This window comes from Cervus elaphus, chromosome 32, assembly GCF_910594005.1.
Source record: "Cervus elaphus chromosome 32, mCerEla1.1, whole genome shotgun sequence".
Taxonomy (NCBI): domain Eukaryota; kingdom Metazoa; phylum Chordata; class Mammalia; order Artiodactyla; family Cervidae; genus Cervus; species Cervus elaphus.
Window position 1 is genome coordinate 14,959,165 of NC_057846.1, and position 136,450 is coordinate 15,095,614.

Sequence of the window (136,450 nt, forward strand, 5' to 3'; positions counted from 1 at the left end):
CCATTCCCTTCTCTAAGGGATCTTCCCGACACAGGCAGATTCTTTTCCATCTGAACCACCAGGGAAGCTTGTAAGATGTATGGCAATTATTAATTGCTTGACAATTTTGTAATTACTAAGATACCACACTGAAATGTGTCAGATGCTTAAAATTAGCCAGGTTGGTGAGTCAAGTACAAATCTGACTGATCCTTACATCACATGTACTGGTGACTTCTTTCATCTGTAACATTTCCATGTAATTTTTTTTTTCGCTTTACTGTCTGAGCCACCAGGGAAGCCATTTTTCATTTAGAGTGGTACAATTCTCCTTTATATCTAGATTCAGTTCAGTTCAGTTCAATTGCTCAGCTTCCCTGTCCATCACCAACACCCAGGGCATACTCAAACTCATGTCCATTGAGTCGGTGATGCCATCCAACCATCTCATCCTCTGTCATCCCCTTCTCCTTCTGCCTTCTTTCCCAGCATCAGAGTCTTTTCAAATGAGTCACTTTTTCACATCAGGTGGCCAAAGTATTGGGAGTTTCAGCTTCAGCATCAGTTCTTCCAATGAATATTCAGGACTGATTTCCTTTCAGATTGACTGGTTGGATCTCCTTGCAGTCCAAGGGACTCTCAAGAGTCTTCTCCAACACCACAGTTCAAAAACATCAATTCTTCAGCAGTCTGCTTTCTTTATGGTCCAACTGTCAAATCCATACACAACTACTGGAAAAACTATAGCTTTGACTAGATGGACCTTTGATTTCAAAGTAATATCCAAGTTACATAAATTTTATTGTTTCCTTCATAATGTTATATGGTTTATACTTACCTTCACTGAATAAGTCCATATCAGTAAAATGATCTGAATAAATTGACCATTAAAACTAAGAAATGTTGTATAACCTTTGCCCATGAAGCATAGGTGCAAAGTGACTGCCAGATGTATAGCAAACTCACATTTGAGAAAACGGAGAAATGTCTATCCTGGGATTTAATGTGTACAATTGCAAATGTATACAGTAAAAATAAACTGTAATCCTAATAAGATTTGTTCTTCAAGTGTTAGCTTGAGGAAGAGGTTTTCTTGGCACATATTCCAGATACCACCTTGTAGTAACTTACATATCTTTGCTTGTAAGCAGGAATTTGAAGGAGGGACAGTCTCTATTATTAGAGTTACACCTACTTTTAAATGAAAGATTGGCTGACTGTGAATATTACTTTACCATTTAGTATAACTGTCTTTATTTTATTTTTTTTTTTCCTTTAGCCATGGACTTTATTGTTTGAATATTAACAACTATTATTCTATACTCGCATTTTAATTTCTTACAAAACTCTACATTCCACATTGCTAGGTCTCTTCATTCTCCATTTTATGCCACATTTTCATGAAAAGGTATTTCCCTGAATCATAATCTGCCTGATTGTGTGTTTGTTGTTATGGTTGTTGTGGTGTAGTCACTAAGTTGTGACCCCATGGATTATAGACCCCCAGGCCCTTTTGTCCATGGGGTTCTCTAGGCAAGAATACTGGAGTGGGTTGCCATTTCCTTCTCCATATAACTGTCTTTATAAACACAGTAACTGAACCTAACACCTTAACATAGATAAAATCTTCACTGACTGAATCTAAAACTTTTTATTCAGATGTTTTGGTGTGCCATTTTGCAATCACTTATCTGTGTCAGTTTAGAGTAGTTACAACATCACATTATCCCCAAGATTTCAGTGATGCTTTTTCAAATTGGTGGATAGTTAAGTAAATCCATTACTTCTACTAACTGGGGAGACATTCTGAGACTATTTATACCTGAGGTCAGAGACTCAGTCATGTCTGACTCTACAACCCCATGGACTGAAGCACGCCAGGCTTCCCTGTCCATCACCAACTCCCGAAGCTTACTCAAACTCAGGTCCATCGAGTCAGTGATGCCATCCAACCATCTCATCCTTTGTCGTCCCCTTCTCCTTCTGCCTTCAATCTTTCCAGGACTGGGGTATTTTTCAGAGTCAGTTCTTCCCATCAGGTGGCCAACATATTGGAGCTTCAGTTTCAGCATCAGTCCTTCCCAATGAATATTCAGGACTGATTTCCTTTAGGATAAACCGGTTGGATCTCCTTGCAGTCCAGGGGACTCTCAAGGGTCTTCTCCAACACCACAGTCAAAAGCATCAGTTCTTCTGCACTCAGCTTTCTTTATGGTCCAACTCTCACATCCGTACATGACCAATGGAAAAACCACAGCTTTGCCTAGACAGACCTTTGTAGGCGAAGTAGTGTCTCTGCTTTTTAATATGCTGTCTAGGTTGATCATAGCTTTTCTTCCAAGGAGCAAGCATTTTTTAATTTCATGGCTGCAGTCACCATCTGCAGTGATTTTGGACCCCAAGAAAATGAAGTCTGTCACTGTTTCCACAATTTGCCATGAAGTGATGGGTCTGGATGCCATGATCTTAGTTTTCTGAATATTGAGTTTCAAGCCAACTTTTTTCACTCCCCTGTTTCACTTTTATCATGAGGTTCTTCAGTTCCTCTTTGCTTTCTGCCATAAGGATGGTGTCATCTGCATATCTGAGGTTATTGATATTTTTCCCAGCACTCTTGATTCCAGCTTGTGCTTCATCTAGCCTGGCATTTTGCATGATGTACTCTGCATATAGGTTAAATAAACAGGTTGACAATATACAGCCTTGATGTGCTCCTTTCCCAATTTGGAACCAGTCTGTTGTTCCATGTCCAGTTCTAGCTATTGCTTCTTGACCTGAATACAGATTTCTCAGGAAGCAGGTAAGGTCATATGGTATTCTCATTTCTTGGAGAATTTTCCAGTTTGTTGTGATCCACGCACTCAAAAGCTTTGGCATAGTCAATAAAGCAGAAGTAGATGTTTTTCTGGAACTCTCTTGCTTTTTCTGTGATCGAACAGATGTTGGCAATTTGATCTCTGGTTCCTCTGGCCTTTTCTAAATCGAGCTTGAACATCTGGAAGTTCTCGGTTCACGTATTATTGAAGCCTAGCTTGGATAATTTTGAGCATTACTTTGCTAGCGTGTGAGATGAGTGCAATTGTGCAGTAGTTTGAACATTCTTTGGCATTGCCTTTCTTTGGGATTGGGATGAAAACAGAGAGATTCTTGGTTATTATCCTGAGCAGGAGGTAAAAAAGCCTGTTTTTCAAAAAGTCACCCCAAATAGAAAGCTCAATAACTTCTACTGTGTTGAAGAAACTCTGATTTGTGGGGCAAACTCTCAATAAATGTTTATTGGTGGTGGGGAGACAGCTCAGTTATTCACCCACATTGATGATTCATGATTTTATCTGTGACTATGTAAGAAAGACATGTTCTGCAACTTTATTTTTATAAATCTTTATATCTGAAAAAAGAATGCTAGTAAGAGATTATTTACTAAGAGTCTTGTCTCCTTATAGTTTCAGAATAAATTCTGGTTTACATTCTTGGGTTTATTGATGCTTTGTTAGTTCAACCAAAAAAGGGAAACTATAAATCTCAAAAATTAGTTACCTGGCAATATGCATGGGTGCATGCTAAGTCGCTTTAGTTGTGTCTGACTGTGTGACCCTGTGGACTGTGACCCACCAGGCTCCTCTGTCTATTCTCCAGGCAAGAATACTGGAGTAGGTTGCCATGCCCTCCTCTCGGGGCTCTTCCCAACCCAGGGATGGAGCCAGTGTCTCTTTTGTCTCCTCCATTGGCAGGACACAAAAGTCGCTTAACTGATAACTTCTGACAGAAAAAAATCACTCTGGCTTAATGAAGATGTAACACAGTATTTCAAACTTTGTAAGTGCCTTTAAAAAGTGGATGATTGTAACTCTGATCATAGTTATTTAAAGATTACAGAGGTTTTTAAAATCTACATAAAAGAATATAGAGATTACAAAAGCGAAGATTCTCCATCTTTCATAAGAAAATCTCCTGGTCTTTCCAAACTGACCCCACGTTGGTCCTGAAGGCTGAGGAAATGTCTGTCCCCACAGACTGGCAGCATAGACTCCTTCCCAGGTCGGTGAAGGTGGAGTGTAACGGCAACCTCAAAGGGCTTCCCTTGCAGCGCTGTGTGCGCCTGTGTGTGTGTGTGTGTGTGTGTGTGTGTGCGTGCGTGCGTGCACATGCGTGCTCATGTGCTCAGTTACTCAGGTGTGTCTGACTCTGCACATTGACTGACTGTAACCGGCCAGGCTCCTCTGTCCATGGTAACCCCCAGGCAGGGATACTGCAGTGGGTTGTCATTTCCTCCCCCAGGGGATCTTTCCCACCCAGGGATTGAAACTGGGGCTCCTGCATTGGCAGGTGGCTTCTTTACCGTCTAAGGCACCCAGGGAAGCCCCAGACTACACTGTATACTGTGTCTATGTGTATGTCCATAAGCGGTTCTGCCTTACGCTAGCACTAGCAACTTTCTTGTTTGAAGTTTTTTGGTATGCTGTTCTAATTTGTCATGTGACTAGGGTAAACTTGATATTGTGAAATGAAATAAAGTGTATTTTAAAGGATCAAGGCAACAATTTATTCTTCCTTCATGTGTGCTAATGTCTTCATCCTTTTTTTTCTTTTTGCCTCTGTATTCCTTCCCTATCTGTTTCTAGAAGTTATAATAAGTAAAGGACTTCAGGTCAGAAATAAATCCATACAGGGCATCCTCCCCCGGTCCTTTTCTCGGGGAGCTGCAGGCCCGGGGTTGTCTGACACACTCACTCCTGTGCCCACGCTGGTGTCTGCTGGTTCCTGGTATTGAGTGTGTTGCTTTGCTTCCTGATAACATTTTATTTCTAACTGCTGGCCCGGCTCTAACGTGCATGTGTGTCTGCGATTGGCTTCTGGTGGACAGACTGGTCTGCAGGATGACAGAGGTCGGTTGGGGCTTGTGCGTCCTGAGATTCCATCCCAGTTCCTGGCATACTAGGCACCCAGCACGTTTATTTACCTTACTCGATAGATACAGTGAAACTGAAAGGACCTCAGTTGAGTCCTACTCTTTGCGACTCCATGGAATTCTCTGTCCATGGAATACTGGAGTGGGTAGCTATTCCCTTCTCCAGGGGATCTTCCCAACCCCAGGGACTGAACCCAGGTCTTCCACATTGCAGGTGGATTCTTTACCGTCTGAGCCAGCAGGGAAGCACAAGAAAGCGAGAGTGGAGTTTCCCAAGGAAAACGGTTCCTTCTCAGGGGAACTTCCTGACCCAGGGATCGAACCAGTGTCTCCTGCGTTGCAGGTAGATTATACCAGCTGAGCTACCTGAGAAGCTGATTTAATTCAGGTGACCATTATAGCTACTACTGTGGGCAAGAATCCCTTAGAAGAAATGGAGTAGTCTTCATAGTCCACAAGAGAGTCTGAAATGCAGTACTTGGGTGCAGTCTCCAAAATGACAGAATGATCTCTGTTCGTTTCCAAAGCAAAGCTTTTAATATCACAGTAATCCAGGTCTATGCCCCAACCACTAATTCTGAAGAAGCTGAAGTTCAATGGTTCTAAGAAGACCTACAAGACCTTCTAGAACTAACACTAAAAAACGATGTCCTAAAACAAACAAACAAACAAAAAAAAAAACAATGTCCTTTTCATCACTGGGGACTGGAATGCAAAAGTAAGAAGTCAAGAGATAGCTGGGGTAACAACAGGCAAGTTTGGCCTTGGAATACAAAATGAAGCAGGGCAAAGGCTAACAGTTTTGTCAAGAGAACGCACTGGTCATAGCAAACACCCTCTTCCAACAGCAAGAGATGACTCTGCACTTGGAAATCACCAGATGGTCAATATCAAAATCACATTAATTATATTCTTTGCAGTCAAAGATGGAGAAGCTCTCTAAAGTCAGCAAAAACAAGACCAGGAGCTGACTGTGGCTCAGATCATGAACTCCTTATTGCCAAATTCAGAATTAAATTGAAAAAAAAAAAAATAGGGAAAACCACTGGACCATTCAGGTGTGACCTAAATGAAATCCCTTATGATTATACAGTGGAAGTGACAAATAGATTCAAGGGATCAGACCTGATAGAGTGCCTAAAGAACTAAGGATGGAGGTTCATGACAATGTACAGGAGGCAGTGATTAAGACCATCACCAAGAAAAAGAAATGCAAAAAGGCGAAATGGTGGTCTGAGGAGGACTTACAAATAGCTGAGAAAATAAGAGAAGCAAAAAGGAAAGGAGAAAAGGAAGGATATTCCCATTTGAATGCATAGTTCCAAAGAATAGCAAGGAGAGATAAGAAAGCCTTCCTCAGCGATCATTGCAAAGAAAGAGAGGAAAACAATAGAACGGGAAAGACTAGAGATCTCTTCAAGAAAATCAGAGATACCAAGGGAACATTTCATGCAAAGATGGGCACAATAAAGGACAGAAATGGTATGGACCTAACAGAAGCAGAAGATATTAAGAAGAGATGGCAAGTATACACAGAAGAACTATACAATAAAGATCTTAATGACCCAGATAACCATGATGGTGTAATCACTCACCAGGAGTCAGACCCTGGAGTGCAAAGTCAGGTGGCATTTAGGAAGCATCGCTACAAACAAAGCTAGTGGAGGTGATGGAATTCCAGCTCAGCTATTTCAAATCCTAAAAGATGATGCTGTGGAGGTGCTGCACTCAATATGCCAGCAAATTTGGAAAACTCGGCAGTGGCCACAGGACTGGAAAAGGTCAGTTTTCATTCCAATCCCAAAGAAAGGCAATGCCGAAGAATGCTCAAACTACCACACAGTTGCACTCATCTCACATGCTAGCAAAGTAGCGCTCAAAATTCTCCAAGCAAGGCTTCAATAGTACATGAACCGAGAACTTCCAGATGTTCAAGCTGGATTTAGAAAAGGCCAGAGGAAACAGATATCAAATTGGAACCATCTGCTGGATCATCGAAAAAGCAAGAGTGTTCCAAAGAAACATCTGCTTTATTGACTACACCAAAGCCTTTGATTGCATGGATCACAACAAACTGGAAAATTCTTAAAGAGATGGGAATACCAGACCACCTTACCAGCCTCCTGAGAAATCTGTATGCAGATCAAGAAGCAACAGTTAGAAACAGACATGGAACAACAGACTGGTTCCAAATTGGGAAAGGAGTACATCAAAGCTGTATATTGCCACACTATTTATTTAACTTCCATGCAGAGTACATCATGCAAAATGCCAGGCTGGATGAAGCACAAGCTGGAATCAAGATTGCTGGGAGAAATATCAATAACCTCAGATATGCAGATGACACCATCCTTATGGCAGAACACAAAGAGGAACTGAAAAACCTCTTGATGAAAGAGGAGAGTGACAAAAGCTGGCCTGAAACTCAACATTGAAAAAACTAAGATCATGGCATTCAGTCCCATGACTTCATGGCAAATAGATGGGGAAACAATGGAAACAGTGACAGACTTTATTTTCTTGGGCTCCAAAATCACTGCAGATGGTGACTGCAGCCATGAAATTAAAAAATGCTTGCTCCTTGGAAGAAAAGCTATGACCAACCTAGACAGCATATTAAAAAGTAGAGATACTACTTTGCCTACAAAGGTCCGTCTAGGCAAAGCTGTGGTTTTTCCAATGGTCATGTATGGATGTGAGAGTTGGATCATAAAGAAAGCTGAGTGCTGAAGAATTGATGCTTTTGACTGTGGTGTTAGAGAAGACCCTTGAGAGTCCCTTGGACTGCAAGGAGATGTAACCAGTCCATCCTAAAGGAAATCAGTCTTGAGTGTTCATTGGAAGGACTGATGTTGAAACTGAAACTCCAACACTTTGGCCACCTGATGTGAAGAACGGACTCATTGGACAAGCCCCATGCTGGGAAAGATTGAAGGCAGGAGAAGGGGAGGACATAGGATGAGATGGTTGGATGGCATCACCGACTCAATGGACATGAGTTTGAGCAAGCTGCGGGAGGTGGTGATGGACAGGGAAGCCTGGTGTGCTGTAGTCCATGGGATCACAAAGAGTCAGACATACTGAGGGACTGAACTGAACTGAACCACAGATACACACCCGAGGCTTGACGTTTCACAGGTAACCACTGGGCTAACAGATCAATATCAGTTGAAGTCTTTCTAAAGCATCTGTGTCTCACTGTTACAGTCTGAAGTCAAAAAATTATTTCTAAAAGTCAATGGCATAACCAATATTTAGCAAATGATATGGAAGTTATGGTTTGGGAAGGTCATCCAGGAATTGATGGTGGTGAAGACAGAAAAGCACAACCAAGGAAGACAATGTGAGGCAGATATGATGCTATTGAAATGTTTTCTTTCTGGATTGGGCTTTGAGTGGTTGTCATATCTTGTCATTTTCTTTGCGGAGGAAGGGGGGTAGGGTTGGGGGGTGGGATTTTTTGTGTATCTTCAAATTTTTCCAAATTAAAAAATGCTAAATTTACTAGGCACATAGGTTATTTTGTTTAGCACTATTATCAGAACATAATTCCATATGGTATCATGATGACTAGTAATTCAGTAAAGTCTTAAAGTCTGCAGTATTTGAAAAATCCTCTTTCTGGTTATCTCTAAATGAATTCAATTAGTTAATGTTATGTGGTACAGTGACTGCAAATAATTATTGGAAAATATCTGTGCTGTTGCATCTGCTTCTAATGAAAGTGAAACTCTTGTTACTTCTGTCTGTTCCTTTCATTCTTTCCAAAGGGAATTACTTGGGATGAATTGTGTTGAAAGGCAGTATGTTTATAGCAGCCTCAGAAGACACATTAAAAATGCTGATAGCAAAAGAATGAGACTTTTTAACAAGGCTGCAGTTGATTTTGAGAAGTGCATAGGAAACAAGATAATTCCCCTAAGTTGTTAGAAGAACAATCTTTCGAATAATGTTGCCTGTGTGCGCGCTGAGTCACTCAGTCGTGTCCAGCTCTTTGTGACCCCATGGACCGCAGCACGCCAGGCTTCCCTGTCTTTCACTGTCTCCCGGAGTTTGCTGAAACTCACATCCATTGAGTCAGTGATGCTATCCAACCATCTCATCCTCTGTCATCCCCTTCTCCTTCCGCCTTCAATCTTTCCCAGCATCAGGGTCTTTTCCAATGAGTCAGTTCTTCCTGATCAGGTGGCCAAAGTATTGGAGCTTCAGCTTCAGCATCAGTCCTTCCAATGAATATTCAGGGTTCATTTCCTTTAGGAAGGACTGGTTGGATCTCCTTGCTGTCCAAGGAACTCTCAAGGAGAAATTGATAGGGGTCCCCAAATGTCCTGTTGACAACAGTGAACATTTACTACCTTTTTTTTTTTTTTTTAAATCTCATCCAAAAACAGAACTGGGCCCTAAGAAATGTGTGACATTTGCTTTTATGTCCATAGACGACAAAACAGGTCTGCAGAGACAAGACCAGTTGGAAAAACACGTCCCCTGTCTCCGGGAGCCCAGGGGTTTACAGAGTAAAAACCACTGGTCATTTCTTTTGAAACTGTAAACATGTACGAGCAGAAGGGCACTAGTTCACTGCTAATATTGCATAATACTTAGATTTTCACATTAAAAGTTACTTTGAGGCCGACGTCCAGATACCCCGTGAGGAGCAGTGGATTCCTCCCTGATCATGGACTTTGGGGTGCAAGGCAGGAGTTGGGTGTAGACAGAAGGAGCCGGAGCCCCCACCCAGGTGAGGAGAACTCAAGGAGAAGTTCGGGTCTGGGGGCTGGAGAAGCATGTTTGATGGAAACACGAGGCAGTTGGGGGCGGGGAGACGCGGAGAGGAACCAGCAGTTCTCACTGGGGACGTGGCGCCGGGCTGGGGACCTGAGATGCCTCACCCCGCCCATGCCGTACAAGATTCCGAGGACAGGCAAGTCCATCCTGTGTCATGGCTGAGGCCCATGATGCCCACCGAGACTAAATAACTTAGGCAGAGTTCCTGAATGAGCCAGGGGCTGAGCCAGGTCCAAATCCGTGTGTGTGAGCCCAGCACCAGGGACCCCTCACCCCACCACCTGCATCCCAGCGCCTCCGAGGAGCCCTCTAGACCGCCCCGCCGGCTGGGATGAGGGGCAGCCCTGGGCCCGGCCTCTGCCAGCGTGGCGGGGCCCCCTGGCTCCGTGGGGAAGTCAGCAGCCCTCGGTCACCTGTAGGGTTCTCTCATCTAGAAGGTCATCGCCATACAGATGGCTAACAAACACATGAAAAGATGCTCAACATCACTCATTATCAGAGAAATGCAAATCAAAACCTCAATGAGGTACCATTACACGCCAGTCAGAATGGCTGCTTTCCAAAAGTCTACAAGGAATAAATGCTGGAGAGGGTGTGGAGAAAAGGGAACCCTCTTACACTGTTGGTGGGAATGCAAACTAGTACAGCCATTATGGAGAACAGTGTGGAGATTCCTTAAAAAAGGGGAAATAGAAGTGCCATGTGACCCAGCAATCCCACTCCTGGGCATACACACCGAGGAAACCAGATCAGAAGGAGACACATGCACCCCAGTGTTCATTGCAGCACTGTTTATAATAGCCAGGACATGGAAGCAACCTAGATGCCCATCAGCAGACGAATGGATAAGGAAGCTGTGGTACATATACACCATGGAATATTACTCAGCCGTTAAAAAGAATTCATTTGAATCAGTTCTAATGAGATGGATGAAACTGGAGCCCATTATACAGAGTGAAGTAAGCCAAAAAGATAAAGACCAATACAGTATACTAACGCATGTATATGGAATTTAAAAAGGTGGTAATGATAACCTTATATGCAAAACAGAAAAGAGACACAGATGTACAGAACAGACTTTCAGACTCTGTGGGAGAAGGCGAGGGTGGGATGTTCTGAGAGAACAGCACTGAAGCAAGTATACTATCAAGGGTGAAACAGATCACCAGCCCAGGTTGGATGCATGAGACAGGTGCTCAGGGCTGGTGCGCTGGGAAGACCCAGAGGGATGGGGTGGGGAGGGAGGCGGGAGGGGGGATCGGGATGGGGAATACATGTAAATCCATGACTGATTCATGTCAATGTATGGCAAAAACCACTACAATAAAAAATTTAAAAAAATAAAATAAAATAAAATCTGGAACTAACATTAAAAAAAAAAAAAAAAGAAAAGAAAGGTCATCGCGACCAGCGCCTACTTGGGAAGCTCTCTGGCTGCACACCGCCTGCCCAGCAGGCCCGGGAGAGCTGGCAGGCACATCCCCGTGTGGTCGCGGAGAAACACAGGGTTTCCTCCCCACCCACCCCTTTCTCCAGGACAGAACTGCCCGGCAGGACTGAAGTTGGCCTCGACGTGGGTCTGATTCTCCCTGGGGTCAGACCTCCTGACTTCTGTCTGTGAATGCCGTGGGTGACTCCGGGCCATGGAGTGGATTTGGGGTTGGGGCACACTGCAGTTGGGTGTCTGTCTGCGGGGTGCCCCCTCTCCATGTGGACTGTCAAGGAGAAGCCTGGGGGGACACAGCTGATGGACACTGGGCAGGTGTTGCCCCAGGAAAGAGTGTCTGCCCTCTCGTGCCCCCAGCCCTGTCCGAATTCCCAGCCTGGCCCAGCCCAATCCCCAAATCCTCCTGCTCTCAAGATGCTGCTCATATCTAATCTGGGCAAGTCCACTGTTGACCTGCCAGCCCTCTTTCCCAGGGCGCAGCGGTGTCCAGTGGAAGCAAACTGACTGATTGGGTTTGTGAATGAATACGTGTCAACCTGCCTCCTCCTCCAGGTGTGAAAGCGGTCCGGGCTTGATTCTGGAATCACAGGGATTGTTACGGGCTGAATTGGAACTCCCGCCCCTGATTGGTGTCTTCAAGTCTAACCCCCAGGACTTCAAAATGTGACTGGCGTTAGAGATAAGGTCTTAAAAGTGTGATTAAGGTAAAGTGTGGTCATTGGGTCGGGGCCCTGATCCCAGAGGACAGGTGCTCTTTACTGCTGCTGTTCTTTCATTGCTAAGTAGTATTTGACTCTTTGCGACCCCATGGACTGTGGCCCACCAGGCTCCTCTGTCCATGGGATTCTGCAGGCAAGAATACTGGAGTGGGTTGCCATGCCCGCCTCCAGGGGATCTTCTTGACCCAGGGATGGAACCCGGATCTCCTGCATTGCAGACAGATTCTTTACCACTGAGACTCCTGGGAAGCCCGTCTCAGAGAAAGAGACGCCAAGGATGTGTGTGCAAAGGAAAGTCCAGAAGACGGAGTGAGGGCGGTCCTGGAGCAATCTAGGAGGTTATGTGGTTAAAAAATAGGGCCTTATTATTTCAGCTCATTTTACTTCAGAGGCAGAAGCAAACAAAAGTCCTATTTGAGGAGGCCAGAAAAAGCCGCCATCCCTGTGTCATAGAAGACCCTTCTCAAAGGTGCTGGATGTGAAGTCCAGCGGAGCCCAGAGCGTGGTTTGCTCCTCCGTCTCCACAGGACTTCCTGTTCGTCCTGAGACCGCAGCATCGGAGGGGCCGACGGCGGAGGTCGTTGGGGTCACAGCCCCCCTAACCCAGCACCTCTACAGCCCGGAGGCTCCCTACGTCCCCAGTCAAGGTCACAGCTGCAGGCCTGGGAAGACAAGTGTCCTCGGGACAAGCCACGAAGGAGGCAGCTTTCTGCTGGAGGGACCAGCCTGCCCGAGGTACTGAGGGACTCACAGCCTTGTGAACACAGCCAGGCCCAGCCCAGCCAGTCCTGTGGACCTCGAGGTGCAAACAGCTCAGGTTTCCCCGCAAAGGATGGGCCAGGCTGATGGGAAAACGAAACCCACAGCCGGCTTTCCCCCCCCGCATCCCGGGGGAGACCCTGACTGCGGGTGGAGACCGGGAGTCAGGGGGGCCCGTGGGCGCCCCCGTGGCCCAAGCGAGGTTTCCTAAGCGGCGGGGGCGCCCGTTCGTATAAGACGGTCACCTCCGAGGACCTGAGATGAGGACTCCTAGGTAGCGCATCTCAGCTTCCGTGATCCGGGAAATATTTTGGCTCCAGGCTTTTTTCTCCCAGACGGGCTTCCAGCTTTAGTACATTTGTGTTTGGCTCTTTTTCTTGCTGTTGTTGTTCCTTTTGAATTCCCCGCCGAGATTAGACTTCTCTGCGCGATTCTGTCTGCAAACCCGCCGCCCAGGGAGAGCGGGCGCTGGCCCAGGGCTCTCAGACGCGGGTCGCAGAAAGGGGTGGCGCGCCATCTCGTGGCCAGCGGAGGGACGACAGTTTGGCCACTGGCCTCAGTCCATGTCCTTCTAGGATGAGTTTGAGAACCAAGACGCAGAGAGCAAGACAGCGGCTTCAAGGCCGAGTCACCCTGTTAACACGCAGGGGACACGACGCAGCTGCCCCGCGGCCAGGCCAGGCCTCGGTTCTTTCCCGGGCCCTCGCTTGCTCCCAGGTGATTTGCTCCAGGCACCCTGAATCCCTCCTGCGTCCTGAGTGCTGGGAGAATGTGCCCAGGGGCTCTGCCTTCCGTGGGGAGGACGCCCCGCCTGCCCAGGCGCCCACAGCCCTCGTCAGTCACCCCTGCCTCGCCGTCTGGGGACAGAAAGGGTGCTGGGTCCCTGGAGGGCTGCTTCTTAAATCTCCCAGCCCACCCTCCTGGAAACAGGTCCGCAGGTCCGAGCGGAGCCCCGAAATCCACTTCGGGAACCACCTGTAGGGGCGATGCTGATGCAGGGGGTGTGTGGACAGAGGATGAGGCCCCTGGAGGCGGGGAAATGGCCCCACCTGGTAAACGCCCGGGACAGACGGTCCCTCCTGTCCTGCCGTCCTCATGCGTCCAGCTGGACGCTCCGCCTTTCACACCAGTCTCACATAGGAGGAACGTGGGGTCAGCTCTCAGGTTAGGACCCAGCACTGCCTTTGGGGACTTTCTTCTCCCAGGGGGGAGACCCGCTGTTGCTGGCGTCACTGGTGGAGACCCGGCTGCCACGTGCTGGAGAGACTGGTTTTCCCTCCTTGCAGAACACCTAGAGACAGAGAGGTCAGCTTTCTCTTTGGACACCAGGAAAGAGCTCTGCTGCAGACCTGGAAGCAAGGGGACAGTTTCCAAGAGCTGCAGGGTGGGCTTCACAGAGAGCCTGGCCTCAGAGGCGCGGGGTGCTCTCTGGGATGTCTGAAGTCAGGAGATACGAAGGAAACAGCCCTCTGTTTCCCTTTCCGTCACTGCTGTTCAGTCGCTAAGTCGTGTCTGACTCTTTGTGACCCCCTGGACTGAAGCATGCCAGGCTTCTCTGTCCTTCACCATCTCCCGGAGTTTGCTCAAACTCATGTGCATCGAGTGGGTGATGCCATCCAACCATCTCATCCTCTGCCACCCCCTTCTCCTCCTGCCCTCAGTCTTTCCCAGCATCAGGGCCTTGACTAGTGGAAAACTGTGCCCCTAAATGCACGTGGAGAGGTCTGAAGAAGGTTGGGAAAACATGCCTTGTGGTCTGTTATTAAATGGTGAGGGGCAACAGATCATAGTTTTTCTCACTATTGAAATGTGTTCACTTCCAGACTGAACACAGCTGGCACAGACAGGGGGGCTTGAAGTGTGGGTTTCTGCTCCAGTGTCCACTGGCCATGTCAGCCTGGAACTCCTGCCCCTACTGAGTGTCTCTGAGGATGTCTCCTGGAGGCCTGGTTTCCTCATTTGCAATCTGGGAACAGGTAAGAGTTCCTTCCGTCTTGGGTTGCTGGTAGGACCAGGTGAATAGGTGCATCAGGGCTGATGTATAGGTGTTTGATAAATGTTTGCTATCATAGTCTGAATTCCTATTAACCCATTCAAAGAAATCCAAGAAAATAAACATTAATTTTAAGCTGGTATGTTTTTCTGTGACTAGAAAAATTGGCTAAAAAATTGTTGTTTAGTCACTAACTGTGTCTGACTCTTTTGCGATCCCATAGACTGCAGCCTGCCAGGCTCCTCTGGCCATGGGATTTTCCAGGCAAGAATACTGGAGTGGGTTGCCATTTTTCACTCTAGGGGATCTTCCTAACCCATGGATCAAACCCATGTCGCCTGCATTAGCAGGAAGATTCTTACCACTGAGACACCAGGGAAGCTCCTGGCTAAAAAATAGGACCATGTTATTTTTCTTTTTTCAGTTTGGTTTTTCATGAAAAAAAAAAAAAAACTCTGCAAACTTAAATGAGCAAATGAACTAAAGGAAATTTACCCCTATGGGGAGTCATTAAATTTCAAGGCCTCCCTGGGGGCCTCAGAGAACCCATCACTCCATGACTCCATCCCATGGAATCATTTGAGAATGCCCTTCCCGGGACTGGATAAAATGATGCAGGCTGATTTTCCATCTGCAGGGCTGTGAGGATGATTCCCACTGGCCCCTGACCCATCTGAGGCCTGTGACTAGGTGACTGCTTTCTTTCCACATGGAAAAACTGCCTTTAATGGGAGAGATCATGATCATGGAACCCTTTGCATCTCATTGATGGGCAGAGCATTTCCTAGTTCATTTCATTTCCCTTGCCCACCAGAAGGTGCTGACTCTGTTGAAAACATGAGAGTCCATCTGCTTTAACTAGCCCATCCCCAAACCACAGCCATTAGCCTCGAGTTGGAAAGCATCATTCCTCCTGGGGTTGCTGCCTAGGTTTGAAAAGGAATGGACTTCACACAGGCAGCTCATTGAAAGAGGACTGGATCTAGACAACCTGGTCTTACATCCTAACATTACTTACTGTGTGATCTTGAGGAATCCTTCTTTCTCAGTTCCTGTGTATTCATCAGTAAGGAAGGATGGATGCTGAAGCTGAAGCTCTAATACATTGGCCACCTGATGTGAAGAGCCGACTCACTGGCAATGGACCTGATGCTGGGAAAGATTGAGGGCAGGAGAAGAAGAAGGTGGCAGAGGATGAGGTGGTTAGATGGCATCGCCGACTCAGTGGACATGAATTTGAGTGAACTTTAGGAGATAGTGAAGGACAGGGGAGTATAATGCAGTCCATGGGGTCACAAAAAGTCAGACTCAACTTAGTGACTCAGTTCAGTTCAGTCACTCAGTTGTGTCCAACTCTTTGCAACCCCATGGACTGCAGCACGCCAGGCCTCCCTGTCCATCACCAACTCCTGGAATTTACTCGAACTCATGTCCATTGAGTCGGTGATGCCATCCAACCATCTCATCCTGTCGTCCCCTTCTCCTCCTGCCTTCAATCTTTCCCAGTATCAGGGTCTTTTCAAATGAGTCAGTTCTTCACATCAAGTGTGAAGTATTGGAGTTTTAGCTTCAGCATCAGTCCTTCCAATGAATATTCAGGACTGATTTCCTTTAGGACGGACTGGTTGGATCTCCTTGCTATCCAAGGGACTCTCAAGAGTATTCTCCAACACCACAGTTCAAAAGCATCAATTCTTTGGTGCTCAGCTTTCTTTATACTCCACCTCTCACATCCATACATGACTACTGGAAAAATCATAGCTTTGACTAGATGGACCTTTGTTGGCAAAGTAATGTCTCTGCTTTTTAATATGCTGTCTAGGTTGGTTATAACTTTTCTTCCAAGGAGCAAGCATCTTTTAATTTCATGGTTGCAGTCACCCATCTGCAGTGGTTTTGTAGCCCCCAAAAATAAAGTCAGCCACTGTTTCCACTGTTTCCCCATCTATTTGCCATGAAGTGATGGGACCAGATGCCATGATCTTAGTTTTCTGAATGTTGAGTTTTAAGCCAAATTTTTCACTCTCCTCTTTCACTTTCATTAAGAGGCTCTTTAGTTCTTCTTCACTTTTTGCCGTAAGGGTGGTATCATCTGCATATCTGAGGTTATTGATATTTCTCCCGGCAGTCTTGATTCCAGCTTGTGCTTCATCCAGCCCAGCGTTTCTCATGATGTACTCTGCGTATAAGTTAAATAAGCAGGGTGACAATATACAGCCTTGACATACTCCTTTTCCTATTTGGAACCAGTCTGTTGTTCCCTGTCTGGTTCTAACTGTTGCTTCCTGACCTGCATACAGGTTTCTCAAGAGGCAGGTCAGGTGGTCTGGTATGACCATCTCTTTCAGGATTTTCCAGTTTATTGTGATCCACATAGTCAAAGGCTTTGGCATAGTCAATAAAGCAGAAATAGATGTTTTTCTGGAGCTCTCTTGCTTTTTCGATGATCCAGTGGATGTTGACAATTTGATCTCTGGTTCCTCTGCCTTTGCTAAATCCAGCTTGAACTTCTGGAAGTTCACAGTTCACATATTGCTGAAGCCTAACTTGGAGAATTTTGAGCATTACTTTACTAGCGTGTGAAATAAGTGCAATTGTGTGGTAGTTTGAGCACTCTTTGGCATTGCTTTCTTTGGGACTGGAATGAAAACGGATCTTTTCCAGTCCTGTGGCCACTGCTGAGTTTTCCACATTTGCTTAGTGACCGAATAACAACAAAGAAAAGAAAACGGAGGAGTGTGGCCTTTTGTTATATGATGATCAGATGAGGCACAGATAGTGGCTGAGTGTGAGGACATGGGTGGGAGAGGCTGGCGGGTTGGTGAGGATCAAGTACCAGAGGGACTGTGGGAAGCCTAAGAGTGAGCTTGAGGAACATTGGTAACCATATGTCAAAGGCAGGTAGTTATTTATTCTCTAGGACAGGGTCAGCACCAGGTAACATGGTCAGTGTGGGTTCAGCAGGAAAAAGTCTGTTTCCTGGAGACTTCCAGAAAAGTCTCTTAAACAGTAGGTACATGTTATATATTAAAAATATGTAAGTCCTAGTTGTGTTTCATGTACATAGTGATAAACACACACGCAGTGGAAGGGCGATGTGAACACAGGAGACACAGACCTCCACGTAAAGCCAGTGGATTGGAGACAGGCCCCCACAAGCCAAGGAACAGCAGCAAACCACCAGGAGCCGCAGACGTGAGCAGATCCCCGAGGGGCTCGAGGGGGTGGGGCCCTGCTGACACCCAGAGTTTGGACATCCGGCCCCCAGAGCCAAGATAATGCATTTCTGTTCTCTCCCAGCAAGGGCATCAAAGCCCACAACTTTGTTTTGAGGCAGCTCAGGAGGAGACACAACTGTTATAGAAAGATGATAGGAGAGACAGCGCCCTCCTGGAGGGGGCGGAAATGCAGCTCTGGGCAGGAAACTTTCCCAGAGAGAGGCTGATGGAAATGAGACAAGGCTGAGGTGAGCCAGCCTGGACACAGGCCTCCTGGCGTCTTGAGTGCCGTGGGACGCCGCCATGTCGCTTCCGGGAGCATTTTCACGTACCTTTTTGAAGCTGCTGTTTTGACCAAAGGATATAATATTTTGAGTGATTAAAAGCCAGTGTGCAAAGGATCGACTAGACTTCACACAACAGCGGCAATGGCTAAATGACTTATTTCTCTCCACAAGGGATATCAACTATCTCCACAAGGGATATCAACTATCTCATGTGGTTATCTTATTTGTTGTTACCCTTTCCTCCATTGTTTTTATTTTATGACTTAATTTTTAAACTTTATTGACCTGTCATTGACATGTCAAATTTGTGTGTATTTAAGGTGTACAACTGGATGCTTTGGTAAATGTAGGCATTATGAAAACATCACCACAGTCAAGCTAAATAACTTACCCATCACCTCTGCACAGTTACCCTGTGTGAGTGTGTGTGTGTGTGGGCGGGGGATGATCACTATTATGTACACACCCTTTTTATATATAAAACACAAAAGCAGTAACATGGGGAAAATTTCTCCAGCCTAGTAGTTTTCCACACTGGCTCTGAGGTGAGGTGTAAATGGTACAAGCTACTGGAGGACTTGGCTGACGTTCCCCTAGTTTTGTTTCAGGAAGTGACCACCCCGAGCTCGGTGGGGGGCAGGTGGGGCAGAGAGGGCTGTGGGGTCTCTTCCTCTGAGCCCTCTGTCCCCTGGAGACCACTGGGCCTCCAAGAGCCGTGCGGCCAGGTCTAGGTTCTGCCGGGGGCTGGAGGCCTTCTGGAGAGTCGGCTGCAGTCTCTGTCCACTCTGGAGGGCGCCATCAGGGGCTCACTGTATCTGTGTGTGTGTGCTAAGCCCGACTCTTTGTGACCCCATAGACTGTAGCCCACCAGGCTCCTCTGTCCATGGGATTCTCCAGGCAAGAATACTGGAGTGGGGTGCCATTTCCTCCTCCAGGGGATCTTCCTGACCCAGGGACTGAACTGACATTTCTTATGTCTCCTGCATTGGCAGGCAGGTTCTTTACCACTAGTGGCACCTGGGAAGTCCCATCATATGTATTTATATCTACAAAGAGACAGATAGATGGATAATTTTCTTTATCCACTCATCCCCTGGTGGATTCTTAGGTTGATTCTGTGTCTTGGCTGTTGTAATAACGCTGCCATGAACATGGGGGTGCAGATACATTTTCACCTTAGTGTTTTGCTTTCCTTCAGATAAATAACCAGAATTGAAATCGCTGGATCGTACGGTGTTGTATTTAGTCTTTCAAGGAGACTTTGTATTGTTTTCCACAGTAGCTGCACCAATTTACATTCCCACCAACAGTGTACAAGGCTGCCTTTTCTCCATATCCACCCCAACACTTGCTATTTGTGGTCTTTTCGTTGACAGCTGTGACAGGTCTGACAGGTGTGAGGTGCTCTCTTTGTGGATTTGATTTGCATTTCCCTGATGACTAGTGACGTTGAACCTCTTCTCATGTACCTGTTGGACATCTGTATGTCTTCACTGGAAGAATGTCCACTCAGGTCCTCGGCCCATTTTAAAATGAGGTTTTTTTCTTTTTGGCTATTGAGTTATGTGAAAGTGAAAGTCAAAGTGAAAGTCACTCAGTCGTGTCTGACTCTTTGTGACCCCATGGACTATACAGTCCATGGAATTCTTCAGGCCAGAATACTGGAGTGGGTAGCCTTTCCCTTCTTCCGGGGATCTTCCCAACCCAGGGTTCAAACCCAGGTCTCCAGCATTGCAGGCAGGTTCTTTACCAGCTTAACCACCAAGGAAGCCCATTGAGTGATGTGAGTCCCCTTTTAACCATTTTCAGGGTACAGTTCAGTCGCATTAAATGCATTCACCCTGTTTGATTTCAGTTGTCACTTCCCACTTCCAGGGCTTCCCAGGTAGCAATAGTGGTAGAGAACCTGCCTGTCAACTCAGGAGACACAAGAGATGTGGTTTGATCCCTGGCTCAGGAAGATTTCCTGGAGGAGGGCATGGCAACCCACTCCAGTATCCTTGCCTGGAGAATCCCATGGACAGAGGAACCTGGTGGGCTACAGTCCATGGGTTGGCAAACAGTCGGACAGACTGAAGTGACTTAGTATGTACCCCTAGCTTTTACCTCTTTCAAACAGACTTTATATTTTAAAGCCGCTTTAGGTTCAGAGTGAAATTGAGGGGAAGGCACAGAGATTCCCCACACACCCCAGGCCTGGGCTCCGTGAGCTCTGCGGGGCGGCTGGCTCCCTCACTGCCCACAGTCAGGGGTGACCGCGGGTGGCCCCTCCAGCTGACGCCCTTCCTCCTGGAAGCTTCCATGGTCCCAGTGCCGAGGGCAGTGCTCTGGCAGACACGAAGACCCCACCAGCCAGGATCAGGGTTAGGAGAGGAATTCAAAGGCCTCTGCAGGTTTATCTGGCCAAGATCCCAGGCCTCATGGAGGCCTTTTTAACTGGGGTCCTGGTGAAAAATGAAGCCCCGAAGGCAGTTACCTCCCTGCAGAGGTGAGGCTAACTGATTAGACAATCCGACACACAAATACATTTATGCCTGGCTTTTTTTGTTCGTTTTTTTTATTTTTAATTTCTAGTTGGGAGAAATAACGTTAAGTTTGTATGCAGATAGGAATAACCCAGTGGAGACTTTAACAATTAGCATATCACCTAATGTATTGACCATATATATTTGCCCTCCATCTAACAATCTGAATTTACAAATGCATTTCCCCTAGAAACTGGTTGTGTATTTCTGACTCTAATCTCTCAGTGTCAATACTGCCACCAGGAACTTATCATCTTAGCAATTTGATTGATGATTAAACTTTTCCCTGGTATTTTCTAGAACCTATAGTAATCATGCTTTTTCAATAGAAATTTGACTTCCTTTAGAAATAGACATTAAGCAGAAATTAACTACCATTATGTTTTAGCAGTAAGAAAAATGACTGCTGATATCAAAATCAAAAGGAAACTCATGTCCAGGATAGACTGAGTCCTCTCCCGATACATCAGCTGCTACTGATTCGAATCTGGTTGAACTCTGTAATTATTTGAAGTTCCAGTGATTGAGGTCTGCTCTTGATGCTGACCAGGTGGGACATCACTGTAGAAGCTGTGTTTTGTAGTAGGCATCTGGCTGCGGGAAAGACAAGCTAAAACCCACCCAGAGGGGGCATATTTTCCTGCCATGTAGGAGGGGGTGATGGGAACTGGTGGTGGCTCAAATGTGAGTGCCTGCTAAATCCATCTGCCAACACAGGAGACGTGGGTTTGATCCATGCGTGGGGAACATCCCCTGGAGGAGGAAATGGCAACCCACTCCACTATCCTTGCCTGGAGAATCCCATGGACAGAGGAGCCTGGTGGGCTACAGTCCATGTGGTCACAAAGAGTTGGACACGGCTCAGCACACCCCACGATGAGGGCAGGGGGCCATGAAACAATGCTGAGGGCTGATGGTCTACAGACGGGAAAGAAACTACGGTGTGGAGCTTTACTGCAACAGGATTTCAACTGGATTCCTCTCTTTCTTCCCTTTTTTGGTAGCTAATATTTATCTTGAGTCTCACATGCCAAACACCATGGTAGGCAGGATCCTTGTGTGACCTCAAGAGCCCTGATGAGCTCCATGCAAGACAGGCGCTAGCATCCGGCCCACTTCCCGGATGAGGAGACTGAGGCGTCAGGCAGGACCCCTGCCAAGGTCACAGCAGGCCCGCTTGATGCAAAGCCAAGCCCTGCCCTTTGCCTTTGGCTGCTCCTCATGGAGATCCAGGCCCTGCTGCTCAACGATGCATTTATTTTTCACCCCAAGTTTATAGACGTTGTGTATATTTTCAGATAAAAATAGACTCTTTCTGGGAGGCAGCCAAAGCGTGATGAGAAAGTATCTTGAAAATTGCCAAGTGTTACAAAGAAGGTTTTTTAAACAACCTCATTATACATTATTGGACAAAGTGTAATTGTTTCTATTATTAGTGGACATGTCCTAGAATTGCTTTTTTGTTTTTCTGCAGAAGGACTGACTTGGGGGTATGTTGGAAGGGAAAGGAAAAAAAAAAAGATTTCTCTGACCAGCACTCCAGACAGAGGATATCTGAGTCTTATGCATCAGGTACCTGTACTGCAGATGACCACCACCCGCCCCCCACACCCCTCCATGGCAAAAAGTGAAGAGGAACTGAAGAGCCTCTTGATGAAAGTGAAAGAGAGTGAAAAAGCTGGCTTAAAACTCACCATTCAGAAAACTAAGATCACGGCATCCGGTCCCATCACTTCACAGCAAATAGATGGGGAAACAATGGAAACAGTGACAGACTTTATTTTTGGGGGCTCCAAAATCACTGCAGATGCTGACTGCAGCCATGAAATTAAAAGAACGCTTACTCCTTGGAAGCAAAGCTATGACCAACCTAGACAGCATATTAAAAAGCAGAGATATTACTTTGCCAACAAAGGTCCGTCTAGTCAAGGCTATGGTTTTTCCAGTGGTCATGTATGGATGTGAGAGTTGGACTATAAAGAAAGCTGAGCACATAAGAATTGATGCTTTTGAACTGTGGTGTTGGAGAAGACTCTTGAGAGTCCCTTGGACTGCAAGAAGATCCAACCAGTCCATCTTAAAGGAGATCAGTCCTGGGTGTCCATTGGAAGGACTGATGCTGAAGCTGAAACTCCAATACTTTGGCCACCTGATGCAAAGAGCTGACTCATTTGAAAAGACCCTGATGCTGGCAAAGATTGAATGCGGGAGGAGAAGGGGATACGGTTAGGATTAGCCTCCAAGAGAGCCTGGAGGATGGAGGTGATGTCAGTTGACGGAGCTGGAGTTGGCAACGTGGCAGGGAAGGGAGAGAGGATGGTCTGAGGAGGCAGCGGGACTGGGGAATGTTTCGAAGCAACATTTGTTTGTGTGGACGTGCAGGTGGGTGTGGAATCTTAGCAGAAGCACCTGGAGAGAGAGGTGGTGGGGGTAACTCACATAGGACGGTCAGGAGGAAACAGGAAGGGATGGAGGGGCCAGGGTGGGAGACGGGATTTTGCAAGGACGAGGACCGGAGATAGAAGAGAGGGTGAGCAAAGATCCCAACTACTTTCAGCAAGAGAACGTGGGAAGCCAAGGGGCTTCCCTTCCGATGGGGTGTATCTTCCCAGCTAAAGCATAGAGGAGACCCTCGGGATCAAAGCTGTGGGTGCCATCGCAGGGAGGAAGGGGAGGTGGGGAAAGCGATTCTAGATGCACAAAGAGGCCAGATCAGAGCAAAGAGGGTGCATCCATGGGGAGGCTGTTCTGCTTTGTGGGTTTTCTCCCAGAGCCTGGATAACGGCTATCCCTGTTGAGTGTGAGCTGAAGTTGCCATCAAACCTCTTGAACTTCTGAGTCATGGGCTGGCCTGCGGGGGCCCGGGGGAGGTGGGGGGCAGCTGGGGGGACTGGGGTCCCTCAGGGGCTGCACACACCCCCTCTGGGGGTGGGTGGGGGGCACGTCCAGGCCCCCTCTCCTCAGGCTCTGTAGATGCTCCTCACTGGGGGCTCACGGTGACCAAGGGGCCAGCTGGAGCCCCCTTGCTGTGCCATTGCAGAAATAAGACACTGAAAATTCTTTATTCCATAAACGTGTCTTGAGTACTGAGAGTGTTAGAACCAGGCAGGGTGCTAGGTGCTAGGTTCCGGGGTGCAGTGGGAGCCAGGCGGCTGAGGCCCTGGCCGCCGCGGGGGGCTCATGTTCGCTGGGAGACCCCAAATGCCAGGTCATCCCCTGTGCGGAGAAGCAGCACCCGGGATGGAGAACCTTCCACCGATCTTAGCCCCACGGCGCCGAGAGCCCGGTGCTGCTCAGATCAGACTCCGGAGGCCCGCGGACTCCACTCACGCCCATGGGGCCTGGGCCTGGGCCAAGCCGCTCGGGTCGGGTGGAGCCGCTCTCCGTCGGGCGGGCCCTGGCATCCGGGTGCCGCAGCTCAGCCTCCGGGGTGAGGGGTGCAGGCGGGTGAGCGGGCGGGCTTCCTCTGTTGGCACCCATGGCGCCCAGGCTGAGACAGCACCTGCCCGTGGAGTTGGATGCCTGACCCGACACCCCAGGCGATGCTCTGCGGCAACCTGGAGTGATGCTGGGAGGGGAAGATGGGGGGCTTGCAGGAGGGAGGGGACATGTGTGTGCCTGTGGCCAGCTCGCACTGACGTCTGGCAGGGGCCATCACAATTTTGTAATTATCCTCCCATTAAATAAACATATATTAAAGGGAAAAAAAAAAAAAAGAAACAACCTTCCCTTGAAGAAAGGGGATCACTGCCTGGTCCAGCGCCTTTCTGAATGCTGGGGAAGGCTCCGGAGGTGCAAAGCCAGGAAGGCACCGGAGCACCCATCACCTTAACCCTGAACAGGATGGCTGGTGAAAAGCCGGTTGTGGGGGAGAAGCGATAGCTTCCCAGCCCGGATGGTAACCAGCCTTGGGGACAGGCTGCAGCGAGGGCAAACCGGGGGGAGCCGGGTTGAAATCCAGGCTGTGTTGCCCTGACGCCCCTGTCTGGGCAGGAGCAGCAAGGTCTGGGATGCGGGGTGCAGGGCGGGGGAGAGGCTGGAATTCAGCCCAGGCCCTGGGACTTAGCGTGTCTTCCTCTGACCCCGCTGTGGCCCGCACCCCCGGACGCCTATAATCTGCAGGCTGTGTTCTCTGGGATGGCCCCTGGGGGACTGAGCTTTCTCCCAGGGCTGGAGGACCTTCCTCTGCGTGTGCTCTGGGAACATCCCAGCTGAGGGTGTGGGGGGGTCTCCCAGGGCCCTCCTGTCCTTCCCCGCAGGCCCGGGGAGGTGCGGTCCCTGCAAACCTGCGGCTGGGGCCTCAAGGAAGCAGAGAGGAGAGGCCGTCTTGGCGCTCGCTGGCAGAGGACAGAGTGTTTCCTGTGCACTTCGCTGGGCATGTTCTGCGAGCCTGGTTTGCATTCAGTGGATATTTTTCTTGGCTCCTCACCAAAGCACAGCTTGCCTGGAGGTGGAAGAAACCAATTTGTTAACAATCGTCAGAAAAAGAAGAGGCCGGGAGGGTAGCAGGCAAATAGAATCCAGAGGCAAAAGCCCAGCCAGCCCAGAAAGAGGCCTGGGTCCAGGCCCTGATCTTGCCTCCTCCTCCAGCCCCGAACCCTCATCCCTGCAAGTCCTCCTGCTCCAGGAAGCCTTCCAGCCCTTCTCCTCCTCGTGATCAGCTCTCTTTGCTTCTTTGCAGGAGGTGTCCTCCATAGCCACGAGCTGGATGCATCACTTTGATTTGCTTTTGTGCTTGTTAAGATGGTGCAACCCTGCTTGAAGCTGTCTGTGCTCAGGCCACTGGGGTCCATGTTTCCTAAGCCCAGGACACCTGTGACTCTGTTTTGTTTCTCTTAATAGTCTTCTTCTTCTTCTTTTTAAGCAGTTTAGGTTCACAGCAAAGTTGAATGGAAGGTACAGAGATTCCCCATGACCCCTTTGTACCATGGCCTCTCCCATGAACCACATCCTGAACCAGATGCTACATTTGTTTCAGTGAACCTCCACTGACAAATCCTAGGGCTCACTCTTGGTGCTGTGTATCCTATGGGTTTGGACAAGTGTATAAGGATGTGTATCCACCACTATAGCATCATTCAGAGTATTCTCATTGCCCTAAAAGCCCTCTATGTTTCACCTCTTCATCCCACCATCCCTCAATCTCTGAAAACCACCGATCTTTACAGTCTCTATAATTTTGCTTTTTCCAGAATGTCACAGAGTTGGAGTTACACAGCATAGAGACTTTTCAGATTGGCTTCTTTCACTTTGTCCTATGCGTTTAAGGTTTCCCCATGCCTTTCCATGGCTTGATTTTATCATTGAATAATATCCCATTGTCTGGAGGGACCACAGTTTATTTAGCCATTCACATTCTGACAGACACCTTGATTGCTTCCAAGTTTTGGCAAGTATGAACAGAGTTGATAAAAACATCTGTGTGCAGATTTTTGTGTGGACCTAAGTTTTCAACTCCTTTGGGGAAATGCCAAGGAGTATGATTGCTGGACCGTGTGGTAAGAGTATGTTTAATTTCTAAGAAAGTGCCAGAGTGGCTGTACCATTTTGCATTCCCACCAACAATGACTGAGACCTTCCTGCTGTTGTACATCCTCACCAGCCTTTGGGGAAGTCAGTGTCCGGATCCGGTCATTTTCCTAGGGATGTGGGGCATCTCCCTACTGTTTAAATGTGCATTCCCCTGATGACATCTGATGCGAGGAGCATCATCATGAAATGTGCCTGTTTGCCATCAGAGCACCTTTTCTCCCACACAGTGACGATGTCATGCTGGCCAGTCATTGGGTTCTGAGCTTTGGACTTGCTCTCTTATTCCTCATTCTTGAAATTAGGAAGAGAGCTTGCTGCGGGCAGGGTGTGTCTCCCAGGTAGAGCTTGACCCTGGAGAGTCTGGGCACCGCGGGGTAAGAGCACATCTCCTTGTGTGATCAGAGAGAGGCTACATCACCCACCTGAGCCTCAAGCTCATCACCTGTGAAGTGGGGAGACGCCCAGGACCTTCTTCAGAGAGTTCTTTGCAGTAGTAAACCTGTATATAGAATAGCTCTGAGCCTGGCACACGGGCAACCCCAGGAAAGATTAGAGAATGGTGACCGAGACTGCCTTGGTGAAGCCACCAAGATGGTGACTGCATCTTGGAGGAAGGACCAGCTTCCATTAGCCCAGATAACAGCTGAGCTGGGACGGGGGAGCTGAAATCAGTCTCAGCGCCAGGAAATCTGAAGCCAGCTGCCAGGCTGCCTTCTTGTGTCATCTCATTACGAAGATTTCTTTCTTTTTTTTCTAATATAGGTGCCTAGGAGTTTGGGGTGATGAGTAGGCAGAAAAGGTTAAGACAAAGCCACCATGTCATGGTTGCAGCTCGATAAACTTCAACTCCCAGAGCAAGTATTTGGCTGGAAACACACAGTTACGACTTGAGAATTAAATGTAGAGATTAAAAGACATTACCTAATAAGGGGATTCACCAGGAGTCAGGCTCGGTTATCAGCAAAGGGGTGAGCTGGTTAACAGAAGACTGGTTCCTGGGGTTCCTCGTTCACTTTCTTGGCTCCAGCCAAGGCCAGTCCTGGCCTGCCCTCTTTCCTCACACCATCAGCACACAATTAATGAAATGTTGGAACGGGCCCAGACAAAAAACTTGTTTAGAACACTTCCTCCCCACTTCACCAGCACACAAACATCTATTCTGGGTTTGGGCTATTTTCCAAGTTGTGTTACATGATAATAAACAAGCTTGTTTTTTTTTTTTTTTTTTAATGAGTGAAACTTTAACTGGGTACTTTGCAAAACACAATTAAAAACATTATTTGGAGAAACTATTAAGTGGAAAAGTTCAAGACATAAAGAATTGCATGTGGGTTATAAAAATGTTTTTCTCTAAGCTCTGTTTATTCCTTGGCATTTGGAAAGACCTGCTTGGACACATTTCTGCCCAGGAATATGTGCTTCCCAGAGATGTTGGGACTTTCTTATATAGGCTATCAATAATTAGCTATCTTATTTTAAGGATAAAAAATGGGAAAAGTTCAAGAAATTGATGAGCAGGCTTAAATTTACTGAGAAGCTTAGAATTCATGACTGAAATTTGCAAAGTAAATCAACACACTACGAAGAAGTAAATTAACCCAGAATGACAAAATGAAGGGATGGTTCCCATGTAACCTCATAAATTTCCTGCTTGATGCATTTCAAGTCTCTGATTTCTAATAAAATTCTCATGAGAACATACTATTGCTCCATAAAAACTCCTGAACTCTCCCCATGAGAACCGACTGGTTTATAAGGGCACCAGGGTTCAAGGCTGTGGTTTATTTATTAAAAAATTCTCAGTAAATATATCATGGTCCACTGGAGAAGGCCCCACAATTATGGGGCGGCCGTGTGTCATTCCTGCTGTCCCCAAGCATGAAGAAAAATAAGAAGAAACATATCAAAAACTCTGAACCAGGAAAAAAATAGTAACCTTTTTTTTCCCCCTAAAGAAAGTTCTCTGTGAGTTGCTCCAGGCCTTTTTCCTTGGTGCAAAGGAGAGGGGACCTCTCACTGGGGGCTCACCTTTGCCTTAAGGAGTCTGGAGGGTTGACAGCAAGCCCGCTAGGCACAGTGTGGAGTCTTGGGGTCCTTGCCCTTTGTGGGGCACCCCCGGAGCACCCCTCCAGGGACCACACGGCCGACAAAGGCTGCCAAGTGGGTACCACACCATCTGAGAGATTTCAAATGTCTCAGAGAAGAGAGGTTTTAATATATGTAAATGTAGTCATGAAGATAAGGAGTTCATGGCATACTCACCTCTTCCCACATGCCTACCATCTGGGAAAGTAATCTCTACTAACCTTGTGTTTCCATCTGTGCCAAATACTTGGCAAAAACCTGTATGGGAGGCTTCCCTGATGGTTCCGTGGTTAAGACTCCATGCTTCCAATGCAGGGGGCGTGGGTTTGATCCCCGGTCGGGGAACTAGGATCCCATGCACTGCGTGGTGCAGTCAAAAAAAAAAGAAAGTTTTATGGGTCTTAGACCTCACTTGATTTCACACACGATCCTGTAACACAGGCTGTTTCTGTCACCCTCATTTCAGAGCCCTGAAGGAAACTCCACGCAGAAAAAAGCTTAACTCAGCTCACGAGGGATGGAGTGATTGAGTGAGTGAGTGAGTGAGTGAGTGAGTGAGTGAGTGATAGTCGTGTCCGACTCTTTGCGACCCCATGGACTGGAGCCCTCCAGGCCTCTCTGTCTATGGGATTCTCCAGGCAAGAATACTGGAGTGGGTTGCCATTGCCTTCTCCAATGAGGGATGGAGCAGGGACCCAAGCCCAGCCAGGCAGACTGAAGTGCTGACCGCTAACCACCCGATTGGACTTGGAGGAAATGCCCACCAAGGAGGTGTCAGGACCCCTGGGGCCTTTCCAGGTCTTAACCTGCTCGCCCAAGATCCTCTTTAAACAGACTCACAGGTTCAGGTCTAACAGCTGCAAACACCTGTATCAGGTTGGAAACTGTGCTGAGCTCCCCGCAGGTAGGCTGTGTCTGACCCCCGCAGCCCATGAGGGAGACCAGCCCTCTGCCTTCTGCACTGCTGTCTTCACCGGACTCCACACTCCAGAGCTGGACCTTGTGTTTCCAGCGCTTGGCGAGGGGCCTAACACATATAGGTGCTTGATGAATTGTTCTGAGAGATAAAAGTAGGTTTTGGCTCACAGCTGAGAAGAGAGGATAATGAAGATTTAAAACAACGGACTGCTTTTAAAGAGCAACCTTAGATTCACAGTAAAATTGAGAGGAAGGTACAGAGATTCCCAGATATCCCCTGCCCGACCCATGCGTCACCTCCCCCAAGGTCAGCATCCCCACCAGATGGCACATTTGTTGCAACTGATGAACCGACACGGATGCACCATCACTACCCAGGGTCCACAGCTTCCATCAGGGCTCACTCCTGATGCTGGGCCTTCCTTCCATGGGTTGGGACAAGCGTGTAACTGTGTGTATCCATCATTATAGCATCACATAGAGTAATTTCACTGCCCGAAACACCCTCTGTGCTCCGCCTGTTCATCCCCCCGCCTTCTGCCCCCAAGCCTTGGCAGCCACTGACCTTTTTACTGTCTCCATATTTGCCTTTTTGAGAACGTCACAGAGTTGGGATCACACAGAACATAATCTTTTCAGATTGGCTTCTTTCTCTTGTGTGTGCTGTTACTTCAGTTGTATCCGACTCTGAGCGACCCCATGGACTGTAGCCCGCCAGGCTCCTCTGTCCATGGGATTCTCCAGGCAAGATCACTGGAGTGGGTTGCCATGCTCTCCTCCAGAGGATCTTCCCGACCCAGGGATCAAACCTGAGTTTCATGTCTCTTGCATTGGCAGGCAGGTTCTTTACCATTATCGCCACCTGGGAAGCCCGGCTCTGCTCTTAACAATTATCTCAATAAACCCTTAAGCCTACAACTGTTAAGGGCAGGGCCTCAGCTGGCTGGGAGATGCAAAGGCCAGTGTAGCTTTTCAGAGCTTGTGCTGCTGCCCCTGCGGGGCATTTGTGTGTATGACTGAAAGCCACAGATTACAAATCAACCAAATAAACTTGTACATAAGTGGATGAAGGATGGAGCGGGCCGATGGAGGGGCAAGAGCGCCACCTACTGAGCCCACGCCACCCTGCAGGTGAAGTCCTCTGCTGCCCCTGCTACCCAGGGTTGGAGATTATGTGATACTAGCGCTTGCTCTTAAAACAAAACACGGTTGTATAGTATGCTTAACTCCATAACACACATCTAGTAACAGCCCCACACAGCACGTCTTCATTACAAAAGTCAGCAAGATGTATGGCCGTTTAATGCATTAACATGTCAGGGAATGCTCATCTGCACAGAACGGGCTTTTTGCAACTTAGAATTATGGCTAAACCTTGTCATGAATTAAGTGAGAGGAGAAAGCAGTTGGCCATTTATTTCAAACCAAAGTCAAAACGAAGCCAGATTAAGCTTTTTAGCTGATAGTTATTTAAAATAAATGACTCGAAATCCTAAAAGTTTGTATAACCTTACGAAATGCAACTTGGACCTTTGTCCACCTAACTCCATTACTCAGATTAATCACATTGCCTCCTGACTGCTGAGAAAAAAAATCTTGACCTCCAAATTCTTCAGATGTTTGAGAAAGGAAAGTGGGGTCTGAGTATCTAAGGAAATATTTATCCCTCGATTTGCAATGGCTGTGATTTAAAGCAAAGACAGGACCGGCCCACCAGAACCAATCTCTTTTCCTCTGCTGTTCCTAGAAGTCCAGGGGCTTTTAGAGGGGGAGGCTGGGACCGAACATTCTGGGAATTCCTGTTTTGTTTGTCAGTCGTTTCTAAGGGTCATTTGATCATTTCTAATGATCACCCTATGAGCCTACAAGGCCTGAGGAGGGTCTCTGCCCTCACCCCACAGGACTCTTGCAGGAGGCTGACCTTATGACCCCACGAGGTCATAAGACTGTGGTGAGATGCCCTGAAGTGAGTTTATGGCTTTGGAGCAATTACTGTAAAACTTTTTAAGTCAAAACAAGCTTAAGTCTCCATGAGGACCCAGGATGCACTGGCTCTGGGGTACGTCAGCATCCTGGAGGTGGTGGTGTCCCCTTTCCTCCATGGTCTGAGGAACATAGCACCCCCAACCGCATGCGGTGACTTGGGCTCCACCCTCTCTGGAGGGCAGCTGGGACACTGGGCTTGGGAGGGGGGATGAGTGAACGGAAGGACCCTGTCCCGGGGGTGCGACAGGTCATCTCCGCTGGCCGTGAGGCCACGCACAGGGACTCTGTGGGGCAGCCAAGCTGGCTCAGTGTCTGATTCACAGATGAGGAACCAGGCTCAGAACTCTGAACTGACTTCTGTCCAGCCAGATGTTAGCTGGAGAAAGAGCAGAAGAGAGCACCGGTCTCATCTGCAGGCATCCCCCACCTCAGAGCTTCTCTCAGAGGTGCAGTGCGCCAAAGCTCATCTCTTCCAGGCATTAAAAAAAAAAAAGTGAATCTTCATTCTCTTACCACATATTCCATCTTTTAAAGTAAATTAAAGGCCCATATAGGCAAAGCTGTGATGTTTCCAATAGTCATGTCCAGATATGAGAGTTGGACCATAAAGAAGGCTGAGCATCAAAGAATTGGTGCTTTCAAATTGCAGTGCTGGAGAAGACTCTTGAGAGTCCCTTGGACAACAAGGAAATCCAACCAGTCAGTCCTAAAGGAAGTCAATCCTCAATACTCATTGGAAGGACTGATGCTGAAGCTGAAACTCCAATACTTTGGCCACCTGATGCGAAGAGCTGACTCATTGGAAAAGACCCTGATGCTGGGAAAGATTGAGGGTAGGAGGAAAAGGGGGTGACAGAAGATAAGATGATCGGATGGTATCACTGACTCAATGGACACGAATTTGAGAAAATTCCAGGAGATGGTGAAGGACAGGGATGCCCGGCATGCTGCAGTCCATGGGATCACAAGGAGTCAGACATGAATCAGCAACTGAACAACAACGAAAAGACAAAATGTCGCCTTGAATTCCAAAATTCTCAGGTCTGGATGTCATTCTCAATAACACTGGTTATTTTTTGGTTGGTCTGTGTTCACTTAGTTTCGGCTTGAAGGACACACTAACAACAAAAATCCATAATGTTTATGCTGTTTCTCTCTTCCCATCCCCCCACCCCAGCCTTGCCAATTTGTAAACAAATCAGAAAAAAAAAAAAAAAAATCCCCAGTGGGCTGGAAACCTGTCCATGGTTTGCTCCAGCTGGAAAGAATTGCGTTCCACCAAGATTTAGACCCCATTTATAATGGAAACCCTGACGGGCAGTGTTGTAATTATAGTCTTGCCGTAATGAATGTATCTCTGTGGTCAGTCGTGGATTTTTCCATGGTATTTTTCCATGGGAGATTTCCTCCCTGGGAGATGTTAACTTAAAATCTGGACTATAGCTTTGACTTCAGAGCAGACTTCTCCGGGCATTGGCGGAGCTTAAAGTCGACCATCATATTGGCTTTGGGAGATAGCGTTAGCAAGGGGGACATTAGTCAAGTTGAGTTTTGCAAGATTGATGGGGCTGGGGGATATGGGTTTGATGCTGGAGGGCTGTATTTTGGGAACCTTGCATTGTTGCCCAGATTTTTAAACCAGAGACTGTTTTCTCTGCTGAGTGGCTACATGAAGTAGAAAAAGTATCTAGAGTGGACAGGTTATCAGGGTGACCAGCTGTCCCGATCAGCCAGGAGACTGTCTGGTTTAACCCTAAAATCTCACATCCCGGGAAACCCCCAGTCTTAGAGAAACCAGGATGGTCAGTCATCTTAAAAAGTCGGGGAAATTGAATCAAATTCTACAACTGAACTGAGTTTTAAAGTAAAATCCATTCTATGTGTCTAAAAAAACTTAAGTGTCATCAGCCCTTAGCTTGAGAACTGAACTGGGGAGATGGGGAGGGGGGTCTCAGAAGGAACGAGGTCTGAATCTCACACTTGGCTCAGCACTATAAAACCCAAGATGCCACCACTCTGCTTAATGACTTCTTACGCTGACCGATCCTCGTGTCTCTGGAAGCGTGAGCAGGACAAGGCAGCTCGAGGTGTGCTGGGCATCCCAGGACACGCTGCTGGGGCCCGCAGAGGGAAAGGATGGAGAGAAGGCGTCAGGGCTGGCGTGGGAGCCGGGGCTCCCCCTCTGGGCCCCGACTCAGCGCCCTGGCCCAGGAGGTGGCCTTCTGGGTTGCTCTCATGGCCTTTTCCAAGAACTGCGGAAGCCTCCGCCTTTTAGGGACTGGGAGGCTGACTGGGGTAGGAAGAAACGGAAGAGTAAGGAATCAAAGCCTAGGCAAAAATGGTCAACCCCAGGGATTTCCCTGGCAGTCCAGTGGTTAAGACTTTGCCTTCCAACGTGGGGGGAAGCAGGTTTGATCCCTGGTCAGGGAACTAAGACCCCACATGCCTTGGGGCCGAAACACCAAAACATAAGACAGAAGCAATATTGTAACAAATTCAATAAAGACTTTAAAAATCATCCACATCCCGCCCCCCCCCCCCCCACCCCCGAAAAGAAAATCTTAAAGAAAATGGCCAACATAAGATTCCAAAACATGAGGGACCTCTGAACAGGGGCGAGAAGAAACACTTGTCAAACCTCCTTTTGACTTCTAAAACCAGACAGCTTGGGACACAAGTATTAAACCCATCTTTGGGGTTATAAATGCTGAGGTTTTGGGGTAGGAGTAGAAGCTGTTTCTGTAAGCTCAGAGCCTTTGGTGGATGTGCGTTGTTTCTGCTGTTGTAGATTCTATAGCTCTGAGGTCCAGCTTCGAGACAGAGAAACAGGACACATTTAAAACGGCCACGTCCCTGCTTAGGAGCGACTGGTTTAGAGGCAAGCGTGCTACAGTTTGTGAAAGAAGCTGAGAGCACTGCTGGGGGGAACCGGGCAGTTACTTTCAGCACCTCCCGCCCCAGGCTGGCCTCCCAAGCCACTGGGCTGGGGCGCCCACTTTTGGAGAGTTCGCGTCCTCTGCCTTCCCTTTCTGGCAGTGGTGGTGGAGAGCGGGCCCGGGGCATTCATCTCTGTGGCCTGCTCCAGCCTGCTCGCTGTGGGTTGGCATTGGTCCTTACCAACACCAATGGCATAGCATACCCAGGGCTCCACTGCAGCAAGAGGACCCTCCTGGGGCTGGTGCAACCCCCTCCTCCTGCAAGCTAGGGTGCTCTTGTTCCCGGGACTCCAACTAGAACGCTGCACACCACCCCCTTATCAGACGGTTGATCCCCCTGTGAACGTGACAGAGACCACCTGTGCTCCAGAAGAGCGGGGGCCTCAGCGATAAAGGCAGGCACGTGCAACTGCTTTCACCAAAACCCACTCCCCAAACGGTTATTCAGAGGCTTTGCTTATGACAGGCACAATCTCTAGTCCTTCAGAAAAATCTAGAATTTAATTCCACTAAGGGGTGTTCACTGCTTGCTATAAGCTGTCCGCCAGCCAGGCCTCACCAGGCAAACAGCTGAAGAAAACAGCCTGTTGCAAGGAGCGGACGGCCATCAGAGAAACATTCGTGGAGACCAAGCCTGAGTTCCTCAGCCTCTGCCGAGCCCGCTTTCCCTCCTTTGGTGGGACGTGCGGGCAATCGGTAGCAGGCGATACTGTAAGTCCTTGCGTTGCTTCCTACACAGCTTCAAGGGAGAAGGGAGTGAGGTAGGATTAAAAGAAACAAGAAAAGCAGGTGGGACAGCAGATCCGAGATAAACGCCCTCAAGCAAATATCCGGGGGCAGCCTGTACTTTCAAGGTTCTGGGTGATGGCCACTCACTGAAGCAGGAACATCAACAGAATATATCCAATACGTGAGACTTAGCCTAACAAACAGTGCAGCGACCACTGATATTCCCAGGGAGCAGACAGCAGCGTCCTGAATTTGGGAGCTCATCAGATGCTCCCAGCTGGGCCATGAGTTCTGTCATTCACAGGGTCTCACAAGTTATCAGCTTCAGAGAGGCCACCTGGAGATGGCGATAGAGAAAAAGCAACGTCACTGCGCGTCTCGCAGGATCCACCCCTTCTACCCAAAGGGGCAAAGGCTGGCCCAGTTTTCAAGTGTGGCATCCTTCCCAGTCGGGTCTAGCCTCTGCAGGTGAGCGTGACGGAGGGGCCGGGTCACAGAACTGCACCCAAACCGGAGCAGCACCAGCTCCCCGAGGTCCTTCCAAATCCCCGCATCACGGCCCCAGCCTCGGTGCCTCCTCAGACTCGTCCTCATTCCCTGTCACCGTGAGGAGTCTGGAACCTGCTGGCTCAAGCTCAGCTGGCTCCCGGAGGTCCTCCCCTGAGGACACATGCAGTGCCATCTCCAAAAGTCACACTCGGGCTCTGCGCGTCCCGCCCACGGAGATCCAGACAAGGAGGATCTCCCTCCAGTGACCGCTTTCTCAAGATCACACAGAGCATCCAGTTCTTGCTGAGCCTTCAATGTGGAGGGGAAAGGCCAGAGGTCCCGGTGGAGCCACTGATGCTGTTCTCCGCATCCTCCCGACAGATTCTCTTTGACCAAACTGCTCAGGCTCCCCCGAACTTTCCAGCCACATCCTCTGCTGTGTTCCTCTCTGCATTGTCCCGTTTTAGCACGAATCCTGCTAAGTCAACCTAACCAGAAGCCCACACCCTCAATATCCAATCACCTTCCATACCCAATCGGGCTCCTCATTCACCAGATCCTCTGGCCCAGGGAGGATATCTGACCTCCCTGGCCTGCCTTCAGCACACATCCTGTTACACTGGTTTAGCCAGAAGCCCTCTAAGCCCGATGTTTCCTCTTCACAATTTTCCACCCACTAAGCCCCACCTGCTCCTCAGCTGTAAACCCCACTTGTCCACACTGAGTTCAGAGTTGAGCCAGTTTTACACGGAGGCCTCTTCCCCTATGGCAACAGCTCCTGAATAAAATCTGTTTTCGCCATTTCAACTCTGTCCAGCTCTGGTTTTTCTCTGACTCTCCGTCTACGGGACAGAGGCCTGAGGTGTCCTGAGGCTTCCAAGGGATTTCATAAAATAATGCAGCTAAAATACATTTAAAAGAAGAGTGATTAATAACCACTTAAGTGTTATTAACAGAAGAATAAAATAGGACTCTGGGTTTTACCCTTGAGTTTACTGGGGAAGCCACAGGAAGGATCATAGAGTTTGTCAGGGGCTTCCCTGATGGCTCAGGGTAAGGAATCTGCCTGCAATGCAGGAGAGTCAGGTTGGATCTCTGGGTCAGGGAAGATCCCCTGGAGGAGGGAATGGCTATCCAGAAGCAGGCGATTGTGAAGGAGGCTTTATCTAGCCTCCCTCTCAGTGTTAGAGGACTCCTATGCGAATGTGTGGCCTGTGGTGCTTGCAGGGGACCTTAGAAACAATGTAATCCGGTTCCCTCGTTTTCCGGCTGAGCGGATAGAGGTCCAGAGCGGCTATGACACAGTCAGGGGTGGCGGTGTCGGAAGTCCCCCCCAAGTGACCAGCGTGGGTCACCCACTGGCGTGCTCAGCGGAGGAAACCCACCTCGGCCGTCAGCCTCGCCCTGCGGCCGCAGTCCCCGGGGGCGTGCACTTGGGGGTGGACGTGAGGCAGGGCGCGTCCGCGGGCCTGGGGCCCACCTCGGGCAGCAGCCTCTGGGTACCAGCCGCGACGGGGCGACGCGGGGACTCCCGCTGCCCCCGCAGCCCCGAGCCGTTCCGGGCCTGGCCGCCGGGCTGCCAGCGTCCTCCGGGGCCCAAGATGGGACTGATGTCGGCCACGCTGAGGGGAAAGCGCTCGGGGGCTGGCTGGGCTGGGCTGCCCGACCCCAGCCCCGTCCCGGAGAGGGGCGTCGGCTCCCCGGGGGAGGGGAGCGCCCCTTCGGCGGTGGCGCTGAAGTACAGCGTGGAGCCGGCCTGCCCGCCCCCGCCCCCCGGGGGCCCCCCTGCACCCCTCGCCCCCAGGGCAGCCCCAGCTCCCTCCTCTGAGCCGCCCTCCTGGCCTGCAGCTGACAGCTGCTGGGCTGGAGCTGGGTCAGGACTCGCGCTGGCAAAAGACAGGTAACTTGAGGTCTCATCAACCTCTGCCTTGGGGACCGCTGGAAACTCAGAGCCTTCCTCTGAGGTTAGAGGGTCCTCGGGTGATGAAGGGGGCTCCTGCAGCGGGGGTGGGGGCGTCCTCTGCCTGCTGTGGTGTTGGCTCAACCCCCACTCAGGGGAGGAAAAGCAGGCCAGGCCGTCTTCTCCAAAGACTGCGTTGATCTTTGACACGTTCCCTGTCTTCAGAGCCAGCTTCACCAGCAGCCAGTGGTGGTGGCTGAAGAAAGAGGCCTCCCCTGCTGTCTGGCTTTCCAGCCCAGCCTCTGGGGGCGCCCACTGTGGGCTGGGGGGCTTCCCCAGGCTTGAGAGCTCATCGCTTTCCTCTGGGCAGGTCCCCAGGCTGTCCGGTCCCTCCCTGGCTGGGCCTGGGGCTTGTGGAGAAGAGTCTTCTTCTGCTTTATCACCCTCTGTAGGGTCACAGGACGTGTGTACACAGCCCTGCCAGATGTCTGTGGATTTCGGATGCAGCAAGCTGTAGTAAATGACCAGCGAGACAGTGCCTGCAAAACAAGAGGGAAAAAAAAACACAAGGTGACGTTCTTTGAAGTCCTGCATCCTCCCTGTGGTTTGCAGAATTCCGGCTTCTCCAGTTTTGAGTAGAGTGGGATCCAAAACAGGACTCTTGTTGGAGCATCAGAAGTGGATGTTTGGGGGAATTTATGTATGTTCCAGCTCTGATAGGGCTTCCCAGGTGGTGCTAGCAGAAAAGGATCCGCCTGCCAATGCAGGAAATGCAAGAGACGCAGGTTTGATCTTTGGGTTGGGAAGATCCCCTGGAGAAGGAAATGGCAACCCGCTATAGTATTCTTGCCTGGAGAATCCCAGGGACAGAGGAGCCTGGTGGGCTATAGTCCACGGGGTCGCAAAAGAGTCAGACACAACTGAGCGACTGAACGCGCATCCATACACGTACACAGTTCCAATAAGCTGCAAATGTTCCTACACTTAAAAAATGTAAGAACAAAGTTCAAGTCCTAGAGATTTTATGACTTCTTCCTTGAAGGAGGCTCCAACTGAGTCCTCTAGGTGTACATGTGCATGTGTGTGAGACAGAGAGAGAGGTTTGGTAGAAAAGATAATTTCACTTTCAGAAAACCAGGTCAAATACTCAGAACACAACCATCCACATACTGATTGATGGATTCCGAAGTGAAGGGAGAGAGAGATAAGGAATCATTTCAAAAACAAGACCCAAGCAGAGGTTAAACATACCCATCAAAACCCCCATATCAAGGAATTTCCACGAGCAGCAACAAAACTTCCTTTGTGCACAAACATCTGAACCACATTGTTGTCAGCTTCATTTATTTTGATCAGAAGTGTTGACTGCGGCAATAATTTATTTAGCAGAGCATTCCAGTAATCCTCCCACGTTATTTCCAGTTTCCTGTTGTACTGGACCAAGTGCCGGGTTTCAGGGAGCTCGTAATAAACAGCATGAAGCCTGACATGGGGGTGGGGGGGCATGGGGTGAGCTTCGGCAGGGCCAGGAAACGCAGCAAGGGCGCAGTTAGAAGGAGCCCAGCAGACGTCCCCTTGCCTGCTCTCAGCATCCCTGGGGGAATGGAGTCAGAACTCCTAATGGAGGGTGACCCAGTGTTGTTTCTGCAGGGGGCATGTGCTCAGGCCATTTCCACCCAGTGTCCTGAGTTCTCCGGTCAGTGGCCAGGAGGTATTGTCCCCCTTCTCCTATGAGGAGCCCCCCGAGACCAAGAAAGGGGAGCTGACCCCGTCCACAACCCATCCTGCCAGTCTCAGGGCTGTGTGTGTTCAGTGAAGACAGACTTCCCTCGAAAGTCTGCTGTTTAACAGGTTTCTTGGTGGCAGCCCCAGACTGGCATGCAGTAGGCACTCAATAAATGTTTATCCAGGCAGCTCAAGATGGAAGCCGGAGCTGCTGCGTTCCAGCCTGGGCTCCACCTCCCCACTGAAGACTCTAGTCCAGGGCGCTGGACAGTCAGGGGTTCTGCTGCCCCCGGAAGCTGGGGGGAAGGGCCAGCCGGCCTGGCTCTGCCTGAGCCCCTCCAGCCTCACCAGCAGGCCACCCCTGGGGTGGCCCCTGCTCTGCTTGCGGCTCTGGGTACGGCCGAGCGAAGGAGACAAAGGCTGATCCAGGCCTTCACGCCCGGGGCGGGGGGGTGGCGGCCTGGCCACCCTCAGCACAGGGCCCGGCCCTGGTCTCCACCCAGCCGCTTCTGAGCCCCGATTCCTACCCCTGGGGTGAGCTGGCCGCAAAGAAGCAAGTTGCGGGAGGTGGGGTGGGGGACAGAGGGGCAGGGAAGGCGACCTTGGGGCTCACCGATCAGAAATCCAGACAAGACGCCTGCGACAGCCCCCAGGCTGGTCCACGAGGCCCCCTGGAGAAAGTCCGTCGCCAGCAGCACGAGGATGATATTTTCGAGCAGCATCACCTGTGAGAAGAGGAGCGTCAGCACGCCCAGGCTGGGCATGCAGCCTGGGCACGCTCCCACCCGCGATCTCCTGCAGCCCCCTTCAGGGCTGGGGGCTCCCACTGCTGACCGGGCCCCCCTAGCAGCAGGGCAGGGCCGAGCGAGCCTCTCCCGCTAAGGGCCCTCCTGTTCTCACTGCAGCTGGCTAAGTGTCTGCAGAGGCAGAAACGCACAGAAAACGGAAGGGCACTGCTCACAGGCTGCAGGGGTCCCTTTGGTGAGTTGGGTGGGGCTGAGAGGGACTTCTATTTGCTACTTCATCTGTTGCACAGTCTCATGTTAACTGTATACACATGTTAGTTTTACCATGCGATAATTAAAAGTGTCTGCAGAGCTCACAGTGACACTGGATTCCAGCAAGACTCACAAACTTTCATAACAATTTTAGAATTCTTTTTCCCCCAAATATTTGCCCAAGACACCCATCTCCTCCCGTCCCTGGACACTGGAGCTCATGGTCTTTTGGGCCTAAACTGAATGATCGCCAGCTTCCTGGTTCTCCAGCTTGTGGAGGGCAGACTGTGGGACTTGGTGGCACTGTAATTGCATGAGAGAATCCCTGTAACAAATCTTTTACGTATCTAGACACATCTTACTGGTTCTGTTTCTAGTGGATGCATTTGTCAGGGCCCTCCAGAGAAAGAGAACCAACAGGATGTGAATGCAACCACTTTCCACTGACAAAGATGCTCTTCTTGATCAAACCTGACTCAGACGGGCTCCTCTGAATGCTCTTCTTGGCCTATAAAAACTGCAGACCGGAAGCAGAAATGACTGTTTGAAGCCAACACTAATAATATTTCCTAATAGCTCAAGCCTGCATCCCTAGCGTGGTGACCCAGCCCCAAAGAAGTTCCTGCCTGAGAAAGCTTGGTGCTGCCTGGAGAACTTACTGTTTGTTCCAGAATAAACCTGGTCATAAGGCAGAGAGACCCCTCCATGTAGGAGAGCTACTTTAGAAAGGCTGCAATTATACATAGTTTCTTTGCTTGACATTTTCTGAAATGTCAGTCTTTTACCACCCAGAGCTGCCTTCTCCAGGACCTGAGAACCGGCCCTCTGAAATGCAAACATCCCAGGAGACAACTTTCCCAGCTCTGCGTGTGTGTGAGTTCCTCAGTCATGTCCAACTCTTTGCAACCCCATGGACTATAGCCTGCCAGGCTCCTCTGTCCATGGGATTTTCCAGGGAAGAATACTGGAGCGGGGTGCCAGTTCCTTCTCCAGGGGAGCTTCCCGACCCAAGGATTGAACCCGGCTGTCCCACGCTGCAGGCAAATTCTTTACCATCTGAGTCACCAGGGAAACCCAGCTCTAAAGTGTGTTAACACTGCCCCCCGTCATGAATACGTGGGAAGTGTGTGAACGACCCAGATGGTGTGCGGTCACTCCCCGACCTTGCTGGAGACCACAGTGTTCCCTGTCACCCGCTGTCCCTTTAAAATGTGCAGTCGCCTCCGCATGAATGGAGGTGAGGGGTCAGTCCATGCGGGACCCCGCTCCTTGTTGCAGCTGACTTACCGGGATCTGTGTGCCTCGCCTTTCCTCCATCTCAGCACCGACCACAGCACTCTCCCCTGGGCGCCCCCCGGCTTCCACAGACTTCACTGTGCTTCTGCCCATTCGAAACTTCCGCAGTGTCTAACCTCTGCCTCTCCGGCTTGACCGCTCTGAGCTCAGTGGTCCAGTGACCAAGATGGCTGGAAAGAAGGAGCATTTTCCCCCTTCCTCGTATGTGTGCGTGTGTGCTCACTCACTTCAGCCATGGCCGGCTCTGGGCGACCCCGTGGACTGGAGCCCGCCAGGCCCTCTGTCCATGGGATTCTCCTGACAGCAACACTGGAGTGGGGTGCCATGCCCACCTCCAGGGGATCTTTGGGACCCAGGGGTTGAGTCCGAGTCTCTTGCTTCTCCTGCATGGCAGGCGGATTCTTTACCCACCGAGCCACCTGGGAAGTCCCCCTTCCTTGTACAATGGCCCCTGAAACTCCTGGGACGTGATCTGCTGACAAGGGTGTGAACGTGACAAAAGCAGACAAAAGCAGCAAATGTGAAACGCCTCCTCATTTAGTTCTGCTTCTCAGGGCGCCTCTGGACACCAGCACGTGAGTGTGATGCTCCCACAAACAGACGATGAAATTCACCCTCTTTTATTTACAGTGTGTGTGGGCTCGACTACACACCCAGCCCTCAGCCCACGTGGTGTGAGGGGCCTGGTTACTCCCAATTTCCAGATGTGGAGACTGAGGCTTGGCGTGACTCACCCGGTATCATGGGTCCTCTGTGGGCCTGTGGCCTCGGGGGTCAGTGAGGTTTACAGGGCTCCCCTAAACCCGGAGGTGACCATGCCGTCACCTGCCCTGGACCGGAGCGGCCTCCCCGGCTCTTCCCTTCACTCCGGTCTCTGTCCTGGAGCACCGGCGCCTCTGAAAGTCTCAACTTCTATTTTTGGTAAAGGCCACTCTTGGTTGCTTATTTCAGCCCGAGTTTATTATTTTATTTACTCTTCACAGGGACCCTGAAAAGTAGGTCGGTCTTAGTCATTGTCTCAGTGACACCAAGAGATGAGTTCCTGATGTGCTGATGAAAAAATAGGTCCAGAGAGTCTAAGTTCTCAGTCACAGTTGGTAACAGTTAATGACAGAGCCAGGGTCCCATGGAAGCCGCCTGGTTCCTAAGCCTCAACTCTGAAGCACGTGGCTGATCCAGGCTCTTCTTTGCCTTCTGCAATACAGCTCAACCTCCTGCCTCTCATCAAAAGTGTCCCTGGTCGTCCGAGCAGGAAGTGGTAATTCTATGAGATTCAGACACTGCTTTCTCTGCTGGCATTGGTCCACATTCTGCCTCTTTATTATTATTTGGGTACAAGCTTATTTCCTCTAATGCACTAGAAGCTGCCTACAGATAAGCATTATGTCACCTTTGTGTTTTTCACACTACCTATGACCACAGCTATAACTCAGCAATTGAGTTGATTGATAAGGATGTTACGTATATGACAAAGAATACAACCGTGATTATATTTATCAGATGGGTCGCTGAAAAGCATCACCAAATACACCACAATCCTCGCTATGGTAACTACGTGGAAACAGACATCAGGTTGCTACTTTCAGAGACCACCATCTCTGCTTAAGACTAATTCTTTTTAGAGTTTTTCCTAAAATCAAGCTATTTCTTCTTAATAGATATGCATGCACAAGTGCACACACGCACACACACACACATGCACGTCCACGTTCCATGTACACAGTAAAGTTAGGATCACTTGCCGTGTAGAACGCTGCCATCCTGTTTCTGGAGGGGCTGTCCCAGAGGTTGAGGTAGCAGAGGATGAACACGGCCCCCACGAGCAGGTTGAAGAGCCTCCAGCGGCAGGTGCTGTCCACGATGTCACTCTGCTGAGCCACGAGCCAGAAGGTCATCACCAGCCAGTGGGCACCTGCAGAGAGCAGCCCCAGGAGTCAGGGCCCAGAGAGGGGCAGGGCTGGGGGAAGCAGGAGGGGTGGGGCAGGGACTCAGAATCCGGGGCCCATAACCCTCCTTCCTGCTCTGACTGCGTGTGACTTGGCATCCAAGGAGACGGACGAAAACCCAGGAGAGAGCCAAGGGACATAAAACATTCGCAGGTTTTATGTCATGTAAGCCTTTGTGCGTTCCTCTCTCCTGGGACACTCAGGGCATCCCTCCACATTCTTGAACCTGGGCTGGCCGACAACGCTTTGCCGGGCAAAATTCAGCAGAAGCCATGTTGATCCAGGTCTGGGCCAGATTTAAGAGGACTGGCCGCTCCCACCCCCTTGCTCTTGGAATTCTCAGCTGCCGCGTCTGAAGCCAGCTGCCTCGCCTGCATGGAGAGGATGGAGGGGTCCCAGGTGCAGGATGTCTGAAGAGCCAGCCCAGGGGAGCCCCGCTGTGTGTCCAGGTACTCGCGAGCCTACAGGGATAGTGCCAGGACCCTCCAGGCAAGAACCCCCAGAGAACCCCGGTTGGCCCTCAGAGGCCGGGTCATTGCTCACAAATGGTTCTTTCCGGCCATTAAGTTCCGGGGTTGCTTGTCGTGCAGCCGTAGATGGTCGGGACAGAAGCCCAGCTTACCTGCGACAACCAGCACCCAGACGCGGTAAGCCCAGAAGAAGAGAACCAGGCTGAGGACGCGAGCCCCAATCATGCCCATCCTCCAGAGCTGCTGGCAGCCGAGGGCCATCCAGGGCGTGGAGGTGTGGTCCGGCTTCACGGAGCGCAGGGAACGGGCGTAGCACACCAGGGCCCAGGAGAGCGTGGTCCAGGAGCACAGGGCACTCACCCCTGGAAGGCAAGCGGGCGCCACCAGGACCCTAGGACTGCTAACCGACAGAACCTGCCTTCACAGAGGGCATCGCCACCTCCATGCAAACACGCAGGCCTGTCTCCGTGCAGAAGAAACGAGGACCTGGGTACTCCTCCCCCCAGGCGGGCTGGGCTCTCCATGGGTTCACGCTTAAGGAAATAAAGCCCCAGGGGCTTCCCCAGTGGCTCTGCGGTAAAGAAGCCATCTGCCAATGCAGGAGACATGGGTTTGATCCCTGGTCTGGGAAGACGATCCCACATGCTAGGGAGCAACTCAGCCCGAGCACCACGACTACTGAGTCTGTGCTCGAGAGGCCGGGAGCCGCACCTACCGAGTCCACCTGCCTCCAACTCTGCAACCCCTGGTGAACCATAGCTCAAAAGGCTCCTCTGTCCATGGGATTCTCCAGGCACGGATACTGGAGCGGGTGGCCATGCCCTCCTCCAGGGGAGTCTTCCTGACTCAGGGATCAATTCACGTCTCTTCTATCTCCTGCACCGGCAGGTGGATTCTTTATCACTCGTGCCACTTGGGAAGCCCTCAGTCCATACAGAGGAGGTGTAACCAGATAAACATGGACTAGAACATGAGGGGGTGCCAGGCCCGGAAGAGACACCCCGAGGCCTGGCCTGAGTGCCAGCGCCTCTGCTGGCACCTGACTTGTTGATCCCACTGCTCTCAAGGGGTGAGGCTCAGGCTGCACAGAGTTAGTCCTGGGAGAAACGGACACACTGATCTCCCAAGGGGCGCACAGGCCTCCCCAAGGTGCTTTCAGGGTCCTCTCACCACCTGCAACTTCCCTCTCACGGACCAACCCCCACGAAGGAGGTCCAACCCCTGGGAACTCATCGCCCCAAACAAAAGCCAGTTTTAACCGTCACCTTGGGCATCATAGGTAACACCCCTGGTGGTTCAGATGGTAAAAGAATCTGCCAGCAATATAGGAGACCTGGATTCAATCCCTGGGTTGGGAAGCTCCCCTGGAGAAGGAAATGGCAACCCACTCCAGTATTCTGGCCTGGAGAATCCCATGGACAGAGGGGCCTGGAGGGCTATAGTTCATGGGGTCGCAAAGAGTTGGACATGACTGAGCGACTCACACTTTCACTTTTGTGCACCGTAGTGAGCTTGGGCTGCCCTAGCTCTCCCTAACAGGGGACATCTTAGGTTGCCAGGGTTTGCTAAATAGGGTGTTCGCTTCTGTCCCCGATGAGAAGTCAGGCAGTCTGCGGTCGGGGGTGGAAGTTACTCACCTGGCAGAGGAGCAGTGAAGTCAGAGGCGAGGAAAACGTATGTTTGGACCAGCAGGTGGGGCCCGACCTGAAGCAGGGCTTCGAGGAGGCGCAGGGCCGCCAGGTCCGCCTCCTGCAGCAGCAGCTGGGCCTGGGGGGCGGCCTGCCCTTCCTTCCGGAGGCCGGCGGACATGGCATCCCAGTGCCTAGGGCGGAGGGCCAGGACTCAGAACCACACTGCGAGGACTCAGCTGGACCCCTCTCCTGTCGTATCACCTTGAGACCGAGAGCCTTCTAGGGCCTAGCCCGCCACATCCACATCCCAGGCCCCTGAGCCCTGACTCCAGGCTGAGGGTGGCGCTTCTGGTCCCAGTGTAGGAATCCTGCCCAGCGGACCTCACTCTACCCACACATGGAAGGGCCGCTGGGTTGGGAGCTGGGAGCAGACAGGTGTGCTGGGGGCTGTCTCTGAGCCCTGGGAAATCCCGAGCTAAGCCTGAGCTGCCTCCCCGACCCCGGGGCCTCCGGCGTCAGTCGCTCAGCCGTGTCCGACTCTGTGTGACCCCCTGGACTATGGCCCGCCAGGCTCCTCTGTCCGTGTGATTCCCCAGGCAAGAATACTGGAGAGGCCCTTCTGCAGAGCCCCTTGCAATGGGAATTAATTCAGTCCCGTTGGATGGCAGGGAGGGCAGGGGGCTACTGGGGGGTCTGCAAGACCAGGCTGGCCCGGGCACAGGGGCATTACTGGCTCCTCCAGGTGCAGCCACCTTCCTCACATCCAGGAAAAGGAGTCAACACAACAGAAAAAAAAAATCAGTAAATGTTCCTGTTTCATGCAAGCCGACCAGAGGTGCCATGGACCACCGTCCTGTGCCACCTGGACAGTCATGCATGCATGAAAATGTCACTGCAGGCTCTGAGGACTTCAGGTTTTCACAGAAATTTCCCCCTCACCTTCCCAGGAGCAGGAACAAGGTGATCTCTACACCTGCCTGCAGCAGGGGCAGGCGTGCCTGCCAAGTCCACCAGCAATCGCAAGCTTCAATCCTATCCACGTTAAGAAAAACTGGAAATCATTTTAATTTACCCATTCCTGAACCAGAGCTGGGTGTGCCTTTCAAGTCACCCCAAACGCCCTCTCCCTCTGATCTCTGGCCAGTGTTTCTTTGGCCAGAACAGGAGGGGGTCCTCTTTGAAATGTTCTTAATCAGGGTACCGAGAGCCCAGGAAAGAGGCTCAAGAGAAAACAGCTTTTCTTTTTCATGATTTGGATCCCGGAGTGAAGTGATTTCTCACTGAGTCTTTGAAGCTGTGATCTCTGACCCAAAAAGAATGTTAAGAGAAAGCAGATGAAGCCAAACCTGTAGCTCCCCTTTGGGTCCTGAATCCTCAGTCCTGGGGACACCCCAGCCCCGCTTCCTAGCCTCCCAGCTGCCCCCATTCATTCGGCAGGCATCATTATGGGCTGGCCCCACCTGCTGGAGATTGTAGCGGCTGCAAACGAAACTGAAGACCTCTCAAAGCCCAAGATTCAGTTATGGAAAGAAGGCCACACACACGTGCGAAGTTTTAAGCAGGAAGAGAGACGTGCTAAAATGAGAGATGAGGGGGTCCTGGGGAGAGAGTCCAGTGTGGGCATTAAATACCCAGAACACCCAGTGACACAGTCTTGGTCCCTTCTCCCCCAGGCCCTGGCAACCACCATTCTAACTTCTCTCTCTATGGTTTCGGCTACTCTAAGCCCCACATGAGTCTTACTGTATCAGGTCCTCAAGACTCATCCATGTTGTAGCATATTACAGAACGTGCTTCTGTTTTCCATTGCATGTACAGACCACACTTTACTTATCCGTTCATCCGTTAATAGACACTTGGGTTGCCTCATGTTTTGACTATTGTGAATGATGTTGCTACGAACACAGGTGTACAAAGATCTCTTCAGGACACTGCTTTCAACTTGTTTGGATATTTACCCATTAGTGGAATTGCTGGATTATACAGTAATTCTGTGTTTAAGTAATTGAGGAATTACTATACTGTTTTCCACAGTGCCTACACCATTTTACATGTCCACCAACAGTACACAAGTGTTCTAATTTCTCCACATCCTTTCCTTGCTAACATTATTTTCTGTTTTTTTTTTTTTTTGCGGTGAGGGGGATAGGATACCCATATCCTAATGGGTATGAGGTGGTAACTCATTGTGATTTTGATTTGCATTTCCCTAATGGTTAGTAAAGTTGAGCATCTTTTCATGAGCTTATTGATAGGAATGTATATTACAAACTTTTAAATGTTAAATTTATACCCATCGATACTAAGCTTGCCTTACATATCCTTAAAGCTCATATCAACTTTCTTTGCAATAATTTGTCCCTTCTACTACAGAAACATTTTTAACCCCAAACACAGGCTAAGGATGAGATGGATTAGGTATTCTTCTATCATCTCACGCTGAGTTTACAAACGCATTTACAGGCTTAAAATCATTTTTTACTCATTGGTAACATATAGAATTAGAGTAGAAATATAAAAACAAAACAGAAAAATGTAACTGACTTTGTTTAAACAAGTAGTTACTAATGTCAACTTCTTTTGAAAAGTCAGACTTAACATTATCAGTGTTATTTGAAATTTTAAACAAACGCATGGAACTTCCCCGGCAGTCCAGTGGTTAAGACTCCGCACCTCCAATGCAGGGGGCACAGATTCAATCCTTGTACCTGCTGGGGGAACTGAGACCCCACTTGTGGCCGGAAAAAAGAAAAAAAAGGAAAACATTTATGTTTTAGTCCTTGCACTTTTTATAAGCTACTTTATGTCAGGAGGTTTTTGTTTAATTGGTTTCTCTGTAGTTAGTCCAGTCTTCTGCATTATATAGAGCTGCCTGCGTGCTAGGTCATTCAGTCATGTCTGACTCTTTGCGACCCCATAGACTGTAGCCCATCCGGCTCCTCTGTCCATGGGATTCTCCAGGCACAAAATGGAGTGGGTTGCCATTTCCTCCAGCAGATCTTCCAAACCCAGTGATCGAACTGGGTCTCTTGCATTGCAAGCGGATTCTTTACCATCCGAGACAGGATCCCTTTTAAAAAAGGTCCGTCTAATCAAAGCTATGGTTTTTCCAGTAGTCATATATGGATGTGAGAGTTGGTCTATAAACAAAGCTGAGTGCCAAAGAATTGATGCTTTTGAATTGTGGCATTGGAGAAGACTCTTGAGAGTCCCTTGGACTGCAAGGAGATCCAACCAGTCCATCCTAAAGGAAATCAGTCCTAAAGATTAATTGGAAGGACTGATGCTGAAGCTGAAACTCCAATACTTTGGCCACCTGATGTGAATGAAGAACTGACTCATTTGAGAAGACCCTGATGCTGGGAAAGATTGAAGGCAGGAGGAGAAGGGGACGACAGAGGATGAGATGGCTGGATGGCATCACCGACTCAATGGACATGAATTTGAGTAAACTTCGTGAGTTGGTGATGGACAGGGAGGCCTGGCTTGCTGCGGTCCATGGGGTGGCAGAGTCAGACACGACTGAGCGACTGAACTGAACTAACCCTATATAGGATTGCGCAAACAGAGTTGCTTTGGCTCCATCTACAGGCGCTTTTACTGAACTGCAGTTTGCTGAGAGGCTTCTTTACGGACCCTGATTGGGAGTCCATTGCAAAATTCCGCGTGGATTTGCTTAAAGACAATTCAGTATCCAGTGTCTTCTTTGTGAAAGCCAGATATGCTGGCTGCAGGATGAGAAATAGATTTGTTTTCTACTTTAACTTTCAAAGCTTTCTTCGAAGGAAGTAGATTTCCATTTTTTTTTTTTTTTTTTAAACACAGAACTGCATACCATGGAGCTTCTTATGTTAACAAAACTCAGACCCAAATTTGTGGTTCACCTCGAGTAACTGCATTTTGCCATTACCTTCTTTTCCAACACTCCCTTCCACTTCCTGAATGTTCTCACTTCTTTTCTTTCTTCTTGCCTTTTTTTTGGTTCTTTTAAATTGTATATATATATAGATATATATTTTTAAGTCACCTTAACTGACTTTTTAAAATAAGAAGAGATATAGATGACTAGCTGTTTTTCCTAATTTCTAATCTTCATGTCTCTCTTCACTTATTTCCATTTTTTAAAATGTATTTAGTATTCATGACATCATTGGAGAGACTTGGGGAAGATGAGTAGGGGGTCAGCGTTGGACAGCAGCATGAAAGTGGACACGTGAGCCTGACCCTGTCCCACTTCTGAGAAAGGTACTGGATCAGGTGGGCCAGAGGGTCCCCACAGGACTCCAGAAGGCAGACTTACCTGACAATTACTCAGGAAGCTTCTCTCAAGTGACTGGCACTGACTTCAATCTTCTTCTGAGCTATGACATGTTTGCTTAGGGGAAAGCTGATTCATTTTTTCAAGAGGTGGTCTGTCTTTGAAGTCACATGCTTTTTGGCTATAATGTTACCAGGTGGTCCCCAGAAGGACTCGAGCCCTTAATAGTTTTCAGACCAAGCTGGGCTGACAGAAGCATGTGTGCACGTGAGTAGTGCCCACGACAGGCTCCAATCCCCCCTGAGCCAGAAGGAAAAGCCACCTCTGCTCTCTCCCCACTGGTCAGAATCTCATCTTTTCAGAGAAACCACACAGCTTGAACACAACGACCCACCATTAGGCTAAATTGGTGTGGCTGAAAATGCTTCTGGTGCCTTTAGAGATGGAAGGCTCCAGCTCAGAGAACCCCAGCGAAATTTGGCTAGCTGCATGATATCTTTATAAGAAGCACCCTCTGGGGTATTCCCTGGCAGTCCAACGGTTAGGACTCCAGGCTTTCACTGCAGAGGGCCCAGGGTTCAATCCTTGGTCAGGGAACTAAGATCCCACCTGCCTGGCGGCAAGGCCAAAAAAAAAAGATGCACCCTCTGCCTCCAACTTGAGATTCATTCCCTCCTCAGAGTCTGCTGGGATACCATAAAACTCACTTCAGTTTCTCTAAAGAAAGCCTTGGGCTACAGCTTGAGGGCCTAAAACACCCAGCAGCACAGCCTGAGATCCGAGACTAGATACCACTCCTGGGACAGCCTTCCACCCTCGGGCCTTCCTGTTCCCCTGAGCGAAGGGGCGGCACTGGTCTGATCTCCCACAGGCCAGCCCGCTGAGCACTCTCCAGGCTGCCTTTTATGGAAAACTTTGGCCCTGGCACGCAAATGGTTTCTTCTCGCAATAAAAACTTAATGCAAATGTCACCATGCAGCCTACCGCACTGCTTCAATCTGTGCCACCCCTCCTGGGGTGAAGGGGTGGGGTTCACATGGACTGCCCCGAACCCACTCACTTTCTATGGCTCTGACGGTGAGACCGACTGAATTGAAACAAGAGCACATGGCATTCGGCCCAAGTCATGAAAAAGCTTTTGAAGGGTCAGAGATCCTTCTGGAAGGAGCCCCCTGAGGATGTTCAAGGCAGTTTAGACTGGGTGAGGGGAGTGGCATCAGAGCAAATGTTCAAAGAGATGGATGCGAAGCCTCTCCCAAGCCAGCATGTTTGTGACCCGAAAGATGGAACACCTATGTGTGGAAAGACTCTCCTATCTCAGGTGTGAAGTCACCCATCGGGGTGAGAGGGGCTGTTTGTTCTTACCGCTTCCACACGCCGAGCTGGAGGAGGTGCAGGACCAGCAGCAAGCAGCCACCTTGACGTCCATCTTCTCGGAACCAGAGATAGCTCAGGCCCTGGACCAAGAAGCCGAGCAGTAGCACTGACAGGACCAGCCAGGCGCAGAGGAGCCGGCCTGTGGTGAAGTAGTAAACCACAGCGCAGAGGCCTGGGGGCCAAAGGGGAAGGACCAGAGGGTTAGCGGGAGGCTGGGGGCAGGGGGCGGGGGGCGCCTGGGCAACGCTGCATCCCCAGAGTTGGCCGAGCTGCTTGCTAGACCCAGCCCGGGAGCCGGCAGAGCCCACAAGCAGCCTAGATGGCAATGAGGTTGAATGGAAGGGCCAGAGCTACCCAAAGGGTCAGACACCATGGTCCGAGAAGGAGACTGCCGGATCGCATAGGGCAGCGTGCACAAAGCCCTGGGTACTTAGCACGTGCTCGAAAATGTAAACCCTTCCCTCTGGGGACAGAAGATCCTAGAAGGGTCAGGTTTCCCAGGTGGCTCAGTGGTAAAGAATCTGCCTACAATGCAACAGACATGGGTTCAATCCCTGGGTTGGGAAGATCCCCTGGAGGAGGACATGGCAGCCCACTCCAGTATTCTCGCCTGGGAAATCCCATGGACAGAGGGGCCTGGTGGGCTCCAGTCCCTCGGGTGGAAGAAGGGTTGGACATGACTTAGCGACTAAACAGCAACATCAAGAAGACAGGGTCGGGTGGAGAGGGAGGTGGGTGGGGGGATCAGGATGGGGAATACATGTAACTCAATGGCTGATTCATGTCAATGTATGACAAAACCCACTGCAATGTTGTGAAGTAATTAGCCTCCAACTAATAAAAATAAATGAAAAAAAAAAAAGAAGACAGGGTCAGGTAGTGGAAGGAGCTTGACCAATCTACTTCGGATCTGCCCTCCCTGATGAATGACAGCAGAGATGGGTACCCGGGACTAGTAGGTGCTCAGGACTCACAGGAATTGTTTGATACGACGGTTGCTTGGGTTTCCCAATGTTAGAGTTTAACACAGATTTATGGGCACACAAGGCTGTGAATTGCAGCAGCAAGTGGGTACCAGCCCCGGGAACAGACGGGAGCCCTGCAGGTCTGGACTGAGAAGCCCAGGCTTGGGCAGCCCCTTCTTGGTCCACAGGCTCTGTGCTGTTGTTGAGTTGCTAAGTCCCGTCTGACTCTTTGAGGTCCCATGGACTGCAGCACACCAGGCTTCTCTGTCCTTCACTATCTCCCAGGGGTCTGCTCAAACTCATGTCCATTGAGTCAGGGATGCCATCCAACCATCTCATCCTCTGTCGCCCTCCTCTCCTCTCGCCTTCAATCTTTCCCAGCATCAGGGTCTATTGCAATGAATGAGCTGTTCACATCACATGGCTGAAGTATTGGAGCTTCCGCATCAGTCCTTCCAGTGAATACTCAGGGCTGATTTCCTTTAGGAAGTACAGGTTTGATCTTGGTTCTGTCCCCTGCTCTAATCACCTGGCACACACAGCAAACCAGGGTCCCCCAGGCAAAAAGCCTCAGGAGGAGTCACAGCTTCCCCAATCTGAGGAAAGCCCAAGCCCTGGCTGGGAGGGAAGGAGGAGCCTAGTCCGCGGGACCCCTTGCAGTGGGTGCTGGGACTGGGGTCCTGTCTCACCGTAAGCCCCGCTCAGCGGGGGTGCTGGCCCCGGGCGGAAGTTTAGGGGCGGATCTCAGCCTGGCGCCTCCTCTGTGCACCTTAGAAACCTCAGGGGAACTGCACGGACCCCAGTTCATAAGGGCCCCGCTAAAAAAAGGGGCGGGGGGGGGCGCGGACAACTGGATCCCAGGGGTCAAGTTCTTGGCCCGGCACTCAAAAATGGAGCGAGCTGGGGAGGGGCGAGGAACCCTGGGTGTCTCGAAGCTGGAGCCCCATCAAATCCACTCCGCATCCGCCATCCGGGGGGACCCCGCGGAGGAAGAAGCGGCTGCAGGGAGCGGCGGAGGTCTCGGCGCCGGCACCGAAGGAGTTACGCGTTCAAACTGGAAAGGCGCGAAAGCGCTCCCCGCGCTCGCTCCGCCGCGGCTGGGGGACCGCGCTCAGCAGTCGGCCTGGGGGTCCCCAACCGGCCGCCTCCGGCCAGGAGGTGAACTGTCCTCCAGAGCTCCGCGGATGTCGAGCTCGGTCCCACCCCAATCCGGCCCCAAGCCGCTCCCCACGCCGCCCGGACCCCAAGCGGGAGAGGGAGCGGGCAGGGGCGAGCAGAGCGCGCCATGCCCGCGTGCAGCGGCCCTGCCCCGCAGCACCGAGAGGCCTTCTGGAGGGAAGCGGGGGTCAAACGTTCCCAGACTCCCAGCGAGGATCGCCCGTCCGCTGGGGACGAGGGGTGGAGGGTCGGGGGGAGGATTGTGCATCCTCAGGGGAGGGGTCTCAGGCACCGGGAGGACCATGCATGCAGCGGGGTGGGGGTCCATGCATCCTCCGGGGGATTTACGCCTCCCCGGGAGGGTCACGCGTTCTCAGGGATCCCCGAGGGGCTGGGCTGGGGTGCGGGGTGCCCCGGGCTAGCACTGGCGCGCAGTGCTGGGGTGCAGGCCGCCGCCGTGGCGGGGCGCGGCTGAGGGTCCCCGGGCGTCAGGGTGGGTCGGAGGGGCGAGCATGGCCTGCCCCGCACTCACGCGCGCTCTGCTCGGCAGCCAGCAGCAGGGCGGACAGGCCCAGGACCCCCGCGTGCATCCTCCGCGCCGCCCGCCCGCCTCTTGCGCCCCCGCCCCTTCCCCTCTGGCCGCCCCGGGACGGGGAGGTTTCCGGCCGGAGACCCCACTGCAGGATGCATTTGGATTGGGCTCTTCGGCTCAACCTTTTTTCCCGGGTTTCCCTCTGGTTTTTCCCGGGTAACTAGACGGGACGGAGGGAGGGAAGAGAGGCAGCTTGAGTGGTCTGGTTGCTAAGTCAGGTAAAGCACCGATTACGCCCGGCCTCTGGATGTGCGCAGCGGCGGTCCCCCAGCCCTGTGACCGGCCCTGGGACAGGACTCGGCGAGTGTTAGGGCCGCGGAAACCGGCCCCGGGCCTCGGGCCGCTGAGCGGCAGGCTGGTGAGCCACTAGTCTGAGAGCACACGGGCGTCTGTGGGAGGAGCTGACTTGGAACCGTTAAGGAGTCTTTTGGAAATGCTGGAGGGCTTGAAAGCTGGCATCTTCCTCGTTTCTCACTCTTAAATCCATCACGATCTCTGTCCGCACAAGTACCCCCCCCCCCGCCCCCACATGGACTTCACGGTTAATCAAGATTCCCACGTGCAAGAAGTAAAACTGCTCTTTGGAAACACCTTCCCCCACGTGGTGCGACCAGTCTTGGCCTTCCGCAATCTGCAGAAATTGAGTGGAGGGCAGAGGAGAGATTCAGGCAAGGCTTTACTGGGGCTCCTGCTCTGGCTGGAAGAGTGTGTGTGTGTGAAGCAATAGTTCCCTTGCTAGCTCCTAGAAGGGTTAGGGTTGGAGCAGGGAGCTTCTTCCTTATTTGGGGTGAGGGTCGGGGTGGGGTCAAGCTGGAGGGGTGGCTTAGGCGGTTTGCCCCCCTTTCTGTGGTGCTGAGTGCAGAGGGCGCTCAGTACCCTACTTGTGTTTGTGTGTGTGTGTGTGTGTGTGTGTGTGTGTGTGTGTGGTGGGGTCAAGCTGGAGGGGTGGTATAGGCGGTTTGCCCCCCTTTCTGTGGTGCTGAGTGCAGAGGGCACTCAGTACCCTACTTGTGTTTGTGTGTGTGTGTGTGTGTGTGTGTGTGTGTGATGGGGTCAAGCTGGAGGGGTGGCATAGGCCGTTTGCCCCCCTTTCTGTGGTGCTGAGTGCAGAGGGCGCTCAGTACCGTACTTTTGCTTCTGCACTCAGTTTTTGCTCCTGGCTCTTCAGAAATGACAGCTGAGTTTGTTTTTGTCTTTGTGTGTCTTTGGGAGTGAAGAATTCACCCCAACTGCACATGCACACAGTTATTTTTAGTCTCCTATTGTTTCTTTGTATTTTGTAGGGTGCAAGCATTCCAGCATTGCAGCAAAGTGTCCCAGTCCCAGGCCTGTCCCACCAAGACATCTATCTATCTGTGTGCCTGTCTTATCTATCTATCTAACTAGGGTGTAGTTTAAAGAAGTGATATTTAGGCACAGGGATGCTGATGATGCAGGTGGGCTGTTTAACTTTCAAAGTAGGCAGTTAGCCAAACTATTCCTCCTTTTTGGGCTTCCCTAGAGAATCTTCCTGCAGTGTGGGAGACCCAGGTTTGATCCCTGGGTCGGGAAGATCCCCTGTAGAAGGAAATGGCAACTCACTCCAGTATTCTTGCCTGGAGAATCCCATGGAAAGAGGAGTCTGCATGCTACAATCCATGGGGTCGCAGAGTCAGACATGACTGAGTGAGTAACAGACGCACACACACATGCACACACACACACACATTCCTCCTTTTTATTTGGGAGAGTTTTCCACGTGCATCCTTAAGTTCAAGGATTTGCCACTTCCTTGCTGTGCTGACCCACTGGTTTAATGAGATAGAGTACCCGCTCCTTCTCTACAAAAGCCCTGCAGTAGAAAATGCCCAGCTGAAGAACTTATATTTTGAAGGGAAAAAATAGAGGGGGGTGACCCAGGTGACCCTCTAAATCAAGTGAAGCTACAAAACATTATTATTTTTTCATTTGACAAAATAAAACTGCAGAGTCAGACATCTTTGATTCTTCCCTACAGTTTGGATGCAGCTCTTTAAAAAAATGTTTATTTCATTGAAGGTCATGTATTTGGCTTCCCTGATGGCTCAGTGGAAAAGAATGTGCTTGCAGTGCAGGAGACACAGGAGACTCTGATTCAGACCCGGATGTAGAAGATCCCCTGGAGAAGGAAATGGCAACCCACTCCAGTATTCTTGCCTGAAAATCCCCAAGGACAGAGGAGCCTGGTGGGGTACAATCCAGGAGTGTGCAAACAGTTGGACATGACTTAGCAACTGAACAGCAACATTTATTTATCCCAAGAGGCTTCCCTCCTAGTTTTCCACTCACTTTTCAACGCATTTCTGGATTTCTTATCAGAATTTTGAATTCTAATCTTCTAGGTCTGTCCCCATTTCAGAGTCTCAGTTCTGTGATACAGATGTTCAAACCCCCTGTAAACCTTTGGTGACGCTTCCCTCAGGGCGTCCCTTGTGGCTCAGCTGGTAAAGAATCCACGTGCAATGTGGGAGACCTGGGTTCAATCCCTGGGTTGGGAAGATCCCCTGGAGAAGGGAAACGCTACCCAGTCCAGTATTCTGGTCTGGAGAACTCCATGGACTGTTTGGTCCATGGGGTCACAAGAGTCGGACACGACTGAGTGACCTTCACTTTCACTTTCCCTCTATATCAATAAAAGGGAGCAGGTTTAACATCTGGGTTGCCAAATGTTCGGCTTCATTTTCACCAAAACTGCCTTGTTAAAAGGCCCACTCCCTTTGGCTGACTACTGCCTCCCCTTTTATTGGCTTTCAGTCCCCAAAACCTCTTTTTCCTGGTTGTCCTGCAAAAGGTGTATGTCATAATGTGTCCACTTTGGGAGCAGGACTCTCCTCCTCTAGAAAAGGGATAGAAAATTGAAGTCACTTACAGAATTTGGAATTGGGAGGAAAGGAATCATTGTGGTGTTCCATGCTTTCCTCAATGTTTCAAGTTTTGGAAAAAAAGAATGTTTCCCCGAATTTCTAAGTTTTATTGGAGGCATAAATATGTATCCCATTTTCTTATGTTAAAAAAGAATCCAGTGATTTAAAGTTTTGGAAGAGGGTCTTACTCCTGGGGCAGTAGCAGTTTGAACAGGAGCTACAGTGAATGTCTTCAGTCCTGAAGCTATGGGAGGGATTTTGAGAGGAAAAGTATATGGATGTGTGTCGAAAGATAACTTTCAAGTCCTACAGACAAAGTGGGGAGATCTGCTTTGTGACAACATTTTTTGGGGAGGAAAAGTACATTGTGCTAATTATTTTAAAAACCTGCTTGTGTGATGGCTGGTAGTTTTACACATTTTATATTCCTGCAGATTTATTCCATGAGCTTATGTGGTGGTAACAAGGCTGGGTTCCTGTTTAGTGAGACAGCTGAGTGCATAATTCAGGAATCAGCTGAGTAAGTTAGACAGTATGATCATGGAAGGAACCCTCCATCCACTTGGCTCAGTTCTAAGGCTTTGGGACAGAATAACAGAGATTACTGAGGTCTAGGAGGGCAGAGATGTCTGTCTCTTGAGCCCCAGGTGGTTTCCATCTGCAGACATAGGTTGAAGGGCCTCAAATAATGTAGGACAAGATGTCTCTGAGGACCTTGCCTGAGCAGGGTTATGGCATTCTGGGAAACCTGGCCAGTGGAGCTGAAGATCAGAGCTGTGTCACCCCCAGGGCCTGAGGGGGTAGATGGGGTGGGGGCACGTTGAAATGAGTGGAGCTGAGTTGTGAGGAAAGATCTGTGGAGACAGGGGGACTCAGAGAGTGGGGCTGAGTCTCTGCCCACTTTCTCAGAGTGCAGACCTGCACCCCTGTGTTTGTGTGCATGCTAAGTCTCTTGAGTCATGTCCGAATCTTTGCAACCCTGTGGACTACAGCCCACCAGGTTCCTCTGTTCATGGGGATTCTCCAAGCAAGAATACTGGAGTGGGTTTTCATGCCCTCCTCCAGGGGATGTTCCCAACCCAGGTATCGAAGTAATGTCTCTTACATCTACCTGTATTGGCAGCTGGGTTCTTTACCACTAGTGCCACCTGGGAAGCCCATCCTTGGGTTTACAAGGGCCCAAAGAAAGCAGACAGCAACGCTAAGCTCCTTTAGCCACAGACTTTATTGTTTGAATATTTTCAACTATGACTTATTTTTGGACAGACTTTAATTTTACAAAACCCTACATTGCATGTTGCTGGGTCACTTAACTCTCCCTTTGATACCACGTTTCCATGAAGACGTATTTCTCCCAATCACAAACTGCCTGACTGTGTGTTACAGGGTTCTTTTAGGGGTTACCCCTCCCACACAGTGTCATTTATTTTTTCTGATATGAAATCTAGCTGTAGCTTCACTGTGATTTTAAGATTGCTGCATCCTCAGTGTGAGAATTTAATGTTGACTGAGAAATGAAAAGTGATCCCTGAAGTCTTCCCTTCTGTCATGACACTGAGTGTGTTCTATAGACTGAGCATGTGTGGACCGGAGGGGTTGCTCTATGGAGAAAGAATTTCTCATACCTTTCCATGAAATAACTTCTTTAGGATGACTTATTTAAAAGTATGCTTTGGTGTTCCTCAGCATACTTTGGTATCTTTCAAGAGTCTTCATCTTTGTTCTTGTATTTATTTTTTTCTCAAGGTTTCTTGTGCACATCAAGCCTGGTGATCAACTCAACGGTTGTCAACGGTTATCACAGTGGTAGTGGTTCTCTTCATGGAGTTGGTTCACATTGATCAATAATTATCAAAGAAGTAGTAGGGGTTGCTTATCCTCTGCTCATGTCCTCTAAGAGCTTTAGAGTTGGGGGCTGTTGCTGGAAACACCCATATTGTGTTTGTAGAGTGAGTTCTGTTAAGTTACACTAGGTCAGGCTAATGACTAAAGTCACAGAGATAGCACACATGTGGATCCACATCCACAGGTAGTGCCTGTCTGGACTGCACAGCGCAATGCCTGAAGGAACCTCCATATTGATTATGTCACCTCAGGTCAGAATGTCTACTGAGGGTCCTACTGGTTTTCTTTCTTGTGCTGGGTTCCCTCGTGTCGTCTAAGGGAAGAGGCACAAGTGAAGTGTTCTCCACAGAGCTGACATTCATAGGGCTTCTCTCCACTGTGGGTTCTCTCATGTTCCCTCAGCTTAGCGTATTTACTGAAGGCCTTCCTACACGCAGAGCATACATGTGGTTTCTCTCTAATGTGGATCCTTTTGTGCACATGAAGCCCTGAACTACGAGTAAAGGCCTTCCCACACTCAAGACATACATGTGGCTTCTCTCCAGTGTGGACTTTCTTATGCGAACTAAGGCCAGAGCTTTGAAGAAAGGCTTTGCCACACTGATGACATTCATATCTCTTCTCTCCTGTGTGAGTTCTCTCATGTTGTTTCAAGGAGGAATTTTGATTGAAGACTTTCCCACACAGATGACATTTGAATGGTTTTTCTCCAGTGTGAATCATGCTGTGTCTCCTGAGGTTAGCACATCTACTAAAGGCTTTTCCACACTGATGACATTCATAGGGCTTCTCTCCTATGTGAGTTTTCTCATGTACTTTCAGGGAGAATCTTTGATTGAAGACTTTCCCACACAGTTGACATTTGAATGGTTTCTCTCCAGTGTGAATCATCTTATGTCTGCTAAGGCTAGAGCATCTATTAAAAACTTTCCCACACAGAGCACATTCACATGACTTACGTCTAGTGTGAATGTGACCCTGTCCATCGAGGAATGACCCTTGACTAAGTGATTTTCCATGCTGTTTGCTGACATTATGTTTCCTTCTGAAGGGAACCATTGTATATTGAAGTGAAGGTGTAGGAGTAACTTCCTCTCTCAAATCAGCACATCCAGCAGGATCCCCTTGTGGGTGAGAAACCTGCTTTGGCGGGGAGGAGATATGAGGCTGTTACTGGTTTGCCCATGCCCAGGTAGACACTCATTGTCTACATATTCACCCTAGAGCATCAGCCGATAATAGTTTCCTGTTAAAGTGTCTCCAGTGTTGGTTGCAAACACATGTTGTGTTACTCCCCTGCAGGCACAAACATTCTCTTTATAGTTTCCTGACCCCAGATATCAGATTAATTTTGAAGATTTCATTGTGTTTTACATACAGGAAATTGTGCTCAGTTACCAACTTATCTCATCACTAGGTCATTCAGTTGATGCCTGGGCTTCTCACCCATGAAACTTACCATCGTCCTGGTTGGGGATGTGTGCTTCCAGTAGACACTTTGCATTAATATCATTTCTTGTTGTCTAAAGAGACTTTCACTGCCTACAGAAATGGAAAATATATATAGATTTTATAATGGCATTAGAGAAATAAAAACATAGATAAATACCAAGGTCCATGTGCCTGTGTTTCAAAAATTGGTACTTAGATGGAGAAACTGTGTATAACAAAAAATACTGAGGTAGTAGAAATACTTTAAAGGTAATTGTCTAGGAGCTTTCATGGTGGTGTAGTGGTTAAGATTTCACTTTCCAGTTCAGGGAGTGTGGGCTTGATCCCTGATAGGGGAGCTGACATCCCACATGTCTTGTTACCGAAAAACCAAATCATAAAACTGGAGAAATATTCTAACAAATTCAATAAAGACTTTAAAGTGGTCCACATTAAAAAAAAAATCTTTTTTTTTTTTTTTTTTTTAGAGTCATTGTCTATTAGAAGAAAACCAGGATTAAATATAGAAATGAAATGTGGTGAAGAGACACTGGGTCAACAAATGATGGAAAAAACATTAAATGAGAGGATCAGGACAAGAATTACTATGTAGAAGTTTTAAGTTCAGAAAGTCCACAGCACTTTTTCCCTGGAAGAAGAAGTGACTGGAAGGAAGTAATATGAGTTGTGGTGGTAGATGTATAGAATGTAACAATGTGAGGAATATGCCCCAATGTCCTCACTTCCATTTTAGGGTATATCCCTCACTTCAGACTTTCATTGGTATCTCCAAGGATGCTCACCTGGACTCTGACCTTGGAGGTCTGCTGCTTCACTCCACAACTCTTTCCCTTGTTCCAGCTGGAAAATCACATCTGATTTGCTGATCGGATAGCCTGTTTGATTAAAAAAAAAAAAGCTGTGGATTTTGAGTCTCGGCTAATTACTCTTTGCTATGCTCAAAACATAGGTAAGGTAGTGAGGAAAATAAAGAGATAATTGAAGGTCAGTGCATGCAGCAACATCTTCAACAGACAGGACAGTAGCAACATCTTCAACAGACAGGACAGTGAAGGTCCTTCAGCAGACCAGGAGGAAACCCAGAGCAGCAGCAAGAACGGTGAGGCTATCTAAGGGCTGATGCCCGTGCACCAGTTCAGAGAGAGGTCACAGATCCTCAGGCTTTTCCAAATGGGAAAGATCAAAAGACTCTATAGTGAGCTGAATATTTCTGTCAAACAGGATCCAGTAAGGATTCACCTTACAGGAAGAATCAAAATACATATATATATGTATATGACATATACATGTACTCTGGTCTCAAGTCTTCGTGTAGCGACAGGAACAGAAGAATTATTTTTAAAAATATTTCATCCTTTATCCTATTATTTATGTATTACAATATCCATTGAATCCTCAGCTCTGTTCTGAATGTTGAGACTGAGTAGCAACAAAGATATGAAACCTGGCCAAGATAACCCTTCCGTGTGGTAATAAAAAGTACCATGGAAAGGAACAGCTTCCTTTTTTGTAGTTAGGAGGACAAGCAGAGAATCAGGAAGCAGCTGGAGTGGGACTCAGGGAAGCTTGTTCAGTGAGTGAGTTGGACACAGGTGCAGGTATGTCCCTGTTGACAGACTCACCTACAGAGACCAGGTGGGTGACAGTTTCCATCATCACATTTCGGAATAGGTTTTTCTGGGACTTGTCCAGCAGGCTCCACTCTTCCTGGGTGAAGTCGACGGCTACATCTTCAAACGTCACCGATTCCTAAAGCATCAGAAATGTTCTGGTTTAGACAGAGCAGCCCTACCACTGTCCAGAGTGGGCGGCTGAGCTGAGGAAGGATGGGGACTGGGAGCAGCTTCAGGAGAAGGAAGCATCACTACTCACCAGGGGCTCCATGCTCAACAGCTCAGTCACCGGGAGCCTTTCTCAGGATCTCACTCACAGCTGATCCAAGCACTAGGCAGGCCAATCTGAGGATGGAGAAGCCACAAGACCCTACTCCTGTGCTTCCAGACCCACCTGAATTCAAGCCCCCAACCTTCAGCTGGGTGTAGCCCCAGCCCAGCACTCAGAAACCAGTGGTGCGTCCAGGGAATACCATGCAGCTTCTTCTCTCCCAGATCCCATGTGAAGAGCTAGAGCTGCGGTTGCTAACACAGAAAGTCAGAGTTCAGAGAGTCCGCAAATAAGAACGTGCTCGGCGCTGACTGTGTTCATCAGCCCGCGGCACCCGGAGTCACTCAGTGTGCTCCTTAACCCCAGCCCTCGGGGACCCCGACTCTCGCAGAGTAGGTGGTGGCTCACTGCTGTAGGTAAGCACTCCGGAAGCCCCCAGTCATCTCTTGCCTTATGCGCCCACAGTGCTTCTCCAACAGCCCTGGCAGTCCTCCGGAAACACACTGCCTTCCAGCTCTCCCTCAACCCTGAGGCTAGTTCTGTCCCCCATGGATGTGGATATCAATTACCCTAGGACCTCTTTTAGGATGGAGTTAAATTGAGGACTTATTCCATTTGGAGGAACCACAGCACCCACCCTGCCAGCCTCGTCCTTAACATCCCCCACACCAGAAAGTAGCAGGAGTCCAGGAGTTACAGGGTTACTGTCATAGACTATCTCAATCCTCCTGGTCAAGGATGGTCAGAAATAGGGAGATTTAGAAGGAAATTGCTTTATTTACCAATATACAATGGACACCCAGAGGTTCCAAAATCTTTAATATATGACAGGGTTACACTAGAGGAAGGAGCAGCTGTCATTTAATTTTGCTCAGTCTCTGTCCTGTGATCAAATACCTTTAACCTAACAAAGATCAATAGATTTTACCTGTAATATGACTTCTAACAACAATAATCAGAAGAAACTCCTGTTATTTCTTTCTTTGTATTTATCGCTTAGTTTAAGGGGAACCTCTCCTTCCATATATCCAAAGTGAAGCCCCTCAGCACATCCCCTCTATCTTGAAACAGAAATCTCCTTGGAGATATTCGCTCTCAATCTTCTGCTCTCAGGTCCTCCCTCCAAAACCAAAGTGAAAGCCTAGGTGTCATTTCCTGTCAGAAATGAATTCCTGGATCCATGCCTCTGCTCACTGTGGAGAGGAATCTAGTGTCCAGGACAAAGCACAAATCTCAAAATCCACTTAAGAATAAGTGATTGGATTAGTGATTAGATTATGCAGAGCACCTGGGGAAACCCAAGCTGGGAGGGACTGTCCAGGAAAACCAATCAAGACTTGACCGTGGATTGCCTTTGGTTTCAGACAATTCCCAAAGTGAAGTGTTCTTTTTCACCCTTAGACTATTTCTTCTACTGATAATAGGAATAGGTAAATTACTATGATATCCAGGGAAACCCCAGGCATATGTAACAGGCTGCCTACAATAGAAAGAAGATGGAACCTAGGCAACTCTGGCTATGTCCAGTTTAGACGTCGTAATCAAAAGAGGTTAATAATATATATAATAAAATAAGCATTTCAAGTGATTTATTCCATCTTGAGATAATTATTTCAACATAAAAATAGATCTGAAGACACATAAGAAATAAAGTGAGGAAAATCACCTGATGAAATCCATTCAAGGAAATTAATTCAGAGAAGCAGAAAATGAAATACTTAGAAGATAATTACCTAAATATTTAGAAACAAATATGTAAAAACATCAGATGTAGATCAATGACCAATAAAGCTTTTCAAGACAAAGGACATACTCTGTATCTGCATCGTGTGATACAGAAAGTGTCACACACGTGGGGTGACAGAATATTTGAAGTCTGGCTGGCAGTACCAATGACTGAAAGTTAGCTATTTAATTGGATTAATTTAAATGTTCAAACCACATGGTACTGTATTGGAAAGCCAAGATTAGGATCTTAGGTCAGGCAGATAAATAGATTTAAGACAGAAATGTTGGAGCTGAAAAAAGGGATGTGAACAGTCAAAGGTTGGAATGAGAGTGGCAGAGAAAATGTTTGACACAGTATGATTCAGAGACCATGACATGTGTCTAGAGACAGATAAGACATAACATTTTAGGGAAGGAAGCACCCTCCTATCTCGCAGTTTGGAGCACTCACCAAAATCCTAAATTGGAGGAGTGGGTGAAGCCAAATGGATTCTGAGGATTCCATAGCAAGCAGCTGGTTCCTCTTCCTCCAACCTCCTAAACGGTCCAGCTTCTTCTCTGAGCAAATACCTCCCTCTGTCTATTTGACTTCCTTTTAAACCTGAATAGCAGTTTATAACCCCACCTGATCCACCCTATCAAGATCCTGGGCTTAATAGTCTTTCAGTCTGTGAGCCACGCCCCATCCGGTTTGAAAGTTTGGATTTTCCAGATTAATTGAAGTTATAACCTGCTCCCAGTGTTGGAGAGCAAAGATGTAATGACATTATTCAGGGACAGTGAGAAGACCCATCATTCTCTTCTTCATTCATAAATCCTTTTGAGTGCATTCTCTGTACTATCTTCAAATAATAGGGCATCAGATACACTGGGATTCTGTGGAAATGAAGCTGGGGTTCCCTGGGAGAAATTTGGAATTAAAAATAAAATGCAAGATGAAGAACTATGAACATTTGAAATATAAATAATGAGGTGACAACATAAAATCTATTGCTGGGCTGCAAAGCATGACTTTTAAAGTACTGACAGCATAGTACCTTCAAGAACATGTTTAGAATCTATTAACTGTGTAAAGAAAATGGGAAGACAACTTTATACTTTGCTTCTTGGTTAGTAGGAAAATCCGTACAAGTGTTCCTACACAGTAAACTATTTTAAGTAATTTTACTTCCATATTATGCACAGCTGATTTAAACATTTGAGTGAAAATCTTATGGATGTGGAGATGGCTCTTTAAGCTTAAAATTCCTGGTTTCCAAGTGGAAAAAATTTAATCAAGGGACACAGTGTTTCACTATATCCGAGGACATTTTGCTTATACCTCATACAATGCCTGGTGATCCTATTATCTTGTGCATTTCAATTACATCTCCCATATTCATTAAAGAATATTTCACCTGAAACTAGTATATTAAGGTAAATCCACTATACTTCAATTTTTTAAAAAGAATATTTTAAACTTATGCCGTTACCATTCAGTCTCAATGGACTCATCCTTTTGCTTTACATTCATCAGATTATGTACAGACTGTTTCCAAAATGAAATAGATAAGTTTGAGTGTGGACCCTTTCTACCACAAGATTTAGGGAACTCTTATAGGGTCATGTATTAATTATGCCATCTCCCCAATGTAATGAAAGGAATTGCCTTTCATCTAAACTTGGGAATTTATTTCTACACTTGTATTCTTTCCTATTTTCTCCTGGCACATCAGAATGTATGTTATGACTCAAAAACATATACACTTTATTTTATTTTCATTTAATTTTTAAGGTATAGTTGATGAACAATATTATATTTGTTTCAGATATACAACTTAGTGATACAGTATTTTTTATAGATCATACTCCTGTTGAGATTATAAAATGTATGTATTTCCTGTGTTGTGCCATATATCCTTGTAGTGTATTTATTTTACTTATGGCAGTTTGTATCTCTTAATCCTTAACCCCTAACTTGCCCCTCCTACCTCCCCGTCCCAATGGTAACCACTAGTTTGTATTGTATACCTGTGAATCTGTTTCTGTTCTTTTATTTCATTTTTTATAAGATTATACATATATGTGGTAACATACAGTGTTTGTCTTTCTCTGACATATTTCACCAAGCACTGTATGCCTAGGCTCATCCCTGTTGTTTCTAATGGCAAATTTCATTCTTTTCTTTTTTGCTAAGTAGCATTCCATTCTAATATATACCACATCTCCTTTATCCATTCATCTGTGGATGGACACTAAGGTTGTGTCCATGTCTTGGCTCTTATAAGTAATAATTTTGCGAATATGGGAAGTGCATTATATCTTTTGGTTTCAGTTCTTTTGTTTTCTTCAGATATGTACCCTGGAGTGGAATTACCTTTCTTCCTTGAGAGTTTTGACAGATGATTTTTCTTCTGAAAATATTATGTAGTTTAATATTTTCTGTCAAGTATGTATAATGATCTTTGTGTTGCCCCCCAAGTTCATATGTTGAAGCTGGAACACTCAGTGCATCAGAAGGTGACTTTACCTGATGAGCATGCAGTGAGATCCAGGATAAGATTAAAGTGATGGCCTTCTGGTGGGGCCCCAATCCAATCTCATCTGTGCCCTTAGAAGAAGGAGAAGACACCAGGAGTCTGAGCAAGAGGAAAGGCCGTGTGAGGACGCGGTGAGTTGATTCCTGTCAGCTGTATATGGACAGTCCTTGGGGACAAACAAATCCATCTAGGCCTTGATCTGGAAAGTTCTGGCTCCAGGAAGCCTTGATGGTAACTAATGGGAAACTCCAGACTAGAGTAAGAGGGAATGTGCTATTTCACATTGAAGACTTCAGAACACATTTTCCATGTCTTTTGTCCATTCCCTCAGGAGGCAGAGACTCAACATAGAGCTCAGCTCAGGGATTTCATGAGACCAGAATATGTCCTTCACATTCGTTAAGTCCTTCATCAGTGAGGATGAAGGACTTACGAATTCCTTGAAAAGAACTTCAGGATGCTATATGCATCTAATGTCTATATAATATCAACCTATGTACATTCTTTCTCAGTCTTCATTTGTCATGAGTTCTATTTCACACATCTTTGAAATGATGTATAAATTCAAATATGTTTTTAAAAAACATGGATGTTATCTCACACTTTTTCAATTTTTCGAAATATATTGTCATTACACATTTTTTGTTATCTTTCTTCCCTGGGCTATTTAAATGATTATTTTTGTTTTGAAAGTAGGAGATTGTTGAACCCCTCTTTGCTTACTCTGTCTGAATATTTTGGGCCAAGTGTGGCTAATGAGCTGTGTGCCATCACCTGGGTGGATGGAGGACCACCACACAGCTGACAGCATGTGTTCTGATGGAGCCCAGATCTGTGCCGTCTCACTAAAATCGTCCCGTGTCCTGAAGCCCTGCCCCCTGGACGTGCAAGTCCAAGAATATCAGCCCATCCCTGATAATTCCAATCCCACCTGGCTTCTCTGACAGACGCCTCCTTTCTATTCCTGTGATGCTCAGAGGATCCCATAAAATAGAGCATTTCTCAGGCCCATTCAGAGCCTTTGAAATGACAAAGTTGAAGATCAGACGATATTTTGTTTTGTGAGAATCTAAGAATGTACTGAGGAGGATTTAGATCCTGAGACAAGAGAGTAAAAGAAATAGGCTGTGACCCAGGTCACAGAGAAAGACCGTCTCAGAAGTTTTGGGAGGTCTGGGCACGGCCCCAATGTGCCGGCTGTCTGATAGTTTCATCCCCTCGTGCCTTCAGCCAGCAGCTCCCTGCCCTTGAGGTGCAGGGCTCTGCAGAATGAAGACATTCCCCCAACCGTCGCTCTGTAGGAAGGAAGGAGCACAGTTTGCTCTTCCTAGGAAGTCCTCTCCACACGGCTCAGTGGCTGTTCTTGGACCTACTCAGGTCTTTTCCTGCTGGAGAAGAGAGGCAGCCAGTGAGGTGGGTGATCTCTGCCCACCACCTCCAGTGCTTCTCAAACTCTGCCGCTCGTTTGATGACCTCAGAGCAGCGGCAAGCCCAGTGCCCAGGTCTCAGAACAGACAACCAGCTCTACTTGTAAGGATGATCCGGGCGTATGTACACATTGCAACTCACCAACTGAGTCCAGTGTGGCCAGAGTGAGAATAAGCCAGTACAACTGCTTATCATATTCTCTATGCAGGGGACTCACACGGTGCATTGTTAATTTGCATATGTGGGGGTCTGGGAGGGCCTGATTGTGTGTTTTTAATAACGTCCTCTGAAGCTCCTCTTTCCCTCAATTACAAAATCTATCTTGAGTAAAAATAACATTCAGATGATCTTCAAGGCTTAGAGATAAAAATCACATACAACGTGTCATTATATGGTAGAACTTTATTAAAATTGAAAGAATTTTTGTTATTGGTAAATTTTATAAAATTTGTGGGAGACATTATATCAATCCTATCAAAATTATCATTAAAAAGGAAGTGGGAACTTATTCCAAATATTTTATCATACCAACTAATTTTTCATACCAGTATTACATAACAAAAGCAAGTAATACATTATAAGAAAATCATAGATGAATTTCCTCATCAGCATAGATAAGAAAAATTCTTAATAAATTACTAGCATATTAAATCCAACAGTATATAATATTATACATACATATACATATACATGTAATGGATCTTGACCTAAGGATGATTATGCAAATTTGATTTAGGGCAGAGGCAGGTGCTGCTGGGGCTGGGTTCAGAGCCTGCCTGCCACAAAATGCTCTTTCTACATCTCTTGATATGATTGTATAGTTTTTCTTGTTTATTCTATAAATATAGAAAGAAAAATTTTATATAAAGCTTTATAATAACACCCCGGCGGCTCAGAGGGTAACGAATCTTCCTGCTACAGGAGATTCAGGTTTGATACCTCGGTCAGGAAGATCCCCTGGAGGAGGGCATGGCAACCCACTCCAGTATTCTTCCCTGGAGAATCCCATGGACAGTGGAGCCTGGTGGGCTACAGTCCATGAGGTTGCAGAGTCACACATGACTGAGCAACTAACACTAACTAATAAAACATAATAAGCACAGCCATGGGAAAGCCCCCCACCATGATTTACAGTGAAAGACTCCACAGAGTCCGTGAGTCTCATCTCAGGACAGGGCACTGCTGACCTTCTTCAGAGCAGAGTCAGGCCCTTTAGGCAGGTTCCAAACGTTCAGATTCAGATACTACCATCAGGTACAGATACTACCATCAACTACAGGTACTGCCATCAACTACAGGTACTACCATCAACTACAGGTGCTGCCATCAACTACAGGTACTACCATCAACTACAGGTACTGCCATCACTTGCTATCTACACAATGGTTAAAAGTTACTCCTAGAATGTGCCTCAATTGCTTATAATAGACTTAGGCTGACAGCTTGACACTCAGTGTGATAAGTGCCCTGTGACAGACTCGGATTCCATGAGGAGACAGTGCAGAGTGGGCAGCTGTGTCCCCAGGGTGCTCCGGTCCCCCTGCTGTTTCGCCCACCAGGGCGGGGAGTCCTGCTTCACCGGGAACGCTGCTCCCTGTAACACCCACCCCACCCGCCAGAGTCACAGTCACGTCAGGGCATCTGGGGCTGGAGGACGAGTCTCAGTTGCCACTGGTGTCTTCGTCCCAGTCGCTCTCTTCAGAGGAAGAAGACACCTGGAGGTCGTCGTAGAGGACGCTCCGGGGCCCGGGGACAGTGTGTCCCTCGGGATCCTGGTCGACGGACGGGCTCTGAGCAGGAGGGGCTGGCTGCTCCGCAGCCCGTGGAGAGGGGGGCGCTGTGTACCGGCAGCTCCACCGGCCTTCACCCTCTCTCAGGAAGAGCATCCTGAGAGGCTGGCCCGGGACGCGGATGATGGGCGCGGGGTGGGCTGCAGAGACGGCGCAGACGCTCCTGGAGGGAGATCTGTCCGGTGGAGGCTGGAGGTCAAAGCCTTGCCCCTGGGCATGTGTCTTCCTGGATACACGGGCTGCCATTCTCGGTCCATGTCCAGCTGTGCTGGGTGGAGAAGGGAGATTCAGGAGGGTCCCCAGATCTGCTGTCGGAGTGCTCTCTGGGGTGGTCTGGACGGGGCTGAGTCTAGGTTTCTTTGGGGGGTTCACACATGTCGGGGTGGGGGTCTGGGCATATCTCTTGCCTGGAGTCTCGATGCTGACCTTGGAGGCCTGGGCCAAATTCCTGCTGACGAGAGGCACTGCGGGGAGGGTGGATTTCACATCATCTTTCCTGGTCAATGACCCTCTTGGGTGACCTGGATTCTGAAGGGATTTCCTCTTGGATGTGTGGATAAGCACGGGCATGTTTGGGTGCTGTAGGAGAAGATCACAGAGAGAGGCCAGGTGTGAGAATCTCCTCTCCATCCAGTAAAACACCTCATAGGAATTAATTTTATATGATAAGATACTCAACATCAGGTTTGCTCATAAAAAAATTTACAGTATGACCTTGATACATTTATGGATCAAATAGGTAAATGGAAATGTTATAATAATGGATCTTATTAAGTAAGGGGAAACAAGCTTTTGGTACACCCTCTTCTTAGGACTGTACGCAGCTTGGTGTCTTGCAGGCACTATGATGGCAAAATGAGTTTTCATGGTCATGGAGGATGAATCACAACTCACAGATTCCTGTTCTGACTTCTACTATGGAAGCTACTGATAAAATCACTTCCAAGTCCCTGCCAGCTTCTTCCCAGACATGGGAAGAATGCAAAATCAAAGGCACCACGAAAAATGGCATCTGAAGAATAAATGATCACATTTGTCAGGAAAGAATGTGAATGGTTTCCTCCCACAGAAAGGACTGAAGCCAGTCGATTAAAGAGGGGGCCCAGCAGAGACTGACCCTCAGGCAGTGGCCGGGCTCCGGCTTCTCCTTCCAGCTCTGCGGCTGCCGACCACGGGGCCTCCTGGGAAATCGCTGCAGGAGCTTCCTCTGCTGCTCCTCTTTCCTGAAACACAAACACGTCAAGTGTCAGAAACCCAGTGTCCTTGGCACAGTTGGGACAACGGTGCTGTGGCCCAGCCCCTTTCCTAGTTTGGGGGTGACACCAGACCTGAACCCCTCTGCCTTTGTGCAGACCCCCACGTCCTTCCCCAACTCCAGAGACCCCTCCAGGGTCTCCCAGGAAGTCCCGTCTCTTCATCTCTATGGCTTTGGGGCCGGTCAGGTGCAAAGTTGTGTGTGTTCCCCACACTCCTTAGTGACTTCGGGCATAGTGTGAGGCCGAGTGTGGCCCCTGAGGACGAGGCTCCTGTCTCTGTCTCCCCAGCTTCCCTGTCCTTTCTAGAGATGGCCCAGCACAGTGTCGACAAGGAGAGGAACCGCCTCCAGATTTCAGCCCAGACCTTGGGTCTCACCTCCCCATCACTCACCTCTGCCTTTCCTCCTCCTCTCTCTCAGCCATGTTAGGGGTCCCTGGGGTCGGTGGGTCCTGCAGCTTCCGTGCTTCCAGGTTCTCCTTACCGAGTCTGGACCCCAAAGGCAGGGGGGCCAGCGCCCCTTGCCAGTGCTTCATGGGGCACCTGAGGCTCCTTGCTGTGTGTCCAAAGGCTCCACAGTCCTTACACTTCACCTGTGGGTGGAGGAGAACCAGGTCAGCTAGTCAGCAGAAACCACAGGCACGAGTCCAAAGTTAGTCCCAGGACAGATAGAGAGGGCTGAATGCTGGTTCTGGCGAAAGGACACAGTCCCTCAGGGGCCAGAATATTTACAATACTGTGGTCCCCAAAGCCTTCGTCAGGAGCATCAGAGGAGGAGGGGCTGGCGGTCTAAGGTGAACAGTAAGAGCCCCATTGAAAGATCTGGATGAAGCCAGGCCAGACATTAACCCCAAAGAGCCCAGGTGGTTCCTCCCAGCCTCTGAATGGCCTGATCTGCTGGGGAATGAGGTCCCACAGCAGTTATCTTTGGATGGGAATGCACCAGTGAGTTATGGACCCAGAATATTCCAGGTCTAAACCCTGTCTCCGCAGTCCATGCCACCCACAGATTCCCTGAGGTCCAAGCCCCCACTCACCGTGGAGTCTTTCTCCTGCAGTGGGGGAGCCATCTGCCTCCCAGGTCCTGGGTTTTGCTTCCTCACTTTCTGGTCTTGAAAGAGTCGGCAGGCTCTCAGCCATCCATAATGACCAGCCATCTTCCACACCTACTGGAGATTCTCCTCAATCTTAATTTTTGGATTGCCTGTGTGAAAAGAAAAAAAAAAACTGTCATATTGATGCAGAGACACAGAGACATCCCTGCCCTATCGATCCCCTAAATGGGGATCATGACATCATGATCAGGTTTCTGACAATTTGACTTCTTCTGCCCAGATATTTCTCTTCACAGAAAGTGAAGAAGAACTAAAGAGCCTCTTGATAAAAGTGAAAGAGGAGAGTGAAAAAGTTGGCTTAAAACTCAACATTCAGAAAACTAAGATCATGGCAAATAGATGGGGAAACAGTGACAGACTTTATTTTTTGGGGCTCCAAAATCACTGCAGATGGTGACTGCAGCCGTGAAATTAAAAGACGCTTGTTCCTTAGAAGAAAAGCTATGATGAATCTAGACAGCATATTAAAAAGCAGAGACATTACTTTGCTGATAAAGGTCCATCTAGTCAAAGCTATGGTTTTTCCAGTGGTCATGTATGGATGTGAGAGTTGGACTATAAAGAAAGCTGAGCACTGAAGAATTGATGCTTTTGAACTATGGTGTTGGAGAAGACTCTTTTTTTTTTTTTTATTAGTTGGAGAAGACTCTTAAGAGTCCCTTGGACAGCAAGGAGATCCAACCAGTCCATCCTAAAGGAAATCAGTCCTGAATATTCACTGTAAGGACTGATGCTGAAGCTGAAACTCCAGTACTTTGGCCACCTGATGTTAAGAACTAACTCATAGGAAAAGACTTGATGCTGGGAAAGATTGATGTCAGGAGAAGAAGGGGACAACAGAGGATGAGATGGTTCGATGGCATCGCCGACCCGATGGACATGAGTTTGAGTAAACTCCGGGAGTTGGTGATGGACGGGGAAGCCTGGTGTACTGCAGTCCATGGGGTCCCAAAGAGTCGGACACGACTGAGCGCAACTGAACTGAACTAAACTGAGGGAGGAAGCTTCAGGGGAGAAGGCAGGATAGTAACGGTGGTCAAATGTGTAGTGACAGTGAGAGAGGAAAATCTGGGTGGTGAGCATGAAAAAGTTTCAAAACGCTGAAATGTAATAATGTGCAAAAGGGCAGAGTCGCTGCAGTCACCATGACGCGAGGTAAGCAGCAGGAGCTTGCCTGCCAGAAGAACATGATGAAGCAGAGCAACTCGGTTAAGGGAAAGCACTGAGCTGATGGGGCGATTGTCCCCCAAACAGAGGACACGCGGATCATGCAGCAGAAGCTGAAAAAGGCAAAAGGGAAGCAGGAACCCAGGTAGCTTTGTGGCTTCGTGTGCAAGCCTCTTGCCCTTCGCCTGTGTGCCTGAAGCCAGCGCCCCCACGCTGGCGTTTCCTGCTGCAGTGCTCCCAGGACTGCAGAGGTGCTCACAGGCCCCGGGACCGACGGCGCTCCCCTTGCCCTGCGTCTGCAGCGGGTCCCTTTTGTGCTTCCTTCCCCTCAGGTAACCCCTCTCCCTTTGGGCCACTCCCAGAGGGTGAGGGGGTTATCCTTTCCCAGTCTTTTTTATTCCTGTGGGATTCACCCCAAAGTTTTAAAATTAGCTTTGTAATTGCAAAAAAAAAAAAAGTACAGATAAGACATCTAATATTAACATCAACGTTAACTCAATTTAAAAAATAAAATTATAAAGTTAAAGACACCTTACCCTATTGCCAGGCCAAACCTAAGTTTACTATGGACTTTTTTTCTAAGCGACATGCTGAACACCAGATTTAAAAAGCAAACCATCCTAAAATCCAGCCGTGCTCCTCCTCTCTGTAGGGGATGATCAGAGAGGTGGGGGAGTAATGCCCTCACTGAGGGAGATGCAGCTTTGAAGGTGGCTGAGGACCAGTCAAGGAGGAATTTCCCTTTCCCAGCTGACCTGAGGCTGCTCCAAGGTCGCATGACCTTGTTGAGAGTTTCTTAGCCAAGTGACATCATCTATTACCTTTGGTCTAACCACGTCTGAAGACATATTAAGAGAAAGAAATAATTCACAATTTCACTCATGTGTGGAACACAAAAGACAAACAAAAAGGAAACAGGTAAAAAGAACTTTAAAGAAGACAAAGTTGACATGATAGCAAATACAAAGATACACAGACCTGAGTAAAGGAAACCAGAAGAGAAGCCTCAAACAAAACGGGGCAGCAAATAGTAACAGAGGAAAACTGCGTTCTTTGGTGTGAGGAGGTGTGTGGTTCACAGAAGCTGAAATGTATGGCTATGCACCTAAAACTTCACTAAAATTGTAATGGGATAATAACAAAATTAGAAAAAATTCAAACTAAATTCAAAAGAAATTAGAGAATTGATCCCCAGCTGCCTAAAGCCACATCACTACCTGATTTTACTCTTGTCCCATTTCCCTAAGGGACTAGCCGAAAACCAAATTTAAACCACACAACCTGAAATTCAGCTGTGAGCCTCTAGTCTCTCAGAAGATGCTCAATCATGAGTGCTGGACGCTCCAGCTGAGGAGATGCAGCTTCCAGGGTGGCTGAGGAGGGTCAGTGGGGAAATTTCCCTTTCCCGCTAATTTCATACTACCCTAAGGTCACATGACCTTGATGAGGTTTTCTTAACCAATCAACGTTATGTAGGCTACAGTCCAGAGGGTCACAAAGAGTCAGACACAATTTAGCAACTAAACAACAAAAATCACCCTGTATCTATCAGTGTCTTGAAGACCCATTTAGAAAAAAGAAATACCTTGTGAATTCGCTTTGCTGTGGAACACTAAACACAAATTTCAAAAGTAAATAAGTAAAAACAAAAAGAGGAAAGCAAACGACACAAAAGCAAACATTCTCACAGAACAGAGCAGGGCATGTCAGAGGACAGTGGCAAGCGGATGGCTGATGAGTAAAACGGATCCACAGGATGGTAACAAAAACCCTAAGTTGCTGGTGCTAACCAATTTTAAGGTATACTGGAATTGAAATATATTTTTGTACACATAAAACTTATCTAACATCTTGACTGAATGATACCCTACGAAAATCATTAAATTAAAAAAATATTCATGCCCATGGCCTAGACTACATTGGTACCTATTTTGTCTACTGTCCCATTTCTCTGATGGACAAACTGAACATCAAATTTAAATCAACCTGAACCTCAGTCACATGCCTCTTACCTGTTGGTAGATGCCCAGAATGCTGGATGCTGAGAACTCTGCACCTTTGAAGGTAACTGAGGAGGGCCAGTCAGGTAACTTCCCTTTCCTGATGCCTTTGATTCGTCCCCAAGGTTACCTGACCTTGATGAGGTTTTTTATACTCCAATCAAGGCTATGAATCACCTTTGATCTAATAATATCTTGTAGACACCTTTAGAACACAGAAATACCTGATGAATTCACTCACATATGGAACACTAAATACAAGTAAAGAGAGCAAATAAGTAAAAAAAAAAAAAATTAAGACAGCAAATGACATGCAAATAAACACATATTCACTGAACAGAGCCGTAGATGTCAGAGGGTACCAACAGGGGGATGGCTGATGAGTGAAAAAGGTCCACAGGATGGTAAAAGAAAAAAACATCGAAGTTTTTGGTGCAGGTCAATTTTATGGCATACTGAAATTGAAATATATTTTTATATAAATAAAACATATAATATTGTAACCAAATGAATGATACTCTAGAAAAATAATTAAGGGATTCCGTGGTAGCTCAGACAGTAAAGCGTCTGTCTGCAATGCGGGAGACCCGGGTTCAATCCCTGGATTAGGAAGATCCCCTGGAAAAGGAAATGACAACCCACTCCAGAACTCTTGTCTGGAAAATTCCATGGGCGGGAAAATAATTATATGAAAAATTATCCGTGCCTCAGTGCATAAAGCCACATTTGTACATATTTTGTGTCTGTCTTGTTTCTCTGGGGGATACACTGAACACCAAATAAAACCAGACAACCTGAAATCCAGCTGGGTACCTCCCATCTGTCAGTAGATACTCAGAATGGTGGGTGCTGGGCACCGTCCACTGGAGGAGATACAGCCTCGGAGGTGGCTGAGGGTCTGTGGTGGAATTTCCCTTTCTTAGCTGACTTGTTACTGCTCCAAGGTCATGTGACCTTGTTAAGATTTTCCTGACCAATCCAAGTCATATATCAATTTTGTTCCCTCCATGTCTGAAGACAGATGAAGAGAAGAGAAACACCTATTGACTCTACTCATTTGTGAAGTAGGAAGAAACCAAGAAACAAAAAGAAAACAAGTAAAAAAAAATTAAGGAACTAAATAAATGACACAAGAATACACACACAGACACACAGAACTGAGTGGCGGATACAGGGGGGAATTGGCAGGCGGGAGGGCCCAAGGGTAAACAGTCACGGGAGACTAAAGGAGGGAAAATAACATGTTGGTGCTGAGCAGGAGTACGGTATGCAGGAGCTGAAATCCACTTGTAAATGTAAAACTCATCTAATATTATAACTGAATGATAGCTCGGTATAACATAGAGATGAAATTAAAAAAAATTAAAGAACATTTACTCCCCTGTCTAAAGCCACAACACTGCATATTTTGACTGCTGTCCTATTTCTCTGGGGGTTTAGCTAACACCACATTTATTTCAAACCAACCTGAAATCCAGCTGCACTCTTCCTATCTGTAACTAGAATCACAGAAAAGTGGGTGCTGGACAAACTCCACTGGATGAGATGAAGCTTTCAAGGAGGCTGAGGGTGTCCACGTGGCAAGTTGTCTTTGCAAACTGACTTTCATGCTGCTCCAAGGTCACATGACCTTGTTAGCCATTTGTACCCAAGAACGATACGTGTCACAATAGACAGACAATAGAATTGGTTGCTCATCACCTTCACCCAGGACTTGTTTTCCCATCTTGACTGCCCCCAGAATTCCTTGTGGAAATTTTGAAAACCTGTGATGGAGTTTCTCTGGTAGGTCAATGGAGAAGAATCCCCCTGCCAGGGTGGGAGACACAGGTTTGATCTCTGCTCTGGGAAGATCTCACGAGCAACTAAGCCCCTGTACCCACCATTGAGCCCCAGGAGCCCCAACTACTGAGTCCAGGAGCCCTAGAGCCCGAACTCTGCAGCAAGAGAAGCTGCTGCAATGAGAAGCCCACACACTGCAATTTAGAGACAAGTTCCTGTTTGCCACAAGTGGAGAAAAAGCCTTCCCACCGGTGAAGACCCAGCAGAGCCAAAGTTAAATAAATTTTTTTTTAATTAAAAAAAAAGTCATTATGGATCAGTACCATCCCGTGTGTGTTTCTGTGAGTAGACTCAGGCCTTGGTTGGGGAATTGTACTGCTTTGGCAGGAACACACCTCATCTGAGTGGATATCCAGGAAGACTCCCTGGAGATATGGATTCAATATGGATGTGTGTCAAAGGATAACTTCCCAAGTCCTGCAGACAAGAGGGGAGATTTGCTCTGTGACGACATTTTATTTGGAAAAAGACATTGTGCTAATTATTTAAAAAACCTGCTTGTGTGATGACTGATAGTTTTAGGCATTTTATATTCTTGCAGATTTATTTCATGAGCTTACGTGGTGGTAACAAGGCTGGGTTCCTGTTTAGTGAGACTGCTGGGTCCAAAATTCAGGAATCAACTGAGTAAGATAGAGAGTATGCTCATGGAAGGAACTCTTCATCCACTTGGCTCAGTTCAGAGGTTTTGGTACAAAATTAAAAAGAGATTTCTGAGGTCTGGGAGGGCAGAGATGTCTGTCTATTGAGCCCCAGCTGGTTTCTATCTGCAGACATAGGTTGTGCATACCAGTGTGCTAAGTCGCTTCAGTTCTCTTCAACTCTTTATGACCCCATGGATGGTAGCCCACTAGATTCCTCTATCTGTGGGATTTTCCGAACAAGAATACTGAAATGGGCTGCCATGCCCTCCTCCAAGGGATCTTCCTGACCCAGGGATGGAACCTGAGTCTCTTATGTCTCCTGCATTGGCAGTCAGGTTCTTTACCACTATCACCACATGGGAAGCCTGCAGACATAGGTTGAGCGGCTCAAATAATGTAGGACCAGAAGTCTCTGAGACTCCCCCAGGACCTTGCCTGAGCAGGATCATGACATTTTGGAAACCTGGCCAGTGGAGCTGAAGATCAGAGCTGTGTCACCACCAGGGCCTGAAGGGGTAGATGGGGTGGGGGGACGTTGGAATGAGTGGAGCTGAGTTGTGTGGAAAGAGCAGTGGAGAAAGGGGGACTCAGAGAGTGGGGCTGAGTCTCTGCCCACTTTCCCAGAGTGCAGACCTGCGTCCCTGCGTTTACAGGGGCCCAGAGAAACCAGACAGCAACATTGAGCCCCTTTAGCCATGGACTTTATTGTTTGAATATTAACAACTATTATTCTATACTCACATTTTAATTTCTTACAAAACTCTACATTCCACATTGCTAGGTCTCTTCATTCTCCATTTTATGCCACATTTTCATGAAAAGGTATTTCCCTGAATCATAATCTGCCTGATTGTGTGTTTGTTGTTATGGTTGTTGTGGTGTAGTCACTAAGTTGTGACCCCATGGATCATAGACCCCCAGGCCCTTTCATCCATGGGGTTCTCTAGGCAAGAATACTGGAGTGGGTTGCCATTTCCTTCTGCAGGGGAACTTTCCAGATCAGGGATTGAATCCATCTCTTGCATTGCAGGCGGATTCTTCACCACTCAGCCACCTGGGAAGCCTGGTTGTGTGTTACAGATTTCTTTTGCCGGCTCCCCCTTCTACACAGGGTCATTTTTTCTGATATGAAATCTGTAGCTCCACTGTGACTTTAGGATTGCTGCATCCTTAGTGTGATAATTTCCTGTTGACTGAGAAGTAAGTCTACAAAGACTTCCCTTCCTTCACAACACCGAGGGTGTGTCATACAGACTGAGCACGTGTGGAACAGAGTGGTTGATCTACAGAAAAAGAATTTCTCAGAACCTTCTGTGAAATCACTTCACTAGGATAAATTATTTAGAAGTGTGCCCTGGTATTGCTCAATATACTTTAGTATTTCTCGAGAGTCTTCATCTTTGTTCTTGTTTTAGTGTTTATTTTTTTCCTTGAGTTTCTTGAGCACACCAAGCCTGGGGCTCCACTGAACATTAACAGTGATTACAATCTTACTGGTTCTCTTCATGGAGTTGGCTCATGTTGAACAATTAATTATGAAAGAAGAACTAGGTGTTGCTTATCCTCTGCTCATGACCTCTAGGTACTCAGGGGCTTTAGAGTTGGGAGCTATTGCTGCAAACGCCCATATTGTATTTACGGAGGGAGTTCTGCTAAGTTACCTAAGGTCAGGCCAATGACTAAAGGTTTTGCCACAGAGTTAGCGCACATGTGGATCTACGTCCACAGGTGATGCCTGTCTGGACCGGGGAGTGCGATGCCTGAAGGAGCCTCCATATTGATTACAGACAGTTACTTTAGTGAGTGTGAACTCGGTGAATTTAAATACTAACGCTATGGCTGCTGTTCCTCCCACATTCCTCATGTGTGGAATGTGGAAGGAACAGCGTGTCATGTCAGGTGAGAAAGTCTACTGAGGGCCTTCCTGATTTTCTCTTTGGTGCTGGGTTCCCTCGTGTCGCCTAAGGGAAGAGCCATGACTAAAGCACTTCCCACAGAGCTGACACTCATAGGGCTGCTCTCTGGTGTGTGTTCTCTCATGCCTTCTCAGGTTTGCATGTTGACTGAAGGCATTCCCACACTGCTGACATTTATAGGGTTTCTCTCCTGTGTGGGTCCTTTTGTGCCGAGTCAATTCAGAACTCTGACTGAAGGCCTTCCCACACACAAGACACACGTGAGGTTTCTCTCCAGTGTGGATTCTCTTGTGCTGACTAAGGCCAGAGTTTTGGCTAAATGTTTTCCCACACTGATGACATTCATAGTGCTTTTCTTTGGGGTGGATTTTCTCATGTTTTCTAAGGTAAGAGATTTGATTAAAATTTTTCTCACACAGACGACATTTGTAGGGCTTCTCTCCTGTGTGAGTTTTCTCATGTTGTTTCAGGTAGGAACTTTGACTAAAGAGTTTCTCACACACATGACATTTAAATGGTTTCTCTCCAGTGTGGACCCGATTGTGGTTTCTAAGGTCAGAACTTTGAAAAAAGCCACTTCCACAGAGACCACATTTGTATGGTTTCTCTCCAGTGTGAATCATCTTGTGTCGTCTGAGGCTAAAGCAATTACTAAATACTTTCCTACACAGAGGACATTCACACAATTTGCCTCTACTGTGAATATGACCCTGTGCATTAAGGAATGATCCTTGACTAAGGGACTTTCCACACCGTTTGCTGATATTACGTTTCCTTCTTAAGTGAACTGATGAACGTTGAGGGGAATATCTAGAAGGAACTTCATCTCTCAAATCCGTGCATCCAGCAGGATCCCCTTGCGGGTGAGAAACCTTTTTGAGGAAAGGAGATATGAGGCTGTTACTGGTTTGCGCATGTTCAGGTAGACACTCATTCATCTACATGTTCACCCTCGAACATCAGCTCATAATAGTCTCCGGTTAAAATGTCTCCAGTGTTAGTTGCAAACACATGTTGTGTTACTCCCCTGCAAGCACGAACATTCTCTTTTATAGTTTCCCAATCCCAGATATCAGATTAATTTTGAAGATTTCAGTGTGTTCTAGAGACTAGGAGATGAAAAATGTTTGTGCAACTTATCTTTTTCCCCCTTATATTATGATTTTGAGCTCATATTAACTTCTTAACCAATTTCAGAGTGTCTAAAACTTTGCTCAGGAAGAGCTCAGTCTCAATTTACAGGCAATTGTGCTCAATTACCAACTTATCTCACTGTAGGTCTTTCATTTGAATGACTGGGGTTCCCACCCATGAAACTTACCATTGCCATGGTAGGGGATATGTGTTTCCTGTAGACACTTTGCATGACTATCATTTCTTGTCGTCTAAGGGGTCTTTCACTGCCTAAAGAAATGTGAAAAGTATAGATTTTAGAGTGGCAATAGGGAAATAAAATGTAGACAAACACCAACGTCCATGTGAGTATATTTCAAAAATTGGTACTCGGAGAAACTGTATATAACAAAGAAATACTCTATGTAGTAGAAATGCTTTAAAAATATTGTCTGCTAGAAAAAAGCCCAGGCTTAAAATAGAAAAACATAATGTGGTGACGAGATATTGGGTCAGAAAATTAAAAAAAAATTTAAGTGGCAGGATCAGGACAGGAATCACTATGTGAAAGTTGAAGTGTGGTATAGTCCACAAGCACCTTTTTTCCATAGGAGAGAAAATATCAGGAATATGAATTGTGGTGATAGGGGCCCAGAATTATAACAATGCGAGGAATATGCCCCAGTGTCCTCACTTCCACTTTGGAATATATCCCTGCCCTCATCAGACTTTCATTTGGTGTCTCCGTGGACTTAATACACCGGCTGAAACTGTTTTGCCCTGAAGCTCAGGCCCCTGACACTCACCTGCTGCTTCAGTCCACAGCTCTTTTCCTTGTTCCAGCTGGGAAATCACATCTGATTTGCTGATCTGATAGCCTGTTTGATTTAAAAAAAGAAAGGTGTGGATTTTGAGTCTAGGCTAATTACTCTTTGCTGTGCTCAAAACATGGGTAAGGTACTGGGGAAAATAGAGAGACAACTGAGGTCAGTGCAGGTGACAACATCCTGAACAGACAGGACAGTGAAGGTCCTTCCTCAGACCAGGAGGAAACCCAGAGCAGCAGCAAGAACAGTGAGGCTGTTCTTCACTGGTCTTCACTAGGGGCTGATGCCCATGCACCAGTTCAGAGAGCAGTCACAGAATCCTCAGTCTTCAAATGGGAAAGATCAAAAGACTCTACAGTGGGCTGAATATTTCTACCAAACAGGATCCAGTAGTGATTCACCTTACAGGAAGAATCAAAATTATGTCATATATAGGACTCTGCTCTCAAGCCTTTATGGAGTGATTGGAATAGAAGAATTAGTTTAAAATATTTGATCCTTTTATTTATGGATTAAAATGTCCATTGAATCCCCCGTCCAGTTCTGAATGTTGAGACTAAGTATCAACAAAGATATGAAACCTGCTCAAGGTGACCTTTCAGTGTGGTAACAAAAAGTACCATGGAAAGGAACAGCTTCCTTTTATGTAGTTAGGAGGACAAGCAGAGAATCAGGAAGCAGCTGGAGTGGGACTCAGGATAGCTTGTTCAGTGAGTTAACAGAACGGACACAGGTGCAGGTACGTCCCTGTTGACAGACTCACCTACAGAGACCAGGTGGGTGATAGTTTCCATCATCACATTTCGGAACAGGTTTTTCTGAGACATGTCCAGCAGGCTCCACTCTTCCTGGGTGAAGTCGATGGCTACATCTTCAAACGTCACCGATTCCTAAAGCATCAGAGATGTTCTGGTTTAGACAGAGCAGCCCTACCACTGTCCAGAGTGGGCGGCTGAGCTGAGGAAGGATGGGGACTAGGGTGCAGTTTCAGGAGAAGGAAGCATCACTACTCACCAGGGGCTCCATGCTCAACAGCTCAGTCACCGGGAGCCTTTCTCGGGATCTCACTCACAGCCGATCCAAGCCCTAGGCAGGCCAATCTGAGGATGGAGAAGCCACAAGACCCTACTCCTGTGCTTCCAGACCCACCTGAATTCAAGCCCCCAACCTTCACCTGGGTGTAGCCCCAGCCCAGCACTCAGAAACCAGTGGTGCGTCCAGGGAATACCATGCAGCTTCTTCTCTCCCAGATCCCATGTGAAGAGCTAGAGCTGCAGTTGCTAACACAGAAAGTCAGAGTTCAGAGAGTCCGCAATAAGAACGTGCTTGGCGCTGACTGTGTTCATCAGCCTTCGGCATGCGGAATCACTCGTGTCCCCCCTGATCCCAGCCCTCGGGGACCCCGACTCTCGCAGAGTAGGTGGTGGCTCACTGCCGTAGGTAAGCACTCCGGAAGCCCCCAGTCATCTCTTGCCTTATGCGCCCACAGTGCTTCTCCAACAGCCCTGGCAGTCCTCCGGAAACACACTGCCTTCCAGCTCTCCCTCAACCCTGAGGCTAGTTCTGTCCCCCATGGATGTGGATATCAATTACCCTAGGACCTCTTTTAGGATGGAGTTAAATTGAGGACTTATTCCATTTGGAGGAACCATAGCACCCACCCTGCCAGCCTCGTCCTTAACATCCCCCACACCAGAAAGTAGCAGGAGTCCAGGAGTTACAGGGTTACTGTCATAAACTATCTCAATCCTCCTGGTCAAGGATGGTCAGAAATATGGAGATTTAGAAGGAAATTGCTTTATTTACCAATATACAATGGACACCCAGAGGTTCCAAAATTTTTAGTATATGACACGGTTTCACTAGATGGAAGAACAGCTGCCATTTAATTTTGCTCAGTCTGTGTCTTGTGTTACCCTAAACACCTTTAGGGTAACAAAGATCACCCAGAAGCAGCTCCTTGTTATGTGTCTTTTCATGATTTATTGCCCAGTTTGAGGGGAACCTCTTTATATATCCAGTCGATCCCCTCATCACATCTTGCCTATCTTGAAACAGAAACCTTCCTGAAGATATTTGCTCTTGGGTTTCTGCTCTCCAGTTCTCCTTTCACCATCAAAGTGAAAGCCTAGGGATCATTCCCTATCAGAAATGAATTCCTCTGCTCACTGTGGAGAGGAATCTAGTGTCCAGGACAATGAACAAACCCCAAGATCCACTCAAGAAAGTCATTGGATTAGTGATTAGATTAACCAGAACTGTTGAAACTCAAGTTGGGAGGGACTGTCCAGGAAAACCAATCAAGGCTGGGCATAGATTGCCTTTGGTTTAGACTTCAATTTCTGCGTGTAGTGAAATGTTCTTTTTCACTCTTAAATTTCTTCTTCTATTGATAATAGGAATATGTAAATTCCTATGATATCCAGGGAAACCCCAGGCATATGCGAAAGGGCATTCCTACTATAGAAAGAAGATAGAACCTCAGCAACCCTGGCGATGTCCAGCTTAGAGGTCATAGGAATCAAAGGAGGTTAATAAATATTAAATTTTTGGAAGAATTAAAATAAATATTTGAAAACATTTATTTTATCTTGAGATAATTATTTTGACACAAAAATCCATCTCAAGACACATAAGAAATAAAATGAAGAAAATCACTTGATGAAATCCATAAAAGAAAATTTAGCAAAGCAGAAAATGAAGTATTTAAAAACAAACTAGTAAAAGCATAGTTGTAGATCAATGGTCAGCAGAACTTTTCAAGATGAAGGACATGTTCTTTATCTGTATTGTGTGAACAGAAACTGCCCCACACAGAATACCTGAAATTTGGCTGGCACTACTAAGGATGTGAAGTTTATCTGTTTAACTGCATTAATTTAACTGTGTGTATTGGAGATCACAAGATCTAGGTATATAAAATAGATTCAAGACAAGAATGTTGGAGCTGAAAAAAATCACGAACAGTCCGAGTAGCAAAGAAAATGTTGACATGGTATGATTCAGAGACCATAAAAGGATGCTTTGACTCCAGTGTCTAGAGACAGATAAGACTTATAACATTTAAGGGAATGAAACACTCCTATCTCAGTTTGGAGGACTCACCAATACCCCAAATTGGAGGAGCCGGTGAAGCCAAGTGGATTCTGAGGACTCCACAGTAAGCAGCTGATTTCTTTCTTCAAGGTCCCCAAAAGTCCAGCTTCTTCTCTGAACAAATGCATCCCTCTGTCTGTTTGACTTCTTTTTATACCTGAATAACAGTTTATAACACAATCTGGGCTATGATCCACCCTATCGGATCTTGAGCTTAATAGGGTTGCAGTCTGTGAGCCACACCCTGTTCAATTTGATTGGATTTTCTAAACTAATTTGAAGTTATAACCCACACCCAGTGTTGAAGAGCAAAGATGTAATGACAATGAGAAGATCCATCATTTCCTTCTTCATCCATAAATACTTCTGATGGATGTATTACTGTATTGAAGAATACAATATAGTACTGTACTGAGAACCATTCAATGTCTTCAAATAATAGGGCATCAGATACCCTGGGATTCTGGGGAAATGAAGCTGGGACTCTCTGGGAGAAACATGGAATTAAAAATAAAATGCAAGATGAAGAACTATGAACATTTGAGATATAAGTAAGTGAGTGACAACACAAGATCTTTTGCTGGTCTCCTGAGCATGACTCTTAAAGCACTGGCTACACAGTACTCTCAAGAACATGTTAAGAATCTATTAACTGTGCAAAGAAAATGAGAAGACAGTTTACATTCCAATATTAATTAGTGAGGAAATGAACACAAATGTTCCTACGTAGTGAACTACTGTAAATTATTTTACCTCCATATGTCGTGTACAGTTGATTTAAATATTCGAGTGGAAATCTTACGGGTGTGGTGATGGCTCTTTAAGCTTAAAATTCCTGGTTCCCGAATGGAAAAAAATTAACCAGAGGACACAGTGAGTATTTCATTGTTTCTGAGGACATTTTGTTTATACTTCATACAATGTCTAGTGATCCTATTGTCTCATGCATTTCAGTTCCATCTTCCATATTCATTAAAGAGTAGTTCACCTGAAACTAGTATATTAAGTTAAATCCACTATACTTCAATTTTGAAAAAAGAGTATTTTGAACTTTTATCATTGTCATTCAATCTCCATGGAATCATCCTTTTCCCTTAAATTCATCAGATTATGCGTAAACTATTTCCTAAATGAAACAGATCATTTTGGATATAGGCACTTTCCACCACAAGATTTAAAGAACTCCTGTAGGGTTCTTATGCCATCTCCTACATAGCAGGGAAGGAATTACATTCATCTCAGCTCAGGAATTTATTTGTTTTTTTCCATTCTCTCCTGGCACATCAGAATATATGTTATGATTTAAAACATATGCACTCTCTTTTCATCTAATCTTTATTTTTTCCCATTTATTTTTATTAGTTGGAGGCTAATTACTTTACAATATTGTAGTGGTTTCTGCCATACATTGACATGAATCAGTCATGGATTTACATGTATTCCCCTTCCCGATCCCCCCTCCCGCCTCCCTCTCCATCCCATCCCTCTGGGTCTTCCCAGTGCACCAGCCCTGAGCACTTGTCTCATGCATCCAACCTGGGCTGGTGATCTGTTTCATCCTTGATAGTATACTTGTTTCAATGCTATTCTCTCAGAACATCCCACCCTCGCCTTCTCCCACTGAGTCTAAAAGTCTGTTCTGTACATCTGTGTCTGTTTTTCTGTTTTGCATATAGGGTTATCGTTACCATCTTTTTAAATTCCATACATATGCGTTAGTATACTGTATTGGTGTTTATCTTTCTGCCTTATGGCTTACTTCACTTTGTATAATGGGCTCCAGTTTCATCCATCTCATTAGAACTGATTCAAATGAATTCTTTTTAATGCCTGAGTAATATTCCATGGTGTATATGTACCACAGCTTCCTTATCCATTCGTCTGCTGATGGGCATCTAGGTTGCTTCCATGTCCTGGCTATTATAAACAGTTCTGCAATGAACTTTGGGGTACACGTGTCTCTTTCAGATCTGGTTTCCTCGGTGTGTATGCCCAGGAGTGGGATTGCTGGGTCACATGGCAGTTCTATTTCCAGTTTTTTAAGAAATCTCCACACTGTTCTCCATAGTGGCTGTACTAGTTTGCATTCCCACCAACAGTGTAAGAGGGTTCCCTTTTCTCCACACCCTCTCCAGCATTTATTGCTTGTAGTCTTTTGGATAGCAGTCATCCTGACTGGCGTGTAATGGTACCTCATTGTGGTTTTGATTTGCATTTCTCTAATAATGAGTGATGTTGAGCATCTTTTCATGTGTTTGTTAGCCATCTGTATGTCTTCTTTGGAGAAATGTCTGTTTATCATCTAATTTTTAAAAGTACAGTTGATGTACAATATTTTATTTGCTTCAGATGTAGAACACTGATACAGTATTTTATAGATTATGCTCCACTAAAGTTATTGTAAAATATTGTCTGTATTCCTTGTGTTTTGCAATATGTTGTTTTTGTCGTTGAGTTGCTAAGTCATGTCCAACTCTTTGAGACCCTAAGGCTGTAGCATGCAGGCTCCTCTGTCCTCCACCATCTTCCAAAATTTGCTCAAATTCATGTCCATTGAGTCAGTGATACTATATAACCATCTTATCCTCTGTTGTCCCCTTCTCCTGCTCTCAGTCTTTCCCTCAATTGGAAAAGCATCAGGATCTTTTCCAGTGAGTCAGCTCTTTGCATTGGTGGCAAAAGTATTGGAGCTTCAGCTTCAGTATCAGTCCTTCCAATGAATATTCAGTTTTGATTTCCTGTAGGTTTGACTGGTTTGATCTCCTTGCTGTCCAAGGGACTCTCAAGAGTCTTCTCTAGCACCACAATTCAAAAGTATAATTTATTCAGCAGTCAGCCTTCTTTAAGGTCCAACTCTCACATCCGCAATGTATACTGGTAGCTTATTTATTTTATGCATGTCGGTTTGTTCTTCTTAATCCTCAACCCCTATCTTGTTCCCCTTACCTCCCCCTCCCAAATGGCAACCACTAGTTTGTATTCTGTATCTGTCTTTTTCTGTTTGATGTTGTTTATTTGTATTTGTTTAGATTCACACATATAAGTGATAACACATAATATTTGTATTTCTCTGTTTGAATTATTTCACTTGGCATAATATACAATTCAATATTACTCAGTCATAAAAATGAAAGCAATTTACCATTTGCAAAAACAAGGATGGACCTGGAGGGTATTATCTGTTTATCTGTGGATGGACACTTAGGTACTTCCATATCTGGGCTCTTGTAAATAATACTAGTGTGAAATGAGAGGTGCATTTATCTATTTGAATTTGTGTTTTCCTTTCCTCAGATTTTACCCAGGAAAGGAATTTTGGATCATAAAGTAGGTCTGTTTTCAGAAACCTCCATACTGTTCTCCACAGTGGCTACACCAATTTGCATTCCCACCAACAGTGTAGGAGGGTTCCCTTCTCTCCATATTCTAGCCTACACCTGCTAGCTGTACAATTCCAATGATAATGGTGACAGGTGTGAGGTGAAATCTCATTGTGGATTGGACTTCCATTTCTTTGATTAGCATTGTTGAGCATCTTTTCATGTGCCTGTGGCATATTTCTTCTTTGTAAAAATGTCTGTTTTGACCTCTGCTCAACTATTTATTGCTTTTTTTTTATATTGAGTTGTATGAGTTGTAAACCAACCATCACTTTAAACTGCTTCTCTCTGAACCCTCTCTTAGCATTTAAATATGTTATGACATCACCCAACCTGAAATTTGAAATGAAACATAAAAAGATAAGCAAACAATTTGGATTCCTTTTATTTCTAATGGTTTCCCTCTCATACCCTCTTTAATCCAGGTTGAGGGTAGAGCTTATTAGCATTTCTCCCCACCTCAAACAATCTTGTGTTTTGTCCCTATTAATTCATAGACATGATTCTTGCCAGCAAAGCTAATGTCTGATCAAAACACAAGTCTCATGAGATGACATCAGTCTTCATGTTATTTCCATCCTGAGCAGAAGGTGATTCCTTCTGTTGTGAGCCCAATTTTCCCTGGAATCTTATCACTTTTGTCACAGTTTTGGATACCAGAGGGCAGAGGAGATGGAACTTCATGTGCTGGGTATTTATTAGGGAGTGATCTCAAGATAACATAGAGTGAAAAGATGAGGAAGAAATCCATGCACTTGGGAAACCCGGCTTCACCTCAGCCGCCAGCAAGCGCTGGCCAAGCACACACGCAAGCTCGACCAGGGTGGATAGCAGGAATGCGGCCGGCTGAAAGAGGAGAGGGAAAGAGCTGGCTTAAAGCTCAACATGCAGAAAACTAAGATCATGGCATCCGGTCCCATCACTTCATGGCAAATAGATGGGGAAACAGTGGCAAACTTTATTTTTTGGGGCTCCAAAATCACTGCAGATGGTGACTGCAGCCATGAAATTAAAAGACGTTTACTCCTTGGCAGGAAAGTTATGACCAACTTAGACAGCATATTAAAAAGCAGAGACATTACTTTTCCAACAAAGGTCCATCTAGTCAAGGCTATGGTTTATCCAGTGGTCATGTATGGATGTGAGAGTTGGACTGTGAAGAAAGCTGAGCACCGAAGAATTGATGCTTTTGAACTGTGGTGTTGGAGAAGACTCTTGAGAGTCCCTTGGACTGCAAGGAGATCCAACCAGGCCATCCTAAAGGAAATCAGTCCTGAATATTCATTGGAAGGACTGATGTTGAAGCTGAAACTCTGATACTTTGGCCACCTGATGTGAAGAACTGACACACTAGAAAAGACCCTGATGCTGGGAAAGATTGAAGGCAGGAGGAGAGGGGGACGACAGAGGATGAGATGGTTGGATGGCATCACTGATTCAATGGGTTACCAAACTCAGTGAGTTTGGGTAAACTCCAGGAGTTGGTGAGGGACAGGGAGGCCTGGCGTGCTGCGGTACATGGGGTTCCAAAGAGTCGGACACGACTGAGCGACTGAACTGAACTGGACTGAGGGGGAGTGACACTGGGAGCTGACAGTCAGTACCGAGTGGTGCTGCTGGGCAGGTGTGGATCAGGACCCTGCCTCCCAGGAGGTAGCCACTCTGCCAGCCAGCTGTCCTCACTCTAGAGAGCTGGTGGTGTCCTGTGGGGGTCCTGGACCAGGTCTCTCTGTGCCCAGAAACCCCTCCATATAAGGCTGGCAACGGGGTTAAGTGCCCTGTCCTCACGTATACGTGGATTCCTTTCTCTTCCTGCTCCTAGGCTGTGCCCCCAGATGTATTTCCCTGTTAAATCTAGAGCTCTGCTGCCCCTGAGAACTGATGTCATGACCCTGTCACTCACTCCGTAAAAACCTGTCTCTTATCTCCGATTGCTATAGGTTTATTACCATCATTAATATAATGAGTACATCTCCCTCCCCATGTTCATTGTTGCCTTCATTGTTATTGTTTGTTAATCCTCTCTATTCCCATTACTGTATATTATAGTACATTGTCAGTCAGTTAGTTCAGTTGCTTATTTGTGTCCGACTGTTTGGGACCCCATGGACTGCAGTACACCAGGCTTCCCTGTCCATCACCAACTCCCAGAGCTTGCTCAAACTCATGTCCATTGAGTTGGTGATGCCAACCAACCATCTCATCCTCTGTCATCCCCTCTCCTCCTGCCTTCAATCTTTTCCAGCATCAGGGTCTTTTCCAAGGAGTCAGTTCTTCGCCATCAGGTGGCCAAAGTATTGGTGCTTCAGCTTCAGCATCAGTTATTCCAATGAATATTCAGGACTGATTTCCTTTAGGATTGATGGGTTTGATCTCCTTGCAGTCCAAGGGACTCTCAAGAGTCTTCTCCAACACCACAGTTCAAAAGCATCAATTCTTTGGCACTCAGCATTCTTTATGGTCCAACTCTCACATCCATACATGACTACTGGAAAAACCATAGCTTTGACTAGATGGACCTTTGTTGGTAAAGTAATGTCTCTGCCTTTTAATATGCTGTCTAGGTTTGTCATAGCTAGTACATTGTGGTTATTGATATACAACACTGAGAGGAGATGCTCTTTGGGAAAGTGGTTCCAGCTGTACCACAAGATATCTTTTTCTCCTGAGGAGCTTCCTGAAATATTCCAATTCTTGATTCTACCAGGTGTGAAATAGATAACTAACAGGGATATAATGCACAAGCATAGGGAATATGGCCAATATTTTATAATTATTTTATATGGAGTATGATCATTAAAAATATTGAAGTACTAAATGCTGCATCTGAAAGTAATATCATCCTGTAAATCAACGGTACTTCAACCAAAAAAAAATCAGTAAAAAATAAGCCAGTTTTTAAAACATAGAAAACACAAAAAGAATGAAATTTTAGAAGCCAGATTGTATCTCCTACCAAATTCATATGTTCAGCTCTTCACGTTGAAGAGACCAGAATGGGGGACGTCCCTCGTGATCCAGTGGTTAAGACATTGCCTTCCAAGGCAAGAAGTGCAGGTTCCATTCTTGGTTGGGGACCTAAGATACCACATGCTGCAAAATGTGGCCCCGAATTAAAAATAAATCAATAAACCTTGAAGAGACCCTAATGGGGCTATCTATGGAGACTGTTTGTGATCCCATGGACTGTAGCCCCTCAACCTCTCAGTCCATGGAATTTTCCAGGCAAGAACACTGGAGTGGGTTGCCATTTCCTTCATGTCTATGGAGAAGGGGCAGATAAAGCAGTGTTTAGGTTAAAGTCATGCCCTCAGGGTGAGTCTCTCATCTCAGCAGACTGGTGCCCTTAGAAGAAAAGCAAGAGACCCCAGAGTCTGAGGAGGGGCAGGCCACCGGAGGATGCTGTGGGTGGATGGTGGTCACACTCTAAAAACAGAGGCCTCAGGAGAAAACGAAGCAACTACACCTTGATCTGGAAACTTCATGCCTCCAGGACTGAGCCTCTGCTTGCAGTTGGAAATCTTTATTTAGACAGAAACTGGACTGTGGACCTCTGGACTTAGGCTGAGGGGAGGTGTGGTTTCACACCAAACCCCTCAGAGCATGTTTTCCATTTCTATAACCCAGTCACTCTGGAGGCAGAGACCAAGCCTTGGGCTCAGATCTGGGGACTCCTGGGACCAGACCTGGGGTTGTGAGGTTCAAGGACTGAAGAAGTGCTTTAAAAGAACAAATGTTACTAGAACTCCTACTGTCAAATATCTATCATCTGTCCAACTTCTTTCTTATAGCTTTCATTTCAGGTTTCTTTTCCACACATCTTGAGTTGACTTCTAATTTCAAATACTTGGGATGAATGTGGATGATTCCCAATAAGTTTTCATCTTTCTAAATATATTACAGTTTCACCATTTAAAAAACTATCTTTGGGGAATTCCTTGGCAGCCCAGTGGTCAGACACGTACAGCTGTGCATCAAGGCACCCAGGATATCTCATTTTCTTGTGCATTTTGTCACCTGTGAAATCTGGGACCCACTTCCGAGCTGAAAGAGACATGAGCTGGGAGCTGGGCTTCGAACATGGGGAACACCTGCAATATGAATGCAGTGCTGCAGTGCCTGACTGACACACGAGCCCTGGGCAGCTCATGCTGTTCCAGCAGCATGGACCATCTGTCCCAACCAGATCTGTGTGCTGTGTGCTATGCAAACTCACATCACTCGAGCCCTCCTTCATTCTGGAGAGGTGATCTGGCCCTGGAAGGACCTGGTTGCTAGCTTCCACAGATATAAGCAGGAAGATGCCCACAAGTTTCTGATGTTCACTCTGGACATCATGCAGCAAGCGTGCCTGAGTGCCCATGAGCTGTTAGACCATCCCTCTGAGGACAGCACCCTCATCCGTCAGATCTTTGGAGGGTCCTGGAGATCTCAGATCCAGTGTCTCCACTGCCTTGGTGTCTCAGACACTTTTGACCCATGTCTGGACATCCACTGGATGTCATGGCAACTCAAGGGTGAACGAAGCTTTGAGAGAGTTGGTGAAGCCCAAGAAGCTAGATGGTGGCAATGCCTATCATTGTAGCATATGTCTCCAGAAGGTGCCAGCCACCAAGAGGTTGACTCTGCACCGTGTTCCCCATGGTCCTGACCCTCGTGCTAAAGCGGCTCTCAGATTTCACAGGTGACAAAATGCACAAGCAAGTGAGATATCCTGGGTGCCTTGATGCGCCACCGTACATGTCTGAGTGGAAGGTAGGACCCCTGGATTATGTGCTCTAGGCCGTGCTGGTCCACTCTGGGAGGAGCTGTCACCAAAGACATTACTTTTGTTGTGTGAGAGCTGGAAACGGCTAGTGGTACAAGATGGACAATGCTAAGGTCACCCCCTGTGCCGTGGCCTCTGCCCAGAGTGCCTATGTTCTCTTGACATTCAGAAGAGTGAAGGAGGCGATGGAGGTAGCGCCAGGAGATCCCTGGGGGCTGACCCCACAGGTGTGGATGCAGCCCACGGCGAGCCTGCAGGAGATGCCAGCCCTGGAGCTCCTGGGTCGGAGGAGCCCCTGGAGGAAACCGAGGTTCAAGAAATCAGCTTAGGGGAGCGGAGGCGCCTCCAAGAACACAGTTGACCTTGGATTGAGTTCCACCTCCGGAAGGTCGAGTCGGCCCCACCTGCAGCGGCAGTCCTGATCCACCTGTCGAAATATGGAAACGGGAGGAAAACGAAACTTCCTGAACAGGAAAACGACAGGCTCAACAATTCAACCAGGGACCCCCGACCTCAGGGGCCAATAAACGTCGGCAATGACCCTTGTCTTCGAGGGGGAGGCCAAAACCAAGAAAAGTAGCAAGAAGAACCAGAGGCCTCTGGATGCCCTGCAGTAAGTGCTGTTGTACACGTCTGCATGCACACTCACAGAGATACACACACACACACTCACATAGACACACACACACATTGACACACACACTCACAGACACACACACTCACACATTCACATAGACACACACACACTCACATAGACACACACTCACAGACACACACACACTCACATAGACACACACACACTCACATACACACACACTCACATAGACACACTCATACACTCACATAGACACACACACACTCACATAGACACACACACACAGACACACACATTCACATAGGCACATACACTCACATAGCACACACTCACAGGCACACACTCACAGACTCACACACTCACACACTCACATAGACACACACACACTCATATAGACACACACACTCACATACACACACACACTCTCATACACTCACATACACACACACACTCACATAGACACACACACACTCTAATAGACACACACTCACAGACACACACACTCACACATTCACATAGACACACACACACTCACATAGACACACTCATACACTCACATAGACACACACACACTCAAATAGACACACACTCACAGACACACATACTCACACACTCACATAGACACACACTCACATAGACACACACACTCACACACTCACATAGACACACACACTCACATAGGCACACACTCACAGACACACACACACTCACATAGAAACACACACACTCACATAGACACACTCATACACTCACATAGACACACACACACTCAAATAGACACACACTCACAGACACACATACTCACACACTCACATAGACACACACTCACATAGACTCACACACTCACATAGACACACACACTCACATAGGCACACACTCACAGACACACACACACTCACATAGACACACACACTCACATAGACACACTCATACACTCAAATAGACACACACTCACATTGACACACACTCATATAGACACACACACTCACAGACATACACACTCACACTCACATAGACATAAACACACACAGACACACACACACAGTCACACACATAGACACACACACTCACATAGACATACACACTCACACTCACATAGACATAAACACACACAGACACACACACAGTCACACACACTCACATAGACATACACACAGACATAAACACACTCACAGACACACACACACACAGTCACACACATAGACACACACTCTCATAGATACCACACACGCACACACTCATTCACTTGACACACACAGACACACACAGAGTCATGTATAGGAACTAGTTGGTGTTCTGGGTGTGAATAGTGAAAGGACTGTGTCTGGACAGTTCACGGGACACAGAATTCAGTATGAACTTTCCCTCCTGAGATTTGGGGTGGGAGATCAACTGTGAAGTTGTTGGAGGGGATGGCATTGATGACTAACGTATTTTCTTTTCCTCACTGGGTTGGGCTTTCTTTTCATATTAACATGACCACTTGTAGTAATTTTACTGTTAAATGTATTCTGTATGCTCTGTGCCTTTTTCATCTGATTGGTCTCCCGTTTGCCTGAGAGGAAACACTAATACGTATTTCATTTGTGGTGTGTCCCTTCTTACAGCGTGTGCAGCCCGGGGGCCCTCCAGACACCAAGGACACATCTGTCCGAGGACCGGTTCTCACGTGGATGCTGCCCTGCAAGCATCGCGTTGGGGACATCACTGGGTCCCCTGCCTACCATCCTGAGCTCTGCCCAGGATCCTCCGTCCCTGCCCAGCTCACAGAAGCAGGCCTCCTTGGCCTCAGCCCTGCCCTCACATTGCAGGTTCAAGCCACGCATCCTGATGTGACCACCAAGCCATGCCCCCTGCCCTGCCCCCCAAAGACTGAGCCAGGACTCTGATCTCTGCATCCCGGCCACAGATGAGGGGGTCTGCCTGGGTCCCCATTCAGGACGCAGGGTCCCTCAACAGGTAGAGACTCCCAGACCCACAGAAAAGCACTCAGCAGCTGCACGGGGAGGCTGACCGGACTGTCCGTCTCCGCCCAGCACAGACGGATGTGGACAGAGAGACACGTGCTCAGGTGACCAGCCCTGACCTCAGCCTCCCCACAAGAGGACTGCCCTGACCACTGCCCAGATCTGCTGGCTGCCTGTTCCCCATCCAGCTGTTCCAGGCTGGCCCCTAGAATGGTCTTTACCAGACTGATCGATGGATGGTGGGGCTCCAGGTTCAGAAGAATGTCCTTCCTCCAGCATCTGGAGTCGCCACCCTTTTCTGTCAAAGCCCTCATACCTTCGGTGACCCTGGAGGGCATGCTCCCTGGGTCCCGTGGCCTTTCTTCTTTGATGACTCTCTGCTCTGGTTCTCCTTTGAGCAAAGTGACTGGAGTGAGAAACTCCCGTATAAACTGAAACGTGGTTTTCTGCCCCAAATGGCTGAGGAGGGGCGAGTACAGGGCATTCACCGCTCCCTGTGTGTGAGCGGAGGAAGGAGCCCGGAGTGACATGGGAGGTAGACATGCAACACAGCCTCTTCTAACTGTGGACGTTTCAGGAGAAAATAACGTGGAACTTATAAAACTGGCATATGAAAGGTTTTTTAACTTTTTAAAAATTTTATCATGAGGTAATCTGAGTAAACTAATTGAATAGGAATTTAATTGGAAATAAAGAGCTTTGAAATTAGTCTGAATTTGGGGAAACTCTGGTTAAAGGACTGAGCTATGGGCTATGTGTCTTTTAAGAGTTGCCCTGTCCTGAGACAAGAGTTTTGTTTTATAAAAATGATTGTAATATTTAGTGGAACTATATGTAAGTTTGTTCTGTATTTTCGAAGTCTCCTGTAAATGTGTTATCATACTTTCATCATTTAAAAAATTGAAAAGAAAGAAGGGAAAAAGTTTTGTTTTATAGAAGATGAGAGTTTTGTCTCTCTGGAGGTGTTTTATAGAAACCAGTGCATTTTGTTATTCAATAGCACTGTTTTAAAATGTCTTTCAATGTTATTAAATCCACAAAATATGATATACTGTGCAGGTATTTTGATTTCTAAGTCGTCACCAATCGACTTTATGTTTTATTTATTAAGTTTAGACTAATGATATGTTCATGTGCTTGGTCGTGTCCAACTGTTTCGCAACCCCATGGACTGTAGCTCACCATGCTCCTTTGTCCATGAAAAATTTCCAGGCAAGAATGCTGGAGTGGGTTGCCACTTCTTCCTCCTGGGGATCTTCCTGACCCAGGGATCAAATCCGCATCTCTTGTGTCTCCTGTATTGGCAGGAGGGTTCATTACCACTTTGCCACTTGGGAAGCCCATATTCCTGATTGTAGGGTAAGGGAGTTAGAGAAGGCGAGGTTCGGAAAAAGAACAAGACCAGCACTTTACAGGAACGGATCACCTTTAATGAGGTGAGAAGGGGCAGCAGTCAGATTAGTGAGCTGCTGCACTAACCCAAGAAAAGAGTAAGTGTATGTAGGCATACACGTGGAGATCTACTGTCTTAAGGGGGCCTGTTCTTCTCCACGGTGTTTGGAGTAGTTATTTCTTAAACGGCTGGGGCAAGGAAGTCTGCAGATCGGCCAGAGGCTGGGGCCAGCTGGGAGCTGGACGTAATCAATCTTAATGTCCACTTTTTTTTCTTCGGGTGAGAGAGTTCTTTGTTTAGCATAGGATGGTGGGGAGGACCTGAAGGGGTTTTAACTCCAGGCTATTTTGAGCCGTGTAACTTTCCTTCACTGATAACCTGTGGCTTAATAGAAATGCAGTCCTTTGGGTATCCAGGACTCAACTCTAAGAAAATGAGATTCTACAAGGTAGATGGACCCAGGAATTTGCATTTCTAGCAAGGCTCTTAGGGATGCTGAACATGGTCCCCAGACCTCCCTCCAGCAGCACTAAGGTAAAGGGCAAGCACAGCACCGCCAGTCCCTGAGACCCACTGAGTACATCTTAACACAGGACTTCTTGTTCTTAGCGAGACCACCATCACTTCTCAGATTACAGCTTGCACTGAGCTAACAAGCAAAGACTGGAGGGGAGAAGGGGGTCTGTTCTGTGCAAGGCGACCTCTGAGCAACACCCAACCTTCATTCAGTAACACCAACTGCATTGAGCAGCTATTCTGCTCTCCTGGGTGGGCTGGGGGCCCTTTATCCTGGGCCCTGTGCTGAGAAACACAGTTCATGATATGAGCACATCGTCATGCACTGCAAGTGGTCACAGTCCATTTACACACTGGAGTGGAAACCTTCGGATGTGCAGATGGCCCATTCAGCTTAAAGTTCCTGGTTCCAAGCGGAAATAATTAAACCAGGGGACACAGAGTTTCACTGTATCTGGACACTTTGCTTGTTCTTTCTCATAAAAGGCCTGGAAATCTTATGACAGCAAGCATTTCAGTTTCATCTCCCATACACACTACTTCAGTTTTTTAAAAAAGATTATTTGAAACCTTCACCATTACCACACAATCTCCACAAACTCATCCTGCTCTCTTACATTCATCAGATTATGTGTAAGCTATGTCACAAGTGAAATAATTAATTTTGGATGCAGGCACTTTCCACCCTAAGATTTAAAGGACTCCTGTAGGATCATTATTTATACCATCTCCCACATAACAGGAACAGAACTGTCTTTCATCTCAGCTCAAGAATTTATTTCTACACTTGTGTTCTTTTCCTATTCTTTCCTGCCAGTTCAGAATGTATCTTATGAGTTAAATTGAATTCACTTTTTATTTTTTTAAGCATGGTTGATTTACAATATTATAGTAGTTTCAGGTGTACAACATAGTGATTTAATTATTTAAAACATTATACTCTGCTTAAAGTTATAATAAAATATTCCCTGTGCAGTACAATTTATCTTTGTAGCTAAATTAAAACATTTTTATATATAGTAGTTAGTATTCCTTGATCTCATGTTTTCCATTTGCCCCTCCCCTCTTCCCTCTTCCCTTTGGTAAGCACGGCTTTCTTCTCTGTGAGTCTATTTCTTATTCCATTTGTTTCTTTTTTCTTTTAGGTTTCACATATAAGTGATAGCATACAGTATTTGTCTTTTTGTGTTTGACATTTCTCTAATCATAAGACCCTGCAAGTCTGTCCATATTGTAAATGGCAAGATTTCTTTTTTTACAGCAAAGTGATATTCCATTGTGTATATACATCATTTGTTATTTACTCTGTTGATGGAGATGTAGGTAGCTTCCATATCTTGACTTCTGTAAACAAAGTACTTATGGACATTGGGGTGCATGTATCTTTTCAAAATAGCATTTTTGTTTTCTTGAGCTGCACACCCAGGAGTGGGGTTGTTGGATCATACAGTAGTTTTATTTTTCACTTTTAGGACCCTCAATACTCTTTTCCATAGTGGCTGTACCAAATTGCATTCCCATCAACAGTGTGCTAGGGTTCCCTTTTCTCCATATGCTGGACAACCTTTGCCTGTTGTAGAACTTTTTGTGAGGGCACTGAGACAAGTGCGAGGACACAGCTCATTGTGGATTTGATTTGCATTTCTCTGATGATTAGAGGTGTTGAGTATCTTTTTATGTGGCCATGTGTATTTCCTCTATGAAAATGTCTGTTCAGATCTTCTGCCCATTAAAAAAAAACATTCATTTATTTATTTATTTTTCACTGTGCCGGGTCTTGGTTGCTGCCCAGGCTTTTCTCTAGTTGTGGCGAGTGGGGGCTACTCTCGTCATGGTGCCACCGGTGCCACCATACTCCTCCCGGTGACTTCTCGTGTTGCAGAGCACAGGCTCTAGGTGCTCGGGTTTGATATCTGCAGCTCCTGGGCTCTCCGGGATAGGCTAAGTAGTCGCGGTGCACAGGCTTAGTTGCTCCATGGCTTGTCGGAATTCCCGGACCAGAGGCTGAATCCCCGGGTTGCCTCCAGGGAAAGTGACTCACTTCCAGCCAGGGCGGGACTCAGTTTCGCGCCCACATCAATGCTGGGACACAGCTCTAAGAAAATCGTGGGCTCCCACTGCCTAAGGCTGCGAGCCTCAGGCCTTGTTGCTTCTCCTACAGCATCTCACCACTCCTCCCTGCGACCGGCTGCCAAGGGCCAGCGGGAGAGGGGCTTCCCACACCCCCACCCAGGATGCCGCGTTTCTGCTGGTCTGTCTAATCTCTGCACTCAGCTCCGTCCAGAGAGGTCGGCGGTCCCGCCCGGAGCAGCCCCAGCCCTCGGCCCTTGTTCCAGGGGACCGGTCCCTGCGGGGCCACCACGAGGGGAGGCTCGGATCTCCTCTTGTTCAACAGAAACGCGCCCCACGACCACACCCCCCGTAGACCTCCCTGACGGCGGAACCGCGGTCCAGACAAGTCTGTGGCCGTTAGATCTGACCTCTGGGAACCCATCAAGTCCCTCAGTCGTCTGAAATGTTTTCTCGAGGTCCTGAACTACAAGAGGCGAGGAAGAGGTTTTGGCAACTTGGAATACGGAGACTCACAGTCAAAGCGCCGGCTTTGAGCTACTGAGGAGGTCCTGGAGCGGAAGGTGCCGGCGGCCCTGGAGTCCGCCTTGCCGTGCGCGCCACGAGGCGGCGCCGGAGAAGGGACCGGGCGGGTCCACGTTCCGGACTCCTCTGCGAAAAGCCTGGACAGACGGACTGTTAACGGTGAGACGCAGGTGCTCACTGACAGGGCGGAGTGAGCGCCAGGCGGAACGTTGAGACCTGTGGTTCTGCTTTGAAAAGTGCGAGAGGCGGGCGCTGTACACGGAGGGCCGGGCGGGGTGCGCGCGGAGCCGCCGACACACCGCGCGCTTCCCCGCAGCGCTGAGTTCCTGCTCCTCTTCTTAGTCCAGTGGAGCCGGGCTGTTCACTGGGAAGAGCAGAGAGCAGGAGAGGACTCGGAGACTCACACCCAAACCCACAGGGACGACTTGGTTCCGGGGAGCAGGCTCCGCGAGCAGACCTGCGCTCGCTCCTGTGAGACGGGCGCGTCCGGACCTGTTCCCGGACGGACCCGGGGGTGGGGGCGGAGCCTGGGGCTCGGGGCGTCCTCCTCACACGACGGCGCCTGAGGGACAGGGCTGGGGTGGGGAGGCGTCCTCCTCACACGACGGCGCCTGAGGGACAGGGCTGGCGGGGTGGGGGGCGTCCTCCTCACACGACGGCGCCTGAGGGACAGGGCTGGGGGGGGGGGGGCGTCCTCCTCACATGACGGCGCCTCAGGGACAGGGCTGGCGGGGTGGGGGGCGTCCTCCTCACACGGTGGCGCCTCAGGGACAGGGCTGGGGGGCGGAGGTGACCCTGCGGCTGAAGGGGCTTGTAAAGCCCTCCGTGGCTGCTTCCTTTCTTAGGGCGAATGCCCAGTCGAGATGTTACTTAAAGACAAAAGAATAACCTTTGTAGCATCACTAAAACTCATGACTTGTCTCTTTCTCTCCCTCCTCTCGTTTCTCCTTTCTTTCCTTTTCTTCTTCTCTTTTTAAACTCTCACATCTGACAAATGTCAAATACACACAAGCGTATAATGAATCATCATATTCGTATTTCCTCGCTTCTTGGTATTTCTCAATATTTTGCAAATCTTTTTTCAGCTCTGTATTTTTCATGTCTTTATTTCACTCTTCCTTTTCTTTCTTTTTTTGACTGAAATGGGAAGTGTTTACTCTTGAATTTTTATTTCTGTATTCATTTAATTTTTAATTGGACTGTAGTGGCTTTACAACGTTGTGTTAGTCTCTACTGCACAGCAAAGTGAATCAGCTGCATGAATACATGTATCCCTTCTTTCTTGGATTTCCTTCCTACTGAGGTCACCACAGAGCATTTTCCCTTTCTTTTTCTTTTTGCTAGAGTGTTTTGAAGCAAATCCAGGGTACTATGTCATTTCACTGCTCAGCCCTTCAGTGAGCTTCTTTAGTTGATGAGGCCCTTTCTCTTCCAGCATAACTGCCACATTGCTGGCACCCTAATCAAGTCAATAAGAAGCCTCTGATATTACCCAGTCCATATTCAAACTTTTCTGGCCCTCTCAAAAAGTTTTCTTGCAACTGGTCTCTTTGATACAGAATCCAAACAAGGCCCACCTGTTGGTTGTTTTGCCTCTTTTCTCTCAATAATCGTAATCCTTCTTTCTCCTCAGGCCATTGGGTTGGTAAAAAAAACTAGTTTGTTTTTCCTACCTAGCATCTCATGTCCTGAGTTTGATTTATTGCTTCCTTGAGCCGTTGTTTTACTTGTTTCTCTAACTTTTGCATTTCCTGTAAATTGTTAGTTAGCTGTAGAAACTTCATTAATTTCAGGTTCAATTGCCGGTGAGCCCTGAGGAAACTCAGGGAAGGAAACCAGAAATACCCACTATCTAGTAGTAGCCATTAGACTGCACCCACCCCGAGTGATGCAGCTTGAGGAAACTCAGGATGAGAAAATGCAGGATCCTGGCCCCAGAGAGCTGAGGAAAGATTTCAGTGAGCCCAAACTCTTGCATCTTCCCATACAGAGAAAAGTGCTAAATTCCTTAACTGGGGGTATCTGTTTTTCTTTTATTAACAATAACCTTTTGTTCTGAGTACATGTTGTTATTGCAAAAACTCCTATCTATCCTGGCATATATGCTGGGTTCCCCATTTCCTCTTGCAAACAGTTTTATATGAGAGGCTCTCTCCCTAAAAATGCCCGCTGAATAAACATAACTCTCAACTTTTAGGTTGTGCATTTTTTTTCAGCAGACAAGCTTTTGGCCAGAATATTTCTTGAGTGGTGGTGTGCCCTTTTCTGAATCACAGTAGGAGGTCCATGAACCTCTGGTCCTGTCGATTACAATGAGGACAAGGTTGATCATTGAGTTTAGTTGGTCTCAGCCTTAATTCTCTGTCATCAAGTTCCCTGCCAAGATTTCCAACAGATATTTAAAAGCCATCCATTGACATTGTTTTAGTTCTATGGTTTCATTCAGGGGTGCAAAATGGTGATTTTCCAAATCTATTATCCATTCTTCATTAATTAGCTGGAAATTTTCTATAAATATTTCACTCATATAAAGGCTAAATACAGTTTCTACAAAAAGGGCAGAATAAATGCTTGATCTTTTCTCCTATATACCGATTTCCAGAGTTGGAACCTTAACAAACCCCAAGTATAAGTAATATTGTTTTTTAAGTATCAGTATGATCTCATGAATTTTTCTATATTTGGTGTTTAAAATATAATTTACTGTTATATTTCTGCGTATTTAATGTTGATATATTTTATATATTTAACCAGTTGTAGTCATAATTCTCTGCCAGGATGGAAAATGCTCCATCCTTGCCTAGGGAGTCCCCCTCATTGGAGCCAGTGTTCTCTGGACATTCACCAGCCTTTGGTAGCTTCTCTACTATCTAGCACAACAAGATACCTCAGACTCATCTTGTCCATCTCATGCTCCATACTTGGAAACTGCTGTTTCTATAAGACATCCTGGTTCTTTCTAGTGGGAAAGAACATACATGGCCTGTATGCTAGGGGTGCTCATTGCTACTTCATTGTATCTGCATTTGTAGGGGTGGGGCTGAGAAATATATACTTGTTAAGAGATGAAAAGTCAGGATTTTATACTAATACATCCAATTCAAATTTAAGACTATAGGATTTTCATGTAACCTTTTAATTTTATATGAATCTTCTCTTACGTTAAAAATATTGGTTCTGATGATGTTTTTCATCCTCCCTCCAACCTGACTTTCATCTTGAGAAGCTTCAGATGGACACACAGGCAAGATTAGTACAGTGCGTACCATACACCCTCCCTCTGGATCTCCCAGTTGTAATCGCTTTGCAAGTTTAATTTGCTTTGAGAGATTACAGAGGAAGTTGCCAGCTTTGTGACATTTCAGCCAGCCCTAAATACTTTAGCTCCTACCTCCTAGGAACAGGCCATTCTTCGGCAAAATGTCAGTGCAGGAAACAACACAGACAAAATGTCAATGCAGGAAACAATACAGATGCAAATCTCGTAGATACTGCTCTGAGGAGGGGCACTGGTCATGGTGTGTTTAGATGACTTTGGCTTTTCCATTGGACAACAATCATCTCTTGCATCTTGAAAATATATGTTCTATACTCTGCATACATTTTACACAAATACACATGTATTTTGTGAAAATGAAATTCTTCAAAAGTACTTATAACCGGAAGCCACTGCCTTTCACTGTTTTTCACGTTCAGCTCTGCTCCTTCTCTGAATGACATGCTTACCCCTCTTATTTTCACTTATCAACTTGAAACACCATCTGTTGTGTCATAAACCACAAGGACTTAGTTGATACTACCCACTCCCCTAACCACTGGACTACCAGGGAATTCCCCCACGTTTTTATACTCCTTGATTTTTATGTGTGATTGTGATTGATCAAAGTGGAATGTGGACTTGCTCTTGCCAGATGAAGGAGAGGACAGCGTGTGTATCATCAGGAGTTGTAAGAAATTTATGGGAAAAAAGGGAAGGCAACCCTCTCTCCCATCAGTGGGTGTCTGCAGGCCTCGTGGTGCAGAAATGACAAAAATCAGGGGCAGTGGTCCTGGAGAATGCTTCTGTAAGTGATGTGTAAGTAGATCATGTGACTGTGCTGGAGTTAGAAATGGTCCTCCAGGAACCAGCTATTAGGCCTCTTTCCTTGGGATAGTTTTATGGTCCTAATGAAAGTTCTCAAATACAAGGTTAACCAACCCACAACCCACTGTCCCAGCCCAAGGAGGAGAAGGGGCAGCAGTTCTGGGCTCAGCAGATGGACAGGCTGCTGAGATTGCTGGGTCTGGGATGAGCTTCTGCTATGAATGAGGGGGGCCTGAGGCTGTGTCACTTATCATGTGCTCTCGGTCTCACCTGGACCCCCTGCATCGCTCACCTGTAGATCTGGTGATAAATCAGAGTGGAGGTGGCCTGGCTCACAGCCTCGTCAGCATCCCCCAGTCCCATACTCGGTGGGTTTTGCTGCCTGGCCTGTCTGCCCTTTCAAACTTCAAACTTTCTTAACCTCTTCCAAAAGGAGACACAAGACTCATTCTGGGCTCAAGGACGTATGCCTCACAAAATCCTTCTTTTATTAAAACAATGGTTACAAATACTTCACATGGCTCCTGAGTCCCCTCTGCCATCGCTCCCAGCTCAGAGTCAACGGATGCAGCACTTGGCCTTGCCCTTGTAGCAGGTGCCCTCAATCCTGTTGTAGAGTGGGCAGGGTGACAGGTTGCAGGTCCCCCCTTTCCTGGCACATATGTAGTTGTCAGTCCGCTGGCCGAGAATTGTCAGATGGCAGGCACCTGTGAGAAGGGAAAAGCAAGCGTATCAGACTCCTGGCTTATGGCCACAGGGATTTCCGGGGAAAGCAGGACAGACAGACCTTTGCAAAGCACATCACAGGGGTTTCCCTTGCAAGAGCTTCACACCAAGATGTGTGTGCTCATGAAACACGGCATCTGAAGAGTCCCCCCTCAATGCTGGTGGGTTATGGTGTCTCTACCCTTAGCGAGCCCTGATTTTTTGGCATTATCTTTGAAGATCTACTACATGATAGGGCTCAAAAGGAATAGCAACATATCTCATCAGAGTGCTTTGGTTATGTTTCTTGTTCTAGAATGAGCTTGTGTGATTTTTAGCAAAGCACTCAAACATTCTGAACCCCAGTTCTCAGGTTTAAAATTGAAGAGACTAGATTATATGATCTCATTTATTTTCAAGATTCTGAGGCTGGTCATCTTTCCTTTGGTGGGAAACTAACACATTTATGATTGTATTTTTTTAAATCTAAACTTTTAATTTTATATTGGAGTACAGATGATTAACAATGTTGTGAAAGTTTCACGTGGACAGCAAAGGGACTCAGTCATCCATATACATATATCATTCTCTTCCACATTCCCCTCCCATCAGGCTGCCACATAATACTGAGCCAAATTCCATGTGCTATTCAGTAGGTCCTTGTTGGTTATCCATTTTAAATACAGCGGTGTGTACAAGTCCATCCCATTATGGTTGCATTTAATCCTCCAAGAAATGTATCACTTTTCCCTAACTTATAGACAGGGAAATTGAGGGCCAGAGAGATCAAATGTTGTTATTATCTAATTCAGTTCAGTTCGGTTTAGTCACTCAGTCGTGTTCAACTCTTCGCAACCCCATGGACTGCAGCACACTAGGCTTCCCTGTCCATCATCAACTCCTGGAGCTTGTTCAAACTCATGTCCAACAAGTCGGTGATGCCATCCAACCATCCCATCTTCTGTTGTCCCCTTCTTCTCCTGCCTTCAGTCTTTCCCAGCATCAGTGACTTGTCCAATGAGTCAGTTATTTGCATCAGGTGTCCAAAATATTGGAACATAAGTTTCAGCATCAGTCCTTTCAATGAATATTCAGGACTGATTTCCTTTAGGATTGACTGGTTTGATCTCCTTGCAGTCCAACGGACTCTCAAGAGTCTCCTCCAACACCACAGTTCAAAAGCATCAATTCTTCGATGCTCGGCTTTCTTTATGGTCCAACTCGCACATCCATACATGACCACTGTAAAAACCATAGCTCTAACTAGATGGACATTTGTCATTAAAGTAATGTCATTTTTTTTTTTTTTAATATGCTGTCTAGGTTGGTCATAGCTTTTCTTCCAAGGAGAAAGCGTCTTTTAATTTCATGGCTGCAGTCACCATCTGCAGTGATTTTGGAGCCCCCAAAAATAAAGTCAGCCACTGTTTCCACTGTTTCCCCATCTATTTGCCATGAAAGTGATAGGACTGGATGCCATGATCTTTGTTTTTTGAATGTTGAGTTTTAAGCCAGCCTTTTCACTCTCCTGTTTCACTTTCATCAAGAGACTCTAGTTCCTCTTTGCTTTCTGCCATAAGGGTGGTGTTGTCTGCATATGCTGAGGCTATTGATACTTCTACTCGAAATCTTGGTTCCAGCTTGTGCTAATTATCTAATTAGTCAGTGATTATATTATATCAACAGATGCAGAAAAATATTGAAAAAAATTCAACATTGATTCATGATTAAAGAAAAAAGAAAGAACTCCTAGCAAATAAAGAAATGGAGGAAATTTCCTTAATCTGATAAAGAGTACTTACAGAAGCCTACACCACAGTGTACACTGAATGGTCAAGCACCGAAAACATCCATGAAATTGGCAATCAGACAAGCATAACTGCTATTATCATTATCATTCCACATTGTACTTGAGGTACTAGCCAGGGGAATAAGATAAGAAAGAAATAAACAAAAGGTACAAGAGTTGGAAAGAAAGAAATTAAACTATCTCTGTTTGCAGATATTATGATTATATGTAGGCAGACCAAATGGAATTAACAGGCAAATTTAGCAAACTTGGTATATATAAGATCAATATACAAAATGAAAAAAGAAAAAAAAAATGAATTTTACTTCTGTATATTAGCAACCAACAGAAAAAAGGAAGTAAAGGAAAAACACCATAGAAGAGCATAAAGCATGCCAGGTTATAAATCTGAAATGGATGTATAAAGTGGCAACAGGGACAGACTTCATTTTCTTGGGCTCCAATATCACTGGGCCCAGCTGGGAGAGGAGCAGGCCTAGGGCCAGCAGCAGCAGGCGGAGGACCCTCATGGTGGCGGCGGGAGCCGGAGGCCCGGAGAGGGAGGCTCAGGGGAGGCTGGCTCCAGAGGCTCCAGAGGCGGCAGGGTCACCGCCTTTATAGGGCTGGAGGATTGCACAACCGCACACACGGACGTGAAGGGCGGCGTCCAACTGCCAGGGAGAGATTCTAATAAATAACCCTTCTTGTTAAGCCCTGAGTCGTCGGGGAGTCACGTGGACCCACGTCTACCTCGGGCTACAGCTGGATCTGGAGCTCGGCCTGCAGGCCTGGAGGCATCTCCTCCCGCCTGCTCTGCTCTGGGTCCCCGGAGCCGCTCAGAGGGAGTTTCTGGGACGGGAGTGCACGCTGGAACCCCTCCTGCCAGAGGCTCGGGAGCCGGAGAGGTGGCCCCGGGGGCAGGAGAGGTGGCCCCGGGGGCACTGAGCCAGGTGGCCGCCCGGCTGGCAGCCCGTGTCAGGCCTTTAGCTGAGCTGCGCTCTCCACGCGGTGCCCCAGACTTCACCCTCCTCCCTCACAAAAGCCAGGCTGTTGCCTTTCCTCCAGCCTTTAGGGATGGAATTTTCTTTCGCCCCAAGGTTGACTAATACTAGTCTTTCTAGTTTCTGGCTGGTATTGCTTTTTTTAAATCAAAATGTCTCTCAAATCTTTTATAATCTATGAGCTTCTTCTGTCACTTAAACTTTTTTTTTTTTTTTTTTGATCAAGACAAATTTTTCAGAGCAGTTTTAAGTGCCCAGCAAAATTTAGGGAAGGAACACAGAGTTCATCGTATTCAAACATTTATCCTTTCACTCACTGATTAAGTGTGTATATTTGGTTCCTGTTATGTGCTAGGTGATGTTTAGAGTCTTGGGGTGCAGTGAGGAACAAGATTTATGTTGGTTTCCTGCAAAAGTCTAGTTGAGGAGATGGAAGAGCAGACAGGCCGTTACCATGGCACTGGCTAGGTGCTCTGATTGGCAGCAAGTGAGGACCTCCGAACAAGGCCGGTTTCTGAGGGAGTGTATGTGAGTTTGGCTTTGGTTTCCTCCTTAGGCAACAGGGAGATCTTGGAAGATTTGAATCAGGAGAAATACACAAGCCAGTTGCCATTTTAGAAACCATCTCAGGGAAGTGTGGGTGGAGAAAGGCAAGACTGGACTTGGGAGGACAAAGGAGGAGCTGCTGGAGCAATGAGGGTCATGACTTAACTAAGGTCATGAAGGGGGGAAGAAAGGAGACATGGATTCAAGGGATGTTAAGAAGGAAAAGTTCCCCAGACACAGAAGGAGACAGATTGAACTAGATCCCTGGCTCCGTCCAGGTAAAAGGTGATGCCTTGGACCAAGGTACCATAACGAGGAGGAGGAGGTGATTCAGGGAAATGGTGGTGAGTTGCATAAACATTTCCACGGAAGGAGTGTCTTGGTTTGGGTTTCCCGAGATGCAGAATGTGAGCCCAGAACATGACTGAAGGTGGGAAGCTGGGAGCGTAAAGAGGGGGGAGGTGACTGGACGAGAAGGAAGCGGACAGAGACGTGAGCCTCCAGCCGGTGGTTCCCTTCCTCATCAGCAGCAGGGCTCCAGGCTCCTGGGAGGCCCAGCCCTCGAGTCTCCCTCCCGCTTCCTCTGTGGAGCCGCCGGGCCTGGCACCATGGCCGGGACAACCTCTTGGCTGGAGTTGCCCCATCTGTGAAGCAGGGAGATGCAGACAGAGCCCATCAGGTCGGGACAGCTGGCGTCTTCGGTGTTTACACAGATCAGGGGAGGGATTGGCAGTGCACCTGATGTGTGCGGCGCTCCCGAGAGTAAGAGCAGCCACTTGCACTGACGGCTCACGGGCCCAGGCCAGCCCACTGCCCTGCATGAATGCTGAGCGTGGAGCACTCTGCATCAGAGACGTGCTTGATTGCATTTCAGTGATGTCTGTGACCCAACCACCATGGGCTGCGCGCCGCAGGAGTGAAGGCGCCCTGCTCCCGGGGGGCTGGCGGCTCCTGTTGGGGAGCCTCTCTCTTGATTCCCAGCACCTCCTCTGAGAAGTCCTCCCTGACCTCCCCTCGTCCTAAAAGTGGCTGGTACTTCTGGGCTGCCCCTTTTACAACCTCCTTCCTGTCAAGTCCTTGGCATGCTGGCTGCGTCCCCCGACGTCAGTGAGGTCTGAGGGAGGGGCCGCATGAAGACCCCCATCATCTCCCCTCCCAGGAGAGTCTGGTGTCCGGTATAGATGACCAGTTGCTGGAGGAAATGAATGAAATGAGTGCTGCCATGGACTGAATGGTGTCCCCCAGATTCCCATGTTGAAGCCCTGTGTTTGGAGGTGGGGCCTTTAAGGAGGTAATTAAGGCTGAAAGAAGTCACAAGGCCCCATCCCTGTAGGACGGGTAGTCTTATAAGCAGAGGAAGAGATTCATTGCTCTCTTTGCCACATGAGCACACAGTGAGAAGGCTGCCTCCAGAACCACGAGATGGGAGCTTCTGTCCTTCAAGCTCCCAGCCTGGGTGTTTGATTACAGCAGCCGTCCTGACTAATACAACCTGTCTGCACCTCGGTTAACTCTCTGTCTCCTAGGACCCCAGAACTCCCTGGACTCAACTCCTGAGAGCTCCCCAACCTCTTGGCACCCCAACGATGGCCCCTCTCTAAATGCCGCAGCCCACGTTTGTGAAAGGATTTCAATCTGAAATAGAACTGGAAGATATAAAATGGAAAATCTCATGCATGTGCCCACAGGAAAATAAAACTTCAGGACTAAGAAACAGAGTTTCTGTAAATGCCCGGTTTACAGAAAAGTGATAATATTACAGTTTTCTTAAATGATTGGGTCGTTATCAAAGGTTGCCTCATATCAGCCTGGTTGTTTGCTGCCTGGGCTGGTTTTGTCTGCTCAGGTGACTTACAGGGCTGGTGTGTGTATTTTTTTAAATCGATTTTTATTTTAATAGACTGTAGCTGGACTCTCCCCTCTTCACCTTCCCTTTACTGACCTGCTTATCACTCTACCGATTGTGTGCCCTGATGCAATTACTGCTGTTCCTGAATAAACTCATCTTTTCAACAATTTTGAGCTTATCTCGGTTTACCTTTTCACATGAGTCCACGGTAGCTATTTCCATTCCACTCTGCTGTGTCTGAAAACAGACTCATGGCCTTGTTTATAGTTTGGGGCCAGGTCAGGAGGGCCTGCATCCCTCACTGCTTTCCGGGGGATGGTGATCATTAACGCTCTTTGCCTGAGAAAGCACGGGTCAGGGTCTTATCAGGGAGAAACTTCAGATTTACACATTTGTGTGGGTAAAAGAAAAAGAAAGCTTACATGTGTGCACATCCACATATGTAAATAGAGGGAAAGCCCGGAGACTAACAAAAAGTCATCAAATGGAAGCAGTATTTGTTTCTGAGAAAGGGCAGGGGTTTGGAGGGACAGGCCGGGGAGAAATCCTCCCTGTGTTCCCATGGCAGGTTTGCATCCTGATTATTCGGTTAGCGGAGCTCACGTGGTGGTCGGGGGTGGCACATGCCCCGGAATTCCCCGCACTTGTCCCTGTTCTCTCCCTGGCGCCTGACCTTGGCCGCAGCCGGCTGGGTCCGGTCCTTGTCTGCTGGTCTCCAGGGCACGTCCGCCTCGCGGGCCGCGTGGCCGGCCGCTTCCCGGAGGCAGGAGTTGTTTGCGTCAGGCGTTGATCACACCCTCGGAGCATGAGACCTGGGGCAGAGGTGCGGGAGGGGGAGGGGGTGCCGGGAGCACCCGCTCTGAGCCCCACTGGCTGAGGATCAAGCCAGACTCCGTGGGGCGGAGCTGGTTTCGGGGACCCTTCCGAGAGGCGGTCCCGGCTGTGGACGCCTGACCGAGCCCCTCCCCGGCCCGGGTGCGACGCGGGGACGCCCACCCCCGTGCCCGCAGCAGCCCGCGGAACCACCAGGGCCATGAGCAGAACCGTATCAGCCCCGGTCAGATAGACTGAATCGTGCTTCAGAGCACTTTAAAGACACACAAGATTGGTCGTGATTCTTTATAAAAAATTTTTTTAATGCATTAAAAAAATTGTAGTATAGTTGATTTACAATGCTGTGTTAATTACAGTCAACAGCAAAGTGATTCAGTTATACACACATACACCTTCTGATGGTCTCCAGTGTGTCTGGGACCCTCCTTGCTCCAGGGTCAGCCGTGGTCGACGTGCTGGTTTGTCCACGGGCACCTTCACCCCATGCCTTCAAGTGTGGGCCTGAGGCAGCCCGCCCACATGGGGAATTCCTGTGAGATTTGGGGTCTGCAGTCTGGAGACTGTGACTCTAGGAAGATGGGGGGCCTTCTCGGACTCCCAGGAGTGAGGCCTCTCACACCCCTAGGACCAGGCGTGCAAAGGGGCTGAGGCTGTGGTCGTGGGCTACGGCCCAGCTGGGGACACCCCCGCAGGGCCCGCTGTTTGGACAGGGGCTGACTCTCTCTGATTCAACTCGGGCGATTCAAGGACTGCGGGGTCCTTGATGCTAGAACTTTGACTTCAGTGGATGAGGGGGAAGATGGACAGCAAACACAAACAGTACACACACGTGTATGAATGCTTGTATGAACGAATCAGCGTGTGAGGAAAAGGAGGCGGCAGAAAGGATGAAGGGGGTAGTTCAGAGGGCGGGTGGGGGAAAGTGTCTGAGGAGGGAGCCTGAGGCCTGCACAGGATGAGGCAGCAGGCTCTGTGTGCGCCTGGGGGCAAGAGTCATCTCGTTGCTAGTTCCCAGTGAGGCACGCACTCCCACGGGGGGTACACACAGGTGCACACACATGCCTGCATGTGCACACACACACACCACATAGGCATGCACCCATCCATTTTATAAGAGGTAGAAAGAAAACTGTCCAGACTGTTATCCCTTGAATATTTCCGGTACAATTCAGCCAGTGTTTTCTAAGCTCCTGCGGTGCGCCTGAGAGTTGGTCACTGAACAAGAGTGTCTCAGAAGCAGGAACACGGTTTCAGAAACAGCTCTGCTACTTCAGGTGAAGGAGCCAGCAGATCTCAGACTTGCTGATCGTTTAAAAGGCCACATCAAAGTCAAATAAACTAAGTGATTTAGAAAAGTTTGCTTAGCCAAAAAAATAAATAAATAAAAACCAGATCCAGAAAACATGTATTATGGATTTTATGCAGGCTGGTAGAAAGCAAAATGATGATATAGCTTGAAATTTTCCTGTTAAAGAAGGAAAGAAGACAGAGCAGGAGTCTAGAAGCTTCCAAGAAAGGTTATTTAGTGAAGAAATCTTCCTTGTGCTCTGGAAACACGTATATTTGCTTATATATATGATCCTCATACCAACCTGACATCGCTTTCCAGAGTTAATAATGGCATTTTTCTTACATTAAATGAATGATTCCTCTTTCCTCAATGGCCAAGAGTCACATTCTCCCTTTCAGCTCCCTGAGAGTTGATGCTGGCCTGTCTGAAGCGGCAGAAGGACCCGCTCCTTCCTCCTCTCTGAAAGGAGGTGGGGTCCCCTTTCCCTTCAGGAAAATCTACATTATTTCACTAGAGATGTAGCCTCATCAAGACCAGTGTGGTAAATCTGAGATGATGATTTTTACAATCTGAGAATCTCAAAGATCATGAACAGCATGTTATGATCTATATCTATATGAGTTATTGCATGTGAAACACAGGAAAAGTTCTGTTGAAAATGTTTAACCAGTGAAACACTTCACTTTTCTCTGAGTTAAAAACAAATTTAGTTACCATATTTTAAAACTGCCCATTAACCACCCAGAACTGCTTATTCCTGGTTCAGGCAATGTTCTCAATGACCTTAACACTTTTAGGTGATAAAGTCATGAGACCAAAGGGCAGAGAGGAAAGTTAGACACTTGCAAAACAGGGTTCTGCAGACCCTGACGGCATGTGCCACAAGTTACCTGCCCAGCAGCAAACAGTGATCACTGAACAGCTTCCAACGGAGGTAGAGTGTTCAAATTCTAAATTCCTTCAAATAAAATCCGTATGTAGGAAGTGCAGACCCAGAGTCCGTTTCTTTCATGGAAGAATAATCTGCATGAAACCACTGCTTGTTGGAATTGAGGAAGGGATGAAGACAAAAATCTAAAAACATAGAGTCATTTTCTTCACCTTGTATAAAAGCTAAAAAAAGATTCTGAGTTAGTTGAGGAGTTTGTTTTTAACATTCCTTCTTTCATTTCTGTAGCTATTTAGGTGAGATTGTTTTGCCTCATTAAGAGTCACTGAAGCAAAGCACAGAAATAATTTAGATATTATACATAGTATTGCCTGCAGGTGGCAGCATCACCACCCTGGTTTGGAATCACTAACAAGCAAACAGCAAACTTAAGGAGTGTTCTCTCAGCATGTTCACAGGCCTTTCCTATGGGGGTAATCAGTGTTACACATGTAATTTCTGTTAAGTATCCATTAAGAAAAGACAGACAGACCAAACAGAAGAGTGATTGTCTGTATTCAGTGCCTGTAAGCTCACCTCTAATGGACAATGCATGCAGTTTCTTTTCTTTTTTATTCTGTGTGATGTTTGTTCTTATTGTGTTTACTGAAATGCAATTTTATGTTTGTTGCATCTAATAATAAAAATAGGACTAATTATTTGTACATCTTTTTAAAAAAAATGGTTGGCATACACAAACATAGTAAGTTTTCACCAAGAAATAGTTGCAGAGTATTGCTCTGAAAGATGTGGTTGTGGGGCAGGGGGTGGGGGGGTAGGTGAGGGGAGGTGATGGGCAGAACCCCAGTTCTGATGACAAGGGAGATGGGGTGAGAGTTGACATCTCCACATGCACATTTTGACCAACTTGCATTTCTTTTTGGGATTTGGATTTGTTTTCTCTATCTCTCTCTTGAAAAAACAAAAAAACACACACCTAGAATCCCTGGCAGGGTGTCTAGAAGGACCATTTGTGAAAGCAAAGGAGCTGTCCTCCTTGAGACTTCTGGGAGCAGGATGGGACTTGCTGTTGCCACCCTCTAGTGGTCAGAGACTTGCACACTCTCCACCTCCCAGGGTTAGCCTTTCTTTTTCTAGTTACTCTGGAGCCCTGGAGAAAAAACTGTCTGTCCCCCCAACCGTTTTTTTTTTTTTTTTTTTCAATGGTCAGTTTTTTTTAATTTATTTTTTTTTCCAGTGGGTTTTGTCATACATTGATATGAATCAGCCACGGATTTACATGTATTCCCAATCCCGATCCCCCCTCCCACCTCCCTCTCCACCCGATTCTTCTGGGTCTTCCCAGTGCACCAGGCCCGAGCACTTGTCTCATGCATCCCACCTGGGCTGGTGATCTGTTTCACCATAGATAGTATACATGCTGTTCTTTTGAAATATCCCACCCTCACATTCTCCCACAGAGTTCAAAAGTCTGTTCTGTATTTCTGTGTCTCTTTTTCTGTTTTGCATATAGGGTTATCGTTATCACCTTTCTAAATTCCATATATATGTGTTAGTATGCTGTAATGTTCTTTATCTTTCTGGCTTACTTCACTCTGTATAATGGGCTCCAGCTTCATCCATCTCATTAGGACTGATTCAAATGAATTCTTTTTAACGGCTGAGTAATATTCCATGGTGTATATGTACCACAGCTTCCTTATCCATTCATCCGCTGATGGGCATCTAGGTTGCTTCCATGTCCTGGCTATTATAAACAGTGCTGTGATGAACATTGGGGTGCATGTGTCTCTTTCAGATCTGGTTTCCTCAGTGTGTATGCCCAGAAGTGGGATTGCTGGGTCATATGGCAGGTCTATTTCCAGTTTTTTAAGAAATCTCCACACTGTTTTCCATAGCGGCTGTACTAGTTTGCATTCCCACCAACAGTGTAAGAGGGTTCCCTTTTCTCCACACCCTCTCCAGCATTTATTGCTTGTAGACTTTTGGATAGCAGCCATCCTGACTGGCGTGTAATGGTACCTCATTGTGGTTTTGATTTGCATTTCTCTAATAATGAGTGATGTTGAGCATCTTTTCATGTGTTTGTTAGCCATCTGTATGTCTTCTTTGGATAAATGTCTGTTTAGTTCTTTGGCCCATTTTTTGATGGGGTCATTTATTTTTCTGGAATTGAGCTGCAGGAGTTGCTTGTATATTTTTGAGATTAATCCTTTGTCTGTTTCTTTATTTGCTATTGTTTTCTCCCAATCTGAGGGCTGTCTTTTCACCTTGCTTATAGTTTCCTTTGTAGTGCAAAAGCTTTTAAGTTTCATTAGGTCCCATTTGTTTAGTTTTGCTTTTATTTCCAATATTCTGGGAGGTGGGTCATAGAGGATCTTGCTGTGATTTATGTCGGAGAGTGTTTTGCCTATGTTCTCCTCTAGGAGTTTTATAGTTTCTGGTCTTACATTTAGATCTTTAATCCATTTTGAGTTTATTTTTGTGTATGGTGTTAGAAAGTGTTCTAGTTTCATTCTTTTACAAGTGGTTGACCAGTTTTCCCAGCACCACTTGTTAAAGAGGTTGTCTTTTTTCCATTGTATATCCTTGCCTCCTTTGTCAAAGATAAGGTGTCCATAGGTTCGTGGATTTATTTCTGGGCTTTCTATTCTGTTCCACTGATCTATATTTCTGTCTTTGTGCCAGTACCATACTGTCTTGATGACTGTGGCTTTGTAGTAGAGTCTGAAGTCAGGCAGGTTGATTCCTCCAGTTCCATTCTTCTTTCTCAAGATTATTTTGGCTATTCGAGGTTTTTTGTATTTCCATAATGGTCAGTTTTTTTACTCTTCAATTTTTTTTATTGGAATATAGTTGATTTACAAGGTTATGCTAGCCTCAGGTGTGCAGCAAAGTGAATTGGTTATATATATATATGTACACGTATATATATATCCCCTCTTTTCTAGATTCTTTTCCCATATAGGATATTACAGAGTATTGAGTGGACTTCTGTTCTTTCAGATTCTGTCCCTTTTGATTAACATGAAAGCCCCACACTTACATCCTCCCCCATTCCACCCAGAGATTCTTAGGGATGCCTGCTTGGGATTCATTCAACTTGCTGCTCATTGTCTTCAGCTAAGATTTGATCCAGGCTTTCTTGAAGCTTGTAATACAAAAATAAAAGTCCCCCCCCCCCCCACGTATGTCAAATGTAGATAATATTGTAACCTTGAATACACTCAGGTAAACAACTCCCCTCACCTCGGCAAGATTCCTGGTCTCTCCTGGAGCTGCACGTTCCAGGATGATGCTCCTTGCTTTAGTTCCTGCTGAAGATCCCAGTCCCTTTGAGCTTTCCTGTTATTTTCCTGCATGTTTCAGGGGCAGTGATGCAGGTTCTGTGAAGGTTTCTGAAGCTCTGGCTCCTTTTGCTTTCCTCCCTTTCCCTCCCCTCCTCTTTCTCACCCTCTTTCTATATCCTCGGCCTATCTTGTCTTGTGGAGGGAAAACTGCTAAAGGAGAGGTATCCCAGCTCCAAGCTTGTGTAGACGGCGGTTCCAGTGAGCTACCTGTATCACCTCATTTATTTCACCCAGCAGCTTCCGGCGGGAGGTAAGAACTTAGAAACGGGAGCTCTGTCCACTCTGCTCAGAGGGGCTTGGGAGTGGAGGTCTCTTCTGATGGACCATGGGAGGAAGGAAGCAACGGAAACCACATGGCCGCTGGTCAGTGGGGCTTCCCAGAGACCCGCCATCATCACCCAGGGTCTCTGCGGAAGTTCTCTCCTGAGCCCTGCGCTCCTCGGGAGTGGCTGCCCCCTGAGCCTCCCTGGTCCTCTGCCCACCCCAAGCCCCACTCCGGGCTTCCCGGCCCTGGCATTGGGGCCGCCCTTCCTGCTGTGTCTCTTAGCTTCTGTTTCTCCCACCAGCTGTGTCTCTGTGTGTCAGTGATGCGCAGGGCTGCAGAACCACGTGGTCCACAGCATGCTAACCCAACCTCAGCTACAGCCTGCGGCCTAGTTTTGGTGAAGAGACTTAGAAATTTTCTAGGACTGTCTTATGTGTGTGTGTGTGAAGGGGGTTAGCTCTCAGAAGATTCTGGGACCCAGGAAAAGTTCCTCCAGAGCCTAGACTGCCACAGCCCATCCCTGTGGGGCTCTCTGAGGGGGCCTCCCATCTTCCTCCCCCTCACTTTTTCAGATCTGTTTGTAAATCAGCCAGGGTTCTCCAGAGAAATACCCATTTCTTTAGTTTAAGGAATCAGCTCATGCCATTGTGGAAGCCTGCATTCGTGCTAAGTCACTTCAGTTGTGTTTGACTCTTTACAACCCCATGGACTGTAGCCCACAAGGCTCCTCTGTCCATGACTCTCTCCGGGCAAGAATACTGGAGTGAGTTGTGATTTCCTCCTCCAGGGATTCCTGACAGCGGTCAAACCTGCATCTCTTATGTCTCCTGCATTGGCAGGTGGGTTCTTTACCACTAGTACCACATATGAAAGCTTGTTGAGTCCATCCAGTATGGTAGACCAGCAGGACTCAGGGAGGAGCTGATGTTGGAGTTCAATTCTGAAGGCTGACCGCAGGCACAATTCCTTCTCTTTGTGGGGACGTCAGTCTTTGTTCAGGCCTTCAACTGATTGGATGAGACCCACCCATGTCATGCAGGGGTAATAATAACCTGTTTTATCAAAGTCCACTGATTTAAATGTAAGTCTCATTTCCAAGCATCCTCACAGGAACATCCAGAATGACATTTGGCCAAATATCCGGGCAGCAAGGCCCAGCCACGTCCGCACGTGATGAACCACCACAAGGAGCTTCTCCGGTTTGCTCTTCTCTGTCTTCTGTCTCCCCTTTTCCTCACAGTGTGGGTTTCCAGCGATTAGAAGGTTTGAGATGGACAGCATTTGTGATCTCTTAGAAATGTCATCCCTACCCCTGGTCTTCAGTCTGGACACCTGTGTCCTGCATCCTATTTCACACTCAGAGGCTCTGTCACATCAGGAAAGCATTTGCGCTTCACAAGCCTCATTTGTAGAACAGGAATGTGTCTCTCACGGGTTTGTGTAGAGAAGGAAATGAAGTGGTATTTGGGAGAGAATAATTTAAATAGTGCAGCACAAAAGTCAGTATCATAGGTTGCGATCACCCCATCCTTTCTGGGAGGTGGCCTTCCCTGCTTGCTCACTGCCAGGTCTGGTCACATAAAAGTGTTGTTACCAAAAGGTGGGGTCTGGTTGCTTGCCACTGGAAATCCAATAAACAGTCCAGGTTGGTGAAAAGAAAAGTTTGCTTTATATCAGATGCTGGCAAGTGGGGGGCGGTGGGAGGGTGGACATTTGTCCAAAGGCCGACCCTCCCACCACTGACAGTCAGTGGGGAAAGAGCTTTTGCAGACAGAAGGAAGGCGCTACCTGCAGAAACAGCACAGTCAGCTCTGACAATCACCTTCACATTGACCTTCGGTGGCCTGAGCAGCATCATCTTGATTGTTTTAAGTACAGTTAATTTTCAGTTATAGGGTTTGTTTGCTCCCATTTCTTTGAGGCCAGTTCTCAGAATTTTGGCCACTTGTGTCACGGCTACACTCTGGTCATTATATAGTTAACTTCTCTCACCTGGTGGAGTTTCAGTGTCTATAAGATAGCTCACAAGATACGGCTCAGAATATTATCTGAGGAAATATCCCTTGAGGAAAAACAAAAGGTCCTTGACCCTGCTTGATGACTACATTAATATTATTTGGTCTCCTTTGACTGTTTTTCCTTTGTTTCTGCATGCTCTCATTTCTCTGATTAAACGTATTCTTTGACTAAAGTGTTCCACAGACAAGAGGCAGGTGGAGGACATTGAAGTGGGTGGAAGGACTGTAGGGTTATGCTCCATTTCAGCATTTGGCCAACAGGAGTTAAGTCTCTGGTGAGAAGGCGCGGTGGGGAGGGGAGTACACAGTTCTGTTGGCAAGGTGTGTCTGGCTCAGGTGGAGACTGGGGTGCCCCGAGGGAAGTCTATCTTGCCAGGGCTCCTGCGTCTCCTCCCACTCCAGTCTGGTTGTCCTGGGGCAACGCCAGGGACGGGCATCATCACCTTTGGCTGCATCTGGCCTGGCAAGTGGAGACGAGACAACACTTTCTCCTCCACGCCTTTGCTCGGGGTGCACCTGTGTCTGGGAGTTGCACCAGGCCCTTCCTGGATATAGGCTCCTTCACGCCCCTGGGAAGCAGGAAGTCCTCCCAACTGGATGGTCTTTCTTCTCGAGCAAGACCCAGCTGACGACGCTGAAGCCAAGATCCCAAAGATGGTCCCTGCTTGACCTGACAGTCCTGGGGCCATGAAGAGACAGAAGCTCACGTCTGTGGTGCACTTTGGGAAGCTACCTAAATCACCAGAGAACTAGGCCAGAGGTGGTCCTCCATCCCTTCTCCCCGGCCCATATATTCATTTTTAATTTCTAGACCTAAGGGAGTTGTTTTTTTTTTTTTTTATTACAAAGCCTGCATTTTGTATTTGCTAATTTTTAATTGAAGCAGAGCTTGCATAGAGTGAGGAGCACAGATCCCGAGTGTTCAGTTGGAACCCGCATCCCCATCAAGCTATGGGACAGCTCTGTCTAGCCCCAAGTTACCTTGACCCCCTCCCCTCCTCCTCTCCAACACTCTCCTGCTCATCCTGCCTGCAGAACTCTGTGGAATCTGAGTGGTGAGGTCAGGACACATTCTTAGCAATGTAAGAATCCCCAGCTTTGTATTCCAATAGTTCTGATACGTTTCCATGGTTCTCATGCTTTGCAGGCAGATTCTTTACTTTCTGAGCCACCAAGGAAGCTGGTTTAGTGCCAGTAGTTATCAACTCACATGGCTTTTCATTGTTCAGTTCAGTTCAGCCGCTCAGTAGTGTCTGACTCTTTGTGACTCCATGGACTGCAGCACACCAGGCTTCCCTGTCCGTTACTAACTCTTGGAACTTGCTCAAACTCATGTCCACTGAGTTGGTGATGCCATCCAACCATCTCATTCTCTGTCGTCCCCTTCTCCTCCTGACTTCAATCTTGCCCAGCATCAGGGTCTTTTCAAATGAGTCAGTTCTTTGCATCAGGTGGCCAAAGTATTGGAGCTTCAGCTTCAGCATCAGTCCTTCCAATGAATATTCATGACTGATTTCCTTTAGGATGGACTGGTTGGATCTCCTTGCAGTCCAAAGGACTCTCAAGAGTCTTCTCCAACACTACACTTCAAAGGCATCAATTCTTCAGCGCTCAGCTTTCTTTATAGTCCAAATTTCACATCCATACATGACTACTGGAAAAACCATAGCTTTGACTAGATGGACCTTTGTTGGAAAAGTAATGTCTCTGCTTTTTAATATGCTGTCATAACTTTTCTTCCAAGGAGCAAGCGTCTTTTAATTTCATGGCTGCAGTCACCATCTTCAGCGATTCTGGAGCCCTCCAATATAAAGTCTGTCACTGTTTCCCCATCTATTTGCCATGAAGTGATGGGATCAGATGCCAAGATCATAGTTTTCTGAATGTTGAGCTTTAAGCCAAATTTTTCACTCTCCTCTTTCACTTTCATCAGAGACTCTTTAGTTCTTCTTCACTTTCTGCCATAAAGGTGGTGTCATCTGACTATCTGAGGTTATTGATATTTCTCCCTGTAATCTTGAGTCCAGCTTGTGATTCATCCAGCCTGGCATTTTGCATGATGTACTCTGCATATAAGTTAAATAAGCAGGGTGACAATATAAAGCCTTGAAATACTCCTTGCCCAGTTTGGAACTAGTTTCATGGTAGTTTATCTTTAAATAATATTTACCCCTGATTTTCACTGGATGGTGGGCATTAGTCTCCTGGGAGAAGGAAGGGACCATGAACTTGCCTGTGTTTGGCTCATGACAGGGACTCAATAAAGTCTGTTGGATCCGTGACTAAAGAGTCAACACTGAGAACAAAGAAGGGTTTGGTCATTTACTTGGCTCAGGTCACATGTGTGGCCTCTGAAGCTGGGAGCTGGCCATCACCAAGGTGGCAAAGAGAAGCCCAGGATGTCTTGCACTGTTTTCTGCTGATCTCAGCCTGTCAATCACTGGTTGTGGTCAATCTGCCCCTTGTGGGTCTTATGATTGCAAGATGCTCTCAACTACAACCATAAAGAAGTTCTGAAAAAAAAAAAAAAAAGGAAAAAGAGGCTTTTTGCTTACCAGACCTAAAAATCACACAGCATACCTGGAGCCATGGTGTCAGGCAGAGAGAGAGAGCGCACAGGGCAGAAACCTGGAGTTTTACTTTTATTCAGGTCTAAGATCCCCTGAAGAAGGAAATGGCAACCCACTCCAGTGTTCTTGGCTGGAGTATCCCATAGCCTGAGGAGCCTGGTGGGCTATAGTCCATGGGGTCACAAAAGAGTAGGACAAGACTTAGCAACTAAACAACAACAACAGCAAAGATGGGGGTCTAGGTTTTGGGCTCACTTGTTATTGGTGAATTTAAAACATCAGAGCAATAATTTAAAGTCTGGGAATAGAAACAAAAAACTGTGGAGCCCAAATGGCCAGTTAAGAGAAAGCAACCAAGGTTTCTAAAACAAAGGAGCCTGGGGAGGGGACCGTGGCCTGGCCCTTCCTCTGGCATTTTCTGGAGTTCTGTGAGTCAGTCTAGCAAATCGTACAACCTGAAGGGGGAGGTACTGGGAATTCCTGAGTTTGTCGCCAAGTTGGGCAGAAGTGTGGGTGAGCTGGGGACCCAAGCTGGCATCTGAGGTGGGGACAGTCTTGTGGAACTGGGATCAGACCTGTGAGGCTGACCCTCCTTCTGGGGTGGTTAGTGTCAGAACTGAGCTGAAGCCCTGGTGTTGACACATTGGTGTCAAGAAGGGAAACACACAAGCAAAACCCTCTCAGCCCAGACCCACGAACCCTCTGTAATCTCAGTTTTAAGCAACCGCTCTCGACTTCCATCTCCTGTCTTTCCGGCTCAACCCTTTGTGGATGAAGCACCTAGAGTCCTTGACCTGATGCTGCTAAGTCCCTTTGCATGCCCCCGGATTCAGCCTGTTTTCAGGATGCCTCACGCACAGCTGTCTCCCTGCTGGCCCAGCTTGGACTCCTCCTTCCCCTCCGCTCGCCTTCACTCCCCCACGATTGCTTCACGCGGCACCTTCTCCTCCAGAGCTCCCATCAGCCACTCCCCAAGCCTGCTGTCAGCTGAGAGACGTCATGCCAGATTTTCAAAGAAAATCAAACCAACCAGAAGTGAACTTCCCTAGTTGCGGCCCCCAGGTGTGTCTATGTCTGTGCCCACATGTGGCGTGTAATTCTCTCCAAGCTCCCTGCACACCTTCCTGTCTCCTCTCCCCACAGCCCCTCCCCAGTCCCCACCACCTCCTTTTTCTTTCAGCATCTCTGGAGAGAGTCTGAATGGTTTCTGTTTGATGATGACTCATCTTTGTCCAGATGAAATATTGCTGTGCTAGTTTTTCTTAATGTATTGTATTTCACTGCTTGCTTTATACTTTTTTTGTTGTTGTTTTTTAATTTGTGCCAGCTCTTAGCTGTTGCATGCAGAATCTTTAGTTGTGACACATGAACTCTTAGTTGTGGCATGTGGGATCTAGTTCCCTGACCAGGGATTGAACCTGTGCCCCCAGCATTGGGAGCGCAGTCTTAAGCACTGGACCACCAAGGCTGTCCCTGCACAATCTACTTTAAAGAGGTTTTGCACTGATGAAAGAAATCAAAGAGGACACAAACAGATGGAGAAACATACCGTGTTCATGGATTGGAAGAATCAATATTGTCAAAATGGCTATTCTACCCAAAGCAATCTATAGATTCAATGCAATCCCTATCAAGCTACCAACGGTATTTTTCACAGAACTAGACCAAAGAATTTCACAATTTGTATGGAAATACAAAAAACCTCGAATAGCCAAAGTAATCTTGAGAAAGAAGAATGGAACTGGAGGAATCAACCTGCCTGACTTCAGACTCTACTACAAAGCCACAGTCATCAAGACAGTATGGTACTGGCACAAAGACAGAAATACAGATCAATGGAACAGAATAGAAAGCCCAGAGATAAATCCACGAACCTATGGACACCTTATCTTTGACAAAGGAGGCAAGGATATACAATGGAAAAAAGACAACCTCTTTAACAAGTGGTGCTGGGAAAACTGGTCAACCACTTGTAAAAGAATGAAACTAGAACACTTTCTAACACCATACACAAAAATAAACTCAAAATGGATTAAAGATCTAAATGTAAGACCAGAAACTATAAAACTCCTAGAGGAGAACATGGCAAAACACTCTCCGACATAAATCACAGCAAGATCCTCTATGACCCACCTCCCAGAATATTGGAAATAAAAGCAAAACTAAACAAATGGGACCTAATGAAACTTAAAAGCTTTTGCACTACAAAGGAAACTATAAGCAAGGTGAAAAGACAGCCCTCAGATTGGGAGAAAACAATAGCAAATAAAGAAACAGACAAAGGATTAATCTCAAAAATATACAAGCAACTCCTGAAGCTCAATTCCAGAAAAATAAATGACCCAATCAGAAAATGGGTCAAAGAACTAAACAAACATTTCTCCAAAGAAGACATACAGATGGCTAACAAACACATGAAAAGATGCTCAACATCACTCATTATCAGAGAAATGCAAATCAAAACCACAATGAGGTACCATCACACGCCAGTCAGGATGGCTGCTATCCAAAAGTCTACAAGCAATAAATGCTGGAGAGGGTGTGGAGAAAAGGGAACCCTCTTACACTGTTGGTGGGAATGCAAACTAGTACAGCCGCTATGGAAAACAGTGTGGAGATTTCTTAAAAAACTGGAAATAGAACTGCCATATGACCCAGCAATCCCACTTCTGGGCATACACACTGAAGAAACCAGATCTGAAAGAGACACGTGCACCCCAATATTCATCACAGCACTGTTTATAATAGTCAGGACATGGAAGCAGCCTAGATGCCCATCAGCAGACGAATGGATAAGGAAGCTGTGGTACATATACACCATGGAATATTACTCAGGCATTAAAAAGAATTCATTTGAATCAGTTCTAATGAGATGGATGAAACTGGAGCCCATTATACAGAGTGAAGTAAGCCAGAAAGATAAAGACCATTACAGTATACTAACACATATATATGGAATTTAGAAAGATGGTAATGAGAACCCTATATGCAAAACAGATAAAGAGACACAGAAGTACAGAACAGACTTTTGAACTCTGTGGTAGAATGTGAGGGTGGGATATTTCAAAAGAACAGCATGTATACTATCTATGGTGAAACAGATCACCAGCCCAGGTGGGATGCATGAGACAAGTGCTTGGGCCTGGTGCACTGGGAAGACCCAGAGGAATCGGGTGGAGAGGGAGGTGGGAGGGGGGATCGGGATGGGGAATACGTGTAAATCTATGGCTGATTCATATCAATGTATGACAAAACCCACTGAAATGTTGTGAAGTAATTAGCCTCCAACTAATAAAAAAAAAAAAGATTCAAATTAAAAAAAAATAAAAAATAAAAAAAAAACAAATTGACACATAAAAAAAAAAAAAAAAGAGGTTTTGAGGCGGGGTAGACAGAATTGGGTTCCAGGCTACAGGGATTTCTCCCTACGATGCATGATTGTTACTATGAATACCTTCTTTCAATGGGTAACCAATGAGAATAACACAAATGGACCATCCACATTCTCATAACCAGATTCACAACTGCTGCCACCTAAGCAGACTGCTTCCTACCAGTGTGGTCCCTCATGTGATGGTTAAGTCAGCGCATCTCTTCTCCTTCCTGAAGCTGAGCTTCCTGTGCTATACAGCAGCTTCCCACTAGCTAGCTGTTTTATACATGGTGTGTTTAAAACAGTCCTTTACCTTTGCTTCCTGAATCCAGTCTATATATGGCTACCAAGTTATTTCCAGCTTGCAAACTTGGCAATGTTATTTTCTCATTTAAAGTTCTTCAGTATCTTCTCTTTGCTTACAAGACAAATTCAAATTTCCAAACCTGAGTTTTCATATCCTACAGTGTTTCCTTTTTCTTTAGCCAAAGGACACACGACTTCTCAAATTCACATTGCAATCTACACCTTTCTATCTTTGCCTATGATCTTCCTTTTTCCAGGACTGGCTTCACCACTGTGTGTGTGTCTGCCTCATAAATACTGACTCATCCCTTAGACCATAAATCAAAAACTGACCTCATAGCAAAGTTTTCTCAACTTCTCCCCCCTGCTCCCACCCCCACACCATAGGAACAGGAACAGTTGTTCCTTCCTTTAAGACCCCTTGTCCTCACTGCAGTGAATAGTGATGAACTGTTACAGTGTGGATCTGTTTGATCCAGCTGAAAGCCCCTGGCATTCCAGGAGCACATTTTGTTCATTTTGTACCTGACTCTGGCTAAGCAACTGGAAATCGTGGGAGCAGAGGAAATGGGTCTCATGAAGAATGGTGCTGAGCCAAGCTGCCCTGTGCCTGGAAAGAGGGCCAGGAGAGTGAGTGCTAGAAACAGAACCAGGTGATGCCCGAAGGGACCATCTGACTGTTTCCTATCTTTGTGTAATTCCTCTCACTTGAGTGCTTTGCCCAGAAACTTCAAGGATGTTAGATTACTATACTCTTGTAACATGAAGCAGGAAGATAAGCCTACATTTTGAGTAACTTATTTCCTTTTATTAAGCAGGAGGGACAAACATATTTTCCCTGGAGGCAGATAATTTGGCTTTTACTTAGTGCAGGAAGTATCTTTTTGCTGAGAAACCATTCATTAGAGCCTAGTGTCAGCAGGTGTGAGCCCTGGGCTCTGATGCTGTAGCATCTCAGAGTTGGAGGGACCTAAGTGATCATCGCATTTTCCAGATGAGAAAACTAAGGTCCAGAAAAGAGAGGCTACTTCCCAGGGGTCCAGAGGCAAGTGGCTTCTCTGGAACCACAGCCCTGGTTTCCTGACTCTAAAATTGGTGTTTTCTCAGTTAATCCTAAGACTCAGCAATGACACTCTTTCATGGAAGAAATGTCTAGAGTTCTGAATAATAATCAGAAGAGAAATGAGAAAATAAAGGAAGATTTAAAAAGTGAAATTAAGCAATATTGTGCTATTTCCTTTTATGGGCACTTAATAATATCATTCCCAAATGACTTTTGTCGTTTTCAACCTAAACCAATTTTTGTCTATTTCAAATGCATCTTAGGAAGCACCCTCCGCAGACCAAGGTACTGAAGACCCCAAGACTCTTGCGTCTTCTCAGCTGAATTCGTTGCTTCCTCGCCCCTGTCCCCTACTTCCCCGCTGATGCGATGGTTAAAGTGCACGTCTAGGTATGATTTACTTCGTTGTCTCCCCAGACAGGTTTTCTCTCTTTTTCTTGCTGGCATGCTGCCCTGTTTCCTCCTGATTTCCTCCCTTCTGCAGGGGGATCTGACCATCTGCGCCCTAAGGCCATGCCACAGTGTCACAGAGAGCTGTTCTCCACCTTCTATCTCCTCCCGTCCTCAATGTTCCTGGCGCTGCAGCAGCGCTCGGACCCCCGACATCCTCCACTGGCCCAGCAGCTCAGCTTCGGGGGTCGGTGGTGACTGGCTCCCTGAGCTTGCTGAGAGGAGGGGGCAGTGATGAGCCCCCCGCATTTTGCAGCCTCGCGTCCCCTCCAGTCTCTGCCGATGAGCCAGGCCCGGGTACAGAGGCCCCGGGCGCCAGGCGCTGGCCCTTGGGTTCCTGCCAGGAGGTGCTGCGCGTCCGCAGGTGCCCACTCAAGTGGTTTCTCTGGTTCACTAGCGCCCGGTGATGGGAACACGGCGGGCCGTCAGGGCGCCTCCAGGAACAGGCCCTGGAGGACGAAGGAGAGGCTCCTCAGGCCCCGCTGCCCACAGGAGGGAGAGGAGGTGAGTGAGAGAAGCTGAGGGCCCGGGCAGAAGGGGTCTCTGCTCCGGGGACCCCAGGCGGGAGCCCGAGGACCAGGCGAGCGGCCGTCCTCCCGTGCCTCCCCCTCCGCGTCGGGTCCCCGCGCCTCTCAGAAGCTCCTGGAGCCACGCGCCTCAGAACTGGGGGACATGGGGGTCAGTTCACCCAGCTCTGGCATCTCACGGACGAGGGCACGGAGGCGCCGCGAAGGGACGTGACCTGTAGTCAGAGACAGAACCGGGACAGGAGCCCGGGGGTCCAAAGCCTCAGTCCAGCGTCATCTTTCCACACGACATCCCAGAGGTGTCTGAGGCTACTTCTGAGGGAGCGAGGGGTCTGCGGGACGGGACACGCGCGGTGGCGGGGCCCGGCTCTGCGTCCACCCCAGGCTCAGTCCTCCTGACCTCGGTGTGGTCCTGCTCCCCGTGGAGGGAACGGCCACTCGAGGACGCCCCCCGGAGGCCGTCTTGAGGCCGCAGGGAGGGTCCCAGGGCGCTCTGCGCGGAGAGGGTCCCAGGGCGCTCCGCGCGAGGCCGAGGCCGGCGCGGTGCCGCCCGACGCCCGACACACTTCCGGGCGCAACCGATGCTCATGGCAGCCAACCGTGGCCCAAGACCCAAAGCCGCCTGTGCGCACGTGGGATGGTGCCTCCCCTAGACCGACCTGAGGCAGAGCGTCGGGGGCTTGAAGGGCCCCTTCTTGTTCTCACTGGAAGCAGGACCCCGAGACTGGAGTGTGTGCAGAGGCGGGCAGGCCGGGGGCCGGGATCCTGAGCCCCTGAGTCAGGAGCGATGAGTGAGGCTCCTCGGGGTCCAGCGCAGGAGGCGTGGGAGCCCAGGCTCGGATGGGAGAAGTCTGGGCACTGACAAAGAAGGAGATGAATCTCGCGTTCCTATGGTTCTGTCAAAGGTGTTTCCTGTTTCCAGGCTTGACTTATTCTCCGTCTGGTTCACACCTAAGGGCTCAACGCTGAGGAGACTCAGTCTTGGGTTTTCAAGACCTCGGAGTCTTGTAGGTGAAACAAGGTCGACAGGAAACAGGACTCCCACTCGTTCATGGCGACTAGGACATCATTCTGTTTCTCTAGGGAGAGAATGAGGGCTCAGAGTGAGGCCTGTCCTGTCAGAGTGGAGTCAGTAAGCTCCTCAGAGCAGAGCCGGGTGAGAAGAGAGCACCCGGTTTTCCCCTCAAAGAGAAGACATGTGCTAACCCAGGGCCACATGCTCCCGGGCCTGCTCTGCTGGAGGAGCCCGTGAGGAGCAGACTGGGGCGTTTTATGGCCCCAAAACTGAAGAAGAATTTTATGAGATTCTTGTGACTGCTCTCTCTCCCTCCCTTCTTCCCTCCATTTCTATTTTCTCTCCTTTGAAGTAGCAACCATCCTTGCCTTGGACAATTTCTCTCACAGCCCATACATCCTCCAGAGATTTCACTCAGGGCCGGTAATCAGAATTAGCCCACATTACTAGACCCAATGTGGATTTTTTTTTTTTTAATCTCTCTCTAACTTTTCAAACAGAAATCTTGACATGAACTCAGTCATCTCCATTTTCACCCCACAAGAGTGGTAGACTTAAACCCAGGGTCGCAGAAGCACTGGGTGTTGGTGTTGTCATTAAAATTCCCTCCATTTCTTCACTGGACACAGTCATTTCTGACCACCCAAGGACATCTTGGCTGAAACTACAACTTGTGCTTCATGCATGAGTTGAAATTCTTCATCAAGCCCTGGAAGAAATATCAAAGGTTTTTACGGAAGAAATCACATGTAAAGAAAAAAAAGATGGAAGCATCTATTAAAAACACAGTAACTGTCTCTTTGAAAAACCTTGTTTCATTTTTGGAGATTGAGGAAGTTGATCTTTGACAAGAGAAAGAAGGGATAAAAGAAACAGGAAAACAGGGGAAATGGATAGAAACAAGTTAATTTGTGCATTGTCATAACTGAGAAAGAGTTTGCAGCATAAAAGACGTTTACCAGAGGATAACCCCGGGACATGATTTTGACCCTGTTTGGCCACAGTTTCCTCTTCTGTGAAGTGAGGAAGTTGGCTTGGAGGATCTCTGACAGTTCCAGCCAATGTGAGTCAATGCCTTTCATTGAGAGCAGAAAGGAAGAATCCTACACTTCAGAATCAAAGTTAATGATAATTCTTACAGACCTATAATTTTAGGACTGCAAAACCACTAAGAAGTAACCACAAAATATCTAAACGAATAAGAGTTCAACTTGTGGGCTAGTGATGCATTATTACCCCAAATCCACAGTTTTTCTTATGCAGACAGTAGCAGTTATAAAATGTAATGAAAGAAGAATGTGGCTCAAAAAGAAAGAAAAACCATGAAATATCTAGGAATCAAGTTACAAAAACACTCTGAACGACTCAGAAAGAAACTTACTGAAGGACACAAAAGGTTGTACTAAGAGGAGGCAAAAACATCTAAAGGGAAATCTTGTTCTTAGACTCACATGACCCACATGCCATTTTTTTTTTCTTTAGTAAAACCTGTAATTTCAATGAAGCAATGACATTGTGTTTAACTTGATGGAATAATTTAAATGTTATTTGGTAATAGAGAATCACTGAGAGTAGCCATGTACTCTGAAAGAGACTGAAGAGGGAGATCTGATTATCTTGAACTAGAGGAGCTGTGTTATTAATAGCTCAGATCACTTAGTGCTGCCTCTGGCAGAGACAAACAGAAGAGCGGAAGGAACAGAACTGTCTCTGACCAGGACTAGGTAGGTGCCAGGCAGGCTGTGTGGTTTAGGTGCTCTGATGGGTGTACAAAATGTGATCCCCTCCCCAAAGCCACCCCCGCCGTCCCCCCTGCCATCCCCCTCCCCACCACCGTCCTCCCCCTGACAGCGTTGGATCACCAGAGTGGCCCTGATCATTTTCAATTCCTTCCAAGCATGTATGAGCTTGTTTCTCTTCTATACAAGACTCGGTTTCCAAAGAGGACAGAGATGTGAACTCAGACATGAGCCTTCCATATGAGACACATGGGAGTGAGGGCATGTCTGTGGGCTCAGGAAATTCATAGTTCTGGACAGTGCAAGAAACAGTTCTAAGGTCACTGCTGGTGAAGGAGGAAACAGACAGAGCTGGACTCCATCTCAGGCCAGGCTGTGAACGTTAGGCTACACACATGGTCACCCTCCCAATGGACTCTGAACTTTGTGCCCAGTGTCTATAGAAATGGCATACCGATGGAAAACCAGACCACCCCCCCCCATCCCGGCCCCGGATAAAAGAGACTCAGGACTTGGACTTTCCGTCACCTAAAAGAATATGCTAATTATCTCTGTAACAGAACGAAGTCATAAATTCCATTATGTTTATTGGAATATGACCACAGGCCTATTGATAAATGTCTGCTGTTTAGCTATCTAGGCTTATGACACATGAATCATAGGTTAACTTTGATCATATCTCTCTTTTACCTTGTCCAGACTAGTTCCAAGTAATTTGGGGAGGTGGGTTTGAGTAAGTACACTTAGGGTATATAAGGTTTATCACAAAAACTGGTCAGGGTCCTTGGCTAAGAGGAGACTCTGCCTTGGGCCCGCTGGTGTAATAAACTGCACTCCACTATCTGCATTGTTTCCTGGAACACATGGCTACAACACTGGGGACTCGTCTGTCACAGCTTTTCAGAAAAGCCTCTATTCTAGGACTGATTAAGGATGAAACTGATCAGGAATACAGACAGAATTAGGTAAACATACGAACAAATATATTTAAGGAAACCAAACATGAGCAAAAGTAATCACTGAGGGTACCTATAAATTTTGGCTATTAGATGAGCAAGCACAAAGCCAGAAACAATTTTTGCAACACATATAAGAAAGGATTAATGATTTTAAATATACATGGGATTCTTAGAAGTCAACAAGGAAAGATGAATAGAAAAATAGAAAAATGGGTAAAGTGTAAGAGACAAAAATAACCAGTAAACATTAAAAAAATGTCCAACCTCAGAAACAATTTTTAAAAGGTATATTAAAATCAAAAAGGAATATTTTTCACTCATTTAATTTGCAAAAATTGAAACAATTCATAAAAACCAATATTAATGAGAATATTGAATGTCAAATATACTTTTTCACCTTGTCAGTAAGAGGATAAAGTGATACAACAGTTTCTAGCATGGGCAATTGGGCAAAGCCCTTTAAAATTTGAACAATGCATATATATTGAGATTCCATTTGTAGGAATTCATACAAAAGTAAGTGATACATAAATTTCTCAAGATATATGTGTAGTCATATAAATATATGAGGCAAATTTATTTGAATAGATATTAAAAATTTTCCAAGATACTATTTAAGTGGTAAAAACACACGTTGGCATTGGTTATGAAATAAGATTCTGTATTTTAAATTAAAAAGAAATACTTTCACAATTTCATTTGCAAAGGAAAAGAGCTGAAATACTCTGAATTGTAGGTAGTGATTATACCTGAAGCATGGGGCTATGGGTTTTTATTAAATCTTCCATTTTTGCATTTCTTTATGACTTGAAATTTTAAGTTGAAATTTTCTGATATGTATAATTTTTTATAATCAGAAAGACTATGATAGATTTAAATGGAAGTAAACATTGAAATTCAAATCCTAGAAATAATTAGGCATATTTCTCCACTAATTTTTAACCAATATGAACTCCTTCTTCCTTTAACATGGATTCTCCAGGTTATAACCCACCACCATTCTGGATCTTCCTTCAAGTAGCCCTGAAGATCCGATCAACTGGGCTCTAAATCTTTTCTAATGAACCTCCTCACCCGCGAGGGGCCAGCCTTACCCTCCTTTTGTAACGGGTGGACTCCCACCCTACCACTGGCCTTGGATGCTCCAGCCTCTGCCTCACAGGGATGCCGTCTCTGTAGATGTGGGCACAGGAGGGCCTCAACCCCAGATCTGAAACCCCAGGTCTGAGCGAACCCAAGGCGAGCCACAGCTGGGGCTCAGCGAGCAAGAAAGGATGGAGCAGTCACACTCCTCCTGCCAAGGCAGGTGCAGGGCTCCGGGGTAAGAGGTGTCTCCGCTCTGGTCCTGGACGCCCTGAGCTCCTCGGACTTCTGACTGTGTCCTTGATTCTTCCCACCAGGCATTCTGGGACCTCCATTCTGGGACAATGAGGCTCCTCCATGTCTTCCTCACTGCCCTCTCGATCCTCTTCCAGGTACTGCCCGGTAAATACCAGCCACGATGACCTTTCTTATCATTACTTGGTTTTTCCTTCCCTAAGTTAACCATCATCCGAAAGTAAAACATGACAGAGTTACTAATAGGTCACCTCCATACCCAAACTTAGGCTTGAGTGATTAGAGAATTCTTTCCAAAGCGTGTTGTTGTGTCTTCATGACCTTAAACGTCTTGTTGGTGGTAACCTTCTCCCTCCTCCCCTTTCCCTGAAATGATCTGGATGATTTGTGAACTAAATCAGTTGAACCACTTGGTTGGTATAACCCACTGTGGAGATGACATTCCTTTATTCAGGCCCAGACTGGAGACCTCTTGCCACACATGTCACGGTGTGACCTTGAGTTCCACTGGACAAGGCTTCCATCTGAGGAACCTGTGAGAGCTGGGTGGGTTTTGCTTGATGGGGAGGTGGGGTGACTGATGAGGCACACAGCGCAGTGGTTACTGACCCTGCGGTTAACACCCAGGTGTTCCAGTGGCAGGAAGGGTGTGTGTGTGTATATATATATATATATATATATTTCTTTTTTTTTTTCTTTTGGCTGTGCTGGGTTTTCATTGCTCTGGGGGCTTTTCTCTAATTTGGGGGAGCACAGGCTACTCTCCAGTTGCAGGGCACAGATTTCTCATTGCAGGGGCTTCTTACTGTGGAGCCCGGGCTCCGGAGCACAGGCTCACAGTGGTGTCTCAGGGGCTTAGTTGCTCCCACATGTGGGATCTTCTCAAACCAGGTTCATCAGCAACACTGACATCTTATGTCAGAACCAGAGGCTGAGGGATCTGAGGGGGATGTTTGCTATTGGTGTTTAGCTGGGAAAGAAGGGGATCCCAGTCGAATGGTGAGACCCCCAGATTTCCTCATGGGACTTCCACAAGGCTTCATATAAATATCTTTTCCTTTTCCAGACAGCACTAGGGCACTCAATTTTGAAAGACCCTGCTATCTTCGGGGTGGAATCTGCCTGAAGCAAGGGACGCCGAGCTGTGAGCCCTTCAGAGGACCCTGCCGGGCATTCACTGTTTGCTGCAAAATAAAGCCGAGCTGATGGAGGCAGCGAGAGACCCAGAGCAAGTCTCCTCTTGTGCAGATAAAAGCAGACAGTTCTCACATCTACACAATCGACTATTTTATCTTAGGACTGATTAAAGTTGTCTTCCATGGCAGGGTAGGCAGTGGGAGGGAAACAGTCACAAGAATTAAATCTATGTTATGCTTTAACTGTTGCAAAGTGTTTTCATTCACAGAGCTAATGTGACCCTTAAGCCACTTTGGCCTGAGGCTGGAGTCCTGAGAGAGGTGCGATCATTCCGTGTCTTCCTTGTTCACTTGTCTTGTCCAAGGCGTGGCCCCTGCTGTAGTTTGCTGAGTAGGTCACCTTCCACACAGGTGTCACTCTCCTCTCTCTGGGGGGGGAGCAGGCCTTGACAGGACCACAGCTTTCTGCAGTTTACAGAGCAGGTTTAGGGCGGGAGGACGGAGACAGGATGCAAGGTGCCCAGGAAGTGGGGGACAAAGAGGAAGGACAAGAGACAGGGGCATTCTTCCAAAACCTAAACAATCTCACAGGAAAGAAAGAGTGTGACTGGCATTGCGGTGATGTGACGACCAGTTCTATAACTGGGTCCCAATCAGTGAATAATTAAAGAAAATTCAGAGCAGGCTTGCAGATGAGCAATGGGCTATGATCAGTGTACATCAGTGTCTGTAAAGTTATCCAGATACAGATACAAATGTAGTTTCTCCAATTGTTCTTCCTGTGTGGTCTGCCGACCGAGATCATCACAGAACTTTGAGTATGCCTTGTGTCTGCGATGTTGGTCCACTGTGTACTCTATCAGAACAGTTTATCTTCCATTATTGGAATGGGCTTCTAATTTTTCCGTAATACAAATAATGCATACTGACTCTTTACAAAATATCCTGGATCTAAAAATTATATTTGAAAACCCCATTGTAATCCATTTCATGCTTCCTTTAGAGCATAAAATAATTTTTCTCCAATCAGCTCTGCATGATTTATTAAAGAAACAGCTACTTCCCCCTGCCACCCCCACCCCCGTCACTCATGTAAAGGACACTTTTTATCATAAACGAGCTGTCAGTGTCTGCATAGTCTGTTTGTGGCTGCCCTTTGTTGAATCAGGGATTCTTTTTTAATTCCTTTGCCAATGCCATGTATTTTGAACCTAGCCATCATCATAAATTAGAATAACTGGTAGTGAAAGTCACCATGTTGCTCTTTATAAACATAATTTCATCTATTCTTGCACACATTTTCCTTTTACAAGGAATTTTAAAGTCAGCACATTAATATAAACATCTTTATTTTTAAATCCTAATTTCTAGATTATCACTAGTCTATGAAAAGTCATGAGCCAATTTATCAGTTCTAAAAATGTATAATAATTTTCACTTGATTCTAATACCTAATCCTTGAGGAAGGAGACCAGTAGAACATCCTGCAGTAATAAAGAGTTCAGAATCTGGAGTTAGATTCCTGAATCCAACTTTGATTTCACCACAAACTTGAACACCACACTGAATATCTCTAGTCTTGTTTTTCCTCATGAATACCACTAGGGATGATATCAGAATCTATGTAAGGTAAGACTAAATTTTTTCTGGTTGTACAAAGACCATCATAATCATCTTCAATACACTTCACTTGATGGGTTCTGACTCTATAAATGTAGGATGAGTAATCAGCCATCATTTTGGGATGAGAGAGAAAGTATGAGAATCTTTGAGACAGTCACTCTGAAGACACTTTTTACAGAAAATTCTTCATTCGGAATAAGGGAGATCATTTCTTATGAGAAGCCCAAGATTTTCTGGGTGAGAAGGAAAATGAAATCCCACACTCAGCCTCTGAAACTCTAAGTCAGGGATGGCTCAGCCAAAGCCCAGAGACAGAGGAGAGAAACAGCAGGTTAAGGAAAACCAGGAGGAGGGTGCCTGGATGGCTGTTAGCATCACTGACGCCATCTTGGGCTCGTGCAGCTCCTGCCGTCCTTCTGCTGACCCTGCCTGGAAGTGGCCTGTGTGGTGAATCACGTCTCTGTCATCAGGGTCTTGTAGTTAATAGATACTGTTTAATAACCATTAGGACCAGGCAGCCTCTATGCTGTATTAGTCCTCAAATGATGATGAAAACCTTTCCTGGCGTATTCCCATGTGACCAGTTACCCTTCCACAAATCTTAACTTAAGAAAACACATTCCTATTTCCAACCCCCCACCCGCATACAGCAGGTTAGCAATAAAATGGTTTCAGAGGATCCTCGGAGGTTGGAGTGAGCTGTGAATGCTTTGGAGTCCTGCTCTGTGAGTAAGTAAGGTGCCCCCCAACCCTGGTAATCAACTTACTCATTGATTATACACAGCGGTCTCCTCATTTTTTGGTCTCAAGATGCCTGGTCAGATTGGTGAGCTGTTTTCATTCCTTCCATCCTCCAACGGGGCACCGAAGCCCCTGCCTCAAGACAGAAGAGCTGAATGTACGGGACAGCTGAGGGGACACTACAGCTACCTGGATTTGGGGGAGAAAAATGGCTGGTGTGGGTGAGTACCACGAGGGGCTGAAGGGTCCCTGAGAGCCGGTGCCTCGCCTCCTGCAGGGAGTCCACTGTTGTCTTTTGCGGCCATGTGGGGCTTTGTGCTCACCCCCTCCGCTCTGTCTCTCCCTCTCTCTCTTCTTGCTCCAGCATTCTACCTTAATGTAAATACACTCATCTGACCAATCATTCCTTTCCAAGGTCTCACTGCTCAGGGCTCCTCGTGCTTCCCAGGGTGTTAGCTCACAAAACCTGACAGATAATGAGCTAAGCGAGCAGGGGCTGGATGGATACAGTAGCCCCCCCCGATGCCCACCCCCAGACCCCATTCTCCCTTCTGCTTCTGGTCAACAAGCCGCTCTCTGCTGTGGGCCTGCTGGGCACAGTGATCGATTCTGTGGCCTCACTCAGATGAGTGACCCCAAGTCAGTTTCCTCACTGGGCTAATTTTCAATCAGAGAGAAGGGGACTGGGCTTTCAGCAAGAATGAAGACAGAGTCATAGGGCTTCTCATGTGAGATTCTTGGCGCAGCACTAGGACATCCGTGGGTCCCAGCGATGGGCGGTCCAGGGGTCAGAGCTCCTGGGTCAAAGCTGCTGTGATGAAGCCCAGGGTGGCATGGGTGGGCATCAGGATAGCCTCCATGATGTGCCACGGGGCTGGGGGTACAAGGACCCGTGATGAGCAAGCTCTTTGCTAGAGGCTGAGTGCTAGCACCTTCCCTCCAGCCTGTGGGAAAATGGGCAGTTCAAGAAAGTGGAAACAAGGTTGACGTCCCTGAGTGGGCAGAGCAGGGAGTGTGAGCCTGCCCCCAGTCCTGGCATTGACCCAACAAGCTGAGGCCAATGAGAGCCAGCCTCTGACCACTCAACCTGGCTCCAAAGCTGGTGACCTCTACTAATGACCCAGAGTGGACAGGCTGGACTGGAGGGTCCATGGAGCCCTTGCTTATCTCCCCCACCTCCTAAGAGGCAGGAAAAGCAAACTTTTTTTTTTAAAATTTTTGGCTGCAGTGGGTCTTTGCTGCTGAGCCCAGGCTTCCTCTATTGCAGTGACTGGGGGCTCCCCTCTAGTTGTGGTCCTCAGGCTTCTCATGGCGGTGGCTTCCCTTGTTGCGGGTCCTGGACTCTAGATCGCAGGCTCAGCCGTTTGGCACATGGGCTTAGGTGCCCTGAGGCACGTGGGATCCTCCGGGACCAGGGATCACCAGGGATCAAACCCGTGTCCCCTACATGGGCAGATGGACTCCCAGCCACTGGACCATCAGAGAAGTCCCAAACCAACCTCAGTCCTGGTTTGGAGCCAGGTGGGCTATTCCTTCTTCTCTTTTAGAAACCTCTCTCCCCTCAGCTGGTTTCCTGATCATTCTAGGTCCTTGGCTTCAGGGTCTTAATGTTTAGATCTTTAATCTTAATTGTAAGACTTATCTGAAACCCTGAAAGCAGG

At 47.3% G+C, this 136,450-nt stretch overlaps 5 protein-coding genes and 2 pseudogenes across 8 annotated transcripts; 2 read left to right on the plus strand and 5 right to left on the minus strand.

Annotated features, from left to right (window-relative positions):
• Nucleotides 1–33,696: 33,696 nt before the first annotated feature.
• XKR5 (XK related 5) lies at nt 33,697–53,912 on the minus strand. Of its 4 annotated transcripts, none has more exons than XM_043893843.1 (7): nt 53,553–53,912; nt 50,886–51,069; nt 45,269–45,453; nt 43,784–43,993; nt 42,958–43,127; nt 39,535–39,646; nt 33,697–37,735 (listed from the first exon to the last, which is right to left on the minus strand). In XM_043893843.1, exons 1-7 carry the CDS (start codon nt 53,608–53,610, stop codon nt 36,690–36,692), a joined length of 1,965 nt encoding a protein of 654 aa, XP_043749778.1. In that variant the 5' UTR covers nt 53,611–53,912; the 3' UTR covers nt 33,697–36,689. The 4 variants fall into 4 exon arrangements, with proteins under 4 accessions (XP_043749778.1, XP_043749781.1, XP_043749780.1 ...); XM_043893846.1 differs by lacking the exon at nt 53,553–53,912 and adding an exon at nt 52,552–53,545; XM_043893845.1 differs by lacking the exon at nt 53,553–53,912 and adding an exon at nt 51,872–52,527.
• Nucleotides 53,913–58,246: 4,334 nt separating this feature from the next.
• On the minus strand, nt 58,247–61,675 carry LOC122687747 (zinc finger protein 596-like). The gene is made up of 4 exons (XM_043893372.1): nt 61,664–61,675; nt 61,414–61,540; nt 60,574–60,666; nt 58,247–59,463 (listed from the first exon to the last, which is right to left on the minus strand). Exons 1-4 carry the CDS (start codon nt 61,673–61,675, stop codon nt 58,613–58,615), a joined length of 1,083 nt encoding a protein of 360 aa, XP_043749307.1. The 3' UTR covers nt 58,247–58,612.
• A 7,336-nt stretch (nt 61,676–69,011) lies between these two features.
• Nucleotides 69,012–71,464, minus strand: LOC122687748 (putative protein FAM90A5P). The gene is made up of 4 exons (XM_043893374.1): nt 71,432–71,464; nt 70,788–70,987; nt 70,258–70,363; nt 69,012–69,719 (listed from the first exon to the last, which is right to left on the minus strand). Exons 1-4 carry the CDS (start codon nt 71,462–71,464, stop codon nt 69,012–69,014), a joined length of 1,047 nt encoding a protein of 348 aa, XP_043749309.1.
• A 1,190-nt stretch (nt 71,465–72,654) lies between these two features.
• LOC122688037 lies at nt 72,655–72,825 on the plus strand (annotated as a pseudogene).
• Nucleotides 72,826–78,720: 5,895 nt separating this feature from the next.
• Nucleotides 78,721–82,044, minus strand: LOC122687749 (zinc finger protein 705A-like). The gene is made up of 6 exons (XM_043893375.1): nt 82,033–82,044; nt 81,782–81,908; nt 80,998–81,069; nt 79,500–79,934; nt 79,242–79,433; nt 78,721–78,776 (listed from the first exon to the last, which is right to left on the minus strand). Exons 1-6 carry the CDS (start codon nt 82,042–82,044, stop codon nt 78,721–78,723), a joined length of 894 nt encoding a protein of 297 aa, XP_043749310.1.
• Nucleotides 82,045–91,574: 9,530 nt separating this feature from the next.
• Nucleotides 91,575–92,623, plus strand: LOC122687750 (annotated as a pseudogene).
• Nucleotides 92,624–103,970: 11,347 nt separating this feature from the next.
• Nucleotides 103,971–106,533, minus strand: DEFB1 (defensin beta 1). The gene is made up of 2 exons (XM_043893376.1): nt 106,382–106,533; nt 103,971–104,119 (listed from the first exon to the last, which is right to left on the minus strand). The coding sequence occupies exons 1-2, from the start codon at nt 106,434–106,436 to the stop codon at nt 103,971–103,973; spliced, it is 204 nt and encodes a 67-aa protein (XP_043749311.1). The 5' UTR covers nt 106,437–106,533.
• Nucleotides 106,534–136,450: the final 29,917 nt, after the last annotated feature.

What these genes read in the sequence shown, in the direction of transcription:
- XKR5 (XM_043893843.1), bottom strand. Translation starts at nt 53,610, where the DNA reads ATGCACGCGGGGGTCCTGGGCCTGTCCGCCCTGCTGCTGGCTGCCGAG. An exon ending in CAGCTCGGCGTGTGGAAGCG is followed by an intron (nt 45,454 to 50,885) that starts GTAAGAACAAAC and finishes CCTCCGCCCTAG; the next exon opens with GCACTGGGATGCCATGTCCG. An exon ending in CTGGGTGCTGGTTGTCGCAG is followed by an intron (nt 43,128 to 43,783) that starts GTAAGCTGGGCT and finishes TGCTCTCTGCAG; the next exon opens with GTGCCCACTGGCTGGTGATG.
- LOC122687748 (XM_043893374.1), bottom strand. Translation starts at nt 71,464, where the DNA reads ATGGCTCCCCCACTGCAGGAGAAAGACTCCACG. An exon ending in GAGGAGGAGGAAAGGCAGAG is followed by an intron (nt 70,364 to 70,787) that starts GTGAGTGATGGG and finishes TTTGTGTTTCAG; the next exon opens with GAAAGAGGAGCAGCAGAGGA. An exon ending in AGCCCGGCCACTGCCTGAGG is followed by an intron (nt 69,720 to 70,257) that starts GTCAGTCTCTGC and finishes CTTCTCCTACAG; the next exon opens with CACCCAAACATGCCCGTGCT.
- DEFB1 (XM_043893376.1), bottom strand. Translation starts at nt 106,436, where the DNA reads ATGAGGGTCCTCCGCCTGCTGCTGCTGGCCCTAGGCCTGCTCCTCTCC. An exon ending in CCTGCTCCTCTCCCAGCTGG is followed by an intron (nt 104,120 to 106,381) that starts GCCCAGTGATAT and finishes CCCTTCTCACAG; the next exon opens with GTGCCTGCCATCTGACAATT.
- LOC122687747 (XM_043893372.1), bottom strand. An exon ending in CACCCACCTGGTCTCTGTAG is followed by an intron (nt 60,667 to 61,413) that starts GTGAGTCTGTCA and finishes TTAATCAAACAG; the next exon opens with GCTATCCGATCAGCAAATCA. An exon ending in CCTCCAAGGTCAGAGTCCAG is followed by an intron (nt 59,464 to 60,573) that starts GTGAGCATCCTT and finishes CTCACCCACAAG; the next exon opens with GGGATCCTGCTGGATGTGCT.
- LOC122687749 (XM_043893375.1), bottom strand. An exon ending in CACCCACCTGGTCTCTGTAG is followed by an intron (nt 81,070 to 81,781) that starts GTGAGTCTGTCA and finishes TAAATCAAACAG; the next exon opens with GCTATCAGATCAGCAAATCA. An exon ending in GCTGTGGACTGAAGCAGCAG is followed by an intron (nt 79,935 to 80,997) that starts GTGAGTGTCAGG and finishes CTCACCCGCAAG; the next exon opens with GGGATCCTGCTGGATGCACG.